Raw genomic sequence first — 133,376 nt, 5'->3', positions numbered from 1 at the left:
AAACTCCCTTTTCTATCAGCCTCCCAACCAATAAACTAATTTCCTGTTTTCCTTTTGAACCCTGGCAGACCACCATTTATAAATGACAAGTCACACTCCTTGGACAAACCCTGTATTGATTATCAAACTCTGGTCTAGGAAGTGAACCCCCAAAAGAAATAACATTCCAGGTAAAGGAGACTGGATGGAAGGGAGAGCTGAAAAGGCTTGAGGACATTTCAGCTTTCCTCTTTAATCAGGTGCTTATGTCCAGTGATCAAAGTAACTTGTCTATAGGTCACTGAACTGTAGCAGAGGATTTCTTACTATAGTAAGGATGATTGAGAATGGGTGCCCTAAAGACATGTTCATATTCACTGCCTGCTGTAATCTAGAGAATCCTTGAAAATTAGGTTTCCTTGACCAGCTCTATTAATCCAAAAGCCATGAATATTTTCTCTCTTCAATGGCCACTCTGGAGATGAATACCTAACTTAGTCTCTCTGCAATCTCTAATCCATTTAGTCCTTTCCTTTCTTCCCTTTGGAGAATCAACAATACCAGGGCAGTTCAAGGTCAGATAGTAAAATAGGCACTTTTGTCTGTCCCACTAGCCTATTTCCTGAGGAGCTGGATGGTTAAATTAGAAAATCTGCATGAGACCCCTGGGAGATGAAAAGGGCCTGATAAGGACAAAGTATTAAGTGAGCAGTTCTTTGTCCCAACTGTAAAGAGGGAACTATAACTATGCTAATAGAGCCAACTGATTGAGGTCATTTTACCCAGATGGCTTTCTTCTCCAAAAGGTGGGGATTTTTATTGCCATTGCTTTGCTGATTGTGGAATGAATTAGGGGACCTTTTGGGGGTGGAGGGAGGAAAAAAGTCACTCTTCCCTTTAGCTGCAGGACATCACAGGCTCAGTCTTTACTTTTTGATACCCAAAGTTAGCCTCAAGTACAGCCAAATTGAATTCCATGGTAAGCCCCTTAAAAAACTGAGGAATGGGTCCCACTAACATTTTGAGAAGAGGCAAGGAAGCAAAAATCTATTTTTATCCAATGAGTGGTCTAAATGTTATTATTGCATGTACCATTTTATATTAGCAAAACAAAGATCCACTCCATGGATGTGAGCTGCTACCCATGTGGTCCTTACAGAGAAAGGAAACTGTGGAGGGCAGCTAGGTGGCACAGTGGATAGAGAGATTTAAATTCAAATCTGACCTCAGACACTTAATAATTACCTAGTGGTGTGACCTTGGGCAAGTCACTTAACCCCATTGCCTTAAAAAAGAAAGAAAGAAAACTGCTTCTTTAGCATATCTTTGCTGCAGATGAAACTCCTGTGAAGGTGGAATTCAGATTTAGGACTGTTGGTCTTGATCCCAGAGATACAGTGTGATATGCCATGGTTCTCTCTGGCAGTTCAGTGAAACCTAGCAATGGCCTTTTTCAGAATCATATTCCTAAGTAAATGAAGAAAATGCTCTGTTTTAGTTACAAGTTAGAGAAAAGAAAGATGACTTTTTTTCCCATTCAAGTTCATGAATCCCTTAACATCTACCTTCTGACCCCTTGTGTGTGTGTGTGTGGGGGGGGGGGATCCATGGGTCCCCAGACAAAGAAACTATGCTATAGAGGATAAGGTCACAGTTTGGTTTTTGAAGGTGATGGCATGGAGGATGGCTCTGCTCCTTCCCAGATTCCTTGGAATTGCCAAAAGTAGAAAAAAATCAGGAGATGAGGTAGTGCAGCATATAGAACAATGAGTCTGGATTCAGGAAGACCCGAATTCAAATCCAGCCTGGGACATTTATTAGCTGTGTGACCCCCCTTCATCTCTGCCTCAGTTTTCTCAACTATAAAATGGGAATAATTAACGCCTACTTCAAAGGGTGTTGTGAGGATCAAATATTTGTAAAATGCTTTGCATGGTGCCCAATATATAGTGGGTGCTTAATAAACGCTAATTTCCTTCCCTCAATGGAACATAGGTTTGATCCAGAATGGCAGTTTTTTAATGACAGCTGAAAAGTAATAATAGTAACCACAACCACAGTAATAGCATTTATAGAGCATTTTGAGGTTCGCAAAGTGCTTTACAAATATAATTTCACTTTATCCTCAACAACCCCAGGAAGTACATACAAGTATCTTCATTTTATAAATAAGCAAACTGAGGCAAAGATTAAGTGACTTGTAGGGTTACTCAGCTAGTGAGTATTTGAGGTCTTAATTCTCTCACATACATCCTAGCTGCCTTGATGATGGCACCACTTAGCCAAGTCTAGTTCAAAGAGGTTCAGTAAGGAAAGCATAAAAAAATTAACTAAAGGGGCGGCTAGGTGGCACAGTAGATAGATCACCGGCCCTGGAGTCAGGAGGACCTGGGTTCAAATTCGACCTCAGACACTCAATAATTACCTAGCTGTGTGGCCTTGGGCAAGCCACTTAACCCCATTGCCTTGCAAAAAAACAAAAAAAAATTTAAAGAATAGAAGAGGATTCTTACCATCATGGATATTTATGTTGAAGACAGTCCCAAAAAAGAACTGGAACTCATGGTACTGGGGGGGATGGGATTCCATGTCTAAATCCACCTTAGGTACTTGTTTCCTAACTTGAGACATTTTTAACGAGAAGCAGAAAATGCATATGGAGAAAGCTTGGCGCCAAAAGTCAAAGCAGGAGCTGTTAAGTCATTTTTTTAGTCCTGTTCTCTTTTCCCTGTGTCCTTCTGTATCACAAGACCTGTTTGATGATTCCTAAATAAAGAAAAGATTTAAATGCCAGATGACAAACATATAGAAGGGAAGGTAAAATGTTTATAGGTGATTGACATATGTGGGTAAGGAAACCAGGGATCTGCCCATTCCAAGAGGAAGAACAGAAGGGTCCCAAGAGAGTCCACTCACCTTTCAAAGAGGTCCACCACCTCAACTTCACTGGAAGGAAAATGTAGTTTAGGAAAGACAAACATTTATTTTTTACACCAGAGACCTTTTTTACAGTTTGATGAAATGGCCCCTTTTGAATGTTTTTAAATCTATAAATTAAGGAAACCTATTATAATCAAATATATATTTTAAAACAAGTTCATGAACTCTAAGTGGAAATCATTGATTTATACCCAATCAAGACATCATGTATAACTCCTTGTTGAATGTGAATAAGATAATGAAAAAGTAAATATAATATGACAGCACTAATGCACACACATCAAGAATAGAATTCAGGTTTAAGTTTAGGGGAAGGGGAGGCAATGAACCTTCCACTGTTCTCACTTTGATAGATCTTTATGAGCTGCTATACCTGGGGAAAAAATGAATTATTCTGTTCCAGCTGCTAGCTACTGAGTTCGGTTCTGCCTATGAGGAATCATTATTCAGATTCAGGAATCCAAGGGTGGAAATAAAACAATTTTTTTTTTTTATTTTAGTTTTTGCAAGGCAATGAGTTGTCTGAGGCTAGATTTGAACTCAGGTATTCCTGACTCTATCCACTGCGCCACCTAGCAGCCCAAAACAAAAATGTATTAAAAGAAGTAAACACATAAGAAGGGATAGGGAAAGAGAAGAACAGCCAAGCCGTATTGGCTGGACCAACAAGTCAGAGAAGACTATGGCTCAGAGTGGGAGTCCAGCCCAGGTTTTTATGTCTTGCCTCTCATCCAGAGGGCAAAAGGTGAACTCCATTCCCCTTACTGGACCAGGAATTAGGTAGAAGGTGAAGCCTAAGGAGATCAGGATACAAATTTTACATTAAACAATGAATCAATGGTAGTCAGTTACATCAAGAATGGGGATATCAGGGGCAGCTAGGTGGTGTAGTGGATAAAGCACCGGCCCTGGAGTCAGGAGTACCTGGGTTCAAATCTGGTCTCAGACACTTAATAATTACCTAGCTGTGTGGCCTTGGGCAAGCCACTTAACCCCGTTTGCCTTGCAAAAACCTAAAAAAAGAATGGGGATATCCACCCAATTTGACAAGATTAGCAGCCTTTAAGATTACAAATTTTGTTTCTGTTACATTTATAGTTCTCTATATTTTTTTCCATGGCAGTCAATTTGCATCTCCACCCAATTTCTGTTACATTCACAATTCTCTTCATCTTTCCCCTGCTTCACCATAGCTAACCTTTAGTTAATAAATCTTTCTGAACCAAAGACTGATCCTTAGGTGACGAATGTGGCCACATGCATGTCTTTCCAGTGGTAGACCTCTCCCGGGCTTTTTGTGTTGCTGGCATTGCTTCAGTGGACACAAGGACACTGGGGCAAATGACCAATTACACTAGTATCTTTGCCAAGAAAACCTCATGGACAATATTAAAATGACAAAAGAGATAATGGAAGATGAGTCCCTGGTGCCACAATAAGGCAGCAGAATAAGAAACTGGGAGAAGAGGACTCATCAATTGAGCAAAAGGCTTATCAGGTCTTAATAGCTAGTAGCTGTTATGCCTCAGGCATCATGAAGAAGCACTTTACAAATATTTTATCCTTAAAGCAAAAGTGGGGGCTATTATTATCTCTTTCATAGATGAGGAAACTGAGGTTAAGAGACTTGTCTAAGGTTACACAACCAGTAAGCATTTGAGATGGGATTTGAACTCATCTTTCTGACTGCAGACTCAGAACTTTCTCCACCTGGATGCCTTTCTTAGGGGTCAGAAAGGAATGTAGAATTATCTGCTTTATATGTATAAGGGCAGTTTGAATTTTAACCCTGATTAAGGACTTTTGTATATATTTGTTTGCACATCCCCCCCCCCCCCCTTTGGACTGTAAGCTTCTTTATCTTTTACCTTTTTGTATTCTGAATCTCATGTTCACACTATGCCTGGTTCTTAATAAAGGATGATTGATCGACTATTAGTACATACCTCCTAGAAAGTTGAGGTGTTTAAATATTCCTCTATGGCAGGGACTCAACCCTTTTTGTATACTGGACCCCTTCAGCAGTAGGGTGTAACCTATAGATAGATCCCGTCTCAAAATCATGTTTTTAAATGAATAAGTGAAATAAAATTTACAAAAGAAACCAATTATATTGAAATAATAGTTATCAAAAATTTAAACATTAGTTCATAAACCTTACTTAGAGGAAGACACCCTAACCTACTGGGTAGTGTGGCAGGAGTGGGTTGTATTTGGTGGTACAAGGGATATTATAGATATGGCTTGTTAGGAGGCTGGGGTTTTCCCAGGAACCAGATTATATCCTCTCACCCAGTGGAGGAGAACCAAGTAGAGGACAAGAAGAGAGACCCACCAGGAAGGCAGCCACTGACAGGAGGACTGTTGATCTGACTGATGATGGATAAGTAGGAGTGTTTGTCTTGGGCAGCCTGCCCACCTCTCCCAAAGCAGTGCCATGTTAGGATCAGCCCATGCTGGCTGATGGCATGAAACCCGCTGTGTCAGCCTTCCCCTCACCAGCTCTCCCTCAGCAGATGTCCAGAGACATCTCACTCACTTACCATATGCTCATCAATGCCTCTACAGTAGCTGACTTGTTAGATGCAAAATAAATGATGATCACCCTGGTTCTGTGGTCTGAAATTTGAAGATGTCAAAATGATAATGGCCAAAAGTTAGATTTTATTGGGCTGCTTGGGTTGTAGAGCTTTGAATTAAGCATCTTTGAATACTCTAAAGAGCAGCTTGAGCTGGTTTCCATATTTCCCCTTCTGGCTTTTAAGCAAGGTGTCTAAGAGGCCACACTCTCACTGTATCAATTCCCATGGATATAAGGACAGTGGTGGAAGTGTTGGAAATGTATTTGAGTCAAGTGTCTACTACTGCCTGTTTAGCAACACCTCAGTTTCCTACTAATTCTTGTTTCAAATTTTTTTAGGTTTTTTTATTTTTGCAAGGCAATGGGATTAAGTGGTTGCCCAAGACCATACAGCTAGGTAATTATTAAGTGTCTGAGGCCGGATTTGAACTCAGGTACTCCTGACTATGGCCGATGCTCTATCCACTGCCGCCCCTAATTCTTGATTAAGGAATGTCCAAGACAAAATTAAATTTTCTCCCTTCGGTTGCAGTTAATCCCTTTCCCTGCTTATCTATCCCTCATTCCCTTAAGAGTCCTGCTTTCTGGGTCAACCAATCTTTCTAATGGCCTAAGTTACTTCTCCTAGAAGACCAATTTGCATTTTTAATAAGAACCCTCTGGAGATCCTTTAACTCAGAGGAATAAGTCTAATAGTGGGTAGGCAGTGCCTTAGGCTAGTTTTTAAAAAATTGTGCTCTGTATATTGCTGTTTCCGAGGCTTTGAGTTTGTACTATGATATAGATAACTTATCACAACATAAATACCTGTGTGCCATGGGAAAAAGTAATTACACCACATTAAGAATATTTTTTCAATAATATTAGAATTGGTCCAGCCACTTCTGGAAAGCAATTTGAAATTATACTTAAAAAAAAGTAAATGGAGTGTCCATACCTTTTGACCCAAAAGAGCCCTCTATTTGCCATATTCCCAAAGATCAAAGGCCAAAAGGGCCTAGAGACATTCATTTGTTAAGAAAGAACAAGAAACAACTTGGGAAATATAAGTGAATGAATGAAAAAAATTATCTGTATGTCTGTCTAATATGTTAAGTGCTAGGCCCCATGTCCCAAGCACTAGGCAAACAAATATAAAAAGGTGAGACTCTGGGGAGGAGGGGAAGGGGGGACAGACAATACATATAAGATATTCACTTAAGAGGACAGGGAAAGGAGTTTTAATATGAGGAGTCAAAGGGATGTGAGTTAATCCATGGAGCAATCAACTGACACACCTCCCCCCCCTCAAGAAAACGATACTGTTGATTTACTGTCCCCAGAGCATGAGTCAGAAAGGGAGAGAGAGATGGGACAGGTGACAAGATGGCCTGGATAAACAGGATGTGAGGCATAGTCTGGTCTAGTCTGGGGACAGCTAAGTAAAATGAGCCAGACAAATTTGATTACATTTAGAATGACTCAGTTTTGGGGTGAAAACACAGAATTAAAAAAAATCATCTTCCCCAGGGATTGCAGGCTTGACTTCCCCAAAATTCCATGGACAGGGTGCTTTAGGGCATATAGTTTAGTCCCCTAGTTAGGTATTGTTATTTATGATTGTAAGAATAATGACAATGAAGATTTCAGAGAAGCATGAGAAGCTTTATATAAACTGATGCAGAATAAAGTAGGCAGAACCAGGAAAATAATATACACCATGACAATAATGTAAATTAGAACAAGAAACCAAAGTTGAGCAATATGTAGTTATAATGGCCAAATTTGTCCCAGAAAAGAGATAAAAAATTCATCTCCATTCTTTGAAGAGGTCAGGGACTATGGGTTTGGAATCCTGCATATACTGTCAGATTTTGTTGCTATGTTGGTTAGTTTTTCTGAACTCATTTTTCCTCTCTTTTAAATTCTTTGCTACAAGAGTATTTGAATTTGGAAATGAAGGTTTTATAAAAACAAAAAAATACTATTTTTAAAAAAATACACACATAAGAACTGTGCTAGATGCTGGAGATTCAAAGACAAAACCAAAACGGTCCCTGTCATAGAGGAGCTTACATTCTATGGAGAGAATGCATAAACATAAGTAAAACACAACATACACACACAAGTAAATATAGAATATATAATAAAAATATGCAAAGTAATTTCAGCAGGGAAAATGCCTCCTATAGATAACTCTCTTGAAGAAAGGGATTACAGGTGCGGCTAGGTGGTACAGTGGATAGAGCACTGGCCCTGGAGTCAGGAGTACCTGAGCTCAAATCCAGCCTCAGACACTTAATAATTACCTAGCTGTGTGGCCTTGGGCAAGTCACTTAACCCCATTTGCCTTGCAAAAAAAAAAAAACCTAAAAAAAAAAGAAAGGGATCACAAAAGGCAGAGATGAAAGCGTACAAAAAATCAAGGGGCAAGAGATAGATTCTAGCTGTGTGACCCTGGACAAGTCACTTCATCCTGTTGCCTCAGTTTCCTCATCTGTAATAATGAACTGGAGAGAGAAATGACAAACCACTCCAGTGTCTTTGCTAAGAAAATCTCATAGACAGGGTGCTCTAGGTTTCACAAAGACTCAGAAACAACTGGAAGTGACTAATCAGCAAAATACAAGGAATGGCTAAGCAAAGGCAAGAGGGACCCAGTGAGGATTTTTGAGTGAGGGTGTAGAAGCAGTGACCTTGGTTAGAATTTTGTTTTAGGAATATCATTTGGTAGCTATGTGGAAAGGGGATTAGAGAAGAGAGTGACTAAGAAGCAGGGAGACCAATTAGGAAGTGATTTCAGTGATCCCAGCTCTGAAGTAAAGAAGTTTATGAGTAGAGATGAGGGAACAACACAGGAGAGGATAAGATGACAACTATATAAAGAGCTATGTAAGAGGAAAGAGTCAAGAATGATGCCATAGTTCTGAACCAGCATGACTAGAAATAAAGTGGTGTCCTTAACAGAAATAGGGAAGTTTAATAGAGGGATGTTTTCTGTTAACATGGAAGCTTTGATACATATGGTGATATGTCTTATAGGGATATATTTAAGCTTTAATATATTATTTGTTATATAAATGTTAATTGCCATTTGTAGTCATCTAAATACAATAGATTACATAATTTATTTTATGATATAATCATTACATCATATATTACATAATATATGATAATATGTTGTTTATATATAGTGGTGATAATAAATCCCTTACATGTTATCTAATGTATATTATATCATATGTATTATATATTACATAATTATTATATAACATCATTTAATTTATCTTTTATTATGGAACTTTGAAAAATACCTTAAGGGTATTACACCACCTCCAGGGTATTCTCCCCAACTTTCACTTTCACTCCAAGAAAGACTAGATCCCTGGAAGGTATTTGTTGCCTTAGGGTTCAGGAGGATGCCCTGTGCTGTATTGTTCAGCTTCAGACTCTTTGTGATCTTACTTAGAGTTTTCTTGGCAAAAATACTAGAGTGGGTTGCCATTACTTTCCCTAGTACATTTGACAGATGAGGAAACTGAGGTGGTGTCTGAAGTTTTGAATTTACAAAAATGAATCTTTCTGACTTTAGGTCCAGCCCACTATCCATTTGCTACCTAGCCTTCATCCTATAGCATTCATTTCTAAAGCTATCTACCTCATGAGCTCTCACCTTAGCAGAAGTCATGATTAGTTCTTAGGAAAGATATTTCTGAGGTGGCTTAAGAAAAACAGTGCCTATAAAGCATGATTCCATAAACCTGAGGTGCACCTTCCTACCAAAATACAGAGCCTATAAGAAGTTATAAGAATATATATAGATCTATCTATCTATCTATCTATGTATATGTATATATGGAAATCCCTTTTCTCCAGCTCCCGGACAAAGTTTCTCTGTTGGATGGTTTTCTCATCTAGGCTCCAGGGTCTGCTTCTCTCCATAACTCAACTTGTGCTTGCCAAGTCTCTTTCTTCTGAGTCTATAGCCAGCTCTCCTCTTAGTTATCAGAGATCTCATTCATTGAAGATGCTTTTGACTTTAATAAACTGCTCTTCTCTATTGCTGTCACTCATCTCCATACCTCCCCATTTTGGGTATTAAGAAAGACTTTTTGGGTAGCTAGATGGCACTGACAGTCAGGAGGACCTGAGTTCAAATTTGACCTCAGATACTTAATACTTGCTTAATACTTGGGCAAGTCACTTAACTTCATTACCTTGCAAAAAACCCAAAAAAAATTTATTATAGAAAGACTTTTCTTTCATTTCCTCTTGGTACAATCATAGGATTGCATTCCAACCCAGGAACATTTGAAAATGAGTATAGTGCTAAAGTCAATCATCAACAAGCATTTGGATTCAAAACTAGATGAGCTGCTCTTAACAGACCCTCAGCCCCTGCCTCAAGTAATCTTTGTACCTTCTAAGCAAAAAGCTTAGCCTGAGTTGATGCTAAAAACAGCAAAATAACTAAGGCCTGGGACACAAGCGAGAAATTAAAATAACAACAATGATGACAAAAATCCCAACAAACACAGATGAATAGAGTTGTTTTGCTGCCAGAACTGGCAACAGATGGCAAGGCATGTATACATACACACATGCATGCATGCACACACACACACACACACATGTTCACACTCAAACTGAGTTAATATTTGTGTCAGCCAGGTTGCTTTGCAAATTGGAGGAGATCCAATCCAAGCCAGACGTCCCACATTACTGTCAAAACCAGCCCTGTGCATTGATGATTGCAACAGCTTCCCGGACAGCATCTATAGCATCTGCAACCCCTTGCCCCTCGAGCCCATCTTCTCTCTTTCTCCTCATACAAGCTTATAGAAAGAATGGAGTATCAGCCGTAGTTTGCCAAGTCCCTAGCTGGGTGAGCAAAGGAAGTGGCAGCAGTGGACTCAAAATGCATTGTGTTCATAGAAAGAAAGAACAGACTTCAACTAGACTTTCCTAAGATATTGGAACCCTGCTTTGGGTGGGAGGAGTGGAGGGAGGGAGGAAGCTAAGCTACATCTCAGGTATAACAGCCCAAGGATTTCTTTGTAGGTCCAAGCTGAATCTATATGATACAAGGAAGAAAAAGTGAGGCTGGTGACTTAGCACCCCTCCCCCCACTCCAATCCAATTCATTTGCTTGTCATGGCATCATCTCCCTGATGTCATAGTCTTCTTCAAGAATGAAGGACAAACATCATCATCATCAGGGGCAGCTAGGTGGCGCAGTAGATAGAGCACCAGCCCTGGAGTCAGGAGGACCTGAGTTCAAATCCGACCTCAGACACTTAATAATTACCTAGCTATGTAGCCTTGGGCAAGCCACTTAACCCCATTTGCCTTATGAAAACCTAAAACAAACAAACAAACATCAATCATCATCATCATATAATACAATGTTCTGTCTCTACCAAGTTACTCAGGCAAATATTTTGGAAGCTCTCGATCATTTTCCTTAATATGGCACCACTGGTACAGAGACATTAATAAAATTATTTAAAAATCATGATTTTTATAGAATTTTGTTTTTCTCATGAGGAAATAGTCATAATAAATACACATATTTTTGTATTTATGAATATATGTATAAGAAATCTGCAACTTACATATACTTGACCTGCAGATAATGGTGATTAACCACAAGGATCACCTCAATGATCATCAAGGAATGGTTGTTAATTGCCATGCATGTTAGCTTCCCTATCAGTTCTCTTCTCATATATATATATATATAGAGAGAGAGAGAGAGAGAGAGAGAGAGAGAGAGAGAGAGAGAGATTCCATCTGGAATTGGCCTGTTAATCTATAGTTCTCAAACTCAGCTGATCTTTTCCAATATCAATCATGTCACCCCTCTTTTACTCCCTCCCTCCCACCCCAAATAGAGCTTAAAGTCCCTGAGGGAAAGTCATTTTTTCCTTTTGTCTTTACATACCTGGTAATTTTAAATAAATGTTTGGTGGATTGAATTTGGATTGTTAACCTCAGAGATTGTGAATTCTGGTTCAGGAAACAAAAAACACCAGACTAGAGTCAGAATTAACTTTGAGTCTCAGTTCTACAATCACTAGCTGTGTGACTATGGACAAGTATGTTATTTAGCCTTCTGAGCCTCAGTTTCCTCATCTGTAAAATAGAATTAGAAATATTTTAACTAGGTTCCTCCTAAGATCATAGAATAAACCAGATAAAGCAGTACAAAAATGTAAGGTGTTATGATTAATGATAATAACAGCGAGACATGGTGGATAAGAGCTATTCTAAAAAAATAGGAAAAAGAAAAAAATTGTTTTAACATGTGTTGGGAAAAAAATAAAGTATTATATTTAAAAAAAAAACCTAACCTAGAAACCAGAAATGTTTGGATTCATATCTCACCTCTGACAATTACTAACTATATGACTCTGGTCTAGTCACTTAATCTCTAAGTGTCCTAAGGTGGGAAACTTCTTTCTCTTGTAGAGGTGTTGACCTAACATTGGTAAAGACATTTTCTTTATCTGGGGGTGGTGGGGGGAGGAGATTTCCTGTAACAAATCACTGGGCCAGTCACTATTCCCTAACAACAAATTTCCCTCTGACTCTGTCATTTGGGAATTATCTAAAATTTTTTTTAAATAAATCTCAATTTTCACTGTATATGCATCACCTTTTGAGATTCTCTAAGTTTGCTTCTCATTATATGAAATTAAACTTCCTTTTATTTTTCTATTCTTACCTCTCTAGCTTCTTAGCTATCCAGGATTTTAGGTACTAATCTGGCTGATGTGTTTTTCGTTCAATCTTGGGCTTGCATTGATATGGAAAAATTCTACTTATATAGCTAATATATGGTCTTAGACAATTATCAGGAACATTGAGGATTTAAGTCATTGGTTTTCTTTAGATCTATAAGATACCTAAAAGATCAGCTGGTCCAACCTTCCCATTTTACAGATGAGGAAACTGAGACTCAGGAAGTGATTTATCCATAGTCATGTAGGTACCAATTGTCAGAGATGGGACTTGACCCCAGATTCTCTGTTTCAAAATCCAATAGTGATTTCCCTATTTTGTAGAGTTCCCAAAATCATACAACAAAAATGAGTATGTATTAGGCTATTGATGTTAAACAAGTACAAAGAGAATCATAAAGATCCCTGCCAGCTGCTTAGAGAAAACCACATATATGCATTATCTACATTCAATTGTAATTTTATTTATTGTTCCATATTTGCATATTGTTATATATTTCCCAATTATATTTTAATCTGTTTCAGATGGGAATGGAAGTAGTTAATATTGTTACACTATTATCAAACTTATATGACAGTCTAGTTGGTCACCTTTCTCTGTACTTGTATTGGTTCTACCATCATTTTCTTCAGGTACAATGAACAGAATTCCAAGAGACTTGTGGCTCAGAAATCCAATGACAATTTGATCACTGGTTTCCTGTTTGAATGTTGTTCCATTCATTTTTTTTTGAGGTTTTTTTTTTGCAAGACAATGGGGTTAAGTGGCTTGCCCAAGACCACACAGCTAGGTCATTATTAAGTGTCTGAGGTCAGATTTGAACTCAGGCACTCCTGAGTCTAGGGCCAGTGATCTGTCCACTGTGCCGCCTAGCTGCCCCCCATTGAAGTCGGGATGGGAGGCTGATCTGCTTCATGTAGGAGACAATAAGAAACCCTTGCCACTACCTGTCTTAGCATTTTGGATCTGGAAAGAGTCATAGATAGTTACTCTAGTCCTCTCACTTTACAGATGAGGAGTCTGAAGCTTAGGGACTTGACTTGTCCCAAATTACACAGCGAATATGACCGTCTGGTCTGGGACTAGACTTCAGGTCTTCTGTCTAATTTAAGGATCTCTCCACTATACAGAAATCAATAGATTCTGAGATCTCTTTCCACTTCCCCCAGACAACATAGAAATCCTCATCAATAATGATAGATAAAGAGTGGGTTGGAGATTGGCTGGATTTCTAAGCACTAACAAACCCGTATTTAGAGGAGAGCCAATTATTGTTTCTGGAAAAGTGGGAGACATGGACTTCCTAGGAGAATATGAACTTCAAGCTGTTCTAGATTCCTCCTTCCTCAAAGGTATTGAGGGGATTATCTGGGGGGAAAATGTCAACATCCATGGTCCCATTCATTGAAAGAGGTTGAGACCAGAGCAGTAATAGCTGCTTTTAGGAATCAAACACCTCTTCTTCCTGTCAACATCAGCCCACCTGCCTTGGCCTGATTCCAAAGTGGGTAATTGCATTTTGTTGTCACCGTGCTCCCTGTTGTCTCAGTTGGGTGCTATATTGCTCACTTCCCAACTGGATTTGGAGAGCTTCCATCACTCAGCAGCTGCCTGACAGCCCATCCTTTTCCCTCATCTATAAAATAATGAGGTAGGAGATGTAAACAATGAACTTTTGCCCTTTTAAATATATATATATATATATATGTATGTATGTATATATATATATATACATATATATTAATCTATGTATACACACGTATGAGAGGAGGGACCATTTAGTTTTCTGTAATTTTTCCTCCAAGATTTTAGCACAGTGCCTGCAAGTACTTAATAGCTACTGACTCTAACCTGTGTCTTTTTCTAGATCCTCATTCCTGGCTTCCATAGGTTACCATCCCAGGCATCTCAAACTCAACATGTACAAAATTTTAGCTTATTATCTTTCCCCAAAATCTGTTCCTCCTTCTGACTTTACTATTTTTTTTCCATTTTTGGAGGCAAATGGGGTTAAATGACTTGTCCAGGGTCTATCCATTGTGCCACCTAGCTGCCCCCTTGCCTTCACTATTTCTTTTGGCATCACCATTCATTCATATTTTCAGGTTCAAAACCTTAGGCTTATCTTTGGCTCTTTTCTTCACCTTCACATACAAAGTTTTCAAACAATTCAAACCCATTCAGTACCTGTACACAATTTCTATTGATTTCGTTTCCACAATATGTCTTCATCCTCATCCCCTCATCTCTATTCCTGCTACCATTGTCTACAAGGGACTCTTATCACAACACTATCACAATAGCAATCTTTCCTCTGAGAGCTCTTCCAGCCCATAGTCAGTCCACAAGTATTTGTTAATCACCTACTATGTACAGGGACTATAAAGAAAGGCAAAAACAGCCCCTGATCCCAAGGAGCTCACATTCTAATGGGGGAGACCAACCAGGTACATGCACATCAAAGAGAATCAATGTAAGGTCATCCCAGAGTGGAAGGCACTGATAGCTGAAGGCATCTTGTGGAAAATGTGATTTAAACTGAGTCTTGAAGGCAGTTAGGAAGCTAAGAGGAAGAGGGAAAAAGGGAGAGAATTTCAGGAATAGAAAACAGACAGAAGATGGAGTGCTGTACACAAAGAATAGCAAGTAAATGGGTTTCACTGTTCACATGACAGGGTCATAGTCCATTGCTTAAAGTATAAAAAAACAACTGGAAAGATAGAAAGGGACCGCATTGTAAAGAGCTTTAAATGCCAAATGGAAGGCTTTAAAGGTGATAAAAGGGAGCCAATGGTGCTCATTGAACAGGGTAGAGAGGGTTGAGATGGTCGGCCCTAAGCTTTAGGGGAATTACCTTGGCAGTTGAGTGGGGAATGAAATGGAGGAGGGTGAAGTATAAAGTAGAGAGATGAAATAGAAAGCTATTGCAATAATATAAATGAGAGGTGATAAGCCAGAGCAGAGGCTATATGAATGAAAAGAAGGGGACATATACCAGAGAGGTGAATGTAGAAATGACAAGATTTGGCAACAGAGGGAATATAAGGGGTAAGCAAGAATGAGTAGTTGAGGATGATGTCAAGATTTCAAGTCTGCGTAACTGAGAGCATTAATAGGAAGAGTAATAGGAAAATTAGAAAGAATGAAGGATTTGGGGGGGGGGAATAATGAGTTATGATTTGGACATGCTGAGTATGAGAAACCTATGGGGTATCCAGTTCAAGATATACAAAAGGAGACAAGAGGAGCCAAGATGGCAGAGTGAAGGCAGGAAATTCCAAGAGCTCTCTCCCAGACCACTACAAATATCTTTAAATAATGGGTCTAACCAAATTCTAGAGTGGTGGAACCCACAGAAACCCTGAGTAAAACAAGTTCCCAACCCAAGACAACTTGGAAGATTGGTGGGAAGGGTCTATTACATCAGTGTTAGAAAGGGCCCTCAGGATAGCTAGGGCGGTGCTGGAGCCAGTTTGACTCCAGCCATCCAGGTACAGCTTACTGGGTGCCTGAGTCCCTGGGGGTACCTTGGTCCCTGGCTATGGGGGCAGTTTCCAGAGCTCTTAGCCCAGGGATTGCCAAGACAACTTGGAAAGCCAGCAGGAAAACTCTGCCACACCAGAGTGAGTACAGAACCTGGTCTGGCACAGGCCTCAGAATAGACCCAGTCCAAGGAACCAGAAGCAGTTCTGGGGAGCCATCCATCAGGGAGTCATCCAGCAACTGCTTCCAGAGTGCTTAGCCCATGGACAGTAAGGGGGTTAGGGTAGACTACAGAGGTCTCTCTGCTCTCTTTGAGGTAGGACTCTGTTATTCTGCCCATATTCAGATCCAGGTCACAGTCTGGGGTTCCAATTTCAGGAAAAGGAGCTTTACTGCCATAGGAGAGCAGGGACCCTCCCCACAGCTCCAGGGCAGAGGAGAGTGCTTGTGGTCATCTGAAGACCAGAACACAGACCAGGAGAGCAATCAGTCTCTCAGAAGACCTGGAAGGAATTGAGGTCCTTGGGGATGTCTCTGAAAACAGCTGCAAAAACCCTCAAAAGCTTGGGAAAGTATATCCTCCACCCTGAAAGCAGAGCCCCATCTTGACAAAGAGTTAAATTTAAGGCCTAGGTTGGGGAAATGAGCAAAACAACAGAAGAAAAAGAATCTGACCATAGATAATTATTTTGATCCTATGGAGGATTTTGATAATTATTTTGATCCTATGGAGGATCAAAATACAGTCAGAAGTCAGAAGATGACAAAGTCAAAGCTTCAGTATCCAAAGTCTACAAGAAATACATGAATTGGTCTCAGGCTATGGAAGAGCTCAAAAGAGATTTTGAAAGTCAAGTAAGGGAGGTAAGGAGAAAATTGGGAAGAGAAATGAGAGCAATGTGGGAAAATCATGAAAACCAAGTCAGCAGCTTGGAGATGAAGATACCAAAAATATGAAGAAAATACCATCTTAAAAACTAGTTTAGGTCAAATGGAAAAAGTAGTTGAAAAGGCCAAGAAGGATAATTGAAAAAAAGCAGACTTGACCAGATAGGAGAAGCAGATACAAAAGTTCTCTGAAGAAAATAATTCCTGGGACAGCTAGGTGGTACAGTGGATAAAGCACCGGCCTTGGAGTCAGGAGTACCTGGGTTCAAATCTGGCCTCAGACACTTAATAATTACCTAGCTGTGTGGCCTTGGGCAAGCCACTTAACCCCATTTGCCTTGCAAAAAAAAAACTAAAAATAAATAAATAAAAGGAAGATTCCTCTATCAAGGAAAGGAATAGAGATACTCTGGGATATGTGCATGATTTCAAAGCAAAGAAAACAAATATCCCTCACAACTGTCTCCTCCTTGCTCACACTGTTACCAACTGATTAAAGACCTTCATCCCTTTACACTATTTCAGTTAGTTGCCTCCTAATCGATCTCCTTGCCCGAAGTCTCTCTGCCTTCTCCTATCTGTCCTCCAAACCACTGCCAAACTGATTTTATGAAAGTACAAAGCTAACCATTTCATTCACTTACTTAGTAACTCCCAGGGGTTCCCTCTTACTTCTAGGATCAGATATAAACCCCTCTTGCATTGAAAGCCCTTCAAAATGGGGTCTCTACTTTTTTTTTTAGCCTGATTATTTATTTATATAAACTCTCCCTTTTATTTATGCTTTGGTCTAGTCAAACTGACCTTTGTGCTATTCCTTACCTACAATCTTTTCCCCCAATGCCTAGAATGTGTTTCCTTCTTACCTTTACCTCTTAGGATCCCCACATTCCTTTCAAAATGTATATGGAAAACACACGAAGCCTTTAAGCCTGGTGCCTTATCCCCCCAAAACCAATGTATTGATACTGTTTATAAATTTGGTGTATACTTGTATACCCAACAATGTCCCCTATAGAAAATAGGTTCCCTGAAGACAAGGGCTGTTTCATTTTTGTCATTGTACCCCCAGCACCAAGCTTATAGTAGGCGCATAAAAAAATTTATTGATTGGTTGATTAGCATATAGTAGGTGCAAAATAAAAATTTGTTGATTGGTTGATTATTACACTGCTTTGAGATAAGATATGTTTGTGATTCTCATAGTACTGGAGGCATAGCAGGTTCACAGTATATACTTATTGAATGAATAAGTGAATGAGTGAATGAATGAATGAATGAATGAAACATGGACAAAGAACGAATTAAAGTCCAAGGATCACCTCAACTGGGTCACATTTATTCACACTGACTAAATGGTGAGATGATCCTGCCCCTGAGGATGGTCTCTGGAGCTCATAATCCCAACCTTTGCCCATCCTCCCAGATGGAGGATCTGGGAGGGTCCTGAGAGCAAGTATTCCAGTCCTAAGGCATCAGGAAAGTGAGAAGCTGTGTTAGGGGAATATGGAAAACTTTAGTTTAATGGGCAGTGAGTGAGCGATAAGGTCAGACCTGCACTAGTTCATGAAAAGTCTTGAGTATTGGGCCAAGAAATTTGTAATCAGTTGCTAGGAGATGGGAAAGTAGAAGGTCAGCCAATCAGACTGAACTATTTCTATGAGCTGGCCACTGCATTCTTTCCCCAGGATGGATGGAAATCTACTTAGGAAAGTGAATTAGATCACCAGGTTGCTTGATGACTCCTGCATAAGGAAAGTGGACATCAATTGGAGCCCATCTCATTAAATTAGTAGCATAATGGATGTGAACTAATCTCCTGTGGGAGGGGGATTACCTTGGCAAGGAAAGATGCCTGGATCATTCAGAGCTTGGCCCGCCACAGGCAGCTCTGCAGTTACTGAGAAGGGCTTGTCCCTGAGTGAGCTCCTTTGTTTTGGTATCTCAACCAACCCTCCAGGTTGTCTGCTCTTCTCTTTCCTTTCCATTCCTCACATTTTCCTTTTCTCACACTATTTCCAACACCTGCAGGCTGACATTGACAGTGATTGCATTTCAAAGAGCAGCCCCACTTTCTTTCCATAGATGTTCCCCTTAAGAAGCTATTAATTCCTGCTATCTTCAGTTGAATAGGATGTCCACACTCTGACCTCAGCACTTATAGGAGATCATCCTTGGTGGGGCTTTTAAGAGAAAGGCAAAGGACGATCTCCTCTCTCCTGTTCCGTCCCTCCCTCCAAAAGGGAAGCTGCTGCTCCAAGGTAATTTCCTATGGCTTTTCTACTATTAGTCCATCTGGTTATAGGTTGTTGTTTTTGATGATGATGATGGTGATGATGTTTTCCCTTAGTTGGGGAAAGAATTTAGATAGGAAAAACCAGGCTTGGCAGGTGACCTCTTGGGAAGATTGAAAAGGAAACTTTCAAAAGAGAAGGGAAGTGGCTGTCTTGTGTGGATTCCAATGGCCCTGGAATCTGGTTCTGTTTACTCAAAGCATCTTCCCTCACACACACAAACTTTCTTTTCCCTTTTAGGATGGGAAGACCAGACAGTTTCTCAATGTCTGTTTCCTGAGCAAAAAAAAAAAGCATTGGAGAGCCAGGGGAAAATAGCTGATTTCATTTTGGGGGGTTCCAGAAAGGCCAATTCCCTTTCAAAATTCCAGAGCTCATGTTTGCTTGGGGAATCATTAAGAGCACTTAAAAAGTGGAAAGGAATTTATGGAAAACAAATGCAGAACTTATACAGAAACCCTTACTTTTTTATATTGGCTTTTTGTGAAACTAGACTATTTTTAAAGAGGAGGGGAATTTTCAAAAATTAGTCTGTTGTCCGGCCAAATAGGCAAGAGTGAGAATAGTACTCAAGCCATTGGAACCTCAGAGATGTGCTAGATCACTGACTAATCCATGGCCCCCAAATCAGAGGCAGATCTCAGCTCCTAGGGAAAGGGCAATGAATAAATTCTCTTTCTGGATTGGGCACAAAAAGGCCCTTCTCCTTGGGTCCCAGCAGCTTGCTTGGAAGTTTCCCATTTGGAGGGCTAGCTATTCCAGATCTCTGAGCCTCAGGGGTGGTAGGTTCAGTCCCAGTAATAGCAGAGGCCCCAGCTATCAAGAAAATTAAGTAGGTAGGTCACTATAGTATTAAACTGTAAGAGTGACGATAAATTCCAGGAAGTCAAGGACCTTGCCTTATTCATCTTTGAGACTTTCCAGGACCCCAAAGCACAGTGTACATAACGGGTTGAATGAATGTTTATTAAGTTCCTTGAAACCTTGGCACATTCACAACTAGCCAAGGATGTCCTTCCTGAAAACAAAGCATGTTTATCCAAAGAATGGCCTTGAATTGTAGAAAGAAGTCATAATGTGGGAAGGGGGAGTAAGATAGAAAAGTTACCCTAGTGCTTTAATGATGGTAGAAAATTATGGCATAATTATTTAAGATACTCAGGTTTGTTTGTTTTTTAAATATCACCTGGTGGAAGAGTCTTTTCCATTGCCCCACCACCACCCCAGATTTAGTCCTTGATGGAGAGGTTAGAGAAGTACTCAAAGATCTTCTGGGTCCTGGGGAGGTCTCTGGGGAGAAGACAGCTATGACTGGGAAGAAGGATGTATCCTCTACAACTGAAATCATCTTCTCTTCAGCTTTGCTTTTCAGAATCTTTATCTTTCAAGGCTTACCTCAGTTGCCACCAACACTATGTAGTCTCTTCTCCCCTCTCTTCCACTAGCTCTTCCTCTTCAAATATTACTAGTATTTGTCACCTTCATTTTCTATTTTGTGAAGCAAATATGACCAGGAATGCCTTAGGAGGAGCCCCTCCTCCCTCTCCTATCTCCTCATTACCCAAATGATAAGACCTTTGTTCAGGTGACCTCAAGCTCAGAGGTAATTCACACACCTGAGCAACATCTTTGGCGAGGAAAGAGGGTCTCAACAAGACAAAAATATGCACTTGGTTCTCTGGTGAAAGGTTTGCACAACCAATAAAATTCCTTCAGGGAGCTACACCAGAGACTTTAGTTAATAAAGGGAGCAGCAGACTGGTAAAGAATTCACAAGCCAACTCAAAGATGTGGTTCAGGATAGGGAATTGGGGAGTCAGAATAGAAAATGAAAGAAGTAGGGGGCCAATATTGAGAAGAAGCAAACCTGGATTTGATATTTTGATGGTACTGTAAATCCTGTGGGCTGTACAGGTCCAGAGGACTGGGAAGAGGGAGGTGTGGTTGTTGATATTGGATTGCTCTATGTTACAGGCATAGTACATTTATTTATGTTCATGCTATCCTGGACCCCTGTTAGATTGTAAATTCCTTGAGGGCAGGGAATGTTTCCATTTGGGATTTTGTGTTCCTACTGTTTAGGATGGGGGGAAGGGAAAGGAAAGGAAAAAGCATTAACTAAACCCCATGCTCTGTGCTGTTAGTTTATTTGATCCTCACAATAACCCTGGGAGGTAGGTGCTAGTATGATCCAATTAGACAGAGGTGGAGTGACTTGTCCAAGGACATACAGCAAGTGTTAGGGGTTGGATTCGATCTCAGATCCTGCTGTCTTCAGATCTAGTGCTCTGTCCACTGGGTCACCTACTTGCCTCTAAACCATGTAATATCTGATATGTTTTTCAGCCATGTCTGACTCTCTATGATTCCATTTGGTGTTTTCTTGGAAAAGGTACTGGAATGATTTGCCATTTTCTTCCCCAGCTCATTTTCTAGATGAGGAAACTGAGACAGTCAGGGTTACATAGATTTGAATTCAAGTCTTCTAAACTCCAGGTCCAGCACTCTATACACTGCACTAACTAGTTGCTTATTTTACTCATAGTAGTTACTTAATAAAAGGCTTAAGTTGAATTAAATGGAAGCTTTATTTGTAATAGTAAAAAGCTAGAAATAAACCATATGTCCAACAATTTGGAATGGTTGAACAAATTATTTTATACAAATGTAAGGTAATATTATTGTGTCTAACCATTAATAAAAAAGATATATGTTCAATAAAATGCTTGAAGCATTCCTACAAAGCAAACCGACCTGAACAAATCATTTGCTTTTCCAAAACCCCAGACAACAGAAGTACAAGAAATGTAAATAGATACAGCAACCAAGGACAGCAACCACAAAATAACAGACCACTAAGAGATATCTTTTTAAAGTACAGAAGGAGACAAAGGTGAAAGCAAAAGACAAACAGAAGGAATGGTGGAGAAAGAGACAAAGCCTCATGGACTAAGCCTCCTAAAGCTTCAGCTGGGGGTGGGGGGAGAGTAATGTTTTTCATAGGGCCAGATTCAGGGAAAAAGATCGAAGAGATCATGGAATATACCCTAGTCAAGTCTAAGGTTAACAAAGAGGGGAAAATCACTCCTAAACCTACTGAAGCATGAGCAAAGAGGCAAAGGACAGGATTAAAAAGTGTGTGTGTCTGGGGGGGGGGGGATCCTGTTTCAGAGGTAGGAGAAATTCCCATTGAACAAATGGGGGAAAGAGTGATGTTCTACAGGGGCGATGGGGAACCTTAGGATGGATATAATTACAGGGACTTGGGGCTTAGAGAGATTACTCATCCTGTCTCAGGAAAAAGGGAACCATCAGTCCCTGAGGGTAGCTGTCAACCAGAACAGTGGGAGGGCATGGGTCTAGAAAGAGTTCATGGCAAAGAAGAGTAGGGGATGACCACAGGAAGGGCAAAATTGAACTGCCCCATCAGAGTCATAGGAGGAATACTACCATGGAGTAATACTTTTCTTTTTACCACCTGCAGGATTTGGTATTTCTAAGAATAAGGCACACCAGTGAAAGGGCACCAGGGGGCAAGAAATACAAGAAAAAAACTGTTTAAAAGAGAAAACCCAAAATATATACTTTAATCCTATGAGGAATACAAAAACAAAATAAATACTAAGGACTAAATAAATGTCAAGGACTAAGTAAATATAAAGACCATGAATAAAAGAATCAGAAGTCTAGAATGGATAAAAGGGAAGAAGAAAAATAAACAAAGGGAAAGTTCCTTTTTGTTGTTTGTTTTTTTTTTAGAAAAAGGCACTGAAAATAAAATTTGAAAACTAACAAATTAGTTGAGGGAGGAAAGGAAAAGGTATTTTACTTTACTGCTTAACTGAGAGGAAAAAAAGAGAAGAATTAAATACCTAGACCAAAGGAGGAAAGAAAAAGGAACTTATAATTTAATTGATCCTAGGGAAAGGGTAACAACTGGGAGGTCCTTAAAGTAGATTAAGCTAAATAAAGAGATAAAAATACTGTATTAAGAGAGGAATAAAGAGGAACATAAATCTTAATGTAGGAAAACATGAACCTAACTCATGACTCTTTATGTAAATGGGTTAAACAATCCATTAAAACAAAAACAAATTAAATTAAAAAAAAAAACCCCACAATGTATTGCTTACAAGAAACACACCTAGGGGCAGCTAGGTGGCACAGTGGATGGAGCATCGGCCCTGGAGTCAGGAAGACCTGAGTTCAAATTTGACCTCAGACACTTAATAATTACCTAGCTACGTGGCCTTGGGCAAGCCACTTAACCCCATTGCCTTGCAAAAAAACCCCCTAAAACTAAAACTAAATCTAAACTAAAAAAAAAAAAAAGAAAAGAAACACACCTAAAGAAAAGACATTCTTGAAAAAAAATGAGGGAATAAAATGTACTATGTATCAGGTGAATTTAAAAGAAGATAAAATCTGGGTGTTAAAATTCAAAGGTCATCTGGGGATCTCTCAGTGGATCATGATATACTGAGAAGAGTTTGTTCATTTTTCATGTAAAGGTACTTTAGATAGTTAATAGGCTACCAATTCAATCAAAGCCCTCCTGAAATGGGGGAAAAAACACAGGAAAACAACTTTTTTTTTTTAGGTTTTTTTAACAACTTTTTTTAAGAAAGATTTTATTTTGAGTTTTACAATTTTTCCCCAATCTTGCTTCCCTCCCCCCCCAACAGAAGGCAGTCTGTCACTCTTTACATTGTTTCCATGGTATACATTGATTTAAGTTGAATGTGATGAGAGAGAAACCATATCCTTAAAGGAAAAAAAAGTATAAGAGATAGAAAAATTACATAATAAGACAATGTTTGTTTTTTTAAATTAAAGGTAATGGTCTTTGATCTTTGTTCAAACTCCACAGTTCTTTCTCTGGATACAGATGGTATTCTCCATCTCACATATCCCAAAATTGTCCCTGATTGTTGCACTGATGGAATGAGCAAGTTTGATCATCACCCCCATGTTGCTGAAAAGGTTTACAATACTTTTCTGGTTCTGCTCATCTCGCTCAGCATCAATTCATACAAATTCTTCCAGGCTTCCCTGAATTCCCATCCCTCCGACCAGACAGTTTTTAAGCCACCTTTTTTTGCACTTTTTTCCTTAAATCCCTGGAAAGTATTGACTTTTTTTATTTCTGCAAATGAATTTGCCTACAATTTTTTCTAACCCATTAAAGTAATTTTTTGGAATTTTGATTGGTAGGGCACTAAATAAGTAGTTTAATTTAGGTAGAATTGTCATTTTTATTATATTAGCTCAGCCTATCCATGAGCAATTGATATTTGGCCAATTATTTAAATCTGATTTTATTTGTGTGAGAAGTGTTTTGTAATTCATAAAGTTCCTGAGTCTGCCTTGGCAGGTAGACTCAATATTTTATAGCCAGAAGTTACTTTGAAGTTACTTATATAGTCTGAAGTTACTCTTTCTAGCTCTTTCTGCTGTATCTTGCTAGTCATATATAGAAACATTGAGGGATTTATAAGGGTTTATTTTGTATCCTGCAACTTTGCTAAAGTTGCTCATTGTTTCTAATAATTTTTAGATGATATTTTGGAATTCTCTAGGTATACCATCATGTCATCTGCAAAGAGTGAGAGTTTTGCCTCTTCCTTCCCAATTCTAATGCCTTCAATTTCTTTTCTTCTCTTATTCCTGAAGCTAACATTTTTTTTTTAGGTTTTTGCAAGGCAAATGGGATTAAGTGTTTGAGGCTGGATTTGAACTCAGGTACTCCTGACTCCAGGGTCAGTGCTCTATCCACTGCGCCACCTAGCCACCCCAAAACTAACATTTCTTTTTTTTAATTGTTTTTTAATTTTTAAAGATTTGAGTTTTATTTGAGTTTTACAATTTTTCTCCCAATCTTACTTCCCTCCCCCACCCCCTCACCCTCCATGGAAAGCAATGTCAGTCTTTATTTTGGGAAAACAACTTAATAATCAAAAAACCCTATTTGAGTTGGTGTTACTATGAGAAATTGAACTTCTGCTCTTGTAGGTTTAAATTTGTGACCTGAATGTGGTAGTGCCTGAGTTTGGGCTATTAAATAATTCAGAGAATGTATGCTATTTGACTGAGCTGTTTCATTCTTCAAATACAGTATTTATAAATTCAATCGCAATCCCCTGGAGATTATTTCCAGTGAAGAGTGATGTTCCATTTGTTAGCATGAAGAGGATGAAAGCCTTTTGCTGGAACAGAACTTGTGTCATTAGTTATTTACAAACATCCAAACTGCCTTAGGCAGCTGACAATCTATAGAGATGAGCATAACCCAAAGCAGGTCCATATTTGTGGGCAAAACTCAGGAGTCTGGAGTAGGTTTTGAGCAGAACTATAAAGTCAGCATAGTTTCTTTTGTCATTCATCAAACAACAACAAGCCTGGAACACAGTAGTTCCAAGGCATCTCTGTGTGGGATACAAGGGTCCAGTGCCCTTGAGCAGTTGACATTCTATGGGAAATTGGGAATATACAAACAACTAAAATAATCAAAATATCTACAGAGCAGATGGGAGGTGATGATGAAGTTTGTCCTTCCATGTCATCAGAGAGGAAATGGCCATGAAAAGTATATGAATTGGATTTGAGTGAGGAAAGTTGTGCTAAGTCACCAGCCTCACTTTCTCCTCCAGAGCCAACTGGGTCCAGTGGCCAGAGATGAATCAGGATCATACAGCTAGTAAGCATCAAGTGTCTGAGATAGGATTTGAACTCTGGTCCTCCTGACTCCAAGGCTAGTGCTCTATCCACCTAGCTGATGAAAGGTAAGCTCTGAAGGAAAGTCAGTGGGAGATGTTTTGGAGTATTTTTGCAGTAGGGATAGACCAACCAAAAGACCTATTGGCCATAGTCCTGGCATGAGGTGTTGAGACCTGAACCAAAATGGTGGCCGTGGTAGGAGTGTTAAAGAAATAGAGAAGAATGATGTGAAAATAAGTATTGCAAGATTGGACAGACTGAACATATGAAGTGAACCAATAGTCTGTCAACATTTATTAAGCCCGTGAGTCAGACACTGTGAAAGAGAAGGAAGGGAAGAAGAAAATAAGCATTTGTGAAGCCCTATGAAGGGCTAAGTGTTTACAAATATGATCACATTTGATCCATCTTAGGAGGGAGAAGATAGTATTCTTACCCTCTTGTTTTAAAGGAGGACACTGAGATAGAGAGAAATCAAGTGACTTGCTCAGGATCATACAAGTAGTTATGAGATTTGAACTCGGGCCTCTTGACTCAAGTCCCACAATTACCACTAATTCTGATTGCTTTTTGAGTTGGACCTTCAGGACATCCTGGAGTTAGAACATAATACTGAGGCACTTTAGATGCATATTGAAAGTTTGGTATCTGGTGGGGTTGGGGGGTTGGAAGGAATTCTACTGGGAAAAGATCCTTTCCATCACTGCTTAGACCCTGACAAGGAGAGGCAAAAAGAGGTGGGTAAAAGGCTGGAGGCATCAGCAGCCTATACCATAGGAAACAGCTGCCTGCCCACCCCTACGATCTTTCTTGTCTGCCTTTGACTCCTTTGGGTCCTGGCACCAGCTTATTCAATAGTGGGAGCAGAAGGGATCAGAGTACAGTAGCCCTGAGCATGAAGGGATAATTCTTCTCCCCTCCCCACCCGACCCCACCCCCAGCTGCTCCTTCCTAAGGGCTCATTGTCTGCTGCTGCCACTGGGCAAGGGAAACAATCCTTTCCCTCTGCCCTCAAGCAACCCCTGCCATTTAACCAGCCCTTTATCTGCAGGGCTAAGGCAAAAGGGTTCTGCAAAAACAGGCAACTAGCTCTGGGTGGGAGTGAGCCCTTAAGCAGAGCCCACCCTTGGTCAACTTATAAAATAGGTGAAATTTATCCTGAGTGTCTCACAATCCTATTTTTTGTGCTCTTTCCCAGAGAAACACCCCAACTCCTCCCATCTTCCTTCCTTCCTCCTCCTCCTCCTCCCCTCCAACAAAACCTGGACGGGGAAGGATTTGTGGGGCTCATTTGTCAGATGCTATTGACTGACTACTCCAAACCCTGGAGAAGGAATGGTAGGATTTAAGGCATATAAGAAAGGGTGTCAGGGGCCAGCTTCTTCCACCATCTCTTTATGAGTATATAAGGTTGTCACTAATTCATTTGACCATCATTTGAACATCACTTCCTTCTGGATCTCACTTTCTTCCTCTATAAAAGAAAGAAGTTGAAATCAAGTCCCTTGCTGATCTAATGTTGTGTGATCTAAAGCTGATTGTATCTCTAAGTGGCAAGAAGGGCAGATTTCCCACATTCCAATTCAGTGAGGAAGGACAGAGTGATAGAAGACGAGTCCCCAGGGGAAGGCAGAGAATAAAAATAGATTTCTACAAGACTTCACCATTGAATTCATTTAACAATTCTTGGAGGCCATCTTGGAGGGTTATTGAATCAACTTCTAGACTGCTAGAATGGTCATTCAGATACTACTATAAATTAAGACATCCAAAGCCAGCTTCCAAAGTCAAACTGTTGATTTAGAGGCACCAATTGCTGTGTTCTTTATGAGAGACAAAGCAATTTGTATTTATAATTGTTTTAATTATTGGGGTCACTCTCCCCCAAAACATCTATTTTCTATCTTTACAGAATAATACAATAGCCCTAGTCTATTGACCCTGACCCATTAATAACATCTATGTATTTCTGTCTTTTCCATCTCTAAGGGAGAGAGAAACTGGATTAGCTCTAGGAAATTGAGCAAATTTGGTCTATGGAATTGGTTTGCCCAACTGCTTTATTTAGATTTTACAAAAATATTATGGGCTGAGGAAGATGATTATTATCACACTGGCTTTGAGAGGATACTCATTCTGAAATCTTTCTATTGCCATTCTCAGTTCAATTGAAGTTCATCAGTACTCCCAGAGAATCTGCTCAGTACCTAGCATTGATAGATGCTCACTTAGCAGCATTATTTTTTTACTCTTCCACAGTTATGAGGGTATTTCTTATTCTATTTTGTTATGAAAAGAGTCACATCCTGACCCTGATAATTAGAAACTATTTTTACCAATTGCTTCCAATATTTCAGAAATTTAACTACCGGGAGTCACTGGTGGCCACTTGACTGATCCTATTTGATAAGAAGCCCCAGGAACTAGCAATCCTAGCATTCAAACCAACTGTTACTTAACTAAATAGACCTTGGCTTAGCCCTCACACAGGATTTTTCCTTTGGTTCTGTGTTTCAATTCAATAACTCTAGGATGATGAATTTAGAGCTTGAAGGAACCCAAGAGGCTATTCCTCTAATTTTACAGCTAAGGTAACTAAGGCTTGTTACCCTAGCTGAGGTGAAATGATATGCTAACAAACCATATATCTATGAAGTAACTAAGGTAGGATTTGAACTTAGATTTTCCTGCCTTCAAGATCAGTGCTCTGTCCATTGCACCATAGAATTAGGAAAACAGAACTAAATCATTCTTTCCTAAGAATTCCAGAAGCAAAAAGGATTAAAACACCTGCCTTGGTTCCTCTTAGACCCTAGTAGCAGAATGTAGGCAGTTAGATTCAAACATCCTTTTTTTTTTTTTCCTAAACCACTGCAGGGGGAAAGAAACATTGGCCCACTCATAGGGACACAGCTGTTCAGCCTTTCTGGGTCTTTACCAGATCCTGATTTACTATTGATTTTTCTCTCCCATCTCTATCCCAATAAGATGCTGAAATCTTTATGACATGGGCTGTCCAGGAAGGGATCTTGGTCAGTAGCCAGGCAGGATTGTGCATAGATGCCCCAGCACCATTATTATTGATCTAATATCCTCCACCTTTCTTCCCCCAAGGTTGCAAACTGCCCTTTTCCTTTGCCATTTCCATCTCAGGCCCCTCTGGATGTCTCTACATACCAGCTTTCTGTCCCTCACAGACAACTAAAGTCAGATAGACAAGCCCATCCTCAGCTTTCAATAAATCTCTATAGGCAGCGCCAACCAAAGTCACAGGATCGACAGCTGTCAGCTGAGGGCACAGCCACAATCCCTCTACATTAGGGACTTCATGGACACTCTCTGTAGGACCTTTGTATCTGTGCTATCAGGGTTTGTTGAGCTGGTAATTTCGTGGAGAGCTTTCCTGACACTTTCAATGCAGCACCAAAAACAAGACGATACTCCCTGGGACATGAATTGATGAAGACAGAGGTGATGGTGATGATATCCTCCCCTTTCACCAGCAGTGGCTAAACCAGAGCCCTGGTCCAGGGGAGCATATCATGGATCCCTCAAAGAGGGAGAAAATAGCAAGCAGGAAGGGGGGGGGGGCTTGGCGCCTCTCTGTTTGGAGTTCAGAGTAGGGAAAGAATTGTGTCTAGGTTCCAGCTTAGAAGTCCCCTTCCTTCATCTGTCTTCAGACTCCCTGCTTGCTCCAAACTTGGATGAGTGGCACCTCGCCTGCTCCTGATCTGGGGTTTCACTGAAGCACCCTAAGAAAAAGGGAAAAAAAAGAAGAAACAGAAAATAAGACTGAAACACAGAGGGAGGAAAGAAGAGACTGAGCAAGTGTGGAGCAGGCGCCAAGTGGACATAGTGGAGACAGCCCAGAGGGCCACCACTGAGGCTCCAGTCCCTGCACAGAGACCTTCTCATGCCAGCCGGACAGAGGCGTGGGGGGAGTACCGACAGGGCTAGGAGCCAGGAGCAGACAGAGATTCCTTTGAGGAGAGGACAGATGTCAAAATATAGTAATACTTATGCCTCTGTGGCTCTTTCACTCTCTAAACCCTTGGTGTGTATTAATGCAGGCTTGGCAGCTGAGGAAACTGAGGCAAAGAGAAGTGAGTCAGCTTCCAAGTTCGGAATCCTTGCTCTAACCTCCAGTCTCTAATTATAACTGACATTTCTTTAATACTTTAAGGCTTGCTATTTATATATGTTTGTGTGTGTGTATATAAATATATATATATATATATATATATGATTTTCAATATATGTATATACATACATATATTTTTAATTTAATTTCCAGGACAATCCAGGAAGGTAAGAATTATTTATTTGTTCTTTTATTCAGCAAGTATTTATTTATTTATTGGTTTTGTAGGACACCAGAGTTAAATGACTTGCCCAAGATCACACAGCTAGTAAGTATCAAGTATCTGAAGCTGGACTTAAACTCAGGTCCTCTTGACTTCAGGGCCAAGGCTCTATCCACTGTACCACCTAGCTGTCCCTTCAGCAAGTATTTATTATTTAATAAACTTCTGTCCCAGACACTGGGGATACAAAGACAAAATGACAACTGTAGTGCCTGCCCTCAAGGAGCTTATAGACTAAAGATAGGAAAATCTCAGAGAGAAAAAAAGTTCAGAGGGATTACCCAGTTGAGTTTCCAAAGATCACACATCTATTAAGAGTATGGGGGTAGCTAGGTGGTACAAGGGGCGGCTAGGCGGTGCAGTGGATAGACTCTGGAGTCAGGAGGACCTGAGGTCAAATCCAACTTCAGACACTTAATAATTACCTAGCTGTGTGACCTTGGGCAAGTCACTTAACCCCTTGCCTTGCAAAAAAAAAAAAAAGAGTTTGAAGTAGACTTTGAACCCAGGTTTTTCTGACTGAAGATCCAGTTCACTGTCCTTTACAAAGTCCATGTTACATTTGCTCCCAATAGTTTGTGAGCTCTTTGAGGGTGACAGTGACTGTCTTTTACCTCTCTTTGTATCCCCTATTCCTGCTAAGTAGCTGGTGCTTAATAAATGTTTATTGACTGACCTTAGCAGGACTGGACCTGAGTAAGGTTAATAGAGCATCCAGAATTCTCTGGGGCAGTTCTACTTTCAAGAAGAGAAAAAGAATTTTTAACAAGTCTTAGCAAATAGAATAGTCTTTTTTTTTTAAATTAAAGATTTTATTTTTGAGTTTTTCAATTTTTCCCCCAATCTTACTCCCCCCCTACAGAAAACAATTTGTCAGTCTTTACATTGTTTCCATGTTGTACATTGATTCAAATTGAGGGTGATGAGAGAGAAATCACATCCTAAGGAAGAAACAAAAAGTATAAGAGATAAGATCAGACAATAAAATATCAGTTTTTTAGAACAGTCTTTTTTGGACCATGGACCCATTTTCTGGTTCAGAGATTCTGGTCATCACCTTCCTCTGACCAGGCACTGTGTGAACAGGGACAAAATTCTGAAGGCAGAATTCTCTGCTCTCTTTTGGTCCTTTGCTCTCTTTTTTCCCCCTCTCTCCTTATGCTAGCTGTCAACTAATCCCTCCTAAAGTGTTAAGATAACTAAGGTGTTTTATCTCCCACAGTATTGGCTTTTGAGATGAGGGATATATTTAATTGGAAACTCAGACAGAAAACCCTTCAAAATTCAATATGTGCCTACTTATGTGTGTGTGGGTATTTTTCTACAAATATTATCACATTTGATCCATTATAGAGGGAGGTGGTATTCTTATCCCCACTTTATAGCTGAGGAAACTGAGGGAAACAGAAATTAATAATTAAAAAAAATAATAATGGCTTGTGTTTACATAGTATTATATATAAGGCATCTCATTTTATTCCCCCAATAGTCCTGGAAGGTAGGGGCTATTATTATGATCCTTATTTTATAGTTTGAGAACTCTGAGGCAGACAGTGGTTAAGTTGTTTGTACAGAGTTACCTAGCATGTGTTTAAGTCAGAATTTGAACGCAACTCTTCCTGACTCTAGGCTCAGAGCTTAAGGCTTAAGATTTGAAGAAAATTTTCTCATGCTAAGACAGCTTCAGCAGGAAAGGGAAGTGAATTTTTTTTCCTTAGATTTTTGCAAGGCAAACAGGGTTAAGTGGCTTGCCCAAGGCCACACAGCTAGGTAATTATTAAGTGTCTGAGGCCGGATTTGAACCCAGGTATTCCTGACTCCTGGGCCGGTGCTTTATCCACTACACCACCTAGCCGCCCCTGGAAGTGAAATATTTAGGGTCTTGGAGACCTTGAATACTTCTCAAGGTAAAGTTCTTAGAGTCTGGGAGGGTATCTCTGTTGATCCCCAAATGAAAGGGGCTCGCAGCCAAATATATACATAGACAGTCACAGAGAGACATACAGAGCAGAGAGAAAGAAAGAGACTGAGACAAAGAGAAAGACAAATAGAGATAGAGAGACAGAGACAGAGACAGAGAGATTGTCAGAGACAGAGAGAGAAGACAAATAGAGAAAGAGACAGAACAAGAGAGACTCAGAGAGAGAGAGAGAGAGAGAGAGAGAGAGAGAGAGAGAGAGGCTGTGAGAAGAGAGGCCAGAGAACAAACAGTCCATATCATAATAATTGAAATTCTCTCTGGGGTAACTTCTTTGCAGTTTGCCCGAGGGTAAAGGACAGAGTGAGTCAGAGAAGGACTAGGGTTCCCAAGCTTGAGATGAACAGTTTGTAATCAATCCCAATTCCCTATAGCTTGACCCACTCTCTTCAAAATAATTTCTTTCTTTTCTCCTTCCTCCCAAGCCCAGCAGGATTTCCAGAATCTTTTATCAGTTTTCCTGGCTGTTATTCTGAAATACCAGGACCAAGTTCCGAGGATTCCCCCCTTAGCCAGGGAGCACTGACTGTCCTGAACCACTTTTCCCAGGATTCAGCTTCCAGAGAAGAGGGAGAGGAGCCAAAAGTCAGGTTGATATTTTGCTGGGTAACTCAGGTCAGCTAGTTTAAAGCATCTGGCAGGAAAGCTCAGACTTCTGGAATTGGAAAAGAACCCTGGAAGCTCATCAGCTCCATCCTCCATCGCTCCTCCAGGCAATATGGCACTTCCATTTTTCCTGACAAACAGGTATCTAGCCTACAAAGCCAGGCCCAGTGCACTGTGGGTGTTCAATGACTATTCACATTAATTGATGATAGTGCAATGATGCTTTACCAGCTAGAGAAAATCTCAAATTTCCTCTCCCCAGGGAAGGGAGATGGGACAAGAGAGAAGGTCTGAAAACAGGAGAATGTCTATTACTCAGACTCCTTGTGACACCAGAATATTTCAAAGGGCTCTTAGGCCTCATGGAGGAGATGAACAGCAGCTGTGGCCAGGGAGGCAATTTCCCCTCTGGGATTGTGCTGCACAATTAAGGGCAGGACTCTGCTTCCCCCGTTGGCTGAGACTTGGGGCATAATTAACTGGGCCAGGTGAAGCAGGACGGATGTCTTGCCTGTAGGGCCAAGTCTGCTCACCTTCCTAAGGGAATGTTGGTTAACATACCATAGGTACATTTCATTGACCCTAATCCTCTCTGAAGAAAAACCCACCAGACCAGGCCTCCTTTCCTCTCCTCCACCATTAAATGGCTAAGTGAAGCATTAGAAAAATTCTGGCCATGAGTTTTAAGACACCAGGGTGGTCTCTTGGCAATTACTGGAGCCACCTATGGGTCCAACTCAGATTCCAGAGGACAAATATAGGAATCATAAGTATTTCTAGGTGGCCTAGGTCATATCACTCCCCAGGAACCTGTATTCCACCCTGTCACCTGGGAGGAGGGATTTTACAATTCAATTATTCTAAAGAATAAAGGCTGAAAGGGACAGGATTAAGAGATCAGAGGCCCACTTGCAAGAGACAAGCAGGTCAAAGATGGGAATGCCTTTCTCCACTGCACTTTACAAACATCACATTTTGTCCTCACCACAGCCCTGATGCTGTTATCATTCCCATTTTACAGATGAAGAAATTGAGGCAAACAGATTAAATGACTAACACTGGGTCACAGAGGTTGGTCAGTGTTGGAGACCGGATCTTTCTGACTTCAAGGCCAGTCACTATCCATTATACCATATTGATTTGATTATTGTTCCCAGAGCAAAAAGTAGGGGGGGGGGGATGGATGAGTGAGGGAGCTGCAGCATAAATCTTGTCTATCAAGACTAGAAGGAATTGAGGTCTCTAGGAGTGGAAGGAGGTCCCTGTCTGTATGAAATCAGAATGCTGATGTGTTGATACCTGATGGAACTGAGCCTCAGAGAGGTTAAGACAGCTTAGCACCCCTGGGAACAGCACTGACCATTTAACCAGACAGTTTAAGTTGAAATCCTCCTTCCTTTTTCACACATGTCCTGGACAAGTCCTCCCATTTCATTTCCATGATCTGGCAACAACCACTTTAACTTTTGCCTTACTTTCCTTTGATCTAATCTCCTGTGACCCTTTTCACCACCCTAATAACATTTGGTACCAAAGTGCCCCTCCCTGGGACCTCACTCTTCTGGAGGTGTTTATTCTATTAGAATGGAAGGTCCTTGAGGACAAGGACTATTTTTGTCTTTATAATCCCAGCCTTTACTTCAGTTCTGGGCACAAGAAAAATAATTTATATATTTTTTTTTATCCATCCATCCATTCAACATCCATCCATCCATCATCCATCCATCATCCATCCATCCATCTATCTATCCATTCATCATTATTATCATCTATCATCATTATTATCTTCCTCCTCTCCATCCACCCACCCATCCATCCATCCACCCATCCATCCATCCATCCATCCATCCATCCATCCATCCATCCATCCATCCATCTCAATACTGGTTCCATATTCTTGTGAACTTGCTTAAGTCACAATTCCCTGTATCTCTCCTTCAGAGTGGGTAAAAGGAGCAGTTGGATGAGATGGAGTCTCTTATGGAAGGTTCCAGGGCACTAAATTAAGAAGTTCTGACTCCAGAATTACTCTTAAGTGTCCTCATTGTTCCCCAGCAGCCTCTCCAGATGTTTTCTACCCCAATAAAATCATCTGAAGTGCTTACTGTGAGCTGAGTAGGGAATCCAAAGCAAACCCCCTGCCCCTTTTCTGCTCCTGCCTGGATAGTGGGGAGAAGACCTCTGGTTGGAGATGGTTTCTTCTACACTTACAACGAGTTTACTTGGGTCTAAGATGGTGATGCTGTCCTTTCTTCTTGAGGAAGACAAGATATCAGGGAGGTGATACTATGACAAGCATGTGGATTGGACTTGGGTGGGGGCTGTCCTAGGTCACCAGCCTCACTTTCTCCTGCAGAGGCATCTGGGTCCGGTGGCCAGGTATACCAAGGCAACTGGAGGTGGCCCTGGCTGTGAGGCGTCAGGGTGGAGTGACTTGCCCAAGGTCACACAGATAGGCAGTGACTGAACTCCCGCCTGGGCTCTGTGCACTGCTGACTAGGGCTGGAGGGTATGAAGCCCCTGCCCTCTGGGAGCTGCTGTTCTAAGGGACAGACAATGTGCGAACAGAGCAGGGGGGGTACTCTGGTAAGGAAGGGGAAGGGGGGTGTCTCCTGTGACCTTGGCAAGGTCAGACAGGGCTGAAGGGACCCCTGAAACTGCACTTTAGGCTAGTGGGGGTCCTTCCATTTAGCCATCCTTCTAAGGAGGGGGAAGGGGAGGAAAGGAGAGGTGAGGAGGAGGAGGGAGGGGAGAGGGGGAGGGGGAGAGGAAGGGGGGAGATGCAGAGGAGAAGGGTAGGAGAAGGGGGAGAAAAGGAAGAAGAGGAGAGAGGAAGGAAGGAAAAGAGGGAGAGGAGGGGAGAGGGGGAGGGGGAGAGGAAGGGGGAGGGGAGAGGAGAAGAGGGGAGGGAGGGGGAGGGGGAGGGGAGAGGAGAAGAGGAGGAGGGAGGGGGGAGGGTAGAGAAGAGGGGAGGGAGGAGGGGGAAGAGGTGGGGGGAGGGAGGGGGAGGGAGGAGGAGGGAGGAGGGAGAGAAGAGGGGGAGGGGAGAGAAGAGGGGAGGGGAGAGAAGAGGGGGAGGGGAGGAGGGAGGAGGGACGGGGAGAGGAGAAGAGGGGAGGAGGGGGAGGGAGGGAGGGGGAGGGCGAGGAGTGAAGAGGGGGAGGGGAGAGGAGGAGAGGGGAAGGGAGGGGGAGGGAGGGGGAGGGTAGGGAAGAGGGTAGGGAGGAGGGGGAAGAGGTGGGGGAGGGAGGGGGAGGGAGGAGGGAGGAGGAGGGAGAGAAGAGGGGGAGGGGAGGAGGGAGGAGGGACGGGGAGAGGAGAAGAGGGGAGGAGGGGGAGGGAGGGGGAGGGGGAGGGGGAGGGGAGAGGAGGAGAGGGGAAGGGAGGGGGAGGGGCGGGGCGGGAGGCCGCGGCGGCGCGTGCGCGTGCGCGCGGCGGGCGGCGGGTCGGAGCGGCGCCCCCAGCCCAGGCAGCGGCGGCCCCGCGGGCGCGGTGGGGCGCGAGGCCCGGCCCGGCGGAGGAGGGCAGGGCCGGGCTGCGGCCGTGAGGCCGGCGCCTGGGCCGCGGGGCCCGAGCCGGGCGGCGGGCGCGGGAGCGGCGGGCGGAGAGCGCGCCCGGGCCGGCGCCGCCAAGATGTCCGTGCCGGTGAGTACCGCGGCCGCCGCCGCCTTTGTGCGGGGCCGGGGGGTCCCTGCAGCCCCTCGGGGCGCCCGCGAGGCCGGGCCGGGTCCCGCCCCCCAGCCCGGCGGCCCCTCCCCCTCCAACTTTTGCTCCCGCCGATAAAACCGGAAACTTTTGTTCAACTTCTCTGAGCTCCGGGACCCCCCGCCCCCCCCGGGGCGCCCCCCGAGGGCCCGGCTCGGGGCCTGTTGACTCCGGGGGGCCCTGCGCGCCTCCGGGGCTCCGGGCCCCCGCGGCCCCCCGTTCCCAGACGCGCCCCGCCCCCTGCCTCTCCCCTCCGCTTCCTTGCGGCCGCAGACCCCCCACGCGAGGACCTTCCCTTCCGTCACGAAGGAGCCCCACAGCCGGGAAGCGCCTGAGGCCGGATTGGAACTCAGACCCTTCCGGCTGCCGGGCCCAGGCTCCATTCACTTTGCCGCCGGGCTCCCGGAGGAATGAGCCCTTCTCGGAGGGAAGGAGGCGTGCACGAGGACCCTGGGGTCTCGCATAGACTCGGGACCCCAGAGCCCCGACCTCTGCTGCCCATATGGGCCTCCAGCTTGACCAACCTGCCCCCCCTTTGTGGTCAGCACCATCCCCGACCCCCCCCCCCCCCAATGCTCCCATATCTTTACTGTGAAGCAGCCATACTGGATCTTCTTCACAGGGGGTAGATTTGAGTCTTAATTAACTACAGAAAAGTGTTTGGAGATTATTGGATGAAAGATGCTATGTAAGTGCTGTGCCTTGTTATTATGGAATTAGAGGCTGGCTCCCGCCCACAGGAGAAGCAGGCTAATTCAGAGTTACAGAAGAAAAAAATTAGGGCTTTCATTGGGTGTTGTGATTCTCTTCCCCCTTGCTTAACAATTTTGTTTTAAAGTGTTTCCAGCCTAATGATTATAGTATCATCCAGTCTTTAAAACAGAAACAAACAACTCTTGCCAAATCCCACCTCTGCTCTTTTCTTTAAAAAGCTGACCACTGTTCTTGGGAACTTGTCAAGCTAGGGAGACTGCTAGCTGACCCCGCTCTGCCCCATCCTTGCTGTGCTGTGCTGGAAATGTCAGAGTCTCATTTTATAGGTTGGCTGCAATATTCCTGAGAAAGAAAGACGCTGTAATTATACAAAGAAGTTTCCATGTTCAGCTGGTCAGGATGAAGGCTGCATAAAACTGGACTGTGCTGACCCTTTGCAGGAAAACTTGGAAGCTTGTGGCATCACTTCAAAAGATCATTTGGTTTGGCCAAAGCTTAAGGGGCCTATTGAAGACTAAGCACAATGAGACGGTGAATTGCAAAGAGCACTAGGTGGCGAGTCTCATCTTCCTGAGGTCAAATCTGGTCTCAGTTTTTTTTTTACCAACTTTGTGACCTTGGGCAAGTCACATCACCCAGTTTGCCTCAGTTTTCCTCATTTGTAAATTGAGCCGCAGAACAAAATGGCAAACCATTCCAGTATCTGACCCCAGAAAACCCCAAATGGGGTCACAAAGAGTCAGGCATGACCAAAATGAATGAATAACAACGACAACAACTGCAAAGATACTAGAAATTGGAGATACAAAGAACAATGATACAGCCCTTTAATGTTCTTACTTAATTCTCACAGCAATCTTTTAGATGACTGCTATTATTCCCATTTTACAGATGAGAAACGGAGGCTGAGAGTGATTAAATGACTTGCCTGGTGTTTGAGACTGGTTTTGACCTCAGGACTTCTTTATTTTCCAAGCCCAATACATCACCCAAAAAACCCTCCAAAACCAACATAGCAGTCCCTGTTCTTCTGCTGGTATTAAGTTATATAGAAGGTGATTCAGGGCTGAGAGAGTGCTAATTTGGGAGGATCAAGAAAGCCTCTTGTACAGGGTCAAACCTCAAGCTAAGCTCCAATGGAGAGAGGTGAGAGAGGAGAAGGTTTGGTTGAATCCTCCCTTGATCTGGTTACCCTCTGGGGTAATTGATTGTCATTTGGGGGCAAAGGGATGGGCAGGGAGGTATTGGGGTTGGGACAATGAGGATTCTGTATACTAATCAGCTTGGTAAGTCACCCGAGTGACCTCATTTCCCCTTCTGTGGGCACTGTTATTGTTACCAGGTGGCCGGGCCCCCATCTGGCTCTGCCTCTCTGTCACATTTGGTGAGATCAACCTCCCTGGGAGCAGTGAAGTGGGGAGGGGCACATGGGGGATTGGGAGAAGGTGAAGGAGGGGACACCCTGATGGGCTGGCCGACCATCATCTCATCAGGAGCCCTTCCACCAGAAACCAAATGTGGACAAAACAGGGAAACCCATTTAACGGCTGACTTCTAATTAGCTAGAAACCTTCTGGCAGAGACAGCTAAGCATGGATTTGTTTTGGGGTAGAAACGTGGCTATTTTATAAATTTGTCTTCCAAGAAGCTTTATTCCTCACATCAGAGCAGAGATATCCTGGGCCCTCAGGCAAGATCTGTGGGTGGGTGGTTTTGGGGGGTGCAGCTGGAGAGGGTTTTTCCCCCCTTCATTTTTGGAGTGGAAGAGAAAGTCTAAAATTGCTTTCATCTGCTGAGGGATGGCCACAGGGAAGTTTCCAGGCAGAGCTGTCTGTCTCTCTTAGAGCCTGAAACACATTGAGCTCAAAATAGCTGTGGATCATGCCTGTGCCCACGGCCACGTTTGGATTTTAAGTTCAAGTATTCATTGTGGCTGTCATTATCCAAAATTATGCTGAGACAGGACATTCGACCCCAAAGAAATGACAAGATGCTCGAGAACTGAAGCTAACACTGAGCTGTCTAGGGAGGGAAAGAGCAAGAAGAGTCAGCATTAGGGTCTGCTGCTTGTTTATTTATTTATTTATGTATTCAATGCATTTTTTTGTGAATGAGTTGGACTTGGGTTGAGTGACTTATTGAGTGGTTGATTCTTCCCAGGCATCCAGGCTAAGAAAAACATGATTTTGAAGGGTCACCCTGAAGCCTATGGAATTTTAGGCCAAATTCCAGAGGAGTGGGCAGTATCAGCCATCTATTATGTTGAAGAGCTGGGGCAGCTGGGTCCCTTCACTCAGGCTCTCTCTTCCTTTACCTTTGGAGTGAGTTCTGAAGGGAGAAGGAACTTTGGTCTCTAGACAGATACCCTATTGATGCTTCCTACAACATGCCCCTGGGGCTAGATTGCCTGGAAATATTTGCAGATAAGGTGGGAAGAACCTTGGTAGGCTGACCTCGGGGTTGAAGATGAGGGAAGGTATTCCTTAAACAAACATGATAAAGTCATTCCTGCTCTGTGGATGACTCACTAAGCATCCATGGAGCTCCTTCTGTGCTGGGTCTTGGTTTCCCATATGACTGGCAGCATGGATTTACAATTTTATATAACTTTGAGCAGGTCATGACCTCAGATTTAGTTTCCTCATGTATAAGATAGGAATGATAGTGCCCAAGTCATAGCATTGGCATGGAGATCAAAGTTATTTCAAAAACCTTAAATCCTGTAGAATCCATTATTAATATCATAGCTGGAGCCTTCATAGAATAATAGGGAAGAATGACATAATAGAGGCAATTTTGCTATCAAGAGTAGAGGCGCTTAGTAAGTGTGACATCTCATTCCTAGTTTCTCCCATATCCACTGGTCTCTGGGCTGCATCCTGGGATGCCAAACCTTCCACAGTGTGGCTCCAACCTTTCACTACTCCCTCTCAATGGACTCCTTCCTGATTGTTGTGCCCTTTCCTTCTGTTCATGGAATGTCTCTTCCCTTCCCAGCCACCTTCTCACTCTTGAACCATTGAAATCCTTCTGTCTTCCATGTTTGGGCTCAACTGCCACCTCTTTCATAAAATTGTCCCCAGTCTTTCCTGACTTGAAGTCATTTTTCCAAGTTCCACAGATCTCCCAGAGTTTGATCAGTCATGCCTTTCTTTGGACATTTCATTGAACTCTGTGTCTCTATCTCATCTTTCTCTATTAGATAGGAAAGCTTCCTGAGGGAAAGGGACATGCCTTACTTTGCCTTTTTTTTTTAAATAGCCTGAAAGGTCTGGAATGTAATGGATAGAGAGTTGGCCTCAAAACCAGGAAAGCCAGAGTTCTAGGGCTGCCTCTGACACATCCTGGCTGGGTGACCTCTACAAGCCTCTTTTTGCTGAAGGCAACTCTCCTACTAAGAAGTTGCCAACCTGAATGACTAATGAAATCATACATCTAGTCCTGACTCCTCTAGTTTGGAATAGAATTCCTGGACCCAGTGGGTTGTTTTTCAGTCTGTGTCTGACTCTTCATGACAGGTCTATCTTGTCACAGATATTGGAGTGGTTTGCTATTTCCTTCTCCAGTGTGTCCCCATTTTACAGATGAGGAGCTGAGGCAAATAGAGGTTCAATGACTTGTCCAGGTCACACAGCTAGTAAGTACCTGAGGGCCACATTTGAGCTCAGGCCTTGAACTCTGTCCACTTCACCACCTAGCTACCCCACAGGTAGGGTTTTATAACTGTTTATTGAATTAGTTTTTTTTATTTTTTAAATCTTTTAAAAAATTTTTATTTATTTAAGGCAATGGGGTTTAAGTAACTTGCCCAAGGTCACACAGCTATGCAATTATTAATTATCTGAGGCTAGATTTGAACTCAGGTCCTCCTGACTCCAGGGCTGGTGCTCTATCCACTGCACTACCTAGCTGCTCTTGAAGTAGTTTATTTTTTTAAAAAAAATTATAAGACTTGTGCATTTTCTTTAATCCTCTTAGAAATGTGCAGGGAGAAAGGGAACATCATCATCATCATCATCATCATCATCTTTTAATCTCAGTTTTCCCTTGGTGATTCTGAGGGAAACACTTCGATGAGCTGTTTATGGCAAATTCTTCTTTTTGTGAAACTCTTATTCTGACCCACGGTGATGTGGGGCCTGTGTATAAACTGGAAGCAGAGGACAACAGGGAGTTGTCCCGAGTTAGTCATACTGACATCCTGGCTGCTAAAAAACCAATGGCAACTTAATTCAGTGCCCATGGGACAGATAGCTTTTGTGAGAACCACACCAACGGACACGCCAAGGGGAGGCTTGGAAGGAGCTCAAGGATGGGGGATGGTTGGAGAAGCAAGATTCAGATATTGATTGTATATATGTTTGGGGGGGGTAGCAATGGGCACCAGTGGGATCTGGATCTAGAAGGCTTAGTGACTCAGAGAGAAAAGACTGCCAGAGAGAAAGACTGACATGGAAGAGAGACATGTTAACAAATTGTCTCCCCTGCTTGGCTCAGCTGCCACCCATAAAATTATCCCTTATCCTTCTTGAATAGAAGTCATTTTTCCAAGCTATCTGGATTATGACCAGTCAAGAGTCTGACTCAACTGAACAACCACCACTATGCTGCTCCCCAGTTTAGGTGGATCCTTAGGATGAGGCATCCACTTTCCCCAGTCACCTATGTGGTACAGTGAATAGACCACTGGACTCAAATCTGGAAGGCCCAAGTTCAAAGAGTGCCTTAGTTAGCTCAATGATCAGTTTTCTCATCTGTAGAATAGGTTGACACAGGTAAAAAAACTTTGCAGACCTCAAAGCTCTGCAAGTATATAAATCCTATTTGTTTTTTTCCCCTCGGTCTCAGCCAGGTGGTGTTTTTATTTTTTCTCCAGTGAAACATTTATTTTAATCTCCATCTCCTGGTTTGGCTATATGTTGAGAGTTCTAAGGTTTTAAATGGGACAGTATTCACATTGATGGGTTAAAACACACAATCACATAAAACAGACCCAACAATGACAACTTGATGTCTCTAGTTTGGTGTTCTGAGAAGATGAAGAATAAAAGTATCAGGCACATGATCTATTGTCAAGCCTGTTATAAAACAGGCTTTTCCTTGGGCAGTCCTACACCAGGCTTTGTTTATTTATTTTTTTTTTTAGGGCTAGATCATTCTGAACTATTGCTTGAGGGTGTCTATGGCTGGTGGGGGGTAGTACCTGACATGGTCAAGGGGTTCATCTAGTTTTCTGGCATTGAAACCTGATAGAGCAGCAGTATGACAAGTTCAGTTTCTGCTCTCTATAAAGGAAGGCATTGGGAGGAGTTTGGTATGCCACTGTCCAGCCATTCAGCCAGAGAGAAGAGGAGGGTGAGCAAAATGGTGACAATCAACGGCGCATGGTGATGAGATTGGAGGTGTTGAGTTTGTCCTGGGAGGGGCATTTTGTTCTAGGGAGTTGAAAACTAGGTAGAGTAGCAGATGCTCTCTTCAGTTCAGTGATATTGGTTTCTTTGCTCCATCTCTGGTCATTTGCTCTACTAGCCATCATGTCTGGAGTGTTCTACCTGCTCATCTCCACCTCCTGGCTTCCTTCAATTCTCAACTAAAACCCCATTTTCTACAAGGAAGCCGTTTCCAACCATTTTTTATTCTAATCTCTTCCTTCTCTTAATTTTCTATTTATCTGGTGTATAACTTGGTTGACCATATGTTTGCTTTTACTCTGCCATCTTGGCTCCGCCCCACTCTGTACATATTTGTTTGCTTGTAATTTCCCACTTTAGATTGTGAGCTCCTTGTGAAGGCAAGGATTCTGTGGGTATATTTGTATATGTATGTACATCTATATGTTTATCATGGTGGCTAGTACCCATTTAATAAATGCTCAAATAATAAATGTTATCCCTGGATCAAAAGGAACTTTATTTGCATAATATCAAATTGCTTTCCAGAATGATTATACCAGTGGTTTGGGGTATTTTTTAATATGATTGTTGACAGTTTGAAATTTAAGAAAAATTTTTATTCTTTTCTCCAATTACACATAAAGGTAATTTTTAACATTTTGCCTTTTGAAAACATTAAATTCCAAATTTTCTCCTGTATGCCCTCCCCTTCCCTCTCCCCACAATGAGCAATTTAATATAGTTTATACATGTTGCAATTTTTTTGACAGCTGTTCATAATCTCTGGTCTCTTATCTCTTGGGGTACATGGTTTTTGATGTTCTATTAACTGTTCATATATCTTGGAAATCAAACTCTTATCAGAGACATGTGATGCAAAGGTTTTTTTTTCCCCTTTGATCAGTTTAGACCCGCCCCCCCCCTTTACTCCTCCATGTTAGTTTTGGTTGTGCACAAGTTTTTCAAGTTTGTGTAATCAGCTAAGGGAGCTTTTATGGCCATAGTGGTTTATTATGGTATTATGGTATGCTGTTAGTAGTGATGGGAGCTGGGTAGGTGCGGAATAAGCTAATGCTAGGGGTGTACCTTATCTTGGGGTATGGCAGTGTTAGCTGTCCTGCTTGACATTCAAACCCTTTGCAATTTAGTCTAATTTGCCTTTCCAGATTTATATATTTCTCCTTTTCATGCTCCCAACTGGAGCCAAACTAGATTTGTTATTGTTCTTCATAAACAACACTCCTCTATCTCCCAAGCTATTCTACTGGCTGTTTCTGAAGCCCAGAACATGCTCCATCCTTCCGTCCACATTTCGGGTTCCAAAGCTCGGTCCAGAAGGCACTCTCTACAAGAAGCCTTTGCCCATTACAGCTTCCTTGCCAAACTACCTTGTATTTATTTTATATATAGTGCATCTATATTTTTATATGTCCCCTTCTAAAATGTAAGCTCCTCAAGGGCAAGAACTGCTTCATTTTGTCTTTGTCTCTCCAATCACTAAACATAGTGTTTGGTATACTATCACTCCTCTCCTAAGCCTATCCCAATCCTACTGACCCTTCAAAGCCTAAATGGAATTCCTTCTTTTCTTCTTCCAGTTACTTTACTCAGCTCTCCCTTTTCTAAACTCTGAGGGCCCTGATCTCTACCCCATGGTCACAAATATGGATCCAGAGCCATGTTTTACACACTTTGTCTCTCCCATAGCATGAGCCAGATCTCAGAACTGGAACTGCAAGAGACCTCCCTAGAGGATATCTAGTCCAAACCACACCAGAACAAGAATGCCCTCCCTAGTATCCCGAACGAGGGGTCATGAGGCCATTGCTTAAGACCTCTAGCCACCCCTCCATCCTGTTCTTTTGGGCAGTATTCATTGTTCAGAAGTGCTTCCTTGCAATTTCCTCATACTGCTTCTAGATCACATTCATGGGGTCAATGAAAAGCCTCATTCCTCTTTTGTTCAGCTGAAAATAGTGAGAAATGAGATTTCTCTAATCGAAGACACTTTCCAGACTTTTCCCTTTAGGAAAGTATATGAAAAGTCAAGAATAATCACCACCATCACCATTACCACCACCACCAAAACCAACAACAAGCTAACACCTCTAAGTGAATTAAATATAGTGACTTCATTGTTTTCCCCATACAACAGTAGGAACTTTGTCAGTTTGGACATTTTTCTCTAACCTGGAAATGTTTGGATTTAGTATGTTAAATGATTAAAAAATTATATTTCTGGCAGACTTGAACCTTCAACACAAAGTGTTAATTTTTTTTTTCTTTGATACTGCACTGGCATGGCCTTTACCCTTCTGGTCAGCCTCCCCTGGACTTAGTCAATGGCCTTTCTAAGGAAGGGAGTCTTGAGTCCGAGATTCTAGTATAGACTAACCGAGATCTGCTGGTAAAAGTAATCACATTCTGTGGTTGTCTGAATCTTAGGCCCTTTGACCTCACCTAGTACCTGTTTCAGACTTTCATACTTCCCTCTCCTCCCTTCAATGCCGTTCTATAGCAGCTTCCTTCTCCAGCACTTTGCCTTTCCATTCTCCTCTTCCATTCTCTAAAACTTGACGTGGATTAAACTTCACCAAATTTGAGAGGCTTTTCTTAAGTGTCACCCCAAACAGATTTTTCTTTCCTTTATTGCTTAGTTTGTCAGACACCTTCTCTGATGTGTATTTATCACTACTCTCTGAATATAGAAGTTATTTCTGCCCAGCCTGTTGTTCTCTCCACCCAGAAATGGGATGTTGCAAGTGCTTTGATGAATGGATTGAGACTTGGACTCTGGTCATCATATAAATTTCAATCCCAGTCTGTCACTGGGAGGGGTATCTGTTTCCTGCTGTGGATATCCTCTTTGGTCCACCATATGCCCTGGCATCAATCCCACAAAAGGCCACTGTGAATGATAACATGGTATCTCCTCTTCTTCACTTAAATAGATGAGGGACCCTTTGCAATTTCCCTCTATTGCTTACCCACAATTTATCCTATGTTTTGTTCCAGGCTAATTGTTTACAATCTACTCTCTCCCTATTAGACTGTGAATGCCTTGAGGGCAGGATCTGTTTTTTTGCCATTTTTTTGCATGTCTGACCCAAAGTAGTAAAATGCTTATTGACTTTTGGGTGATTAGCATATACAGGGGAGAGAAGTCAATCTATCCACTGTGCTACCCGAAGTCTTTACTGTCAGCTATTTGGGTGGTCAAATGCTTCCCTTCCCATTCCTGGTCCCTTATTTCCTTAGACTTTGCTGCTGCTAATCTGTGACTAAAACCAGTGTAGGAGCAGTAGTAGAAATAATAATAATAACTGACATTCACATTGGGTTCTCAAGTTAGCAAAGTAAAGTGTAAAGTCTTACTACATAGCTCCTCTTGTATCCAATATGGCCCCCTCATGCAGGCAGGGACTCGGGGGACAATCACCACTATTCTTTAGAACTGGGAACACTGGCTGAGGTCCTATATGTGGGCTTGGGGCACCTTGACCCAGCTTCCCTTCCTACAAAGGCTCCTTGTTGTGTGGACCCTGCAGAAGAATTGGGATCTTAATCCTAGGTGGAATTCAGCTAGTGTGTGGGATTAGTAGCTGATTATTCTCCCTCAATAGAAGCAGGAACTTCCGGGGCCTTTCTAGGGATTTTCTGGATCCCAGAGCAAGGAACTATCAAAATAAAATCATTAAAACCTAATAACCCTCTCAATAAATCTAAACAAAGAAGAGGAAGTGGACAAAATGATAGATACTCATTACCTCAAGGGTTTATGATTTCAATTTTTCTGTCTTCTTCCAAATTAGACCTGTTCTTGAAACTTTTCTGTCTTGTTTCCTCAACTTGCAAACTGCAGGAATCTCCTTACTATTACAGCTAGGTTATGGAGCAAGAAGGATTTCAGTAGAGGAATAAAACCATAATCTTGTTAATAATAATAATAATATATAATAATATTATATAGAATATATAATGATATATAATATTTAACAATACATAATTGTTAATAATAATAACAGCAGCAGTATCTTTTTATCCCTTTCCAAATGGCCTTTTTTTCCCATTTACTTATACAGTATTATTATCCTCTTTATATAGCTCTAGGCATGTCAGTTCTCTGGGTGGACATTTTCAGTGGCTTCCAATTACCTATCAAGTCAAATTCACACTCCTTTGCTTGGTATCAATATCAATACTTAACAATAAATCAGCACCCTGCCTTGCTCAGATTTATTTCATATTACTTGGACGCAGAGTATTTGATGGGACTTCAGAGACCGTCCAGCTTAACTCATATCTAAACAAGGATCCTCTTCAAAACACCTTTGACAAATGACCATCTTAGTATTTCCCGACTGGAACAAATTGTCAGATGGTTACTCCCCTCGTTCTGTATGGTATGCTTTTTTATAATTCAACCCAAAATCACAATAAGACTCTTTTTGCTTAATATTTCTGGTTTTTTATGATTTCCTTATACTTAGCAAATGATCGTTTTTGTAAAGGCGTACTTGATCCAGAAGAGTAAGTGTCAGTTATCAGTACATTTTCTCTCCTATGTAGGTCAGCGCTGTCTCTTCAGTTTACAGACTGAGAGTTACCCGGGCCGCTCAGTGGATAGAGATGACTTCAGGCTTAGAGTTACCAAGACTTCTCTTCCTGAGTTCAAATCTGGCCTCAGAGACCTACTAGCTGTCTGGAGTCCATTTACCTCATCAGGAAAATGAACTGGAAATGGAAATGGCAAACCACTCCAGCAGCTTTGCACCAAAAATTCCCAATGAAGACTCAGACAGATTGAAACAATTAACAGTAGCAAAAATTGAGAGGTTAAGTGGACTAGCACAGGGTCACCTGGTTAATTGTATGTAAGAATGGACTTGAAAGCTGGATATTTTTGACTGTGGTTCCTCTCTGCTGATGTTTGTCCTTCATTCTTGAAGAATGACATCAGGGAGGTGATACCATGACAAGCACATGAATTGGATTTGAGTTGAGTAGACACTGGCACCAACTTCACTTTCTCTTCCGGAGGCAGTGGCTAGATATGAACCAGGACAACTGGAGATGACTCTGAATGCGGGGCATCAGGGTGAAGTGACTTGTCCAAGATCACACAGCTATTTAGTGTCTGAGGCTGGATTTGAACTCATCCTTGTGACTCAAGGACTGGTGCTCTCTCCACTGTGTCACCTAGGAGGATAAGAGAGGAAAATTGAAGTAGAGTTGGAAGTGATGTAAGAGATTATCTAGTCTAATGAGTCTTAGGACTTCTTTATACTTTTAAAGAAATCATGACTTTTGTTTTTGTACATTATAATCTATTAATATTTACCTTGTTAGAAATTAGTACTGACATATTTTTGGAAATATTTTTATTCATTTTGAAACAACAAAGTTATTGCATGTTAACATAATGGGTATTTTTATTTAAAATACATTTTCTGAAACAAAAAATAATTTAATGAGAAATGCCATTATTCTGTCTTTTATGATATGCTGTTTTGGTTGAAGTAGATGCAGAAAATCGGGCCTCATATAGATATGTAGTTGGAAATGGGAGGAGTTGTTTAGTAAATAGATAACATTTTTAGTATTATGGAAATAATCTTGTTCTGGCAAAAGTGGGGGAAGGTAATAGGCATTTATAGTACTACTTTGTCTAGGCACTGTTGGCTCTTTGCAAATATTCTCTAATTTGGTTCTCATAACACTTTGAAGTAGATGCTGTTTTTATGTTAAATTGAGAATACTGAAGCAAATGGAGGTTAAGTGACAGGTCCAGGGTCACTTAGTAAGTATCTGAATCTGGATTTGAACTCAGATCTTCCTGACTCCAGAGCCCAGTGAAACAGATCATTAAGTAAGATTAGTAAATTATTATTATTATTAAGAAATGAGAATTTTTTTTTTATTTGCTTTATTGTCTGACTTTTCAAGACCCCACTTGGTTTTTTTTTCCTTGGCAAAGGTCCTGAAGGGGTTTGCACTTCCTTCTCCTCACTTTACAACTGAGGAAGCTGATGCAAAAAGGGTGAAGTGACTTGCCCAGGGTCACACAGCTAATAAGTATCTGAAGTCAGATTTGAACTTAGGAAAATGAGCCTTTCTTCAAGGCAGGATTAAGTACAGATCTTCTGGTTCCAAAGCCCTCCACTTGCTTCTATACCATCTAGAGTGTGTGAAGGCAAAAAAGGGGAAGATGAAAGAGGGTGTGTGTGTGTGTGTGTGTGTGTGTGTGTGTGTGTGTGTGTGTGAGAGAGAGAGAGAGAGAGAGAGAGAGAGAGAGAGAGAGAGAGAGAGAGAGCGAGCGCTTAGAATGCAGGTTAGGGTTTGACTCTGCATGCAGTGAGCTAAGCCTTGCTTGGGCAGAACTTTGGGCAGAACTGAGAAGCTAGGGGCAGAAAGGACCTGTACATGCTGCTTGCCCCAGACCAGTCCCAGTCATCCTCATTCTGCATCCCAGGTCCCCCTCCCCCCTCATTCTCCATGCTGTCACCGAGCCTCTGATGCTGGCCTCATCAGAGCTGACTCAGCGGAGGGGGACTCAGGCTGTGCTATTGGCTCGTGCCTTGGCAGTCTGGTGCATTATCTACTACAATTAGCCTTCTTTTCATTGCTCATCTGAGCTCCCAGAACGCCTCATTCTCCTTTCATTGCAATGGTTATTTATTTATTTTTGACTGTGCCCTTAGAGAAGCTACATTCTTTCTTTTGTTTCTTAGGAGATCTCACCCCTTTTCTTCCTCCCCTTGCATTCCCCTCTCTTTCTTCTGCTCTAAATCTCATTTTCTCCCTCTGCTCTTTCCCTCTCTCTTCCTCAAAGGAAAAAAGTAGTGATTGCTGAAGAATGGGGGGATCCTCAGGAGTAGTCAGGATGTAAGGATCCTAATCCATTGTATTCTTTGATGACCCCATTTGGGGTTTTCTTGGCTAAAATATTGGAGGGCTTTACCATTTCCTTCTCCAGTTCATTTGACAGATGAGGAAACTGAGGCAACAGGGTGAAACAACTTGCCCAGGGTCACACAGCTAGTCATTTGCCATTTCCTTTTTTAGTTCACTCTTCAGATGAGGAAACTGAAGCAAACAGGTGAAGGGACTTGCCCAGGGTCACACAGCTAGATGTTTACCATTCTCTTCTCCAGCTTATTTGACAGATGAGAAACTGAAGCAAATAGGATGAAGGGACTTGCCTAGGGTCACAAAGCTAATTGTCATTTCCTTCTCCTGCTTACTCTACAGATGAGGCCACGGAAGACAAACTAGGTGAGGTGACTTGCCTGGGGTCATAGAGCTAGTAAGTTCCCGAGGCTGGATTTGAACTTAGGGAGATGAGTCTTCCTGACTCCAGCCCAATGCTTGATGCAGCTAACCCCATAGCTGCCCATGTTCTGGTCTATACAGAGTTCTTTTAAACCAAGGATGAAATACTATTTTTTTCTTTTGTTAAAATTTATTCTCATCCATGTGTACATGTATATTTCCAAGTTACAAAGCTTCCCTCCACCCTCCCTTCTCACTCCCACCCCCAGTTGGGAACTGTCAGGTTAGCATTTTACTTACATATTTTGTTAAACATATTTACAAATTAGTAGTTTTGGGCATGGGGAATTAGGATTAAGGGAAAGAGATACATAAGAGATAATTTTTATAGAGTGTTCATCTGATTTAGTAGGCATGGTTTTTTTTTCCGTGTATTTTGTTTTGTTTTTCTTTCTCTGGTTAGGGATAATATAGTCCATAATCTATCAAATAGATGAAATGCTTTTTAAAGAGTGTTTTATGGGGGCAGCTGGGTGATGCAGTGGATAGAGCACTGGTCTTGGAGTCAGGAGTACCTGAGTTCAAATCCAGCCTCAGACACTTAATAATCACCTAGCTGTGTGACCTTGGGCAAGCCATTTAACCTCATTACCTTGCAAAAAAAGAAAACAAAAAAAAGAGTAGTTTGTTACAAGTCTAACTTTGAGGAAGTTGACTGAACCCCAAAAGAGGGCAGTTAGGAGCAAAGAGAGAAGGGGATTTAGGTATAAATCCTAGCTTTTCTGCTTCTGTTCAATTTAATTCAATAACAGTTCCTACCTCAAGAAGTTTAAATCTGAAATATGTACAGAATACATACATGATAATTTCAGCAAGGATAGGGTGATGAGGGGAGGAGAAATGGAACACTCATATCTGGGAAAATTAGAAAAGACTTCTTTTAGGAAATGGAGCTGATCCTTGAAGAGTGTTAGGGAGTGATAAAACAATTTGGGCAGCTAGGTGGTAAAGTGGAGTCAGGAATCCAAATTTGGCCTCAGACACTTATTAGACTTTGGGCAAGTCACTTCACCCTGTTTGCCTCAGTTTCTCCATCTGTCAGATGAGCTGGAGAAGAAAAGTAATTGGCAGAGCTGAGATTTGAACCTGGGGCTTCTGGCTCTTAATCCAGTAGGATTCCCCTGGCACCATGCTGACTAGAGCAGTCTAATTTGGGAAGTCTACTTCAAAATGAAGGACAAACATTAATAGACAGAAGGGGGAAAAGGAAGGAGATAATCATTTATATAGTACCTACTATGTACAACCACAGTGCTAGGAGCTTACATCAGAGATATAAGGAAATTGTGTCCCCCCCACCTTGCCTCTCCCCTTCTACCCCCAACCTTAATTTCCTGCCAGTAATTACTATCACCAACTTTGACTTACCAGAGTAAGAAAAAAAAGTTGAAAGAAAATTTACAAGGTCACCTGAACTAAGGTTGTGTATAAACTCAAGTCAGCTTTATATTTTTCGCTGTTAATCATTTGCCATAATAGGTCACACCCTACTGTCCTCTGTCCCCAGAGGTAATGCAAACCAGAGCTGATGAAACTGGTTTAGACCCAGTGGGGCAGTAACAGATGAAGACTATGTTCAGGCTCTGCTTTGGCTATGTTTGTTGGGGGTTGGTGGGGTTGGAGTCCCTGGCTTTGTTTTCCTTCCCTGCCCCAGACAGGATACTTAACTAGAGATAGTCTGTGATGATTTCTAAGGTGGCAGTTTGGATTTCTCAGACTCTTGGTGGCTTCACAAAGGTCTCCTTGTGATGGTGGGAGGGATATCCCTTACTGCCTCTCAGAATGGAGGCAGCTTTGGCCTTCGGCTTTTCCCTGGGGGACACTGTGGAGTCAGGGTGGGAAGACTCTGATGTCACTTCTTTCCTTGCACAACCTTAAGCTCCTAATGCTATTTCCCAGATGCTCTGTGATTTCCTGAGCTTCCACCCAGGGTCAACCTGGGCTAAAGAGCTTTGCCTCTTCCTTTTTCTCCCACCTTCCATGTCTAGTCAGTTCCCAAGTATCATTAATTGTGTCTTAGGAACACCACTGGTATCCATTCCTTCCTCACTCTTCCCAGTGATGTCCCTCTACTCTAAACCCTCATCCCCACAAACTGGGACCAGGGAAGCAGCTTCACTTCCAGGCTGTCCTGCCTTTACTCTTTCCTTCCTCCACACACCTTCATGTCCCATGACCACAATAATCTACTGCTCTTCTTCTCAAAAGCTGCCAATGGCTCTCAGTTGAAGAGCAGGTCCTTCTATCTGGCATTCAGTCAAATAAATTTTTGACCACCTACCGTATGATAGACACTGTTAAGCAGTGATGATACAAATAGAGACAAAAGATAGTCCCTGCCCTCAAGGAGCTTACAGTCTAATGGAGGAGACAATATACAAATATTTACAAACTAAAGCTACATACATAGGAATACATACATAATACATACATAGGAAACATACATAAATAGGAAATAATGAATATAGAGAAAACACTGGATTGAAGAGGGTTGGTTGGAAAAGGCTTCTTTTGAAAGATGGGACCAAAAGGAAGGCATTTAAGGCTCTTCCATGAATGGTTATGGGACTGCCAACTAGGCTACACAATGGGTATCTTCTTTCTGCCATAACTATCCACCTACTTTCTTTTCTTGTCCTCTTAAGGTCCTACCTAGTGTTAAAACTCAATTCAATTGACCACTTCCTCCAAGAAAACTTCTATGGATACTCCTGCCCTTCAGAAATGATCCATTGTTCCTTCGGGTTCACAGAATATTTTGTTCGTAATGTTCAGCTGCATATAATACTGAGTATTATGACTGTTTGTAGTGGCATCTTTTCCCCAACTAAACTGTATGTTCCACAAGGGCCAGGACCTTATCTCCTCTAAACTCTATCTCCCCCAGGTCCCAGGGATATGTCAGCACAGAAGGCCATTATGTTTTTAATTCTGTTGTAGCTCAGGTGCAAATAATTAAAGGACAGGTGACCACAAAGCAGGTGTTAGAGATGATCTGTGTTGCTGCTTGCTTAGGATGGCTGATCCTAAGACCTCCAAATACCAGGGATGAATGTACATACCCCATTGTGAAACTTGTTTCCAGGAACCTTGGTTCTCATCAAACTTGGCTCTATTTCCTACTTGGTCTTTATTGGTGCCCAGTAGCCAGGCCTCATAAGTAGCTGGCTCTTCATGTTGCCCTCTGAGGGAGTATCTATCTGCCTCCTCCCAGATCCATTCCACCCCTTCCCCCAGCTGTCCAAAACAAGCCTCCCAAATCAAACTTCACGTAGGACTTCTCTAAGGAGGCTTTTTTGTATTTGCCTGGATTTGAATTATCAGTGATAGTCAGTGTCTGACACGTCACTTGACAGAAATACTGATGGAGCTAAGTAATGGAGATAGAAATCCAAGCAAATAGGACTCACCATGCAAGTTCTGTATAAATGTTTGTGTGAAGACATTCAGTCCAGAATATTGTGCTTTAGTCTTGTGTGCATATGTGTGTCTCTCTGTCTCTGTTGTCTCTGTCTTTATTTCTCTGTCTTTGCCATCTCACTTTGTCTCTCTCAGTCTCTGCCTCCATCTTTGTCTCTGTCTCTCTTCCCCCCCCTTCTTAGTGGGTAAGTGCCATGAGATAGCATGTCTTGTCTAAGCTTTCTGTCTCCCTTAGTGCCTTCCATGGTGTTCTAGACACAGGTGTTGAATTAATGTTCATTGCAGGAACAGATGAAGCTGGGAAAGGGAAGATTTAGAATTTTCCACCTGGGCTCTGAACCTGTCTAGAGATTTGATGACAAGCTGGGAAGAATAAAATATTTCAGGGAAAAAGGGTTTGAGTGTATATTTTATCCTTTTCCCTGGGTGTGTGTCCATGTAAGTGTATTCCTTTAGAAAAACAAAATCTTTTCTCCTGAGCCTTAGCATCTCTACACTCATTCTTCAGAAAGTTGGGGATTGAACTGGTCACTGGGGAAGACCGCAGCTGTGTGGGTGAACTTATCCCCCTCCCGTCAGACCACATTTTTCCCAGGACTAAAAATCCCCCCCACCCACTGTGCCTACTCATAACCCACTGCTGCTCTGCTTCCATCTGTTCTCTGTGTGAGGGACAGGCACGGGACTGCCCTAATGTCTCCTTAGGTTGCTTTCCTACAAAGATGGGGGTTGTCACCCAAGCAGAACCGGGACAGCTCTAGCTGGCAAAGCTGTTTGACAATTCTTGGGCACGTGGATGAAATTTGCAGGGCAGCTGGTTGGGGGTGATGGGCAGGGTAAGTTAGCTCTATGGACAAGAAAAGAATTATCAAGCAGCACAGAAGAATGGAATGGACCATCCACTTGAAGTTAGAGTCGTGGTTCAGTCACTTTTCAGACACTTAATAGCTGAGTGACCCCAGCAAGCCACTTCATCTTTATTTTCCTCTATTTCCTCAATTATAATAATATGGCATCAATATTACAGAATTCTTGTGAGGATCAAATTAAATAAAATTTGTAAAAAAAAACTTAGCATTATGCCTGATATTCAATAGGTGCTAAATAAAAAGGCATATTGCCTTCCCTTCTCTCCCACATTCACATATCACAATTTGGTGAACTATTCCTCAATCCCTCATGTATTCCATGAGGATAGATCACTGACTTGGAGTCAGGATCAGCTTCAGACACTAGCTGTGTGACCTTGGGCAAGTCACTTAACCCTGATTGCTTCACATCCAGTCATCCTGATTAATACCTGGCCACTGGACCCAGATAACTCTAGTGGAGAAAGTGAGACTGGTGACTTAGCACAGCCCCGCCCCCCCCATTCAATTCATGTACTTTTGAGAACAAAGAACAAAACATTACTTTGCCTCTAGTTTTTTTTTGTTACTACAAAAAATTTCTATGAATATTTTGGTATTTTCAGTTTTTAACCCTGCTGGGGTAACTACTCAGCAATAGTGTGGTTGAGTCAAAAGATAGAAAAACAGTCACTTCTTTAAAGTATTACTTTTATTTAAATTTTTTAAATTAGAAAATTTTTATTTGGTAGGTTTTTTTTTTTCCTTTCCACTTCCCCATAGCCAACCTATCTTACTGACTGAGGTCTGGGATTCCTCAGCAAGAAACAACATATCCATCTTTTTTGTGATTTTAGTGTGCCTGGGTATAAATGAGCTCTCATGAGGTAGGGAAGATAGTTTTAAGATTCATCAGATGAGAATGGAAAATGGTTTTCAGTGAAATGAATTTATTTGTAGATAAAAGCCTCTCTCCAGTGTATTCCAAATGAGACTCCCTGTCTGAGGACTACAGATAAATTTCTAACCCTTTGGGGTCTCAGCTGAGTGGCAGATCCAGGACACCCTGTTAGTTTAGAAATTCCTTGAATTCTCCAAAGTGCCTGACAAGGGACTTTGCATCGAGTAGGTATTCTCAGTCAATATTTGTGGATTGATGGATTTGCTGGCTGTCTAAACATGGATGGGCTCAGCAAGTTGGTGACTGACAAGGGCAACCTTGAGATGAGGTGATTGCCTTGTAGTTTAGATTTTAACTAAAGTGATTGGGAGGCACAATTAAGTCTGGTCTGATAACACTTAAGACCAGTGAATTGTGGCTTGTGAGTCAGAAGCTGAATAATATTTGAAAGGGTTAGTGATACTTTAACACAAAAATTGATACTGTTTATGTCATAATTGGGGGAGATTTCAGGAAAAGGTGACTGACTTTTCTCATAATCATATTGCATTATTTGGAATGCTAATATGATTTCCAAGTAATTGAAAAGTTCCTTTTGGCTTTAGAGTGATGGGAGTCAACAATTCTATTCATTCCAGTGAGACCAAAACTCCTTGGTTCTACATCCCTGCAAACCTCATATTGACATATTAACCTAATCCAAGACTCCTGGACGTTGCCATCTACCCCTCCATTGCACCATTTAGATTTCTGGAATTTGCCACCCATCCTGTAGCTGAATTTCTTTTTATGTATTATTTCCCTTAATCAGAATGTGAGCCATTTGCAAGAAGGGTTTAGTTGGACCATTTCTACTTCTGTCCTACTGTTTGTCACATGATACCTAATAAATGCTTATTCATTCATTAATCTTACCTATGAATTAAAGTAGCTTTTAAATTAGTTAACCTGGGAATGCAAAGACAAAATTTAAGGGTCTCATTTTGTTGGTGTGATACTCCTTTCACCCACCTCTCTTCTTAACTTAGAGGCTAGTCTTGATGAGTAGCTAACTTCAGTTGAGAAAAAATAATTACCCTGCAGCCAAACTGGTGTGATGGACTTTTAATAATTCAGCTAGGCTAGTGCCGGCAGCACTCTGAGATGATCTCCCATTTTCTTTCCCTTTTAGAATTTAAGCTCTGTGAATTTAGGGAGCATGTTGTTACCTTTCTGTGATAAATATTAGTGGAATGACTGATTAGTTTTTGTAAACAAAACAGTCTGTAGTCTATGTCTATAGTCAGTCCATCATGGGTGGGGCCTAAACTCAAAGGCTTTCTAGTGTAGTCATGTCCATCAGAATAGGATTTCAGTGTTGCAATGACATAAGTAAGTCAGAGGCAGCAAAGTGGAGCAGTGGATTGAATATCAGATTTGGAGGCAAATCCTGAGTTTAAATCCTGATTCAGAAACCTACTAGCCAAACAAGTCACTTAATCTCCTTCAGCCTCAGTTTCCTATTCTGTAAATCTCACAGGTCTGTTGTGAAGATGAAATGTCACTACATTTGCTCATCTTATAAATTTTGGTTATTGTTGTTATTATTCTTAGTAATCTGTGAACTTTGAAAAGAGGAAGGCCTTAATGCTGATAATTGAAGGATGACATTTTTTTTGGCCACTATCATAAGTTGGATTAAATATGATTGATGATGATGATGACTGTGGCTCCCTTTCTCCTCCAAATTAGAAGTGCAACCATCAATCCCAATGTTATAATGATCAGTATGGAAACTGTTAAAGCTCTGTTTTTCCCAACTGAGTTGGTTCATCCCAAGTTGGGCAGCCTGGTGTCCCTCCCCCAACATTGATGCCAGACTTAGTGCTGACACCTGATCAGCCTCCTGAATCTTAGAATTCCCGAATTCAGTCAGTCAGCCAGCCTCAATCTCCTAAGCATCAGGAAAAGATTGTACACTTAAAGAGAATAGGGGCCTTGTCTTTGCACTCATTTCTGTATGCCCACAGCCTCTGGGCTTTGCTTGCAATAAAGGGTTGTTGAGTGATCAGAATATTAACCCAGCCAGTGCCTGCTGATCCCCTTCCTCACCTGTTTATTTTGCTTAAGGAGGAGACTGCAAAGTATGGCTCTAGGAATTCCAAAGTTCAGGGAAGTCTACATGGGGCTGTGGGTCTTCAGGGCCTCACGTGTCATGGTTGCTTGATAAATATTTGTTGAATTGCATCAAGTTGTTACCAAAGGAGCAGCACTATTTCTTCTGGGTGGCTCTATTTCTTTAGGCTTTAGTCTAGTTTGCCACTCATTGGGGTTCATTTCAGAGCAGATGATGAATTAGATTATATTTTGTTGTTATTATTAGTATTTTTGAGTGCCCCAAAGCAATTAAAAGCTGTATTCTAACTTGTTATTTTTCATCCTCCCAAGGATTTGATTCCTGGCATGTTTAAATAGGTTTTTTTGTTTTTTTTTTTGCTAGGCAAATAGGGTTAAGTGGCTTGCCCAAGGCCACACAGCCAGGTAATTATTAAGTGTCTGAGGCCGGATTTGAACTCAGGTACTCCTGACTCCAGCGCCAGTGCTCTATCCATTGCACCACCTACCCACCCCGGCATGTTTAAATAGATGTAGGATAGAACCTTCCTCTCTTCTTAACCTCTCTGTCTCTCTCTCTCTCTCTCTCTCTCTCTCTCTGTGGGCTGCTACCTTGAATTTATATATTCTAAAAGGGAGAAGGAAATTGGGGATTGTTTTTGTATGTTCCATCAGGGACCTGTCAGAGACTAATGTACCAGGGAAGGAGGAGAAAGAGGAGAAATTAAATTAGTCTCTGAACTCACAGTATTGACAGAGCTGAATTGTGTGACCGCTCTTGGGGTGGTCTGAACCTGGTGAAGACTGTCTGCTTAAACTGTCTGCACTTACCCCAGGCCTGGGAATAGATGATCTCAAAGGTTCCTCCCTCTGGTTTTTCAGTTCTCTCTGAGCTTACTTAGTCACCTGCTGTTTTACTCAGAGGCAGCTCTGGCTAAATTAGGCCAAGTTGCTTCCCTTTCTTTCCACCCCGATTTCTTCACTTAGAAGCTGAGAAGGGTGAAGAAGCAGATATTTAAAGCCTCTTCCCAGCTCTTGAAAAGCCCCTGAATATATTGAAAGCCTCCTTTTCATAGATAACACTACATCCACACTTGAATCTAGACCCAGACATTTTTCAGTCAAACAACCCTTATTAAAGACCATTATATGCCAGAAGCTATGCTGGGTACTGGGGCACAAAGGAAAACAAAAACTGTATTGGAGTAGTCAACCAATATATATTGAAATCACTATGAAATAGACTTATACAGAATAAATACACAATCATTTCAGAGCTGTTGGGGAGTGTGCCAGTCAAAGGATTAGACCCTTTGCTACTCACAGGAGAATCTTCTACATCACTCACTGAATATAGGTGGAGACTTCAGTATACCTAATTAAGGTAGTAACTTTCATTCAGACCACTCTTTGCTATGCAGCCTAGAGAATTGAATGTACATATGTCTTCCTATTTACAGGGAGTTGCCATAACTAGATTCACATTATTAGCTGGCAGGGCAAGCACAAGCTATAATTCTGCCTGGAGTCAGACCACCGTCATTGCCACAGCAAGAATGAAGGGATCTTACTTTTCTATATATGAAGTGTTCTATAAATTCTCCCAAGCATGGAGGGGATCAAGATCACTGAATCGTTGGGACCTAATGAAGTTAACAAGAGAGAGCCCTGTTGGAACACTCACAGTTAGTGGGAGTGACAAGGATGAAGATCCAGGAGAAGAAATTGAGAAGGAGCAGTTTGGGAGGAAGGGAACCAAAAGAGATCAATCTCATAAAATCCTAGAGAGGAGAAAGTATCCAGGAGGGAAAGATACTCAACAATGTCAAATATCTCAGAAAGCAACTAAAATGTCCATACTTTTTGACTCAGAAATTCCATTGCTAAGCATAAGTGTATCTATCTCCAGGAGTTTAATGATAAAAAGGAAGACTTCCTATCCTCCAAAATGTTTATAGCAGCATTTTTGGTAGCAAATAACTGGAAACAAAAGTGGATCTCCATTGATAGAGGAAAAAACAAATTGTGGCACAGGAATGTAATAGTATATTATTGTCCTATAAGAAGATAATAAAAAGATACAGAGATGCATGGAATGGCTTGGATGAACTAAGGCAAAATAAACTGCATTGGCTAGGAAAATAACATAACAATGACTAACTACAACAAGTGACAAAAGAAGAACAACAAAGCAATTGAACCTGAATGCCTGGAAATTATAGTGAGCAAACCTGACCTCAGAGAAGAGGTGTGAGAAACCACTTTCCTCTTTTCTTTGCAGAGGTGGGGAAACACTGCAAAAAAAATCAGCCTCTTTTGATATATTGGTTAACTTTGCTGAATTTTTTCCCCTTCTCTCTTTTTTTATGTCATAAAGAAGGGCTTTGTGGGAGATGATGGGGGAGGGAGATACAGTGGGAAATGTAGAACAGAACAGTCAGCAAGCATTTATTAAGCACCTTCTGTTCACTAAGAAGTCAAAGACAGTCCCTATCTTCAAGGAGCTCACAGTCTAAGGGAGGAGACACATGCAGACAACTAGGTACAAACAACGTATCTACGGATATCTTCCATTGGAAGAATGCTGTGCCATTTAGGTAGATTGGGAAAGGTTTTTCTGTACAAGGTGGAATTTCTGCTATGATTTAAAGGGAGCCAAGAGATGGAGAACAATCTCAAGTGTAAATGACCAGAATTGAGAGACAAGTCTTTTATGAAAAAAAATAGCAAAGGAACCACATCCCCAAGTATGTGGGGGAGGGTGAATAAGAAGACCCTGACTCTCTTCCCCCATCTTCCTTTTCTCCTTAAATGTATTCAATACCAGTGTCCTCAGAGTCATTTTTTTCTGTGACTTTTAAGAGGGGAGGTATCAAGGGAAAGATGAGTTCAGTTTTGGATGACTTGAGCTTTAGAAGTGTATGAGATATTCAAGATGTTAGCCTGAGGATCAAGGAGAGTAAGGGCTGGGTAAGTAGATTTGAGAATTGTCAGCACAGACTGTTAATTGAATATATAGGAGCTGATAAAATCTTCAACTGTAATAGTATCGAGGGAGAAGAAGGCTCAGGACAAAACTATGGGGGATTCCTCTCAATAGTGAATTTGGTTTGGATAAAGATCCAGTAAAGAAGACGGAGGAGGGTCAGGTATGAAGAGAACCAGGAAAGAGCAGGATCACCAAAATCTAGAGAGAAGAGAGTGATTGATGGCCAGTGTCAAAGGGTACAGAGAGGTCAAGAAGGATGAGGACCGAGAAAAGGCCATTGGATTTGGCAATTAAAAGGTCATTAAGTACCTTTGGAGAGAGCAATTTCAGATGAATGATGAGGTGGGAAGTCTGATTGTAGAAAATTAAGAGGAAAGGAAGCGGAAACCTCATTTCTCAATTGTCTTCTCAAAGAATTTATCCTCAAAAGAGAATAGAGATGTAGGATAATTTCTAGTGAAAATGGATAAATCAAGGGAAGATTTGTTTTTTCCCTCCATGGCAGGAGTAAAGTGACTTGCCCAGGGTCACACAGCTAGGTAATTATTAAGTGTCTGAGATGGTCAAGTGAGGGTTTTTAAGGATGGGGGGAGCCCTGGGCATGTGTGCAGGTAGGGGGGAAGTAGCCAGTAGATAGGGAGAGATTAAAGATGGGGGAAAGAGTGACAGTACTAGAGGAGGCAATCTGCTGGAGAAGACAGAATAGAAGGGATCACTTTTACCTTGGCCAGGAGGATGGAAGGAGGAGTGTGTGGTGGGAGTGATGGGAGATGAAGAGGGAGCTCTCAGTGAATGGTATCTATTTTTTCAGTACAATAATGATGCAGGGTGATAGATAAGCAAAAATATCAATAAAAGTTATTTTTTAAAAAGGTCATTATGGACAGCTGGGTGGCACAATGGATAGAGAGAGCACTGACCCAGGAGTCAGGAGGGACCCGAGTTTAAATCCAGCCTCAGATACTTAATAATTGCCTAACAGTGTGATCTTGGGCAAGTCACTTAACCCTATTGCCTTAAGTAATTAAAAAAAATCATTACTAACTCTGGAATAATAAGGTCAGAAACCAGAAAGTACCTAATGCAGGCTTTTTCAGATGCCCAGATCCCTTTGCTATTTTTGTTATTATTATCCCTGCATGTTACCTTTGTAAATATTTTGCATTTACTTCTCCATGTATACACAGTTTCTTTTTTATTGCCTCTAGGGTAAATGTAAACTCCTCTGTTGGGTATTTTTATAATCCCTCAGAACTGGGCTACAAATATGTTACTGTCCTTCTTAAACCATAGAACCCAGTCAAATTCTTCTTCCTCCTTTTGCTCATTCACTGTTTTCCATCTCCTATAGCCTTGCTTTTGTGTTGGCTGTGTCCCCTGCCTGGAATGTTTTACCTCTTTACTTCTGCTTCATCACATCTCTTGTTTCCTTCGTAGCCTGCTCCAGATCTTCTACTGGAAACCTTTTCTGATCTCTTTCCTGATCCCTGCCTTCCTTTCCTTCCTGGCCAGTGGTCTCTACTTTGTTTAAGCTTGTTTGTGTGTATGTTGTCACCTCCACTGAATACTAGCTTCTTGTAGTTGGGATTTTTTATTTTTTGTCTTTCTGTTCTCCAGTGCCTAGCACCCTACAGAGCCTGGGTAGCTATTTTAGTAAATGCTGGTAGAATTGCCTTTGTTCTTGCACCTACTCAGGAGTCACCCTCTGTGGTCTATTCTCTTCTCACTTTCTCCTTGGTGGATTAGTCATATGTAGTTTTACTGATTGTGTCCTTTTGTCTGTCTTCACTGACTGGCAGTTCAGTAGTCCTGGTAAAGAAATGCCAAAGTTGTTGGCATGTTAAAAATCTAATTTGCACATGATTTTGCATGAATTTGCATGTCATTTGCCTATTATTGCTTTGTCAAAATGCCTAGAAATCCCACCTCCACCCCTCTTTGCTTCTAGCTCCTTCTTTCAGCTGTTATACTATGGATACCCAGTGTTTCAGGGATCTGTGACTTTGACAGTAGAGTGACTCCCTTCCCCCATCCCAAGAGCTCAGTTCCTTTGTGACTTGGTTGTTCTTGTAGTTCAGTGGTTTCAGTCACATTGAACTTTTTTGTAACCTCATTTGGGGTTTTCTTTTCTTTTTTTTTTTTTTGCAAGGCAAACGGGGTTAAGTGGCTTGCCCAAGGCCACACAGCTAGGTAATTATTAAGTGTCTGAGACCGGATTTGAACCCAGGTACTCCTGACTCCAGGGCCGGTGCTTTATCCACTACGCCACCTAGCTGCCCCTAATTTGGGGTTTTCTTGACAAAGATACTGGAGTGGTTTGTCATTTCCTTCTCCACCTCTTTTACAATTGAGGAAACTGAGGCAAAGAGGGTGAAATGACTTGCTCAGGTCACACAGCTCTGAAGAGACTGGATTAGCCTAAGATTATCCACTGAGCTACCTACTTTGTATTTATTTTGTATGAATCTTTTATTTACTTATTTGTGAACCTGTTGTATCTTTTGGGGAGAATGTTAACTCTTTAAAGGGAGAAACTTGCTCATTTTTGTCTTTGAATCTCTAGCCTCTAGACCAGGGTGGCATAACTAGTAGGTGTTTAATGCGTGCTTGCTGAATTGAACAAAATTTGATGCAAACTGATATAAGATACCTGCCCCCCCCCCCCCCATCTACCAGCTGTTCTCCTTCTCTGAGTTCTCAAACTCCTCTTTCTCTGGGCTTTTAAAAACCTCATTATCACTTCTTATTGACTCCCCCCATCTTTTCTCCCACAAAGTAGAACTAAGCAAAATAAATCAACACAAGGGCATATCCAACAATATATGCTTTATTCTGTGCTTGTAACCCCCTAGCAGGCTGGCTCAATGAAGTCAGCAGCTCAGTGAAGTCATGATTGATCATTGCATTAATCAAAGTTCTTTTCATTTACATTGTTTTGCTCATTGTGTAAATTATTCTACTGGTTTTCTCAATTTACATAAATCTCAAATTTTCCTGAATTCTTTACATTCACCATTCCTTTGGATATAGGAATACTATGATGCTGTTCTCCAGTTGATAAGCCTCCCCACTTTGCTTCCACTGAGAGGGCATACATGGGTATTTGGGATAAAATTACACAAATGATTAGGGCAGGAACCCTGATCTTCATCTTCATTCATCTACCCAAGGGAAAAGACCATATATTCAGTTAAATTCAACAGATATTTTTTAAGCCCTACTGTGCACCAAACACTTTGCAAGCACTATATAAAATGGCAAGCACCACCCCCCCATCAATCCTAACATCATTATGTCTCAGTTTTGTTGGAATTAATCTTGAGTGATTTGCCCAAGGTCACACAGCTAGGTAATTATTAAGTGTCTGAGGCCAGCTTTGAACTAAGTTCCTCCTGACTCCAGGGCTGGTGCTCTATCCACTGTACCACCTAGTCACCCCAATAACTTGCATTTGAGAGTTTAGGGTTTTTTTTAGGTGTTTGCAAGGCAAATAGGGTTAAGTGGCTTGCCCAAATCCACACAGCTAGGTAATTATTAAGTGTATGAGACCAGATTTGAACCCAGGTACTCCTGACTCCAGGGCCGGTGTTTATCCACTGTGCCGCCTAGCCACCCCAAGTTTCCTTTTTTTTAATGACTTATTTTTATAATGACTCTTTGATGGAATCAAGTAGTATAATTGAGGGAATTGAGGCTCAGAAAGGTTAACTGGCTTACAGTTTGGCAAGGCCAGGTTTCTACAGAACCCCAAGTTTAGCACTTCTTTTAATAAACTATAACACATTGCTTCTCAATCAACAAGCATTAAGTACAAACTATGTTCTAGTCACTGGCAATGCATATATAAAAAATGAAAATTTCTGCTCTCAGAGATTAAATCATATTGGTGGAGATCACAGGGTACATACAGTAAAAATATAGGGCAGCTAGGTGGAGCAGTGGATAGAGCACTGGCCTTGGAATCAGGAGGACGGGAGTTTGAATCCAACCTCTGACACTAACTATGTGTTCTTGAGCATGTGAGACTGGGGATTTAGCACAGCATCCCCTCACTCAAATCTGATTCACCTGCTTGTCATGATGTCACCTCCCTGATGTTGTGGTCATTCTTCGAGAATGAAGGACAAACATTAAATTAGACAGTTTAGACAATAGGGGGTCTAGAAGTTGGAGTGGGGGAAGGACAGTGATACTTGAACTTCCCTTTAACTACTTTAGCTCTCAATGGAACCTTCACATTTATCTAAACCAATTATTTACAATGAAGTGATTTTAATTTGAAAATGAACTATTTACTTAGCAATATAACAAAATAAAACAAATAATATTATATATTGAGGCAAATGGATGAATAATACATTGCAATTCACACATAAACCTAGGTCACACTGTTCCAACAAAGCACTCAGTATTTGTGGAAAATTGTGGAGAATGACTCCAAACTTATTGGAATCTGGGTGAAGTACACGAGTGAGGAAAACCTATGTGTTCAGGGTAAGTGACAACTCCGGAACTACAAACTTTAGTGTCCTTTTTCTGTCCCAGTTTCCTGGTTTTTGTATTGAGCAGAAACTGCTTCTTTACTAAATTGGGCTAACAATTATTAAGTGTCTGAGACTGGATTTGAACTCAGGTCTTCCCAATGCTCTAGCTATCCCTAATCCCCCATTCTTGAAGAGGATCAATGATATCAGGATGGTAATATCTTGACTTGCAAGTAAATTGGAATTTAAGTATAAATGGAAGCTAACCCTAGAGGATTAGGGGGGTAGGTTATGGAAGCTTCAAAGGTCTCTTGTAACTGGTAGATTTTGAGCTGAGTCTTGAAAGACATCAGAGAAAGTAGGGAGGAGTAGAACATTTCAGGCTTGGTGGGGGGTCACCCATCCTGTATCCTGGATTGTTGAAAAGGTAGATCATAATAAACTAATAAGTGGAATTCTGGGCCAGAGCCAAGATGGTGGTATGAAGCTAACATGTTCCCGGAACTTTTTCCTACCAGAGATCAATGAAGCCTATATTCTGATATTCAAGCTATAGATCCCACCAAGAAAAAGAGAAGATTCAAAAAAGTTTTCAGTGGTAGACATTGTGGAGGATCTTCAGTGAAAATCTCTCTCTTAGGAGGAAAAGGGGAAGTAAAGCCCAGGAAGTGGGAGAGTGGGAAAGCCAGCAGAGGACTTTTAGCCACAGAGCAATCCAGGTCATGACACAGGTCCTGACACTAGATAATAAGCCAGCAAGGAGGATCTCAGCCCCAAACAAAATCTAAACCCTGAGAACACTGCGGCCAAAGACAGGACTGGGTTGAGAACAAACTCTGTAAAGGTGAGGCCTGTATTATGGAGGCAACAGCTTGGCCAATGACAAACCAGGGATCAGACCCCAGCCCCAGGGGTAAAAAAAAAGCTTGGGTTTATACTCCCTATATCCCAGGAACCAGAGCTAAAACAACAACAAAGATGAGCAAAAAAGCTAAAAGAGCGCTCACTATAGAAAATTACAAAGAGGATAAAAATGCCATGTCTGAAGAAAAAATTAGGAAAAATCACTCATAGGAAAAGTATCAGAACAGTCTATAAATTGGACTTGAATACAAAAGCTCATTGAAGAACTCATAAAAAATTTAAAAACCAAAGAAGAGAGGAAGAAGAAACATGAAAAAAAAAATGAGAGTCATGCAGGAAAATTATAAAAAACTGACCAGAGAATTCAACAATTTTTAAAAAAGGAAACTCAAAAGGTAATTAAAGAAAATAAAAGTCTAAAAATTAGAATTGAACAAAAAGAAAACAATGAATCTATGAGACTACAAGATTCTATCAAACAAAACAAAAAGGTTGAAAAAACTGAAGAAAACATAAAGCTTCTTTTAGGGAAAACAAATGATCTGGAAAATGGATCCAGGAGAGACCATCTTTGAATCATCAGACTACTAGAAAGCCTAGATCAAAACAAAGAACCTAGAAAACTGTCCAAATCTGCTAGAACAAGAAAACGATGTAACCACTGAAAGAATACAGAGAACCCCTTCAGAAAGAAACCCCAGGATAAAAACTTCAAGGGCCTTCATAGCCAAATTCTAGAACTCTCAAATAAAGGAGAGAATTTTGCAAGCAGCAAAAAGAAAACAATTCAAATATAAAGGAAACACAATCAGACTCACATGGGACCTTTCAGCCAACAATTGAAGGATCAGAAAACCTGGAATACCATATATCAGAGATCAGAGGACCTGGGATTATAACCTTGAGTGTACTGTTCTGCAAAATTAAGCATATACTGCCAGGGGAAAAGTTTGATGTTCAATGAAATAGAGGACTTCCAGAATTTCCTGGCACCACTGAATGGATAATACATACCTCGAGTTGCGTGCAAAGGTAAATGCAAAGGAGAAGGAAAAAACAAAACAAAACAAATGTTGGTCAATACCATCAAATTGTACACAACCCTAAAAGGGAATATATATATATATATGTATATGTATATATATATATATATATATATACATATACATATATATATATCACTTCTAATTCTTTAGAACTTTACTTCTCTTAGGATAATTAAATGTCCAAATATAATTGAAGAGATTGGACTTAAAGGATTTTGGTATAGTTGGGTCTTGCCTCTCCATTGAAGAGGTCCAAGATGACTTAACTATGTTTGAGACAAAAAGTCCGGATGAGAAGCAGAAGTGTTAACTTTAAACTTAAGTGGCTCATTATCTATCTGCTATGCTGACAAAAACTTAGCACCTTGTCTAATGAGGGCATCATATGAACTGGACAGACTTTCAGAACTTCCCAGTACTTAGAGGTTTTTAAGATTCTTGTAGTTAATTAGGTCAAAGTTTGACTTAATCGTTGCTTCACTAAACAAGAGGTTAGGTACCCTGGGTGGGGGGTTGGGATAAAGTGTGAAAGGAAATAAGCTTGGGGAGAGAGACACAAATAGTTCAAGAAATGAAATAGCTTTGGATGATACTTTGGCTCATGAGGAGTATTGTGTGTACTTGGAGGGTACTTGAAAAGGCAGTAATGTGAAAAATGATTATAATTCTAATTTGATGTAAGTTGAGACAATGCTGCTTATCAGACAGGCAAGCAATCAATCTGTGATACCTTGATAACAACATGAGCTTATCAAGCAACCAAATAATAAAACTGTGATTGATGATACCAATTAATAGTACTAGAGTGATAAATAACACCAGGGGAAGAGGCACAAAGATCTATAATTTTAGAGGGAAAGAAGGGAGAATGTGAACACTGAGTAAATTCTATTCAATAGATTTGGCCCAGAGAGGGAATAAGATTCCCACTTGGGTTTAAAAATCTATCCTAATCTACAGGGAAGGGGAGATGGAGGAAGGAAAAGATAAGAGAAGAATGGACTGATAAAGAGAAGGTGAAGTATGAGTGAAAATAAACTGAAACTTAAATTTTAAAAGAAAAGTCAAAGAGAAAAGGGAGTAAAATTTTGGTGAGGAATAGGAGGAAAGGAAAGAGAAAAAGTTAAAGGGGAAAGATAGCATGGAAGGAAATACAGAAGTAATAGTCTTAACTGTAAATGTGAATGGGATGAACTGTCCCATAAAATGGAAAAGGATAGCAGAATGGATTAAAAACCAGAATCTTACAATATGTTGTTTACAAGAAACACATTTGAAGCAGAGATATACACAAGGGAAAGGTAAAAGATTGGAGCAAAACATATTATGCCTCAACTGAAGTAAAAAACATCAGGAGTAGCTATCCTGATCTCAGATAAAGTAAAAATAAAAGTCTGTCTCATTAAAAAGGATAAGGAAGGAAACTACATCTTTTAAAAGGTATCATTGGTAATGAAACTATATCATTATTAAACATGTATTCATTTAGTGCTATAGCATCCAAATTCCTAAAGAAAAGGCTGAGTGAATTACAAGGAGACATAGATAGCAAAACTTTAATAATGGTAGACCTTAATCTCCTTCTCTCAGAACTATAAATCTAACAACAAAATAAACAAGAAGGAAGTTAAGGGGAATGAAATCTTAGAAAACCTAGATAGGATAGATCTGGAAAAAACTTCATGGGGATAGAAAAGAATATACTTTTTTCTTGGCAGTACATGGCACCTATACCAAAATTGACCATGTACTAGGGCACAAAAACCTTATAATCAAATGCAGGAAGGCATGAATAATAAATACAAACTTCTCAGACCATGATGCAATAAAAATTACATATAATAAAGGGTCATGGAAAGATAAACCAAAAACTAATTGGAAACTAAATACCTTAATTTTAAGTAATGGGTGGAACAAACAGCAAATAATAGAAATAATCAATAATTATATCCAAGAAAAAGATGCTAATGAGATATCATACCAGAATTTATGGGCTGCAGCCAGGGCAGTTTTGAGGGGAAACTTTTTAGTTCTAAGTGCCTATATGAATAAACTGTATAGTGAGGACATCAATGAATTAGGTATGCAACTAAAAAAGCTAGGAAAAAGAACAAATTAAAGATCCCCAATTAAATACCAAATTAGAAATTCTAAAAATCAAGGGAGAGATTAATAAAATTGAAAGGAAGGAAAACCAGTGGTCTCATAAATAAAACTAAGAGTTGGTTTTATGAAAAAGTCAATAAAATAGACAAACCTTTGGTTAATCTGATTTTAAAAAAAGAAGATAACCAAATTGTTAATAAAAAATGAAAAGGATGAACTAACCACCAATGAGGAGGAAATTAAAGAGATCTTTCAGAACTACTTTGCCAAACTGTATGCCTATAAATTGGATAACCTGAGTGAAATGGATGAATATTTACAAAAATACAAATTGCCCAGATTAACAGAAGAGGAAATAAATTATTTTAATAGCTCCATTTCAGAAAAATTGAAAAACCATCAGTAAACTCCCTATGCAAAAGTCTCCAGGTCCAAATAAATTTACAAGTGAATTCTACCAGTCATTCAAGGAACAATTAATTCCCATTCTACAGAAACTATTTAAAAAAAAAAATTTTGCCAAACTCCTTTTATGACATCAACATAGTGCTGAAACCTAAACCAGGAAGAACCAAAACAAAGAAAATTATAGACCAATCTCCCTAATGAATATTGATGCAAAAATCTTAAATAAAATTTTAGCTATGAGAAAACAGCAAATTATTACTAGGTTTATATACCATGATCAGGTAGGATTTATACCAGGTAGGCAGAGATGGTTCAATATTAGGAAAATATTCAACTTAATTGAGCATTTCAATAGCAAAACCAACAAAAATCATATGATTATTTCAATAGATGCTAAAAAGTCTTTGATAAAAACACTACATCCATTCCTATTAAAAACACTAGAAAGTTTAGGAATAAATGAAATTTTCCTTAAAATAATAAATAGCACATATCTAAAACCATCAACAAATATTATATATAATGGGAATAAACTCAGAATATTTCAGACAATGGGGACATTAGTGCGTTGCTGGTGGAGTTATGAATGAATACAACCATTCTGGAGATCAATATGGAACTATGCCCAAAGAGCAATAAAAGGGACAGATTGGTGGCACAGCAGATAGAGCACCAGCCCTGGAGTCTGGAGAACTTGAGTTCAAATGTGGCCTCAGACAATAATTACTTAGCGTGTGACCTTGGGCCAGTGACTTAATCCTACTGCCTTGCAAAACAAGCAAACAAACAAAAAAGGGCAATAAAAATGTTCATTTCCTTTGACCCAGCATTTCCAATTTTAGGCCTATATCCGGAAGAAATAAAACATGTTCCAAAATATTCATAGCAGCTCTTTCTGTAGTGGCAAAGAATTAGAAATTGAGGGGATGCCCATCAATTGGGGAATGGCTAAACAAGTCATATATGGTTTGGGGTGGCTAGGTGGTGCAGTGGATAGAGCACTGGCCCTGGAGTCAGGAGTACCTGAGTTCAAATCTGACCTCAGACAATAATTACCTAGTTGTGTGGCCTTGGGCAAGTCACTTAACTCCACTTGCCTTGCAAAAATCTAAAACCAAACCAAACAAACAAAAAAAAACAAGTTATGGTTCATGAATACCATGGAATATTATTGTTCTATAAGAAACCATAAATGATCGGACTCTAGAGATGCATGGAATGGCCTATGGGATCTTATGCTGGGTGAAGGGAGCAGACCCAAAACAATGTACATATTAACAACATTGTGAGATGATCAACCTTGATAGAAGTAGCTCCTCTCACCAGTTCAGAGAGCTAGGACAACCCTATTAGACCTGCTATGGACAATGTTATCCCCATCCAGAGGAAAACAAAACAAAACAAAAAAAAACCCAGCCCTTCAGAATCTGATGAACACTTTTTATAAAAATTATCTCTTATGTATCTCTTTCCCTTAATTCTTATCGCTCACACCAAAAATGACTAATCTGTAAATATGTTTTTCAAAAATAGGTATTGAGAGGCAGCCAGGTGGCACCTATACCAAAATTGACCATGTATTAGGGCACAAAAACCTTATAATCAAATGCAGGAAGGCATGAATAATAAATACAAACTTCTCAGACCATGATACAATAAAAATTACATACAATAAAGGGTCATGGAAGGATAAACCAAAAACTAATTGGAAACTAAATAACTTAATTTTAAATAATGGGTGGAACAAACAGCAAATAATAGAAATAATCAATGATTATATTCAAGAAAAAGATACTAATGAGACATCATACCAGAATTTAGAGTATTGGCCCTGGAGTAAGGAGGACCTGGGTTCAAATCCAGTCTCAGACACTTAATAATTACCTAGCTATATGACCTTGGACAAGTCACTTAACCCCACTGCCTCACAACCCCCCCCCCACAACCCCCCCCTAAAAAAAAACAAACAAAAAATGCTAACCTGACTGTTTGCTGCTGAGGGGAGGGGAGTGGGAAGGAGAGGTAGAAGGATTTTTTGTAACTTAAAAATGACTAATGACTATACTTGTGCATATGGATGAAAAAAAATAAACTAATAAGCCTGGGAAGGCTGGAACGGACCAGGTTGTAAAAGGGCTTTCAAAGTCAAGGAAAGATGTCATTCTAGAGCCATAACAAGAGTAGTAGGCCAGAATTACTCCCCATTGGTTGACTGACCTCAGATAACTTGTTGATACTGCACAGGGAAGGGAAAGGCCGGGGATATTTGTGGGCAGGGGATATTGCTTTTTCATTTCTTCCTTTTTAGCTGTGTTTTTCCAGGCCTGTTGAATGCTTATTGAGCAGCTGAGACACTGTATAGGGTTCAGATATACGTGTTAGTCCAAATGTGACAGACAAATTATAGGCAGTATAAAATCATTTGGGGGCCGGCAGAAGCCTTGGGGCAGGGGGTAGAGTAGGGGGTAGGGTGGGTGCAGTCCCCAGATGATGGAATCCACATTTGGGTGGCCCCCCTGGCCTCTTGAGCACCTCCACTCATTCTTGAAAGCCATGGAATGCAATCTCTCCAGCCTATGCTGAGGAAATCAGATAACTTAGCTGCAGGGAGAACTGGGACTTTTCCTTTCCTTAGCTCTTGTGCATTCACACTCCAGTCAACTATGTGGATGAAGGAGATCAATATGTACACCCCCCTCCTGCTCTTATTATGGTTCCTTCTTGTTTAGGACCAAATATCTAGGATCAAATAAAAATTCTCTGTTTGGCTTTTAAAGACCTTTGTGATCAGATCCCAATCTCTTTGTCTATTAATTGCTCTTCTTCCCACATTCCTCAGTCAGCCAAACTGACTTCTTGCTGTTCTTCATATGGGGCATCCCATCCCCTGCCCCCCATCCATTATTTGTGTCCCTCTTGCCTCAATGCCTGTCCTCCCGGGTCTCTTGGAATTCCTCATTTCCATCCCTCAGCACAAGCCATGCTCATCTAAGCCCTCTCTGAATCCTCTTACCTGCTAGTTAGTATCTCCCTTTCCCCCCTCGGCCCAAATGATCATGTGTGTGTGTGTGTTTTGTACCTGAGAGGTGGTATGATAATAATATATAAAGTCAGGACAACTCACCTGAACATCCATCCCAAGGCTGTATGTGGGTTGGAGATGGCCTACAACAATACTGCAGAGAAACAGATTGAAATATAATTGGGTATACTTAACAAAATAGCTAAAGTAGCTATAATAACACATAGATCATATTACATTTAAAAACGAAGTCATTATGCAACCAGCATAGATCCTTATGTACAAATTAGTGACCCCTTATGTACAAATTCAAATTTGACCACTGATTGCTGGAGACTAATTGTATTGGTGTAGAAATTGTTCCCTATTCCCAATGAAATCCTGAGTCCAGTTCGTAGGACTTATATTTTCTATAGGTTTATATTGTCTTGTGATAGAGGAGTATAGACTTTTTCTTTCTTTTTTTTTTTTGCAAGGCAGTGGGGTTAAGTGACTTGCCCAAGGCCACCCAGCTAGGTAATTATTAAGTGTCTGAGGCCAAATTTGAACTCAGGTACTCCTGACTCCAGGGCTGGTGCTCTATCCATTGTGTCACCTAGCTGCCCCCCCCCTTTTAAAGATTTTATTTATTTTGAGTTTTATAATTTTTCCCCTAATCTTACTTCCCTCCCCCCACCCCCACAGAAGGCAATTTGTCAGTCTAGATTAAAGACTTTTTCATTTTTGTCTTTGTAATCCCACACCTAGAAAGTGCGTAATAAATGTGTTGATTAATTGCATGGAGTTAGGAATACTTGAGTTCAAATTTGACTTTAGACACTTACTAATTGCGTGACCCTAGACAAGTTACTATTTGCCTCAGTTTCTTCATCTATAAAATGAGTTGGAAGAGGAAATTACAAACCACTCCAATATCTTTGTCAAGAAAACCCCAAAATGGGGTCATAAAGGTCATAAAGAGTTGAACATGACTGAAAGGTAACAGAACAACAATTAATACTTCTCTGTCCAGATCACTGATCTCAGAAATTGAGATCAAGGTTCACTTTGGTTTTGTCTGGTCCAGTGTTTGACAGAAGAGTAGACAACGAATACTGCTGTCAATATGGTATATAGAAAGGAGTTATATAGACTTGTTTACCAAAACCTACTCAACATTCCCTTGAAGCTCAGGAGAGGAGGTTAGGATAGTTTTTTTTTTTAAGTTACACATGATGGGGAATAAACCATTCTTTCCCCTCCCAGAGGGAAAATATAAACAGCCTCAAGAAGGGCTTAGAGAAATTCACAGATGACAGACCCATAATGAGTTGTTAAGTGAAGCTAGGGATGTTTGGGGCACATCCCTAACCTCTAGCAGGAGATCAGTAAATATTTATTCAGGGAATGAATGAATGGATGATGTCGTCACAGGGCCAAATACATCCTCCATCCTAGATGCAGTCGTGTTTTTGTGTGTGTGTGTGTGTGTGTGTGTGTGTGTGTGTGTGTGTGTGAGAGAGAGAGAGAGAGAGAGAGAGAGAGAGAGAGAGAGAGAGAGAGAGAGATTATCTCTGGCTGGAGTAAAGATTCTAAGAGGTATCTGGAAGATGACCTTTGCAAGGGAAAAAATCAGATAAGAGAGATTTGACCATTTTTCCTCTTTCCCTTAAAGGTTTTTCATTTCTGTTTAAATCAGACTGGTTCTGTAACCCAAACCCTGTTTGCTGGGAGAAAACTTCTCCCTTTACCCTTGGTTACTCTAACCTTTCTTTGACCCTGTCCTCTTGTTCCCATCACCTCATCCCTCTTTCCTTCCCACTTTGGGAAAACCCACATTGTGCTCTTTCCAGGGAGCCGTCAGAATGCATTTGGATAGTGGGATGGCCACGGGTTAGTTTGAATGAATGAATGATTAAAAAATTGACTAAGTGGTTTCTTGTTGATACCGTGGTAAGTGCTGGGGAGACAGCTAGGAAAGCAAGCTGGCCCCTACTCCTCGGGAGCGCATATTCTTTTTTTTTTTTTTTAGGATTTTGCAAGGCAAATGGGGTTAAGTGGGAGCACATATTCTGATGGGGATCAAATGGCAAAGCTGATGGCAAGGTCTTTTCTTCCTCCATGTTATTTGTCCCAAGACTCTGGGGATGAGCTCCTGATTTCTCTGTCCCTGAGCAGGTGGGATCCCCTTTTATGGGATGTCCTGTGACTAGGAAGGTGGGATCTCTGAGAGACACAGTGCCTTAGAGTTAGAGGGGTCTTTTAGCCTGTTCATGCAATGACAGAGGGAGCCTGACTCTCTGGGTTGTCATCCCAGATTCCTAGGGTCTGGCTGATACTGCCTCTGGGGGGATGGGAGAAGGGAAGAAAAGACTTTCAAGAGCCCATCAGGGGGGTGGCTAGGTGGTGCAGTGAATAGAGCAGTGGCCTTGGAGTCAGGAGTACCTGGGTTCAAATCCCACCTCAGACAATTAATAATTACCTAGCTGTGTGGCCTTGGGCAAGCCACTTAAACCCATTGCCTTGGAAAAAATCTTAAAAAAAAAAGCCCAGCAGGGAGCAGGGGCTGATGTCTACTGCTGGGTGGGGAGGGAACATTACCTAGTAACAGAAGAGGTAGTGAAGGGTAAAGGATTCAGGAGCTTGAGTAAGGCCAGTTTGAGCCATCATCTGGAGAAGCCTGTGTGTGTGTGTATCTACATACCTATGCACAGAGTCATGATCTTTTTACACGTTGTTCTGTCCCTTCTCCATGGCTTTCTTTGTCTCTGGGCCTGTCTGTCCATCTTTTGAGACTGGACTAGCAGAGAAAGCCAAGCCCTTTCATCTCAGGCCCACGATAGCAGATCAGTCTACTGATGTATTTTTAATGTGTTCATGACCAGCAGCAAGGGCTATCACTCAAAATAATGCCTGGAAAGTGCTTTGCAAGCTTCAGTGTGCTGTAAAAAGCATCATATGTAAGCCATCTGAGAAATGCCAGCCCTCAAAGATTCCTAGAGCCTCATTGGGAGTCAAGGCCCTCACCCTTTGAAAGAGCAGAAGCAGCTCCACTTCAGACTCAGAGGGCGACTCTACCCCTTAATTAGTTGTAGAATTTTGAACAAACCCACATCACCTCCTGAGCCTTGGTTTCCTCATTTGTAAAATGGAACTGAACTTGCCTTTTACCTTAAAGTCTTAGAGGAGGATTTGATAAACAGACATTGATTTAAAGAGTAGGCAGAAGGTGATAGAGACCTGGGCCTACTGTAATAACAAGTATATATATATATATATATAAACACCAACTGGATTCATTGTGCTGGACACTGAAGGGGAGACAGTATGCTATACTGAAAAGAGTTCTTGGAGTCAACAGTCGATCCTGGTTCATGTTCTTTTTCTGACCTCTGTTTGTTGTATGACCACAGGAAACCACTTAGTCTCTTTGTGCCTCAGTTTCCTCATCTGTAAAATAGTGACAATACCACTGTGCACTCCTCACAGTTTTGTTAGTAGGATCAAATGAGATTATGTAAACATATATCACAAATAGTGTTTATACACATGTGTATATATGAATATTGTATATGCACATATAGGTATTATATATATCTGTATAAAGTATGCAATATATTATGTACTATACATAATATATTATACATATATATCTAAGTATACAATTATAATGTGTGTATAATGTATTACATATGTGTATCTGCATATATAATATGTATCTATTTGATGTATACATATTAGTATGCTACATTGGTGTCAGCAAAGAACTGAGCTCAAAATCCTGCTTTAGACCTCTTGGCCTCAGTTTCCTTGTGTGCAAAATGGGAATAATAACTAGGATTGCTGTGAGAAACAAATGGATAGAGTGCCAGGCATGGAATCAACTTCTTGACTCAAATTTCCTGAGTTCAAGCTGTGTGATCCTATACAAGTCACTTAATCCTGTCTGCCTTAGTTTCCTCATCTGTCATATGACCCGGAGAAGAAAATGGCAAACCCTTCTAGTATCTCTGCCAAGAAATTGGATCACAGTTGGATACCACTGAAATGGCTGAATAAGATGACAATAAATGTTAGCTATTATATAAATGCGATGTCTGCTATTACTATTGTTATAAAGGTTTGACTGTAAGAGTTCTTTGAGGGCAAGGTCTGTTTCATTTTTGTCTTTGTATCCCCAGAGACCAACAAATAGAAAGTGCTTAATGCTTATTGATTGATTAGAGAGAAACAAAGTTTAGATCAAACTCTGGAGTTTGTAATTAGAATTACATCTGATAATATAATTATTTGATTAATTGTAAAATATAATGTATAATAAAATAAAATGTATGACATAAAAATGTAAGAACAAATTTGGAAAGGTGGAAAATAAAGTTCTTTGTGAGCTCTGAAAAAGATCATTTCCCATATCAGGATTTAGGAGGTGGGAGGAGACTGAGGCAGGCGAATCCAGAAATGCTTCTTGGAAGAGGGAACCCTAATTCATATTCTAGTTTTCTGATCCTCTTAATTGACTCCAGATATTGGAACTAGACCTGAGGCTCAACTGGTTTAGGGTCAGTGATGCCCCAGTACTCTAGTGCATCCTAGCCTGCCTTTGGAAGGGAAGCCTCCAGAAACTTTAAGGTCTGAGATGGTGGTTCAGAGCTGCTATGAACTGACTCACCCTGCCTGGAAATCTGTTGCCACCCTCTTTGCCTCTGTCCACACTAGCCTCTCAGCTCTCTGTGGACAGCATCAATCCAACTGGAAGACTGCTGACCTCGGCTTAGAAAAATGCGAATTTGAAAGAGAAATGAACTGTTGTGTCCTACGCATTATAGCCCCCTATCCTGGATAAGGAGGGGAGAATAGAATGTTCCAGTTCTGATTTTGAACTGATTTCATTCTCCAAATGCTCATTGGAGATGGCTCCACACTCTGACTGCCTCTAGGGCTAAGCCACTCATTGGAGAGATACAGCCTGAACGGAGGTCGGGGCCTGACTCTCCCCAGGGAAAATGAAGGTTTGCCATGGAAGATGGAAATTCCTGCTCCCTGAGTCCCCTCCTTCTTCATTGCCTTCTCATTAACAATAAAAACCCCAGGACTGTCCTCTCTGTTAATGGTAAGAGATGAGGTATCTAGAGCTTTCCCAATAGGATGCCCTTGCCTTAGGCTATCCCCTCTGAGGAGCTTGGATGGACCAAGGATGGAGGAAAGCCTTGGGAGTTCAGCCTAGTGTGTGTTCCCTAGCAACTGTTACCTGGGCAACCTGCATGTGGAGAAACAGTTTCTGAAACTTTCAGCCAAGTCTACTGTCTCCAAGCAGCTGAGAAGGTGACTTTTCATGTACCCAGACTTGAGAAAGGTTCCTTGCTGCCCTAGAGCCCAACCTGGGGCACTTAAAAGCTCTGTGACTGAACAATAAATCACTTCCTATCTCTTGTCTTTACATTCCTAAAGTCAGTATAGGGATGAGTCAGTGACTATTTACTAGATGTTCTTAGACTACAGGTAGATGCAGTATGGGATCATGTCATGGATACAGTCCTCCAGATGCTACCTGGGGCTCAGTATTATCATTCTCCTGACTCAGCTTTCTAAGTTCAAGCTGTATGATCCTATACAAGTCACTTAACCCTGTCTGCCTTAGTTTCCTCATCTGTCAAATGAACTGGAGAAGAAAATGGCAAACCCTTCTGGTATCTCTGCCAAGAAATCCTCAAATTGGTTCTAGAGTGGGAGGTCAGACGGCACTTCTTTCACTTTACCTCTCTTCTAGGGAAATTTTAAAAATTATCATTGTTCTGCTTTTCCTTGAGACAGAATTTGTTTTTAGTAATATTAACAACATTAGTAAATGAAGGAGATGTGCTAGTTCAATGGAGAGTCTCTATTAGGAATAACCTTGCAGGTTGAAGTTAAGTGAACATTATTTTCTACAGTGCTGTAGTATAGCAGTAATTATATGTGAATCTACTAATTCCACAATTTTTCTTTGTGGTAAACGGAAGAAGAAAATTTGGAATTTTGAACTGTTGAATGTAATAAATATGTATCAACTACAAGATGCATAATAATAAATTTAAAACTTTTTCAAAATAATAATAGTAATAATTCCTTCATATTATATTGCTTTTCAGAGAACTTTCAGGGTCATGACCTCATTTGGTCCCCATTACTGTCCTTTGAGGCAGTGTGCCCATTTGATAGATGAGGCAAATGATTTAAGAACTTATACAGTAATAGAACTGGAAGAATTGGAACAGAGATCTTCTGGTATCCTGATCCTGGGGGACTAAGTTCTGGCTTAAACCAGCTCCTTTAAAGATCCCCTGGAACCTCCCAGGAGGGAGGAGACAGAGAAATAAATAGATGTCCTAGGATTCAGTTCAGTTAAATCAACATTTATTAAGCAAACCAGTTTGTGTTAAGTTCTGGGCACTCAAGATACAGCTAAGATCTGAAGGAAAGGCACGGAAGAATGAGGGAGAGAACAGGAGAGAAATAGCCAATGCTGGCAGCCAACACCTGGGGTGGAGAAACAGTACAGAGACTGTGCCAATGTCCAGAACCCTCTGCCCCCCTCACTTGGTGATAGGCCCACCATGTGCCATCCACACCCTTGTGAGAGACGTCACCCACCCAAGAGGAGCATGTTCTCAGCCCCCACCCTGTTTGCTTGCTGGGGGCGGGCCTAGGGAGGGTTGCCTATGTTATGCGTTATGACAGCTTCCGTCAGCGCCTCTAGTGTGGAGACTCCAATCCTGGGTACTAGAGGGGGAAAAAACCCATTGATGTCTTTCCAAAACGTTGGGCTGGAGGAGGGACTGGCAGAGGCCCAGCACCAAGGGAGGCTCCCAGCCATGTGTGGAGATAGGGGTTTGGCAGGAGGCATTGTCTGTCTAGGATGTGTATACATGGACTCAGTGTGTTTCTCAATTAGAACAGATGTCTCCGAGCCCACTGGAGCCTTATCCCGGCCTCGGTGGCTAAATCTTTAAGCAGGACTCCTTTCCAAGGAGTATTGGGGAAGATTTAGTGCCACAAAGGCTTTGCTTGAGATCATGTGGGGCAGGGGCCAGAAGGGGCAGGTAGTGGGGTGGGGACAGGACCTTGATTTTTTTATTTTTTAGGCTTTTGCAAGGCAAATGGGGTTAAGTGGCTTGCCCAAGGCCACACAGCTAGGTAATTATTAAGTGTCTGCGGCTGGATTTGAACTTAGGGACTCCTGACTCCAGGGCTGGTGTTCTATCCACTGCGCCACCTAGCCACCCCAGGACAGGACCTTTTCTATCCTATACACCCACCCACTGACTCACTTTCTCCCACCAGCTCAAACTTGTGACAGTCTCAAAAAAAAGCAGAACATTGATAGTTCTTTAAATTGCCCTTTGAGTGCTGGGTCTGGGGAGTCAAGAGGATGTGAACTCATCTCCATCTCTGAAATTAATTGTGTATCTCTGGGAAGGTCTTTATTGTCTCTTTTCCCTCAGTTTCTTCACTTGCAAAATGGGGATTAAATTTGTACCACTGTGACTACATCGGTGTTGTGGAGAAAATACTGAGTAGGACAATGCATGTGAACTATTATTATCCATTAGCAAACTCGTTCAGTGTCATCCACTGAACAAACTCATCTATCAAATGAGACAACAAACAACTTTTGGCAAGCCTTAAAGCACTTTATGTGTTCTAGCCATTGCTATTTGTTATTATTATTACTGTTATCTTTATAATTCTATTGAGTAGACAAAGGCAAGTGGTTATCTCCATATCCAGATAGGGAATAATTGACTATAATGAATAAGTAGAAGAGGCAATGGGCAACTTAGTGACTCAATGGATAGAGAGCAGGACCTGGAGTCAGGAAGACCTGACCAAAGACACTCATTAAGGAACTTCATTTTGTTTGCTTCAGTTTCTTCACTTGTAAAATGAACTAGAGAAGGAAATGGCAAACCAGTCCAATATCTTTGTCAAGAAGATGCCAAGAAGAGTCAGTCAGGACCCGAATAATAGCAAGAAGAGACAATCTCCTTGTATATTGGGATCATAGGATTTAGAACCTCATTTTACAGATGAGGACACTGAGGTTTAGAGGGAAAAAGGCAATGTGGAAGAGTGAAAAAAAGGACTTAATTATAATTAAAGAGTCCTGGGTGGGAATCCTGGGTGATCTTGAGCAAGTCACAATATCTCCCTGAGCTTTGGTCTCCTAATATGGTGATAATAGTACCTGTAGTCCTTCAACTACTAGATAAATGACAGCTATCGTCATTATCATCATCATCATCTCAGATAGTAATTATCAGAGGCAGGAGTCAGACTTAGGACTCTTGGTTCTTTATACATACCATGTGAATTGATGACCTCTGAGTATTTCAGCTGTCCCACAACAGCTTGGACTTCCCATCCTCCTTGAGGGCCAGGATCAACCAATCCTCTTGTTTTTATATTCCCATCGTCCTCATGGTCTAGATCAAGCTATTAAATGCTGAATTGTTTTTTGTTTTATGTGCATTAGACTTTTTTCACCAGAAGGATGCCCACATATATCCCCTGTGATGCTTAGCACAGATGGACATCATAAACATTTATTGAGTGTGGGGGCAGAACTTAGGACACCTGTATTCTAGTCTGGGCTTTGTCAGAACTGACTGTGTGACAGTGCGCAGTTTGGGACTTGGTTTCTTCATCAGTGAAATGGGAAGCAACATGGTATAATGGCTGGAAAACTGGCCATAGTCTAGTTATGTCTCTCTCACTCTCTGGACCATTTGCTTAGTAATTAGGGCCAGGAATTTTCAGACTCTATACATTCATAGGTTTTGGAGGGAGATGTATGCTTCACAATGAAATGCCAGCTAGAGCCAAAAGACAAAATGGAAATAGGACTATAGCCTCTTGTCTTTCAGTCATGTAAACCCTCTAAGGACAGAGAAAGCCGTAGAAATGCCAGAGAGGTTATCTCCAGGGAGAGCTGTTCTGTGCATGTGGGTGTCAGACACACTATCTAACTACCCCCCCCCCCCCACATTGGCCTCCCTGCCTGCAGACACAGAGACAAGAACAAATTCTCTCTTCAGGTAGGCCTCATCATGTAGTGAGAACATTGAGGGTGACCTGATTTCAAATGTTGATTCTACTACTCACTGTGACTTGGGAAGGGCACTTCAGCATTTGCCAAAATGAAGACCTTGATGTAGATGCTCCCTCCCCAAAGTCCCTTCCACCTTAAAATCCTGGGATGTTTTGGCAGCCACATTCCCAACCACTTCCTGTGTCACCCTGAAGAACCTCATGGCCTCTCCCAGCTGGGACCGGATGACTGGGGGAAGCAATCTCAGGGCCACAGATTTTTCCTGCTCTGGTCAGTGCCTGAGTCTCTGTAGGCTTCCCAGAAGACCCAGCCCTTCAGCTGCTTTCCTCTGCTTCTCAGCTCTCCCTTCCATGTTTCCAGAGGAAGCTTCCCCACCCACTGGGGGGCCCTGGCAGAGGGGGATGAAGGGAGCTTCTCTCTCCATCCTTTGCCCAGGCACTGTGGGGTGGTGAGGTCAGGGTTGGGGCACAGCTACCAGCATGGTCCTCTGTGTGTTTGTGTGTGTGTGTGTGTGTGTGTATTTTCTCTATTTTATGTGTATCTATATGTGTGCACATATCTTTATAAGTTTTTGTGTAGAATGTATATACTCTGTTTTATATATGTGCATATCAGTGTGTGCTGGTATATTCTGTTATCTATTTTATATAAATGTGTTTGCAGACCTATATAAGTGTGTGTATGTGTGTGTGTATGTGTGTATATATATATATATATATATATATATATATATATGCCTATCAATGTGTATTAGTGGATGTATCTTATCTATTTTATGCATATATATATGTATGGGCATATAGCTAAATAAGTGTAAGTATATATATATATATATATATATATATATATATATATATATCTTCTCTATTTTATATGAGGTATGGGTATGTGTATAATTCCAACCCAGGTCTCTGTAACTTTTTCATTGATCCCTTTTTTTTTAGTCTTCTATATTCCTTACTCCCTCTGAACCTGTTTCTTCATCTGTAAAAAAGGTTTTAAGTCCTGTGATTCTTCATCATGTTATAACATACATTAATATCCTATATATAGGACAATATAGAAAAATGTATATATTGGATAATATAATTATATTGGATTATATATAACATTACATTTGTGTGTAATATTATATATATTCTCATTCTAGGAACTTCCTGTTTCTTCACCCAGGTGTTTTCAAGGACCATGTAGACTTTGGCATTATAGACCTTGGACGTGGAATGAGAGAATCTGCCTACTCTTATCTGTGTGGCATGGGGGAGGGGATCATGGATTCTGTTTACCAGTGGCAATGTGGGGCTGTCAATCAGAAGTGAGACCAGGGTTGACTTGATAGATCTGAGAGTATCTACACAGGGATAATAATTGAACCCATGGGAATGGATGAGATCACCAATGTTAGGGGAGGAGAGAAGCCACAGTTCGGAGGCTTAGAGAACACCAGGGTTGGTAAATGTTTTAACACCAGCTCTTGGTGGGGGGGGGGGGCAGGAATTGTATATACAGCACATTTTTTTGAGTTTTTTTTATTTCTTTACTAAATTTTTTAAAATTTTTGTACAAGTGATTTTTTAATACGTTACTAAAGCATTCTTGCTTAAGAGTAAACATAATACCCCTTCCCCCCAAAAAATATAGACCCTCATGAGAAATAAAAGAGAAAAAAAATGTTTCAGTCAGTGTTCTGATACCATCAGCTCTGTCTTGGGTGGATCACATCCTTTATGATAAGTCCATCACAAAAGTTACTTCTATATTTTTTCCACTGTTGTTGCTGATTGTAATTCCCTCCATCCATACCTCTCCACTACCTTATATTATATTTTCTCTCTCCTTTCACTCTGTCCCTCTTCTAAAATGTGCTATAGGGTAGCTGAGTGGTGCAGCAGACTGATCACCAGCCCAGGGGCCAAAAGACCCCAAGCCCACATACCACCTCTGAGATCCAACAACCACCCAGCACCGTGGTCCTGGACAGGCCACCCAATCCCAGCCCCTTGCAAGAAGTACAAAATAAAATGTGTTATATGATCTACCCTCTCATCTATCATCCACATCCCCCCTTCACCCTTTCCTCCTTCTCTCCTTTTTTTACTCTAGATGTCTATACCCTGTTGAGTTACGTGGCACATTTTTAAGGGGGAAGGAAATAGGCATTTATTTAGCTATGTTCTAGTTACTTTATGTACTGAGCATTTGTGCTCTTAGAAGATTAACCTGCTTTATTAACATTTTCTCCATCATTTCATGAAGTCTAGACATTCAACAAAATCACAGATCAAGCCCTCAATTGTAGCATTTGCTAATTGCCAATTTGAGTATGTAGCAATTGACTCTAAAGAACTTTGAGCTTGGATAAAGACCAAATAAAGAAGAAAGATCAATCTAGTTGGTACATTGTAGTGTCCATGTTATGGGAATTCATCTCTTCTACCAGGTTTTCCTCTTCTAAGATGTCCAAGTCAAACCTTCCCAGTCCCCACATTCCAGTCATCTCATCTTCCCTAGTTTCTCAGAACTTGGATGGACATCTCAGGTCAACTGTTTCTGTCTTCTTACATTTTCACCACTCATGTTTGTCAATCCACATATTTCTTCTTTCTGACTGTGAGGCTTCTATGGATTCAGCCCATTTAAAATCCTTTCCTAGAGCATCATGTATATTTAGTACTGTGCTAGAACCATTACATCAACCCTCAGTGAACTTATGTTCATCTGGGGAGAAGCAACTTGTCCAGAGGAATTTGTGAAGGGGAGAATACTAAGAGAAATGAAGAAAGGTGATCATCACCCTTAAAGTAAACTTAGAGTTCTAAGGGGGTAGAAATGAATTGGGAGAACATTCCACCAATGAGAAACAGCCTGGAGGTAAAAACTGGGAGTTGGAATCTACATTTTCACATGGAAAGTAGACCAGTTTCAGTGAACTGTAGCATGTATGAGAGGGAATTGTATGTAGTCAGGAAAGATAATCTGGGAATAGATTGGGAAGACTTTAAATGACAGATAGAAGGGTTTGTATTTATCGTAGAGGCAAAAGGAAACCAATGACACTTCGCTAAGAGGGGAATGATATGGTCAGACTTGTTTTTTCAAAATGGATCTATGCCCAGAAATCGATTAAACTGTGTATACCCAGTGATAACTGATACAACATATAAGTCTATCCCCTAAAGAGATTTGGAATCTTTGGGCTCTATCTCTCAAAGAAATCAAAGAAACAGAGAAAGGACCCATATTTATACAAAGTTAAACAGCATTTTTTTTATGATGAACTGGAAACTGAGAAAGTGGATGGTACCCATCCACGGGGAAATAGCTAAACAAGCTACAGGGAATGTGATACAGTAATATTGTTCTGTAATATACTGTATTACATGATAAAGTGGAGGGTTTCAGAGAAACTTGGGAAGATTTGTATGAACTGATGAAGAGTACAGTGAGCACAATCAGGAAAACAATTTATATAAAAATAATATTATAAAGATAAACAAACTGGAAAACAGCAACTCAGATCAGCACAATGACTAACCCCCCTTTCCAGAGGACTCATGATGAAACATGTTTCCCCACCTCCAGATAGAGAGCAGAAAAACTCAGAGTACAGATTGAGGTGTGTGTGTATGTGTGTGTGTGTGTGTGTGTGTATTGACATAGCCAATGCAGGAATTTGTTTTGCTCAATTAAACATGTTTGAAACCAGGGTTTTTGTGTTCCTCGTGTTATCAACCAGGAGAAAAGGGGAAGTGGGAGAGAGAAAAGGGCAGATCTTCATGAAAATAAAATATTTTTTTGAAAAGGAATAAATCTGTTTGTCCCCCTTACCTCATTAAACTCTTTCATGGTATGGATCCTGTCTAATCACACACACACACACACACACACACACACACACACACACAGCACACATCACCATCCAATATCTAGGGCAAGGTTCTTTTCTCTTGCTTTACCAAACTTGCTAAATTACAGGGTGAATAAATGATGGCAACCTAGGGAATAAGAGTTCCCTTTTAGAAGAATAAGAGAAATGTTGGGATAGATGGAACAGAAACCATGTTCCTTGCCAGGTCTGTGTGAATTTGCTTCTTATGTAGTTAGAGAACAAATCACAAGTCCTGTGATGAAGGACTTGGGGAGTGAGAATCATATTGTCCCCTCCAGGCTCTTGGGAAGCAAATTTCTATAGAAAAGAAGAAAAGTATTCCACAGGGCTTTGGTTGGAGCTAGATGACCCCGTTCGTTCAGTCAGGGAGGAGAGTTTTGACTTAGCCAACAGAGATTTCTTTCTTGATGGTATGTTTTACTTTGAGCCTGGTGGTAGAGTAGAAAGTGGTAGCTTTAGCAAGCTTGGTCATTCCATGGTAGTAAAGCTCAGCATCTGATTTTCTTCCTGTCTTGGATGCCATGGCTAGCCCTCAGCAGCCTAGTTTCAGGGTAATTGTTTGTCTCTCCAGGCTCCTTCTTTGCTGTTTAATTTCCAAATTAGAAAAGCAATTAAAACAATTAGGGGAGTTTTATTTCTGCTCTTTATGGTTCATGGTCCTTGAGAGAGAAAATAAAGGAAGATCTCTTTGAAAGGGGGGCCAGGCTGGCAGCAAGTCAACAAGTGAGTGATGAGGGGATTAAAGTATGGGTGTATGTGACAGGGATTCAGGAGTGATTGGGGACCTTGGATCTTGAGGAGAGCTGGACAAGGATTGCTGAGATAGAAGCAGTCAAAAATCTACTGAGGCTACATGATCTCCAACCATGGAATCAGTTACCCCCTTTCCTATTCTTTGTCTCTCCATCAGAAGGACTATCTAGGAACTTCAGCTGATTTCCCAGAGTCATTAATGTCAGATCTTCCATTCCCTCTAGGGTCCCTATGAGGAAGCCACTTATCTCTGGGCCTCAGTTTCCTCATCTGTAAATTGGATCAGATGACAGCCAAGACAGCAGGTCTAAATCTATGATTATCTAAGCCAGTGCCCCATCAGAGGTTTATGTTTGGCTGTCAACCCCCTCCTCACCCCCAGGCTACCAGGATGCCCCTATTGTGTGACTCTTTGGGTTATTGAGGGGGGAACTTGCCCTATTATCAGTTCTCAGTTGACAGCTGATGTCATTTTAGACTCAGGGGAGTATTAGTGGGGAGGGGGAAAGGGGAATGACAATCAGAAGCTGCTGGCTGCTGATTACAGCAGCGGGTTGATGAGTGCCAAGCTCATTTGCTGTGGCGGGCGTTGATTATAATTATTTTACTACACAAAGGAATCTGTGCAGCACCATTTCCTGAGCCTTTCACACAAACACAGCTGGAGCCTTGAGATGACCCCCTCCCCCTCTTCATCTTGCCTGCTTTCTCAAGGGTAGGACTGTTACCCAGGTGGAGCAGGTTAAAGTTTTGGGGAGCTGCCAGAGGGCAGTGAATATTGGACCCGGTAATAGCCTACAAGCTACGCATCCCTTGGCCCTTGGATGATCCCCATTCCCTCCTGCCCTCCACCCCCCCCCCCCCCCGCACTCCCAGGAAGAGAGAAATATCCTGGAGTAACTGAAAGAACTTTGTTGGAGTCCAGACACCTGGATGGAAAACCACCTCTGCCTGGGGTGACAGCTTTTGAAATCTTGGGGAAAGTCATTTTACCTCTGGGGCCTCAACTTTCTCAACTGTAAAAGGATCCACTTTGCAGCTTAAAAACTCTATAAACCTATCAGTGTACATTTGATACTTATCTGAGGCTGCCTCCCTCTAGCCCAGGCTTCTGACTCTGACAAGAAAGACGACCAGGGCACCCCAAGACTATCTGCCCAGTCTGTAGGAAAGCCTGAATATGCCTTTTCTATCACCACGGACCAACTGGCCTTTGTTCAGCGAAAGGATCATTTTGGAAAGAATGGTATCTATGGGTTTGTACTAATACCTGGACTAGAAACTAACACCTACCTCAATCCCCCCTTTCTTTATTCTTTGAAGTAGCTCTGATTATCATCACCCTTTTTTCTAACCATCCCCCTTCAATTCATTCATTCACTTATTTAACACCCAATAAATTAATGACTAGTGGAGGCCTAATATGTCAATGCCCTCTTTCCTTCTTGGCTTGTTGTCAGAGGGATGTAGGTAATCAATACTTGTGGACTGTATTCTGCAGAAGAGACAGTAGCTGGAAGATTGAAACAGCCAATGTCTGGAAAATCCCCCTCCCCAATTTCTTTTCATTATCTCTGTTCTACAATATAATAATTATTATAGTAGTTCACATTTGAACAGCTCTTCCAAGTTTTTCACACACCAGCTCTGAAAGGTAGGTAGTAGGAGTTTTAATAGGATACCTATTTTCCAGATAAGAAAACCCAAAGCTCTGAAAGATGAAAATCAATTTCCCAGTCATACAAAGCAAGGACTTCAGATTCATCTCTCTTTTACGCTAAACCATCCTATCTCCCTGAGGGAGGAGATAGTTTCGGATGCTTTTGTAACCCCCCAAGTCAGTCACAATGCCTGAAAATTTATTGATTAATTGATTGGTTTAGCCCCAAAGTCCAGAAGGCCCCCCCCTTGGGTAGAAATTAGGAGTTTAGGGAATCACTTTTTCAAAAAGAATAGGGTACCACCAGCAGGGTTGATGTAGGAATGGGCTTGCCTAGATATCAGGAATTGGGGGAAGAGGATGGACTTGGGTCCTTGAATTTATATAGCTATTTATACTTTCAAAAGCATCTTTATGCTTATGTTAATCTTGTTGAGGTTATAGGGTAGTTAATATTTTCTTTTGACAGATGAAGAAACTGAGATGCAGGGAAGTTGAGCACAGTCTTGTGGATATATGTTTGGTAAATCCTCCTTGAAGAACTTGACTTTTTGCCCCATCCAGGTGGAGCCCTCTGATCTTTCCCCTGCATGACCCCCGATGATCCTACTGAAGAATGATTCGTCCAGAGTCCCAATTGTATATTTCCATGATATCTAGTCTGGGAGCATGACTCTGTATTAGATACTCAGGTCCTGCATAAACTTGTTTAGATATCTGAGCCTGGTCATAATACAGGAACTGCTGCCCAAGGCAAGCTGAAGCTATTGCTGATGCAGGACTTTCCAGAATCTTTTCTTCTTTGCCAACTAAGGGAATGGCCCCTCCTGGCTTCCTTCCTTAGTTCTTGAATGGGGCTCATGACAAGGTCAAATGAAAAAATATATATAAAGTTCTTTATAAACCCTAAATTGCCATATAAATATTAGTTCTTATCACTATTAGTCTCTGAAGCTTAGATCAGGGAGAACCTAGCCCCAGTGCTGGACCCTTTAGAATTGAAGGATTGCTTCAGAGGTAGGCAACCAACCCTTAACTGAAATGGAACATTTTCAACAACTAAGAAGTGATTCTGTCAGTGGGGTCCAGGACACAGAAAGGGTTTGTAATTTGTGTTGTAGTCTAACTCCCTCCTTTTATAGAGGAGGACACAAAAGCCCCTGGAAGTGATTTGCCTAGGGTGGCCTAGCTAATGAGGGGCATAGGACAAGGTTGAAACCCAGGTCAGTGGATTCCCAATCACTTCCTTTCTTCAGCTTCATTTTGAGAGGAAGAGATTGCCAGAGCTGCTCCAATTCCAGATTTTTTGCAATTTGGGGTCGAAGGAACTGTTGGGAATTCCTGGTGTAGAGCTTGGCCCATAGTAGTACCCCAGAAGAGTTTACAGTCTGTTAAGGAGACAATATCTAAGTATATCTTCTAGTTTGTGTGTGTGTGTGTGTGTGTGTGTGTGTATGATAAATATGAATAGAATAAGTACAAAGTAATTAGGAAGGGCACTAGCAGCCGGAAGATTAGGAAAGATGATGCCTGAGATTTGTCTTGAAGGAGGCCAGGCATTTTTTTTTTTTAGGTTTTTTTTTTTTGTAAGGCAAATGGGGTTAAATGGCTTGCCCAAGGCCACACAGCTGGGTAATTATTAAGTGTCTGAGACTGAATTTGAACCCAGGTACTCCTGACTCCAGGGCTGGTGCTTTATCCACTACACCACCTAGCCACCCCCCCCCCCCCCAGGCATTTTTTAAGGCAGAGGTGAAGAGGAACAACATGCCAGACATGGTCAGCAACCGGTACAAAGATCCAGTATCTTTGGAAAAAACCCAAAACAAATGAGAGCAAGACTGAAAAAACTGAATGACAACAATACTTATTAGTCTCATAGAACCATAGAGAATTAGAGCTAGAAAGGATTTTTGTTATTAAGCATACCTTCAGTATCAAGGAATGGAGTTCTAGAGCCCAAGCTGGGAAGGAGCTGAGAAGCCATTTAGTCCAACAGCAGTGATGAGTTCCTTACAGATGAGGAAATAGAGTCTTGGATTTAGAATCAGGAAGACCTGAGTCAAATCTCGCCTTAGATGCTCATCGACTATGTGACCCTGAGTAAGTTAGCTAAAATAAAAAATATAGCATCCATCTCACAAGGAGATAGTAAAGCACTTTGCAAAACTTAAAGTATTATTATGTAAATGATGAGGATGATGGTAATGATAGCTTTATAAGATGCTTTAAAGACTACCAAGCACTTTATCTCATTTAATCCAAAGAACAGTTCTAGAGGGGAGTGTTTTTATCTCTATTTTGCAGATGAGAAAATTGAGGTAGAGAGAGGTTTAAGCTAGGAAGGGGAGGATTCAAACTCAGATCTTTGATTCTCACACTCTAGCTACTATACATATCTAGCTTAGGTCCCATCAGTGATAAACATCAGAGGAAGAATTTGAATCCAGACTCCAATGACTTTGGAAGGCTTCCTTTTCCTGCCTTAACATTACAAGGGATTTATGAAGAGAAACAGGACCCTGGAGTGTCAGGGCTGGAAGGAGTTTAGGCTTCATTTAATCAAACCCTTCTATTTGACAAAAGGGAAATTGAGGTCAAGAAATGGGCTGTGACTTGATTAAGTGACCTCTACTTTTTCTCCCCATCCGTGACGAGTAACTGTACAAATTGCTAGACTTCTTCAGAGGCCGGCACCACCCTTCCCAGGATGTTGATGGGCCCCTTCAGGTTTTTAGTCTCAGAGTCACAGAATTAGTAAATCCAGAGCTGGGATTTAAATGGCGGCAGTCCTCTGCCAACTAAACTGTGACAAAAAAAGAATCTCGTTAAACTGCACCAGAGCTCTTCAGATTCTGAGACCAGTTTTTTCCACTCTTGAACTCCTCATTTTAGAAACTAGCTCTTTTCTGAAATCTTTGTCCTCTTCCCCATTTGGATGCTGCTACTGAAACCACTCTCTTCAAATGCTTCTGATTACAAATACCCCCAATACTTATTTAACTGTATTCTAACAAAGGATCCCCCAACACCAAACTCAGGCCCATGGCCCCTAGCTCTTTCCTGCCTGCCCTGTCCAGGGGGCCAGCCCCAGTACCTTCTCCAGGCTTGGCCCCTCCTCTCATCCTGGACACAATTTCCTGCAATTGTTTGGGAAGCTCAGAAAATGGAGTCATAGAAACAGAGGAAAGGCCTCCTAGGATGGAGGGGCGATGACTTGAACATTGTGCTGTTCCAACTTGATTTCCCTTCAATCCAACCAGCAGGGCTTACTCATCATCCCCTTCCCCTACCCTGATGACCACTTTGGTCATGCAGTTTTCACCTCTACCCACTTGCCATCCAGTTCCCATCTCTTTGAATCTCAGAAGACTTGAGAAATATGTGTTCATATAGTATAAAATGTCAAACTCGAATAGAAATGAGACCCACTAAACTATTCAGTTTTTTATTAATGATTTTCTTTATTTTGAGTTTTACAATTTTTCCTCTAATTTTGCTTCCCTCCCCCCACCCCCCACAGAAGGCAATTTGTCAGTCTTTACATTTAAACTATTCATTTTATTAAATGTTTCCCAGTTATAAATTTTAATCTGACTTGGCCTGTGAAGAAGAGCATGGTAGAATGGCAGAATTGGAAGGGATCTTAGAAGTTATCTAACCCAGCTCATTCAAAGGTGAAGTAACTTGCACCTTCTGGGTCAGCATGTTGTCCTCTATTAATACCCACTATTACCTCTCTGTAACCTTCAGAGAATCTGCTATTGTCTGAATCACAACCATGCAGAGTATTGTTTAAATAATATCTATTTAGTTCTTTGTTTCTGGAAGAAGCTTGGGGTCATTAAAAGATTCACACAATTTCCCAACCTTGTGGGGAAGTGATCATCCCACTTTCCTTTAGAGAAGGAAAGGAAATATGGACATAGTTTATCTAACAAGTCTCCTAGATTTAAGGAAGATAGATTTCAAAAGGTTCAGAGGACTGATAGAATCCCACAGACTATAATGCTTCAGGGAAAGTGGAGAGAGATGCTGAAGATGAAATTCTGAAGGTACAAGAGAAACAATTCTAATGAGGAGAAAAATGGGATTGATCTGAAGAGACCCTTGTGGATACTCTGAGAACTCACCAGTCAATTTAGGTTCAGAAAAGAATGGGATTAAAGTCAAGTAGGAGGAGATGAATATAAGTGTGTCATGAACCTTTAAAATTGCCAGAAATTTTAGCGTAGAGTGAGCTGAGACTGGTAAGGGAAGCTAAGGACAACAAAAAGTGTAGGTTTTAAAACCTCACCTGTGTGACCTTGAGGAACAAATAAGGATCAGAGAAGGGATAGGATCTTGGCTTAGGATGCCTAAGATAGTAGATAACTGACAATAGAGAAGGCATAACTATTCAATTTCCTGACCCCCATTTTCTCTGAAAAAAAAAAATGTTCTTTACACTGAAAATGAAAGCTCACAAAAAGGACTGACATTCCCATTGAAGTCTTATGTCTGTAAGGACTAGGAGCCCTTTATTTTCCCTAACAACTTGGAATGTGGAGAGAGGCATTCTTCAAGCCCCTTGACCTCTTTCAGGAATGACTTCATTGCTGAGGATGCCTGTCATCCTGCATTGCATTGCTCATGATGAGCATTTGCAGAAAAGTCCAACATGAAAATATTTTCAGTTTTGCACCAATATCTTTTGCAGAAAGAAGTAAATTCCAAAGTAAATCAACATATACTCAAGTGAATTCAGTATAAAGGTGGGTGCAGGAGGAAATAGGAAAAAAATTCTACGTATTATGAATATTTCAAGTAGAGAAGCAAGAGATGCTGACCATCATACAAATTTACATCAAATTATATTTTCATAGAAGGGAAATGGTTAGTTACTAAATGGGGAGGGTATTTTAAAATCATAGTCTGAAGTGAATAGGTCTATAACTTATTAGAACAAGGATTAAAATGAAACCTGAATAAGAACCCAACTAAAATATATCACACCCAATTGAGACAACTCTAGCTGCCCTATTTTTAAAATTATTTATTTATTATTATTTATATTATATTTATTATTATTTATATTATTTTATATTTATATTTATAATTATAATATTTATATTTATAATATATTATTTATATTTATATTATTATTATTTATATTTTATTATTATTTTTTAAAAATTGAGTTCCAAATTCTCTCCCTCCTCCCAACCCTTCCCTCACTCACCGAGAAGGCAAGCAATAGAATACATATGAAGTCATGTAAAATATTTTCATATTAGCCATGTCATAAAAAAACAAAACCCAAGAAAAATAAAGTGAGAAAATTATACTTCAGTTTGCACTGAGTTCATCAGTTCTTTCTTAGGAGGTGTGTAGCATTTTTCATCATGAGTCCTTCAGAATTGTCTTGGAAAATTGTGGTTTATTTTGGCTAAACTATTTTTTAAAAAGCTGCTGATGCTGAAAAATAGTCAATGGATAAAGGAATCGACATTAGCACAGACTTTCTGGAGGTATATAGAGCCTAGAAGTCACCTCAGCCAGCAAATATTTGATTGATTTCTTTCTTTAGGAAAGAAGAGGGTAAGGGAAGGAAGGAAGGGAGAGAGGGAGAGGAAAGAGAAAGACAGAGCTTGCTTTTAAGAAGGAAATTGGAAGGTCAATAGATTGTTGAAAAATGGATTTCTGTCACATTAAACTTTTCTCCATCAATAGCCATAGAGCCATTATATTTGGATACTAATGTCTTCAGTGTATTGCATGAAAAACAGTTTAGTTATTCATAGAAAGTCTTGTCCTTCAGCTAGGTGGCACAGTGGCTAGGTTTAGAGGCAGGAAGATCTGAGTTCAGATCTAGCCTGGGATGCTACTAGCTGTGTGACCTTGGGTTAGTCTCTGCCTGTCTCAGTTTCTGTACTTGTAAAAGAGGGATGATCATATCACAAGCAAAGCTTCTCTAACTGTCCCCACACAATCTTTTCTTACTGTCAATATCCTTCTTGGCACATAATCCCGGAAGGGTGAAAGTATAATTTCTGAGCTAGCTGGTTCCCTTTCCATTATGTCATCCTTCTTCCTCCTCCAGGTGAGGTATTTTATTATCGTGATCTTTACCTTGATATGAATGTCAATATTTTTATTAGGAGAAGGGGACAGGAGTACACGAGTGGGCTGGGGTGAGGGCTGAGAGAACCACAATGCATACACCCTTAGATAATTACTAGCTGTGTGACCTTGGGCAAGTCACCTAACCTCTGTTTGCCTTAGTCTTCTCAACTGTAAAATGGGAATAATAATAAAAGCTACCTTGTAGGTTGCTATGAGGATCAGATGAATTAATATTTGTAAATACTTATTCCCTTCTCACCTTATGGACCAAATATGCCCAGAAAGATGATGGCAGTGTGGCAACAACTCTTGCTTCATTCCACCAAGGCTGCTCAGATTTAAAGAACTCTATACTATAACAGTGGCACACAATTCATCTTCCAAAAGGTGAGGGAGGCTCACTACTCTGCTGCTCTGCCTCAACCTCCCTGAAAAAATGGAGAGAGATACTCTAGGAACTCCTTGCTGTTAGACCTGAATCAGTCTAAGTTAAACGAGTTAACACTTGAGCATTCTTTGGAAAGTTAGGGGAGAAGCTGTAATAGAGGGAAAAGGGGCTGGCAGCATGAGGGCAAGCAGGGGAAGAGAATTTGAAGCCAGAAATGCCCTGGAAGATCAGTTTCTTGTCTTTATAAAAGACAATAGGATAAGGAAATAAAGATCCAGAAAAGGAAATAATTCTGCCTGGTCTCCTAGCTAGTAACTATCAAAACTAGGATTTGAATCCATGCCCTTTGACTCAAATCAGAATTTAAAAAAAAAATTTTTCTTTTCATTATGAACTAATATTAATTTGTCAGCAATATACAAAAAACAAGAAAGAGGATTGTATAAGAAACTGACCTGTCACATATAGTTTTTAAAGTATTTGTCAAATTTAACAAGATAGTAACAAAATTGCTATTATTGTATCCCTTATGTACTTATGTATATTCTTAAAATGTTTAACTGATACTGCTGTTTTTTTTGGGTTTTTTTTGCAAGGCAAATGGGGTTAAGTGGCTTGCCCAAAGCCACACAGCTAGGTAATTATTAAGTGTCTGAGACCAGATTTGAACCCAGGTACTCCTGACTCCAGGGCCGGGCTTTATCCACTGCGCCACCTAGCCGCCCCACTGATAATCTTCTTTAAAAAATTTTTTAATATTACTTACTCACCCCCAGTTCCCTCATAGAAGCTTTCTCTTGTAAGGGATAGATATGGTCACACAAAAGAAACCCACACATTTGACCATGTCTAAAAATGCACTTCTCATTTTCTACCTATAATCCATCCCTTCTGGCCAAGAGATGAGGTATGTTTTATCTTGAGTCATTGCTTTGATCACTTCTAAAGTCTGAGATGTGCTAAGCATAGATCTGGGTTCGGAAAATATCCAACTGTGAAACTGGAAGTCAGACACTCCAGGGTCTCTTTCCCCATTGGACTTGACTATCTTAAGACTGGCCAAGAAGCATGTCATCCCTTTCTTCCCCTACCTCTAACATTCCCTTATTCTAATATGACTCTATTCATCTGTTAACCTGTGTGGGCCCCCCTCTCCCACAGAGCCTTTGGTGGGGGAGTGATGCATGGGACATTGCACAGAGCAGCCCATGTGGTAATAATTTTCACTGATGCAAGCTGAGTGGCTTTCCCAGCTCAGTGGCACATTGCAAAGGTAACCCCTTAAGGGCAGTATTTCCGAAGAGGAAATGCCATTCTGGGAAGCGAATAGGGTGGGAAGGGGGGGAGGTGGAGATGAGGAGAATGTTTAAGTGGAAAAGGAACAAATTCTTGGAATGCCTATGGAAGTGTTTCCCCAATTTCTCACTCACAGAGAAAGAAAGAGGCACATAAAGAGAAGAGACAGGCACACAGAATGCAGAGATACACATCCACCAGTACCCCATGCCCCAAAGCAGTCTTCCTTTTGGGGGGACTCTGTGAACTATGGTGGCTGTTATCAAAGAGATGGTAATGCCCTATCTCCCCTGGATTTGTATCAAATAAATGTAGTAGTAGACTCCATTTACACATACCTGCCCACCTTATTTGGGCTGAGAAGCCAGGTGGTCACTGTCTTAGGAAATGTGATTTCAGAGAATCAGATCAGGAACCTCTTACTGAACAGTTACTGATTCTGAAACTACATTTAAAACCACAGAAATTCTCCCTGGTAGTCCCTGAGCCCTGGGCTCTTGACTTCCTCATTTTCTGGGTCTCAGATCCTAAGGGATCAGAGATCCCCCAAATCAGATCTCACCCTGTGAAAAGGGATGAGAAAAGGAAGGGTGAATTTCCTTCAACTCCCCTTACAACTCCAGATATCCAGTTGACTGGGTCAGGAAAGTGAGGGCCGTGGGTGACCCTTAATGGTGAGGAATTCCTTCCCAAAGAACCCTTCCCTTGTCCTACAAACCCAAGAGTCAAATCACCTATTAAGTAATGGAACTGATTCTCCAAACCAGTCTTGCAAATGATTCTCTGAGCCTTGTCCTGTGTTACAGCAGAGCTTCCCAACCTGGAGTCTTAGTGACTGGGGGGGAAGGCTGGGGCTGCCATGGAGCCATTACAAGGGGTCCTCAGCTCCACATGGGCACCTCACATCAAACAAAATCCTCTTTGTGACTTAGCAAAACAAACATGACTCCCACAGAAAAGCAGACTGGAAATCTCCCTACATTCCAGGCCTGGGTTTGGAGTCCGGAAGCTTGGGGTCCATATCTCTCCTTAATAGCTTTAGGTCCATGAGTAAGTCACTAACCCTAATTCTGACTTCCCCCTCTGAGGCTCAGTTTTGTTAGTTTGGAAATGGGAGTAGCACTTAATGGTTCTTAACATTTTGGGCAGTTCAGGGAAGCCTAGATTATTACTTAGTATGAGATTTTAAAATACATCTAAAGATTACTATGAAGGATGACAAATGAAACTAGCTATATTGAAATAAACATGAATGGTTTTTTCCCATCCAAGCTCATAATCCTCTGAAATCTCCCTGGGGAATCTGTGGACCTCAGGTTAAGATCCCAAACTGTCATAGCACCTAGCTCATGGGGTTGTTGTACGATCAAATGAAATCATGTCTATAAAGTACGTTGCAGACTTTAAAGTGCTCCATAAATTGCAGTTATTCAGTTATGTACGTATCATTATTTCACGAATGTGTTACCAGATTTATAGCAGCTTTTTTCATCTTACAGTATTTATTTTTCATTTTCTTTTTGTCATGGATTTCATAATTTATCAAGTATATATGAAGGAGTATTCATAATCTAATGAATGAGTATTCATATTCTTGTGACTCTATGGGAGGGGACTGAAAAAAAGGACATAATTTTACCTTGAAAGGGGAATTTCTTACTTGAAAAACCTAAGAACCACTCTGGATGTAAGCTTTACCTCTGAAACAACCAGGAAAAGAAGAACTATAAGTTCTTATCCTTTTTTGTATCTTGTATCCCATTGACCCTCCCTCAGTAATATTTTTAAATAATAAAGTACATAGGATTTATAAAGGAAACCAATTATATTGAAAAACTTATCAATTTAAAAAAAAAAACAAGTTCACAGAGCTCAGATTTAAGTGGTTATTATTCCCTCTACAAAAATATAAGTTCCCTGAGGGGAGGAGCAGGGATTCAAGGTTGAATGGAATTCTTCCTTCTCTCTCTCTGGTCACCAGAGACTGGCCAGGCAATAGCATCAGAAACAGTAGAAGAAGGGGGAGGGCTTCTGGGAAGATGGCAGAATAGGTCAGAAGTTTCCATGCTTTCCAGTTTTCTCTATAGACAGACAGAAAATTGCTATGAAAAGAATATAGAGCAGCAAGAATAAAGAGGTGCAGTCTTTATGTCCCCATTCTCTTTCAGCTCAGACTGATGCCCCCCTCTTCTCCCAAAACACGTGGTATCCTTAGTAAGCTTGTACTTTGGGGGGTGGTGAGAGAAGTAATAGGTCAAAGAACTGGGGCAGGGTCAATTATTTTGAAATCTGATTTCTTTTAAATGAGGTTATGTCCCAGAACAGGATATTTGTTCCATGTTTGAAAAAAAAAAAGAAAATCCATCCCTCTGCAGCCTAATTCCTTATTTCCCCTCTGAAAGCCCTCATTTGAATTGAGTGAATCCCTTGCCCCAGTTACATTTGAACTGTTGGAGATTTGGAGGTGATGTTTCTCTATCAAGACTGCCCATGGGTAGAGTTTGTACATGCTTCTCGGGGATGGCCCCCTTTGTTCTGTGCTGCTCCCCACTTTCCCCCAGCCTCCTTACCTGTCCTCTAGCGTTACCTCTGTATCCCTTTTATATTAAAAAAAAAATGGGAAGGCTGCTAGTTGGGGAGTAGGGCATGGGGAGAGTAGTCCGGTTGGGAGGGAGGGAGACAGATTTTAGTTCTGTCAGGATTCACTGTAATTTACTTGGGTAATACAGGACATGGAGTCTTATTCCTTGTTTTTAGTCAGGGGAACAGGTCTTGAGAAATAAAATGTTTTACTAATGGTTGTACAACTACTTATAGTTTGAATCCAAATATCCTGATGCCCAATGCAGTGTACTTTTTATTGTGTCATCCTTAACTTTTCTGGGTCTCACAGGTAAAATGGTGATAACCCTTCCCCCCCCCCCCCAATCTGCTTTCCAGGGAATCATCAAATGAAAAAACCTGAGATCACGTTTTGGAAGGGACTTACAGTCAGAGGCCCTTGTGTCCTCTTCAGTCTACCACCCATTTTAGATTACTTTCCTTGTCTGTAAAAATAAGGGGGTTGAATTGATGCTCAAGGACTCCTTTCTTCTCTAAGTCTATTTGTTACATAAGGAGATGTCATTGTGACTCCCAGAGTCAGGACAACTGAGGCCTGGGAGTTTCTGATCACACAAGTCTTCATATTCCCTAAGGGCATGTGCTGTTCATTCATGTCATTTGGTAAACATTTTTTAAGCATGTGATTTGTGCCAGGGCCCAGGGACACAAAGATCCCTGCCTTCACGGAGCTTCCATTCTTTTGGGGGAATAACAGGTATGGATAAGTAAATTCAAGGATATACAAAGGAATGATGTGGGTGGAAGGATGAATAAGCCCCTGGAAGGATCAGGAAAAGGTCTCCAGTAGAGGTAGAAACCTGGGCTGAACCTTGAAGGAAGCAAGGGGTTCTAAGAGCCAGAGGTGAAGAGGGGAGTATAGCTCAGATGTGGGAAAGAGCCTGTAGAAAGGCAGAGCCTATGGCAAGAGAATTGTGGACAGGACATGTTGGGGGCCAGCAGTTCTAGTCAATCTTTGAATAGTTTTCAAAATCTAGGAAGGAAGGAAGAAGGAAAGAAAGAAGGTAAAAAGAATAAAAGGAAGGAAGAAAAGGAAGGAAAGAAAGAAGGAAAGAAGGTAGGAAAAAGGATAAAGGAAGGAAAGAAGGAAGAAAAGAAGGAAAAAAGGAAAGGAAGGAAATAGTGCTATTATGTATCAGACACCGCCCTAAATGGTGAGGTACAGAACTGGGACAACCTGGACTGCCTGGTACTTCAGGGACCCTAGGCTTTGAGGCTGGTCCTCTGTTGGGTTAGAGCATTCTGGCTCCCAGAGACAGACTTGGACTGTGCCCTGGCCTGCATTTGAAGCATGTCCGGCAGAACACAGCCCCGCCTCCCTACCGGTCCTGGCAGAGGACCTGTGTTTCTGAGAGGAGGCCAGCGGCAGGCTGGTCCCCACATGGCACACTGCTTCTCCCCCCCCCCCCCCCAGTATTTATCTTGGAAACAGGAAAGGTTGAGTCAGTTGTGCCCAGCTTCAGAACTGTGGTGCCGAGGAGTCTGGGTACTTCACCCCAGGGACCAAGCTCCTAGGTGGTGGCAGTGATGTCAGATCGCAGTCTGCGGTGGGTTAAGATGCAGGGCTCTCCAGAGTTTCCTGCCCTGGCAGACTGGAGATGCTTTTGGAGAAACTGATGGGGAAATGACAAGGCCCCTAGAGACACAGGCTGGGGAGAAGGGGCTGCTCTAGATAACTCAGTGGTCCTATAGGACCAGGACTCTGGGAAGAGGGGACCAGCTTTAAGAAGAGGGATGCTTCACATTTCTTTTATAGTTTCCTTACAACCCTGCAAGGTAGGTGGGAAAAACAACTATTTTACATGAAGAAACTGAGGCTTAGGGAGATCAAATGTCTTACCTAGGGTTATATAATAATAGCTAGTATTTAATATGTAAATTCATGTGGCACCACTGCACATGCTTTTCTTATGTCATTATCCCTATTTTTATAAATAAGGAAACTGAGGCAGATAAAAGTTAAAACAACTCATCCAGGGTCACAGTGTCTCAGTCAAGATTTGAACTCAAGTCCTCCTGACTGCACTCTATCCACTGCACCGAACCAGGGTGTGGCTTTATGAACAAAGAAAAGGCGTTTTAAGAGAGATGTTGATTGGATATGTGGAGTAATACCTACAGGTAAGAAAAGGAGGATATGGCATTGAAATTGTTATTGGGAGGATCTTGACAGTAATAGGAAGGTTTGAAGGTTGGGAACAGTGATGGAGATTCCTAGATGGAAGGGTAGAAACAGACAGTTCTTCAGGGATTCCATTCCCATACTGTCCCTAGACTCTCTTTATTTTCAAACCATCCCTTGAAGAGTAATCTGACTCTATCCTTGCTGCCCACAAACCTGCCCTTATTTCCCCTAGACTCAAAAAAAAAATTAACCTTTCCTCTCATCAAGTTAGCATCCCATGTCTCTCCTCCATGTCACACTTTGAACTATTCATAGTTTGTACATTTTTACATAGATTCCATTTGATCATCACAACAGTCCTGGGAGGTAATATTACTCCCATCTTACAGATGAGGAATCTGAAGTCACTTTACATCTGTTCGCCTCATATCTAATGTTCTCCCTGCTGGAGATGACTACCCCCACCTCTGTTTTTACTTTATCTGGGTGTTTGTGTTTTCCCTCCTGTAGTAAGTAAGCTTTTTGAGGGCAGGGACTGTTTCCTCTTTGCCTTTGTGTGTCCAAGAAGGAGCATATTGCCTGGTCATTGTGATGGTGAATCCTGTAGGGAGCTCCCTCACTCATTAGAGTCAGAGAATAGAGAAAATTAGAGAAATTTCCATCTGCTAATGCAAATTAATAACTGTTGTGAAAATGATGGACTTAGAGTATCTCCTGGTCCTCTCCAGTAGCAGCCAGCTCTTGGGGTCATCCAGGTAAGCAGTGTCAAGAACCATCACTGAACTGACTTGATGCTGGCTGGTTCTTCTGATGCTAAGACCTATGAATTTTTCCCCATGTTCATTTGGGGGGGTAGTTTTTATTTTATTTTTTTAAGTCTTTGACTTCTATTTATTCTCCAACCAGGGCAGAGTCCTAGACCTGTTCCCATTACTCTCTAGGCAACCAAAGACGTCACGTATGACATTTGCACAGTTAATGAAGTCAACATCCTGAGATGTCAATTCTTTGGAGAAGCCAGGGATAGGGAGGAATAAGAAAGGGAGGCCTCATCCTTCTAGGACCTAACTAGGTCTGCAGGTTAATTAAGTTGCTTTTGCCAGACCCTTTCTTTGGCATAAAGCCTGGTAAGAGTGGACATGGAATCAGAAGGTCTTGGGTTAAAAATTTCACCAAAGACACTACTACTTGGGTTGCCTTAGGTTATTTACTCTCTCTGAGCCTCAGTTCATTCATTTGCAAAATGGTGGTGGGACAAAATGGGGACATCAGTATTGAGACTCAATGGCCTCAGAGTTCTCTTCTTTAAATCTATTATCCCATGATACTATGAAATTGGTTTGGAGTCAAAAATTGTATAATTCACCTATGGAGTCTAGAACAGGCTTCTAGAATGTGAGCACTGACTCAAGAAGTGGAACCCTTCAGTGAAGGAACTTCAAACCAGTGTTGGAGGTGGAGTACAGAGGGGAAGAGGATAAGCTGTTCAAATGAAAAGCAAATGAAAAAGAAATACACTTGATTGGGTTTTGGCCTTGTGTCTAGGTACCTGCTCATCCCTAGCTAAGTACACTTTAGTTCTCTGGTATTGAAATGGCCCTGAAATGTCTCCGGTGGTTTATATTTTATTAAGGGAATGTAATACCACCATCATCATCACCCATAAGCATTATTAACTGTGTGCAGGGGCTGCTGGGTGACTCAATGGATAGAGGGGCCCCACCTGCAGTCAGGAGGACCTGAGTTCAAATTTGGCCTCAGATATTTATTAACTGTGTCACTCAGAGCAGGTCACTTGAGCCGGTTTGTCTCAGTTTTTCATCTGTCAAATGAGCTGAAAAAGGAAATAGTGGACCACCCCAGTATATCTGCTAAGAAAACCCCAACTGGGATGATGAAGAGTTGATTGAATTGGACAGTAAATGAGGGAGACTGGGTTTGAACTTGGTTTTCTTGTGGTGTCCACGTTGTTTCCTGTGAACTCCGGACTGTCTTAACATTATGCTGCAGTAGGCTGGTGGCATGTACATTGTTGGGGGGGTGTTAAGTGACTTGCCCAAGGTCAAGCAGCTAGTAAACCATCGAGCTGCGATTTGAACTCAGGGCCTCTCAAGTCCAGGGCCAGCGCTCTGACAGCTTCACTTAGCAGCCCCGGCCGGGGCTCACCCGGGCCGCCCTTGGCAACCTTGGCATCCTTGCGGAGGCTCTTGGGTTGGGAGCCCCGCCCGGCCCGGCCTCAGTGTGGTCAGTGCGGTCTGTGGCCCCAGGCCCGGCCAGTCACCCCGGCCTCGCCCCGGCCCCGGCTGGCCCCGTGCGGGCCCGGCCCGACGCGCCTCGGAGCGCCGGGGACCGAGTTCAAGTCCAGCCCCGGACGGCTTAGCTGGGCGACCCTGGAGCAGCCGCCCGAGCCGCTTGCCTCAGTTTCCTCACCTGTCAGATGAGCCGCGGAAGGAAAAGCCCCGCTCTTGGCCGGAGAGCCCCAACCCAGCGTGGGGGCGCCAGGCCTTTCCCGGCGGACAAGGCGGGCCGGGGCCGGGAAGGATGCATCAGAGCAGACAGACGAGGAGGCCCGCTCTTCGGGCCCGGGCGAGGACTCGGGCCGGGCCTGGGGGGGCGGGGGACCCCAGGCCGAGCCGCGGCGCCCCCCAGGCCCGCCGCGGCCCCGCAGCCTCGGCCGCACTGCGCCCCGCGGGCGGTGGAGCGCCGGTCACGTGCTCTCGGCCGCTCCCTCGAGGCCCCCGGGGCCGGCACGTGCTCCGAGGCCCGCCCTTCAAACTGCCTCCAGCGCGCAGGCGCCCCTCAGAGCGAGGCTGGCGAGCCGAGCCCGGGAGCCCGGCGGCGCTCGGACGCCTCACGCCGCGCGGCGGCTCATTTGCATGAGGACCCCGGGCGAGCCAATGGGGAGGCGGGCCGGGCATGCCGGGAGCCGGGCTGGGCGGTGAAGGCAGAAGGCTCGCCGGCCCCCGGGCGGCCCCGGCCAGTGCGTGAGCGCGGAGCGGCGCGGCGGCGCCGGGAGCCGGGAGCCGGGAGCCGGGAGCCGGGAGCCGGGAGCCGGGAGCCGGGAGGCGGCGGCGATGCCCTAGGAGCCGGGCCTGGCGCCGGGGCCGCCCCCACCCAGCAGCCTCCCCCCGCTCCCCCGCGGGGCCGGCCCACGGGCCGGGGGCGAGAAGATGAACTACCTGGTGAGTGCGGCCGGGGCCGGGGCCGGGGCCGGGGCCGGGGCCGGGGCCGGGGCCGGGGCCGGGGCCGGGGCCGGGGCCGGGGCCGGGGCCGGGGCGCCCCGCCTCGGCTCACACCCCGCCCGTGCCCCCCGCTCCCCGGCCCCTTCCTCCGCACAGGGCGGACGGGCTGGACGCTCTCCTGCCCGTGCACCGGGCGACAAGGGGTTAAACGAGCGGCATTTCCTGCTCGGAGCGTTTCGGGGGAGCCGGCGCGGGGTCGGCGCTGACCCCGGGGGTCGCTCTTACCCCCCCCCGTCACTGGGGGCTCCGAGAAGCGAGCCGGACGCGGGGGAGTTGGGGCTCCCCCCACCCCGTGCTCTTGGGGTCGCAGGGCGAACCTCGCGTTTGAATCATCCGGCGGATCGGGCCCGGGAGGGGTCGGGGTCCCGCTCGGCCCGGGGCCGGGGCCGCGGAGGGGCGGCGGCGTGCAGGGCGCGGGCCGGGCCGGTGAGTCGCGTCGGAGCCTCCGGAGGCTGGTCATGATTCACCGCGGCGGGGGCGGGGCAGCCGGGAGGCCCGGCCGGGACGGGACCGGACCTGCGGGGAGGGCGACCCGGGCCCGCCCGCCCCGCCCCCCGCCGCCCCGGGCCCCGCAGTCTTGGCTCTCCTCCCCTGTAGTGAGTGTTTGCCCTCGGGCCTGGGCCCAGGAGAGCAGCTGGCCGGGGCTGTGGCCGCGGCCGCGTCTGTCCGTCCGTCTGCGCCTGCGGTGACATCCCTGCCCGTGTCCGTGCCTGTGTCTGTGCCTGTGCCCGTGTCTGTGCCTGTTTGTACGACAATGTGCAGACACCAGGAATCCAAGGTGGGGGCGCTGGGGACGGGGAACAGATGGCCCACTTCGGGATAGGTTCCTGATGCTCCCCCGCTCCCCACCCCATCCTCCTTCCAGGATCACTGTAAGCATTCCGGTTTCCTTCCCCTCCCCCCCAGGAGTACGGGCAGTGCCCTGCTCAGCAAGGAGGCAGGTGTGCCATGAGGTAGCCTGGCAGGGTAAAGGAAGCTAAAGGCAGGTGGAGTGGAGGCATGGGCCAGCACCCGGGGACAGGGTGTGGAAACTGGAGCTGAGTCTTGACTGCCTCGCCCTGAGAGATGCAGAGGAGCTGGGGAGGGGGGCTGCCTCTGCTGGAGTAAATTTTTTCCATGCCCCAAAGGTACAGCCTTTGCTTTTCGAGAACCCGAAAGTCAGTACAGGTGTTGGAACGAGAGGCAAGTCTGGGCTGGAGAGAGCAGGGTGATGACTGTTTACGTGCCAGGGGCCCAGATAAGCCAACACAAGCTGGTGTGGCTGGCTCTTGGCCCACTGAGGGCACAGCCAGGCCACGGAACAGGTTAAATAAGGATGGAATCGAGGACGGAGTGGGGGCGCTCTCCTCTAAAAGGAACTTTCCAAAATTTTCCTGGAATCCCTGAGGCCCTGAGGTAGAGATGTTCCAGTAGAACTGGACGGGACTTTAGAAACCACCTTTTCTAGCAACACCCAGATGAGGAAACCGAGGCACAAGTCGCTCATGGTAGTTGACAAGGCTCCTCTGACTCCAGAGTCTGGTTTGACTGACCATGAAGGTGCCTCGTGAACCAGGATTGATTCTGCTGACGGGATTTTAGCATCTGTACTGTATCTGGCATCATACTTGATGGAGGGGAAGCAGAGTGGGAGAAAGGCAGGCACTGGAGTCAGGAGAGGCCTCCATTCAAATCTTACTGCTGATGCTTAGATTTTTTTTATATGACCTTGAGCAAGTTACTTAACCAGAGCCACTTGTGCATCTGTCCTTCCTAACCATCCCCCTTGTTCTAGAGGGTTTCTCATACCTTCCAGCCCCAGATCTATGATGCTATGAAAACCCAAATGATCCTCTTTCCCTCAACTTTCCTGCCTTGGGGAATGGGGGGCAGGAGGAGCAGCATGATCACAAAGAAAGACAAAAATGTATCCAGGGAGTTTCAGAGGGATATCACTAACAACCACTTTGTTTTCACACTAAGATGTTTTAATTTCTAATGAGACAGATAACAAGGGCTATAACCTATATCAATAACAACTCCTTTGAGGGGGAGCCTCCATAATTTTAAGTAGTATAAAGGTGTTTTGAGATTTCCCAAATTAGATGTCAGGTATGCATCTCTCTGTTGACTTCTCTGCCCTGTATACCACCTACAGGTAATTGTAGTCAGCCTCAACAGCTGACAAATTCAGATGATGTAGATATGTGTCCTTGGATTGATGGGATCCAATAGCCCCTGTGGTCTCTGTAGATATGGTCTCTTTCAAACAAACAAAACCAAACACTCATGTAGGAAAGAGGGAGGGAGGGGAGTGTTCGGATCTTTTTTTTTTAAATTGATGAAGAGACTTCAAATCAAGGAGAAGGGAGCACTTGATTTGCCAACAACCAGAAAATTCCTGGATCCTGAGATTGAGGTGGTTTCTTTTGTATAGTCATTTCAGTTGTGTCCAATTCTATGACCCTATTTGGGATTTTTCTTGGTAAACATACTAGAGTGGTTTGCCTTTTTCTTCTCTGGTTTGTTTTGTAGTTGAGGAAACTAAGGCCAAACAGGGTTAAGTAACTTGCCCAAGGTCATGCTACTGGGGAGTGTCTGAGGTTGGATTTGAACCCAAGTTCAATCCACTTTTGCACCCAACTTCCCCTTGGTATTCTTAGAAGCCCCAGAAAGACAGAGATCATAGGGGAGGATTCTTTAGTTGATTAGTCTCCTCCTTTATGCCCCCCCCCCAAATGTAGGAGGAGAGGGACTGCTCAGCTTTATATGCTTGCCTCTGATCCCCGCTGTGGTCGGCTCAGGGATTCATTCCTATATCCATCCACAAATTCTCTGGACCTGTTGGCACGAGCTGGGACTGAGAGAAAAATTGAGAAGCCCAAGAGCTCTCCTGCCTGCTTCAAGACCAGCCCTGGAGAGCTCGGTTATTGTCCCTCTTCTCCCATGATCCTCTGGGGTCCTGCTAAGGCCTGGACACCCTAGACTGAGGGAAGACTTCTGCCTCCTGCCCACCTCCCGCTCACTCTGGGCATCCTGTAGTCCCCTACCCCACCACACATGTGCTCCCAAGTATCAACACTCCCCTGATTGGAGAAGGCTCCTCAGAAACTGAGAATTGAAGCTGTTTCTCGAGTCCCTCAGAGGTATCTGTCTGGGACGTTCATTGATTCATAGGAAGAAGAGTGTTGTAAGAAAAAGCACCAGACGTGGGGTCAGAAGGCTCCCTTGGAGTCCTGGCCCCAGCCCTGACTGGCTTGTGACCTTGGTGAAGTCACCCTCATCTGTAAAACCAGGCAGGTGACTGGTTCCCTTTCAGTTGTGTGGTTGTATCACTGCCATGGGGCCTGGAGATCCTTGTTCTCTGGGAGGTTGGGCCTGGAGATGGGAACCCCCTCACCCAAGGCCCTTCCTGGCTCACCCTGGCTGAGGTCAGAGAGCGCTGATCTAGGCAGAGGCGTCTCTGCTCTCCTCAGACAAAGGATTCCTCTATGTGGCAGTCAGGATGGCCTGGGCTTCTCTCAGACACATAGTCCCCTTGTTGATCTTAGCCAAGAACAGGCCCCAAGCTGCCAGGTCCCTCCAGCAAGGGTTCCACCCTGTGGCCTGAGAAATGGCCTCTGGCAGGCTGTTCCCATCCCTTGCCCAGCAGAACCAGAGCAGGCAAGGAGGGCTTGGAAGGGTATCTCCAGAAGAAGGAAGCGGGGCTTGGGAGATGCTGGGATAGGAGCTGGTCTGCCATCCATCCACTTGGTCCCAGGTACCTGACTTTCTCAGAAATCAGCACTGGTTGGAACATCGGGTTTCCCTGTCCAGGCCCTCGTCTCTGGGCAGTGAGATGCTATCACCCTGGTTGGAAATGAGGTGGCAGGAAATCTGCCATCTCCAGAAATGCTGACCCAAACCCCTTCCTCCTTACCCTCCAGGCCCTGGAGCCAGTTGAGGTTGAAGACAAGTAGATTTTTTTGCCAGAATCTTCCTGGTTTGGAGGCCCCTTAACTGGTCATCTTCCTGGATCAGACTCAGAGAGGCTGAAGAGTTGCAGCTGCTTTGGGGGGGGGGGGGCTCTTTTCAACTCATCTGATTGGTTTTCCTCCCTGGGACTAGAATTGAATTTTCCCTATCCTATTACATTGAGCTTCTGGGAAGGTTCAGGCCCCATTTGTTCTCATTCATTAGTGCATTTGGGAACTTATATTTAACAAATACAATATTCAAGTCCCTGTAGGCATAGATAAGTCTCTCTTGGAAAGTCCTGAGGCTTCACTTCTCTGTTTCCTGGTAGGTCCTGAGGAAGATGAAGCCCATGGCTAGGTAACCACCCCACCTCCAGGCTTATACCTGTACAGACCCACTTGTAGACCCTAGTCTCCCCTCAGCCTGGCTCCCTTTTGGGGTGCCTCTGCTCTTTCAAAGGAGACCTCCTTAGTTGAATGTTTGCACTTTTATCATTGCTCTCTTTATTTACAAATCCCATATAGTTTGTATAGAGTGATTTCAGGAACAGGTGGCCTCCTAGGGTCCTATCTGGGGCTGGGTCCTTCGGTGCAAAGTAGTTTGGGAAAAGGTGTAAAGGGTTTTCTGTGGCCATGTTGCATAGATGTCACCACTGGGCCCTTAAAAAAGAGTTCCAGAGGATGGCAGTGCTTGGGGATGTGGGGTGGGGGACAGATTCTGGTCCCTGCCCTTGGGCACCAGTACCAGACTCCAGGCAGCAGGTCAGTGACCATCTGAACCAGAAACAAACAGAAGATTGTGCTTTGTCCTCTCCTGAAGCTTTTAGATTTTAATTCAGCCACTATGGATGAAGTCCACCCCAGGGACAGAGTGAAGCCAACCGCTTTCTCAGTGATAGTAATATTTCACAGCCCTGAGAGGTGGGCAGGGCCTGAATTTGTCTTTATTTAATAAATGAGAAACTGAGACCAGTGAGGTGAAGCTGTTTGTTGAGGGACTGGCAGGTAGCTGACCCAAGGCAGGCCTCTTCCCACCAGGCAGGACTGCTCTTCTGGGGCCAGCCCCTGCATTCCCCCCCCCCCCCATTGCCCCTTTCTCTGGGTACCTCAGTCCAGCTCGTTTGTTTTCAATAAATCCCAGGTTTACTCCGTCTGAGGTTCTGAGCCTCAAATGGCAATCTGAAGCCCCAGAGGCAGCTGGAGCGAGCTGGACCCCCACCCCCTAGCAGCCTCCCTCCCTGTGGCAGAGGGCCAGTGTTTGTCTGTGTCTGTCTCTGTCTGTGTGGCTTCATGTCTATGTATTTTCTGTATGTGTGTGTTTGCATGTCTCTGTGTGTGCATCAGGGCATCTGTGTCTGTGTATTATCTGTGTGTGTGTGTGTGTGTGTGTGTGTGTGTGTGTCTGGGTGTCTGTGTCTGTATGTGTTTCTGTTTGTGTGTGGCCAGGCACTCAGTTAGCAAATGGTCTGGAGGCCTGTGCTTCCTGAGGACTCCCAGAGATGTGCTTGTAGGGCACAATGAGCCACATTATTTGAAGTGGAGAGCCCTCAGCACCCTGCTAACAACCGGTTTGTTGTTCCTCATCCAACAGGCCGGTGGAGGTTTCTGACTGGCACTGGTGCCCACTGGGAACCTCCCCTTGCTGTCCTAGCCCAAGAGGGGTTGGCAGCCAAAGCATGTGTCTGAGGTGTGCAGGTCCTGCAGGACTGATCTGCAGGACAGATAGCCTGAACAAGTGCCAGGTCCCCTGGGTGGGGAAGGTGATGATGTACCCGCTCCCTCAGGTCCAGGCTTCTCACAGGTGTTTGAAAAGCAGTAGCTGTCCTCTGGCTTCCCCTCCACCCTAGGAGTTCAGTAAAGCTTTCTTGATTAATTCAGGCCCTGGGGCTGGAGGCAGGAATACCTCTAGTTCTCCAGACCAGCCAGAGAAGATGAGGATTGTGTGAGCTCCCAGGCAGTCCCCTCCACCCATTGCCTAGTCTTCTCAGGGCTCTGGACCAGACTGGCATCCTCTCAGGTCCTAGTTAGCCTGGATTTTCCCTACTCTCTGATCTGTGTCACCAGAATCAGAAGGCCAAGGGCCTGGGAGTTTTCCATGCATTCTCTGAAAGCCTTCCACCTGGGGTTGGGTGTTGAGAATGATGGCCTGCTCCTGGAAGCTGGGTGGGGGGGTGTCAGGACTTTTGGCAAGACTAAATGGGGGAGGCACAGGGGAGGCCATGGCAGCTCTGATCAGAGACGTCTTCTCCCTGCCCCAGGCTCCCTCTCCACCTGTCACTATCACCATTGGCAGACACTTTGCTTCATCCCCAGAACTGTGCCAGGGACTGATCCATTGTTTAGTTCAGGCCCACACCTGGGATCAAATCTTCCTTATTTATTGTTCATCTGTCCTCTGGGACACACACAGTATAAGATAGCCTGTGCCATGGGACAAGCTATTCTGGCCTCTCAGGAGCTTGCCTCCAAGGCTGGGCCCTCAGAGGAAGCTTCCTAGAAGCCGCTGGACTCCATCTTGAGCTGGACCTGGAGGGGACATGGAAGAATTTGGGGGGGGGGGCATTTTTTTTTTAGCTTTTTGCAAGGCAAATGGGGTTAAGTGGCTTGCCCAAGGCCACACAGCTAGGTAATGATTAAGTGTCTGAGACCAGATTTGAACCCAGGTACTCCAGACTCCAGGGCCAGTGCTTTATCCACTGCGCCACCTAGCCGCTCCTTGGGGGGAGGCATTCTTGCTGTGGAATCCTTGATGTGGTGGAACCCTCCAGGGCCCTCAGACTCAGGAGTCGTGCCTCCAGCTCCTTCAAATGTGTGTCCCTGAGATTTCCTTGGGGGGACCCAGAGGAGTGTGGGACAGTCCAGGCCCATTTTGTCCTAGTCCTTAGACCAGCACCACAAAGCCTGGATCTAGTCCAAGAGCTCACACAGTGGCATGCCTGGGGTGTCTGATGTCCTTGGGGAGAGAGCGAGAGTGAGAGAGAGAGAGAGAGAGATGAAGTCCTTGGACAGAAGGTGCCTTGAAGGACTTTGTAGTCTTATCTTAGGGATGAAGAGGTGGTGGCCCCAAGGGTGACTTGCCGAGGGTGCCAGAGCTAGGAAGTCCATGAGGCTGGATGGCAGGATGCAAAGTTCAGCCTTTCTGGCCCCAAATACAGTAATGACACCACCCTGGTTCCGGTGAGGAACTGGTGGAATTCTAGTGCCATTGAGATGGCGCGTAGGGGATCCAGTGGGGGGAGAGAGAGAGAGAGAGAGAGAGAGACAGACACACACACAAGGACCTGAGTTCAAATCCAGATGTAGACACCTACTGTGTGACCTTGGGCAAGTTCCTCCCTCCCAGAATCCCAGGGGCTCCCAAGGGGTTTGAGGTTAGAGCAGATAGGATTTCATTCTGTAGATTTCTTATTCCAAGGTCTATGTTTTCTTTTATTTGGCTTAATGAACCTTACCTTTTCTTTCATTTCTCAGTAAGAAAGGAATGCTAGAAAGCTTAGGCCATAGGCCAAAAATGTTCCTGTCTGATAGCTCAGGCAACTGTTCCATCCCTGCAGTTCCCCACCTCTCTTCCTAGAGGACCTGAACCCAAAGATTTCCTCCCCTTTGGATGGCAGTCCCTTCCCTGCCCCCAAGGTAGTTTCAGTCTGAGGGCCGAGGCCACAGAAAAGACTGTGCTATTAGCAGCCAAGACCTACACAGACATTACAGTGAGCTCATGGGTGGGGGTGGGGAAGCCCCATGAAGAGGGCCCAAGGGGGCACCCCATGAGTCCTGGGGGCCTGAGTGCTTCTCACCTGGGGGTCGATGGGAGGTCCCCTAAGGACCTCTTGTCCAGAAGTCATTCTTGGCCCCTTTGGGGAGGGGGAGGCATCCTCCCAGAAGCAAAGGAAATAGGCCCAGGAAATGGGTCTGTTTGGGGCCTGGCTGCCCAGCTCCTCCAGAGGCTGGAAGATGAGCAATGCTGGGAAGAGGAGGAGGCCGAGGAGGGGAATTCCCTTTAGTCTCCAGGGTGGGCTGGATGCTGTTGCCCCCCTCCCCCCTCCTCGGGACTGACAGCCTCTGACTGGGCTAGAGGGGAAATTCTCCCTCTGACTCACTTTCCAGGCACTTCCTGTCCATGGGGAAGGTGTAGGGGGAGGGTTGGGAGCTGGCCACCACGGGCGGTTCTGGGGTCCCAGCCGTAGGCGGTCCCTCCCCCCCAGCGGCGGCTCTGGACAGGATGTCATTCCAGAGGGGAGGCCGGCTTCAGACCATATTTGGGAAGTCTGTTCCCCAGCCCCGTTGGGGCTCATTCATAGCCCAGGCCAAGGAAGGAAGTGGATGTGGAGGAGCCCATTGAAGAGACTCAGGGGTTGTCTCTGCTCCCCCTCCTCCTCCTCCTCCATGTCAGATGGTGGTCCTGGGAGGATTGGCTCTGTACTAAGACACCCCCCCCACCCCCGGTTAGGCCCCAGGCCCCTCACTTTAGAGCCCCACCAAGCCTTGTCCAAGGTCACACAGTAGCATCTGGGCGCAGGCCTGAGGCTTGGGCGCAGGCCTCCCTCAGCTGGAGGGGGACAGCACAGAGATCCTCCCTGGCCCCATCCCCCAGACACCAGCTGAAGTGCCCATCCTGTCTTTCTATTTACATTCCCAGTAATTCTTTGTTTCCTCTTGGCTTCCAACCACCCCAGGTCTGGCTCTCCCTGGGGCCCGGAACAGCTGGACCAGCCTTACAGCAATTTTCCTGGGAACCGCCAGTGGGGAGCCGGCCTGGCTGCTTGGCCAGGGAGAGCCACAGCTGCCTCCTAGCCCCCCCCCCCCAGCCTTCCCTAACCTTGCTCCCCACTGAAGCCTGGTGGCTTTGTGGGGCTGGGCCTGCTTTCAAATTCTGGTGCCTGGCGAAATCATTTAACTGCTCAGGGCCTGAGGTTTCTCATCTGTAATCGAAAGGGTTGGGCCATAACTGCTGAGGTTTCCTCCATCTCCAAGGGTGCGAGCTAGACTCAGACCAGGAGGGAAGGGAGACTTTTCTGCTCTGATCCTCTGGAGATTGTGGATCAGCTCTGCTGAAATACCTCCTGTGATGAAGAACTCACTACCTCCCTCTGGACCTCGCCTCTATCTGTTTCTTCCATCTATGGATCGTCAGAGGAGGGGTTGGTTCTCCTTGTGTCCCGTGGAGCAGTATCTAAGGCTGTATTTGACCTCGCTCCAGGCTGGCACACCACCCATGTTCCCCTACAGGGGGTGACTTGTCTCTTAAACCCCCTACTTACTTGTTGTCTGTCTGCTGTCTTGTAATTCCGTCTAACAAGTGTTTGTTAGACAGCTCCTATGTGCAGTTACTGTTCTAGATAGTGAGTAGACAAAGAAACTAAGACACAGACATGGTCTCTGAGGTCTGTGCTCCAATGAGAACCCCGGGGAGAAAGGGGTCCCCTTCCAGGGCAGGACTGCAGCTGACTTGGGGACCAAAGGGGAGGAGAAGCTGCTGAGCATCCTCCGGCTTGCCTGGAAGGAGAAAAGGGTGGGCAGGGGAGCCCTGCCAGCCCCCTTTCAGAGCTGGACTGCTGAGACTTGGTGAGAGTGGGGGGAGCACTGCTGTGACAGGACGGGCTGAAGGAAAGGAGGTCCTGGAGCTATTGATGCTTTCTTGGGGAGGGGGCAACTGGGTCATCCCTCTGGCGGAAGAGCAGAGCCTGAATTTGGGGCCTGGCTTCCAGGGTGAGTTGGTTCCTCCTGTGACATAGCTCCAAAATCTAAATGGAACATAAGTGTTAGGAAGCCTAGGACTGCCAAGTCATAGCCATGAGTCAGAGAGTACAAAACCCAGGGCCAAGATCTGGGTTCAAGTTCTGATGCTGTCACTTATGGACTGACGTGGTCTGGGGCAAGTTACCTCTGATCCTCGCTTTCTCAAAAGCTGCCAGACGAGACTAGTAATGGACAAGGCACCCCTTCACCCCCTAGGTCTTGTTGTAGTAAAGTGCGTAGTCTCAGTGCCCAGCATGGATCTCCTAAAATGGCCCTGTTTCGCAGATTCAAATGACTTATTTTCATGGGGCCAGAACCAGTGACCCTCTCATACATCATGTCTCAGGGAGAGTCACTCTTCACACTAACCAGGCCTCTGGAATTAAGAGGACTTCCAGAACCATCTGGTATCACTCCTCATCTTGCAGATGGAGAAATTGAGGAGAAATGCCTTCTCCAAGGCCACATAGCCAGTTCTGTGTTAGAGCAGAGGTGACTTTCCTTCATTGGGTCCTTTGCATTCCACAGGAGTGACCAGATGGAGCCGCAAGGGTGGGGGTGCTTGAGTGGTATCAGCCGGCATCTGTCCGTCCATTCCAACAGTCTCCCTTAGTCTCTGACCACAGCGGTCTCTTCCCAGCTCCCGTGGGAAGCATCTTCAGGACACCAGCCTCAGGTCTGGTCTGGTCTAGTTTAGGAGGCAGAGGTGCAGACCCTGTCCCTGCTTTCCTGCCCCAGAGGAATGCTCTCCTTGCCCTCCCTTGGAGGAGCCAGCACTGAACTCACCTGTGGCGCCCTCCCTCTCCTCCCCCCCGACCCCCCCCCCCACCTCATACCTGCTCTACTTTCATCTTGGGAGCTGAGAATAGAGGTGGGAACGGAGCTGACCGGCCTGGTGAGAGCCCAAGATCTGTGTGGGGCTCCTGGACTCCTTGTTCTGGACTCAGACTGTTGGACAGCTCAGAGCCATGTCCTCAGAGTGATTTCTCTGGCTCCTGGCCTGGGTGCTCAGGGTGGGCTGGGGGCTGGTTGTGCTGTACAAAGCCTGCAGAACTGCAAGTAAGGGCACAGCTTTGACCGGGTGAGAGTCTGACCCATCCTAGAGGGTCCCCTTGAAATGTGAAAGAGGGAGTTTTAGAGAAGTGATCCCAGCACAGAGCTTAATTGCCCTGGGCAAGGGGTCTGACCAGTGGGGTAAATAGCTTGGGGGAGGGTTTAGAGAAATTAAAGGAGATGCTTCCTACCTGAGTGTTGGGGGACCCCTGCTGCTGGTGAGGGGGAGGGGAGCCACATCCACTTCAGGACCTCCAACCAGGGTAGAGGTGGGTCAGTCTCTTAACTACCCATCTCCTCTTTCTCCCCAGAATGTGTTGGCCAAAGCGCTCTATGACAATGTGGCTGAGTCCCCTGACGAGCTGTCCTTCCGCAAGGGCGACATCATGACAGTTTTGGAACGCAACACTCAAGGGCTGGATGGCTGGTGGCTCTGCTCCTTGCATGGGCGCCAGGGCATTGTACCAGGCAACCGGCTCAAGATCCTGGTGGGCATGTATGACAAGAAGCAGAGCGGGCCAGGCCCGGGGCAGCCTCAGCCCCAGTCAACCCTACCCTCCCATCCCCAGGGCCTCTACAATGTACTCTCACCAGCTTCCCAGTACGCCCCCATGCATCCCGCCTACCAGACCCAAGGAGATAGTGTCTACCTGATCCCAGGCCCCAACAAGACTCAGCAGGGGGTCTACCAGGTCCCTCCATCGGGTGGGCAGTTCCAGTCTCCTCCGGCCAAGCAGCCCCTGATGTACCAGAAGCAGACACCCCATCACCAGGACATCTACCAAGTTCCCCCATCACTCAATCCTACCCTGGACGTCTACCAGGTGCCCCCTGGGCCTGTCAGCCCTCCTCAGGATATCTATCAGGTGCCTCCCTCAGCCGGCATGGGACAAGAAATCTACCAGGTCCCCCCGTCCATGGATGTGCGGAATTGGGAAGGGACAAAACCACCTTCAAAGGTAGAGTTTCTCTGGGGGTTACATGCCCCATTCTCAAACCTTTAGTTTTCCAAGTCTGTGGTTCTGAGGTTTTCCTGTCATTTTATTGGCTTATTATCCACCTGGTGGTCTCAGTGAACAACTTTTAGGGCCAGACTGGGGTCTTGGTGGGGGAAGCAGGGCTTGAGCCTATGCATGTGTGTGGAAGTTGTCTGTGTCATCCTATCTTGAAAAGGGGGTAGGGAACCACATATTAAGTGTGCCTATGTGTTGGGGTCAGCCCTTTGTGTGTGATCCTGCCATCATTCCATCTTCGCAATCCTGGGACATTTGGGGAAACTGAGGCAGGTAGAGGTGAAGGTCTTGATTCCAGTCCTATTGCTCTATCCAAGTGGGGTCTGACCTAGTTGGTACTTGGATGAGAGAGACACAGACAGACACGGACAAAGCCATCCTGAGAATCCTGGCTGCAGTGTGGCATGGGAGGGGGAGAGCAGCTCCAGGGCCAGGGAACCCCACTTGGTGAGCTCCAGACACATCTCATAGGACTGGAGAAAGTGCCCTCTGGCCCCTTCCCCAAGCCTGCGCCGCCTCCTTGTCTGCCAGCTGGGCTGAGCTCGCCCTGCTCCCTGCTCAGCACTAGGATTTCATTGAGATGGGCAGGGACCCAGCTTGTCTGATACAGTTTTGAATCAAGAAATGGGTGCTGGGTATCTACCCTGTGACACATGTGTCTTCACACAAACTCCGCTGCTCCACACCATGGGTCATTTCAGATAGACTTGTGCCTAGTGTTACCTAGGCTCCTGGCCTCTAGTCCAAGCACTCTGTAGTAGGCACCTGCACCCATGGAGGTACATGTTCTGGGATGGACAGCACTCTGGCAGGGGCAGCTTGACCCTGGCCCATCAGAGAGAAGACAGCATGGTATGATAGCTCAGACATGCTCACTAGGTCTGGCATGGGGAGGGGTGTTTACCCAGCCAATGTTGGCCTGGTCCAGAGGAGCATGAGCCACCCCACCTCCTCTTTCCCTGAAGCAGGTTGGTTGGTCCCCAACCATAAATTGATATGGGGAGCCACCTGTTAATGGGAGGAAATTGGGCAAAATGATTTTGTAAGGTCCTATTTAATCTTCAGATGTTATGATTCTTTGGGATTTGAGGCACCAAAAACTTTGTCCACTGTCCCAAATATTTTCCATACTAGTTGTAATTGTTTGCATTAGGAATGAGCCCTTTGCATTGAACTGAGACATTATTGGCCCAGTTTAAATTTAGATATAGACCTGGGAATGGTGATATTTGAAGTCACTATTACATTTTAGCACTTTCATATTGATTAGTCTCAAGTTACATTGTGGTGGAAAAGAGACAAGAGGCTATGGAAAGGCCCAAAAGCTTTGGGGAGCAGCAGGTGGGTGCCAGGGACCTGGAATGGAGATGGGTTCTCTTGGGCTGGAGACTCTGGAAATAGCATTTGGCCCATTTCACAATCTTGCCCAAGGCTGGTCCTGCCCAGCACTCTATCCTGAGCAAGTTTGCCAGTTGGTTCAAAGATGCCAAGGTTTTTTCTCCTCCTGGAGGGTGGGGTGCTCTGAGAGAACAGGCTGCTCTGCCCTTCTCTTTGGCTGAGCACCACAAATAAGTTGGGGAACTGAGCCAACAGTTCTGGGTTTGGGAAGGAAGGAGGGCAGGGCTGGAGGCAGAGAAGCAATTTCTCTTGTCCTTCCTTGGGAATAGAGTAGGGGTTCATCAGATGGGGAAGAAGGATGAGAAGGAAGGTGGGTTGAGAGGGAGTGGTGCTTGGAGATGGCCTGCCAGCTTTCCTTCTGCCATCCCTTGGGCTAGGTGAAGGGAACTTCCTGGAAATGGTGGAGCCAGTGCAAGCCATAGAAGGAGAGTGTGCTGGACTCAAAGGCTCTGGTCCTGGACTCTGTCACTCCGAAACTTGTGGAAATGGGTTGAGGGACCCAGGAAGGAGCTGGTGTCGGGCATCTCTTTGAAGCCTTGTTTCCCTGGCTCTAGAAGCAGTGGGTGAAGGTTACAGAGATAGATGAAGCTGGGGTGAGGAGAGCCCGCCTGAAGATCACAGCTGCCCAGAAGTGGATTGGCTGCCTCTTGAAGTGGGGAGCCCCCCCGTCTTTGCAGATTGGGTGCCATCTGTCAGGCAGGGTCTAGGGGAGGGGATTCTGCTCAACTTGGGGTGAGACCGGATGACTAGGAGCAACCCCAGACTGGGGGTGTCCCTGACCAGCCAGCACCCAGGTGAAGAGGATGGGCCTAGAGAGAGATTGACCCCATAGTGTGGGCTCCAGCCTGCCTAGCCAGCCTTCCTCCACGGACTGCATCGCTTCCCTCCACTAATCACTCGACTTGGCATACGTATCATGCCTCATTCCCATCCTCTTGGGTTCTCTGGCTGACCCCCGACCTGGCTCCTCTTCTCACCTTGTTCATGGAATCCTGTTTCCGTGAAGTGCCTTTCCAGATCCCCACCCCCTTCTCCCCACAAAATATTGGCTTATTCACATTCACGTTTGCTCTGATTGGACGTAAACCTCTTAAGGGGAAGAGCCCCTTAATCCATGCTTGGTGAATGATTGAGTGGAATGTCAGGCAGGCTGGGCTTTGGGGAGTGAGATGGGCATTTATCTCCATGGATGGAAATGGGGAGGAGCCAGTTTGAGAGGGATCAGGAGGAGGAGGTTCACCAGGACCAGAGGAGGGGTCTTGAGTGACATGGTCGGAAAGAGTTATGTGCAGAAGGAGCATTTAACTGTATTCAGAATTCCCTCCACTTCCTGATGGTGGGATCCAAAAGCCTCAATGAGACCTGAGTTCCAATCTGGCCTCAGACACCTCCTGGATGTGACTGAGGCTCAGTCACGTGATCTCTTTGCCTCAGAGAACCTGAGGTAGTTTGCCATTTCCTTAGCTCATTTTTCAGATGAGGAAATTGAGACAGGGTGAAATGACTTGTCTGGGGGTCACATCTTTTGTTCAGCATTACCTTATGTTATGAATATGTGCCTCCTTACATGTCATATCTAAAAAAATAATAAAAGGGGACACAGTAAATACAGTGTTCTGCCTATCATCCCCCCACCTCTACAAGGAGGGAAGAGGAGTGCATTTCCCATTGCTTTGAGACCTGTTCAGGCTGGACATGTGATCTTTTCTTTTTTTCCCACCTCCATCACTTCCCACAAACTTCCTCTCCATCAGCCTTCCTGTGGGAAACACTCCCCTGTAACAAATAAGCCAACAAGGCAGTGATGTCGTCATCACCTGGGCTGAAGAAGGAGCTGGTCTCCATTGGCCTCCTCAGGGAGCAGGGAGGTCTTTGCAGTGTGGTCTGCCCACAGTGTCTTCATTCCTCTTTTATTGTCCTAGGCTTGGGATTTTTTTTTTGCAAGGCAATAGGGTTAAGTGGCTTGCCCAAGGCCACACAGCTAGGTAATTCAGTGTCTGAGGCTAGATTGGAACTCAGATCCTCCTGATTCCGGGACTGGTGCTCTATGCACCACACCACCTAGCTGCCCCTCAGTCTTATTCTCAGAGCTTTTGTCTCATTCCACAGTTGGAGCCTGAGCTCTGTGGACTCTGAGCCCCCAGTGTTCTGGAAGCACCTTGTCCTGGTGACCAGGTGCCCTGCTTGGGAAGACTGACCTTGGACCAAGTGACTCATCCTTTAAGAATGGGAGCCCCCCCCCCCCACCTTGGAACCTAGAGGCTGGGCTGCAGATCCACAGAGGTTATTTATTAATAGGCCCCAATACACTTGATTGTAAAATCCATTCAGCAGTCTCAGCTGCACTGTGTTGTGAGGGGCTAGTCTACCTCCCAGCCCCCAGGAAGCAGATGATAGTAACAAGCTTGTGTCCACCTCTTTGGGAATGGGGAGCAAGCAGAGAGAACCCAGGGTCCTGGTAACCCCTGGAAGACTAGCCCCAATGATTGGATGACCATGGTGGGGGCCGGGTGTTCCCATGGGCCCTGAGCAGTTCTTCCCACTGGGGTGTCAGGTACTGGCCTGGGGTAGTAAGAGGCAGGCACTGTTTTCTTTGTATGTTGTGTGCCTTAGCCCCCTGGTCAAGGCACAAGGCTGCTCCCTTTATCCTGCCTCCTTTGGAGGTTGGGAGAGGCCATGAGGGTTCTTCTCTCTCTCCTTGGTTGGGCTTTCTTTTTTGTCTGTCCATCTCTCCACTATATCGGGGAGGATCGAGGTCTTGGGAATCATCTGTTTTTGGTGATGGGGAAGAGAAGTGAGGGACGCAAGACCCCTCCCCCCCTCAGAGGCTCGGGGATGTCCTTGTTCTGATCCCAGACCACTGGGAGGGCAGGACTGTTTACTCTAAGCACACGTTGGGCCCCTGACCTGGACAGTGCGAGGCCCCTTCACTACACAGCATCTCCCAGGTGCTCTTGTTTCAGGTCTAGCCTCCACCAAGTAACAGTTACTGCCTGACAAAGTCCCTGTGTCTGAAGAGCAGTGAGAAGAGTCAAGTCAAGAAACTGTTTACCTCTGGATGCCCCATCTTAGGTAGAGTCTTGGATCCAAGAGGAAGGACTTCCTGGGAGGCACAGGGCTCCTTCTGGGTCAGGAGCTTGGCTCCTAGTGGCTCCTCCCAGGAACTGGGTGAGGATTACCTGGGGGAAAGGATGTGAGAGCAGCCCATTAGTGACCTCCCAGTGTGAGGGGCACTGGTGGTCACTGGACAGTTTCCAGGGCCGCCCCATCAGGAACTGTGATGTTGCACCTCACTTGCTGCTTCCTTTTGGCTTAGCCTGGGCCACATTTCTTTTTGTGGTTATACTGCATTATCAGTTTTTAAAGCCTGCTGGCTGCACTGTGGTCCGTATGAGTTAGACACAAAGTTCTGAGCGCCTTCCCTGTGGAGGTCTGCATCCAGACCACCTCGGCCGGGCGTGGTACTCCTTCTGGAGCTCCGAGTTGAGGGGTCCCTCACAAGGCAGTGTCTTTCTCTTGGGGAAATTAGTTAGAGCAGGCATTGGGTCTGGGGAGCCTTTGGGGTTACCCTGTGGTCTCGGCCTCATCCCCAGGTTCCTTAGGAATCAGGGAACCCAAACCACCACCAGAAACTAACTTGAATGTGCTAGGCTGTTCCCTGGTGAGAATCGCCATTTATCAGCACACCAGCTTATTGTCACTGTGTTATTTAAAAATTTGAATGACCTCGGACAAGTCCTCTGCTCCCTGAGCCAGAGTGTACTTATCTGTAGGAGAAATGTATACACTCAGGTTCCTTCCTGACTAGCCCACTCTGGGAGACCTCTGTGTGCACGGGGTGCTGATAGACCATGGGGAGGCAGAGAGGCAGGTGAGCAGCCACTGCCCACCTGCTGGAAGGATGGAGACCTGCTGGGCTGGCTGTGGGGGCTGGCCGGCCTTTCCTTTGTCTTCCCTGGCCCCAGCCTCCCACTCCTGCTTTGTATGTGCTTGTCTGCATAGCAGGTCCTCTTTGGACAAGGGTAGGGCTTGCCCAGAGGAGACTCTTAGTTAAGTCAACTTGTCCCCCCCCCCACATTTTGAGGGGGACGCCTATCCTTGTGGCTTGACCAGATGATGGGGAGAGAGCAGGCTAGTGGGAGAAAAGACTGGAAAGGTGGGGTGAGGTCAGAGGGGGCCCAGGAGGAACTGGGGTCTTCTCCCTTGGGCAGCTGGGGCCTTGGCTCCAGTGGGGTGGGGACTGTCCTCCGGCTCTGAGTTCTCTCTTCCCTGCCTCTCCAGTCAGGCTCACATTCATGAGGCTCAGACAGAGTGAATTTTAGCTTTGGAGGTCGCTGGGTTTCCTGGGATGGCCAGTCAATTCAGGGGCTCACTGGCATCTTCTGGGGGTGCAGACTCATATGCCTCCGCTGTAGGGATGGTGCAGTTCAGCATCAGAGCTGCCTCTCTGTAGGACTGACTCAAGTCTTTTCTTCCCGAGTCCTGTGGGGAAGGGAGTACAAGAAAGGAGACCAAAGCAGGATTCTCACCCAGGTCCCTTCTGGTCCTAGCTCCCCAATGGAGATGAAGAACCCCTGCCTTAGGCAGTGCCCTAGAGACAGTGAGTGCTTGTGCCAAAGGGAATTTGGAGAGAATGGGGGAGAGCCAGAAGTCCCAGGGGTTGCGGGGAGCAGGCTCTGCCTGGGCCTGGCACCCCCTCCCCCCTACTGACCTGCTTCTTGTGACCCTGAACTGGCCTCTTCCTAACTTATCCAGTTATTGCAGCGGTTGCTGATTTCTGATTGGACCCTACATCCAGCCCCAGGTCCGTTAGCTTTGTGGCACTCTGCATGTCCCTTGACCCTGGGCTGGTAGCTCTCACAGATTCCTGGGGAGTGGGATGGAGGAAGGCCCCCCAGCATGCTGCCCACCTGGAGCAAGAGGAAGAGGGGGCTGGGGAGCCCCTTGGGTGGCTCCTGCTCACTCTCATCTGATCCTCCCCACAGAGGGCCTTGTGCCCCAAGGCACTGGGAGCTCTGGAGGGCACTGCCTGGGCCAGCCTGCTCCTGGCTCCCAGGGGGGCCGTGTGGCTGAGACCTTCCTTCCCCTCCTCTCTCCACGTCTGCCTCCTCAGTGGCTGACCACTCCTCATCAGATCCTCCCTCCCTCCCCGGAATTCAGACCTGACTGCAGGTTGGCTCAACAGGCCTTTTCTAGGGAGAAACACAGTTCCAAGGAGATTTCCTTGAATGTGCCATTCCCTTATTTCTTTCTCTTTCATGGAGAATCTCTTCTCAGTGGCGCTTGTGGGAGCAAGTTAGGGCCCCTCCTCTTCTCCTTTCCCATCACTCACCCGCCTTGGGGTTGTGGGTCCCCCAGGATTCCCCATTAAGGCCTGGACACATCTCACAGATTCCTGGGGAGTGGGATGTAGGGAGGCCCCCCACCATGCTGCCTGCCCGGAGCGAAAGGAGGGGCCTGGGAATCCCCTTTCCCAACCTGGCCCTGGAGGGAGATTGTTCAGGTTCTACAGTGGGGTCTCCAAGCTGCTCTCTTATTCTTTGTCCCTCCAAGTGTTTGCTGGTGTTTTCACAAAGATGGTCAGAAAAGAAGAGAGGCCTGCAGCACCCTTGTCAAAACTCACACAGATGTGCCGTGAGGTTTTGGGAGATGGTGCTCCAAGGTCTACCTGTGTTCTAGATTCAGACTTGAGACTTAAAAAGCATCCAAGGCAAGACTTGAACCTGGGCCTCTGAGCCTGGCTCCCTTTCCATTCCTTCAGAAGCACATTGCTTTGTCTGATGGCTAGTGGCCCCGGAGGCTCTCCAGCCTCCCTTGCTGGGAGCTCGGCCCATTCCTTCTTTTGGAGAGTTCTGGTTGGGAGTTTTCTCATCATCCAGCTGAAATGGGCCTCTCGGCCCCTTCAGGGGATCCCCCTACTTTGCCCGGCATCCCCCAGCCACGCTGAAGACAGCTGCGGCCCTTCACCCATTCAACTCCTTGTTTGTTCTGAACAACCCTCCTTGCTTTCTACAACAGGTGATTAGTCTTCAGGGAGGTATGACATCTCCGACTGGAGGGCTGTTCATCACCTGTAGCCTCCACCTGCCAACCAGTCCTGCCCGGGGCCCCAAGAAGCACATGGTGCAGCCCCCTTGGGATCCCCCTAGGCGGGAGGCTAAACCAGGTTAACAGAAAACTCAAACCCATCAGAGGAGGGTCTTCTCCAAGCATGTGAAGAGGTGCTTGGTGCGAATGCTCAGAACTGAGGCCTGGACCACGTGGCCATCAGCTGTTGAGCCCGTATTCTCTCCTGGCTTCAGACCCTGGCTCTGTCGGCTCCACTAAGCTGTCTGAAGGGGCAGGAGGGCATAGCCAGGTAGTCTACCTGGGGCAGGACAAAGGTCTTGCCTGTGGTCTACCTCGTTGGTAAAATGGGGAACTTAGGTCTTGGGATTGTTGCAGGGTCTCTGTGGAATTTGGAGCCCTGAGTCAGTACTTTTTTTTTTGTTTGTTTGTTTTGGTTTTGGTTTTCACAAGGCCATGGGGTTAACTGACTTGCCCAAGGCCACACAGCTAAGTAATTATTAAGTGTCTGAGGTCAGATTTGAACTCAAGTACTCCTGACTCCAGGGCCGGTGCTCTGTCCACTGCACTAACTAGCTACCCCAGGTAAGTGCTTTTGCTGCTGCTTCATATCATTAGAATTGGAGGAGTTAACATCTAGAATGTTCCTTGAACCCTGTCTCTTCGAGGAAATCTCCATTCATTTGGCCATGGTGGGGGGGGGTGTCTCTGTTGATGTGCACAGTCCTGCCTGGTCGTCATACTTCGTCTGGTTTCTAGCACAGTAAGCCTTCACTAAAACGGAACTTTTAGAAAAGAAAGCGTCCTTGCATTTGGAAGATCGATTTTTTTCAGAGAAGCCTTGTGTCCCACATGTTACCTCACGTTCTTGGGGGCGGTGTTACTGGGGAGATCTCTGAGCACATCTGCTCCTGGGGTACAGTTCTCTCCCCTACACCCTTGCCTGGGACTGGGGAGCTCCCCCCTGGCTTGGCTGAAGGGTAACCCGGGGCCCCCTCTGAGACTGGCTGGAGGTGGTTCTGGGCTTGGAGACTGCCCGCCGCCGGTCAGGCTCAGAGGCCGCTAGCCGGCCCTCGGCCCTCCCCCACTGCCACGCATGCGGCTCCCCCTCTCCCTCCCTCCCTCCTGGGCATCCAGAGCCGGCCCCAGCCACAGCTGCGCAGCCTCGACGCCCGGGCTGATGCGGCCCCCCACTCCCTGGTGCAGGGGCCTCCTGGCCCGCGAGGAGGTGGGTCGGTCTAAAAATAGCTCTGGAGGAGAATCAGTTCTCCAGTTGGAAGAGCTCTGTCTGAAGAGACGCCAGTGGCAGCCACCTAGACCGCCCTGTCCAAGAGGTGGTGGAGGGGGCAGCTGGGGACCTAACAGCAAGAGAGACCTTTCCTCAGCAGCAGGCTCCTGGCGGCCCTCCCCCCTCTGCTCCCTAGTTCCTGGAGGGCAGGCCCTGTCTCTCTTTTGTCTGACTTGGTAGCTCTAACACTTGGCCTAGCGCCTGCCCTTCTGCCAACTGACCTATTGGTACAGGGATCTGTCTGCTCGATATTAATTGAACCAGCGCCTCCGGAGTGGCCCTTCCCACTCTGAGATGCTGTGAGGTCAGCTGGCTGCTGGACGGTGGGCCTTTGGACCCTGCTTTCTGGTGCAGGGCTCCCCAGCTCCATGGTGAGAGCCCAGCCCTGACTGCCCCCCTTTGCCCCCAGGAGTGGTGGGTACCCTTGGCCAGCCTCTTTCTTCCTTCTGTGGACCCTCTCTACTCAGCCCTAGCCCCTTTCCATCCTCCACAGCCTTGGGATGAGAGAGCCGGGCAGGTCCCTCAGCTGGGTGGATGTAGCCCTCCTTCCCGACTGATGCCTGGCTGGTTGGAGGCCCCGAGCCCAGGGAGGGGAGGCACTTGGCAGGAAGGCAGGAGGAGGGGAGCCGGAGGGTAAGTGCGTCATTGCCGCTGCCCTGCCAAACACCAGATCTGCTTAATGGGCGATGACGTGGGCCCAGCCTGGGGAAGTTGCCAGTTGCCGGAGGGTGTCTGGGTGAGGGGAGCTGGGGGCCGGTCGCCATCTTTCCAGGGGCTGGCCCGGGGTGAGGTGGATGTGCCTCCAGGTCCGGGGGATGATACACCTGGCCGCCTTCACATTTGCCCTTTGGCTGACCTTGGCACCCCTCCAGACTTGGCTCTGCAGGGTTCCTGTCTGGCAGCAGCCTCCAGCATCTCCAGACCTCCCTCAGGCCCGGGCTGCCTGGGCCCTTTCTTTGGCTGTTCAGGCCCGGCAGGTTGCTGGTTCCCCATTAATTAAGGAACAAAAACCCTTCCTGCCCCAGAGTAGGGCCCAGCCCCATTGGCTGGAAAGCCGAGCTGGACCAGTGAGTGGAAAATCTCATTAGATGCCCCTCTTCTGTGCCGGTGCAGCCCGCCAGGGAGCCAGGCCTTTGTTACCTCCTGCCAGGAGTGTGGGTCAGACCCACTTCTGAGACCCATGTGCTCCCCTGGGAGGGTATCCAGGGCTTGGTGGCAGCCTCCCCCAGGCAGTCACTGAGAAATCAAAGGCGTGAGGGGCTCTGGCTCCTGGGCCTGGGGGACTCAGCGTGGGGCTCAGGCCTCCCAGCTGCTGGCAAAGGGCCCCTTCTTCCACTTGGCCCCCTTTGGAGGACACCTGGAGTCTTGGGTCTTGGGTCTGGCCAGGATGGGGGAGGGGGCGGCCAGACCTGTGCTCCAGTTGTGATCTTGCCCCTCCTGCCCTGTCCGTGGGCAGCTCTGGGTGGCTTTGACCAGGCCAAGTGGAATTTCACAATTGGAAGAGAACTGCACGGCTGGACCATTCAAGGAAACTGAGTCCTAGGAAGGGAATGACTTGCTTGAGCCTTTTGATTGGGCATTGCTCATTTGGGGGTGTTCATCCTTCACCCCAACCGTGGGAGCTTCACCTCGTAACAAAGAAAAGCATGCGAACAAAATCAGTGCAGCCTCCCCTGCGTTTGATGGCACACCGCAACCTCTCCAGGAAGAGGAGGGGGTGGCTCTTATGTATTCAGGTTCTTTATAAGGATCCAGCCACTTGCAGCCACTCAGCTGGCACGAATAAGTGTCGTCTGAGCATCCGCTGAGCGTCATCACAGGCCTTGGAGTTGGCAGGGGGCCTGGCAGGGACTCAGAGCTCAGGCCCCTCTGCTCAGGGACCAGAAAGGAAACCAATTATACTGAAATATAATTATCCACATATCTCTAAAAACACGTTCACCTCCTGGGCCATCTGTGCGCTGATGAGAGCGCCAGCCGGAGCCAGGAGAACCAGAATTTGGACTGACATCGGCCATTTGCCGGCTGTGACCTCAGGTAAATTACTTAACCCCAATCTCTAACAAAAAAAAAAAAGAGAAAAAACCATTTCATGGCCTCCCTGCTCTGCGTTACCCCCCCCCCACATTTTCTAGAGGTGGGAGATGACCCAAAGTCCCAGGGGAGCGGGGGCAGACCCCTGGCTTTGGGGGACACTCTGCCCCGAGGACCTGCCTGTGAAATAAGAGGTGGAGTCAAATGTCTCCTCTAGCTCTAGGCCTCTGAAGTTTAGCTCTGAAATCCTCCTCCAGGCCCCCTCTATCCTCCTCTCCACATCTGGGCTATCATTTCCCTTCCCCCAGCCCAGCCTGGGATTCCTTTGCCCTCTTACATCCTCCTCTCCACATCCTCTGCCTTCTCCCCCAGGGTCCTGCTTGGTCCTCACCTGGTCCCTGGGTCCCCGAAAGCTTCCCTGATCCAATCCGTCTGTGCTATCTTGCCCCTTGGGCCCTCCGGCACCTGTTAGGTCGGGTACTGCCCCAGCTGTGGGCTTCCCAGAGCTGAGGAGCACTCTGGAGCACAGCTCCTGGGGTCCCTGTTGGGGGGTCCCTTTGGGGTTAATTTTTTACGAGCTTCCTGGACTCCACAGGATCATACATTTTACAGCTAGCTAGAACAGAGACCATTTGGTTTAATAACCCTTTTGAGTTACAGAAGAGGAAACCGAGGCATGGGGCCAGGAATCCAGCCAAGGCCTCTCTTCTCCACCCTGCCTCTAAGGAACTTAGGTTCAGCTTCCTGAACCTCGGTTTCCCTCTTTGTCCGGTGGGCCACCAGCTGCCCCTGCCGGCTGCAGCTCTGCCTGCTGGCTCGGCCAGGCCTGAGAAGGAGCCTTTTGACCAGGGTGGCCCATCAGTGGTCAGACAGGACTTGGCTCAGGGCCCTACCCATGCTGAGCAGCCCTTCTGTCATTACAGAGGCTCCAGAGCCCTTGGGGTGGGGGTCTGTGGGGGCAGGCAGTGTGGAGGGGCTTCCTGAGTGGTTTGGTGCCTCCAGTCATCGTAGAAACACAGAATGGGAGGGGCCTGGGGGGCCTGCCCAAACAGATGAAGCCTGAACAGGCCTTGTTGGGCCTGGGCCCCCAGTGCCACTCCTCCATTTTCTTCAGCTTGGCAGCCCAGCGGATGGTGCCCTGCATCTGAGGACAGGAAGACCGGGGTTCAAATCCAGCTGCTGATTTGTTTAGCTGTGGGATTTTGAACAAGTCACTTAAAGATGATGGTTGTTTGATGTTTTGTCCTTTCCTCAAAGAACAAACAGCAGGGAGGTGTGGCTGTGACAAGTATGGGGGGGGGGTTGCTGTGCCAAGTCCCCAGCCTCACTTTCTCCTCCAGAGTCAGATACGGAGCAGGACGACTGGAGATGGTGCTGGATGCGAGGCAGTCAGGGTGAAGTGACCTGCCTATGGTCACACAGCTAGTGTGGCAGATGACTGAGGCCAGATTGGAACTTAAGTTCTAAGTTCCATCCTGTCAGTGACTCTGTCTTTAGCCACCTCGCTTCCTACTTTGAATCCCCCACCTCTCCTCTGAGGTTGGGACAGGGCTTGGAGGGAGGGGCTCCTCGCTAAGTGGAGGGCAGAATCCAGGGTCCTTCTCACCTCGTCATCTGGTTCAACTGAGACCAGGGGAGGATGGAGAGCGGCATCAACCGAGGTGGGGGAGTGGCTGCTGTGCCCAGCCTCTCTGGGCCTCAGTTTCCTCCTCTGTAAAGTGAGTGTTGGTGGATTCCTTCTCAATGCCCAGTTTCATGACCTTTGTTAATTTTAGGGTTTGTGTTTTATACCCAGCAGGTATTTAATAAGCAATTCTTAAACAAATGGAAGCTTTCCTTTGTTCCAGAAAAAGTTCTTAGTTCTTTGAAGTGGGTAACAAGGCTGCTAATGTCTAAAGCATTCTCCAGAGCGCCAAGTGCTGGTCCCAGGCAGCTTAAATCCCTGTGAATTACAGATTGGGAGCCAGAATCACTGATTAAGGATCTGGATAGGGATAAATCAGATAAATGGAGCCTTGTGCGGCTCCGAGGGGTCACCTGAAGACTTCGGTGACCTCAGCCGAGCTTGTGGCAAACTCATCCAACACCTTTGTTTTACTGATGAGGAAACAGAGGCCCCAAGCTTGAGGAACAACCTGCCATTCAAGTTTTTCCCAGTTGTGCTGGGGCCTTTACAAACCGCTCATCCATCACTAAGGATGTGGTTGCATTTGATGCCCTCCTTTTGGGCTCTGAGAGGGGTGGCTTGGATGGACCCAGGGCTGGGCAGGACTAGAGTCGGAGGCTGAAGTTGGCTTAGCGTCGGTGCCCCTGCTGAGGAGGGGGGCAGCATGTGCACCACCTCTCCCCAGCTCCTCCCCCTGGTGCCCGAGCCTGGATTAGCCTCAGGGTCCCCAGGCTAGAAGGAAGTGCCTCGCTCCTGTTGTCCAGGTTCCGTTTCCTTCTGGGTCAGCCTGAGTGGCCCGGCCAGCTCTGAGGACCCTGGGAAGGGTGGGAGCTGAGAAGCAGGAACTAGGGCCTCCCTTCCTGCCCCAGCTGGCAGCGGTGCAGAGCTGGCCGCCACAAGGGTTTAACTCGTCGGGGACATCTGAGGCCTCCCCTGGCTGGGCACACTCAGACCCTCGTCCCCCTTTGTTGCCACTGCTGGAGGTCCCATCATCTGAATCCCAGACTTCCTCCGAGTCTTCCCTGATCGGACCAGGATAAAATGGAAAAGAGCTCTGGGTTTGAGTCCTGGCCCTGCCAGTCACTCGTAGCTGGCCTTCAGGCCAATCCTCCTGAACTCCCACTGTCCAGGCCCTTTGGTTTCCAAGACAAAAGGAGGAGCCCTTTCCCAAAGGGGCCTAGTTTAGGTGTCCCTGGATGGGAGGTTTGAAGGGAATGGGGGTACAGCCTACCCCACATCCTCCCATGGAGGTCGACTCCTTGAGCCCCGGTTTGATTGGGGGCCCCCAACTTAGATGAGGGCTCTGCAGCCCATTCCTGTACTGGCATCATCTCTGGTGGATTGTGTTTATATTTATTTAAATATTTCCCCAATTCCAGTTGAATTTGGCTTCTTTGCTGGTGCCCCTTTGGGCCTCCCCTCCCTGCACTGATGGCTGGCTTCTCTGTATCTCTCGGCTCAGGTGGTGGTGCCCACGCGGGTCGGGCAGGCCTACGTCTACGAATCGCCCAAGCTGGAGCAGGATGAGTATGACATCCCAAGGCACCTCTTGTCTTCAGGGACCCAGGAAATCTACGATGTCCCCCCGACCAGGGGTCTGCTGCCCAGCCAGTACAGTCAGGAGGTGAGGGGGGGCGTCTCTCCCCTGGGGTCCCCCCATTACCTGCACGCTGCTGCAGGAAACCCAAAGCTTTCCGGCTCTTCCCCACCATCAAAGTGACTGGGGCTGTGGGGTGAAATGGGACAAAGGGACCGCCTCAACTGGGGTCTTTCTCCTGACAGGTGTATGACACGCCCCCCATGGCTGTCAAGGGCCCCACCAGCCGCGACCCCTCTCTGGACATCTACGACGTGCCCCCCAGTGTGGAGAAAAGCCTGCAGCCTCCAAACCACCACATGGTGAGTGAGCCAGGGTGCCCTTTGCATCATCCCCTCCCCACAGCCCTGTCTTACATGGGCACAAACCCCCTTCTTTGGGTAGAGAGGGGAGGGATTGCCAGAGAGGCTGAGGGGGGCGAGCCCTTGCACACCTACTACCCGTGCCCTCCCCAGGCACCATGCACAAGGCATGTCGGTGAAGAGGTCTGTCCGGGAAGTTCTGTTTTCACAGACCATAGCCTTTGGCCTGGCGGGGTCTGCAGTCCAGATGTACTCATGGCCTTGGATTTCCTGAATGGGCAGGACCCTGACTAGCTCTCTCCCCTTCTCTTCCAGGTCTATGATATTCCCCCATCCGTGAGCAAGGATGTGCCTGACGGACCCTTGAGGGAGGAGACCTATGACGTGCCCCCCGCCTTCTTGAAACCCAAGCCCTTCGACCCTGCCCGGCACCCCCTGATCCTGGCACCCTCACCCATCCCCGCCACAGACCCATACCCGGCCGATGACGTCTACGATGTCCCCCCACCCGCCGGCAAGGGGGCACCCGCCCCGGCGCCAGCCCAGGAGATCTATGATGTGCCTCCTAGTCTGCGCAAGCTGGGCCCTGCCCCCCCAGGGTCCGTGTATGACGTTCCTCGGGACCTGGCCCCGGCCGGCAGCAGGGCAGCTTCTCTGGAGGCTGATGGGGAGAGCGTGTACGATGTGCCACCGCAAGCTGACCGGGAGCCCCGGGCCGATGGCAAGCGTCTGTCAGCCTCGAGCACAGGCAGTACCCGTAGCAACCTGTCTTCTTCCTCCCTGGACGTGGTACCCGTGAAGGAGCCAGCGGCGGGCAGGGAGCCGCTGCCCATGGACCTGGACACAGCCATGGAGATGCTGGCCAGGCTGCAGCACGGTGTCAGTGCCTCTGTGGCCCACCTCATGTCCTTCGTCAGCGGCAGCGGCTGGCGGGAACCCGATCTGCTGGAGCCCCAGATCCCACGCCTGCGGGATGCTGTTGGGGAGGTGAAGGGCGCAGTCCGGGAACTGTTGGAGTTTGCCCGGGGAGCGGTGGGCAATGCTACCCACTCAACGGACCGTGCCCTGCATGCCAAACTCAGCAAGCAGCTCCAGAAGATGGAAGACGTGTATCAGACGCTGCTGGCCCATGGCCAGGCCCTGGACGGCTGCCAGTGGGCTCTGAGCGCCCTCCTGGTGGGGGGACAGCCCCCGGGGGCACCAGACAACCTGGACCGCTTTGTCACATGCTCCCGTGGCATCCCTGATGACACCAAGCAACTGGCTTCTTTCTTGCACGGCAACGCCTCGCTGCTCTTTAAAAGGACAAAACCGCCCAACAGTGGGGCCGGCCCTGAGGCAGGGGGACAGCTGGTGCCCCCCAGCCTCTACTCCCAGCCCGCTCCGCCCCCTGGCGGCGGCACCCCCTTGGACAAGGCCAGCAGCATCCAGTCAAGGCCACTGCCCTCCCCTCCTAAGTTCACGTCCCAGGACTCCCCAGATGGGCAATATGAGAACAGCGAGGGTGGCTGGATGGAAGACTACGACTACGTCCATTTGCAGGTAGGTGGGTGGTCCAGGGGCACCGTACTGTGCCCCCTTCTCTGGGACCAGGTGGGCCAAGCCCGGGCTCCAACCCTGCTGACCCTGAGGTGAGAGCTGGGGGTTACCTCCTGGGCTTGGAGGCTGGGGGCCCCCCCCCCACGGCCACCTTCTCTCGTCCCTCCTCTCCTCCACCCTGATCTCTCTCATCTTCCATGTTTGCCCATCCTCAACCCTCTTCTTTCCTTCCTCTCTACAACCAGTCACCACCCTCTTGAGCTGAGCTGCAGACGGGGCTGATGTGGGGGCCCAGGAGGCCCAGACAGTGAGGGGATTGCCAGCGGGTGCCCCCCAATAGAGCCTGCAGAGGGACAGGTGCACTGGGCATGGCAGGAAGGGCACAGGGTCAGTCCAAGCCGCTCATGTCCTCACAGCCAGTGCCTCTAGGTTGGGAGCCCCTCCCTTTCCCACATGAAAGGTAGCCCCCAAAGGTCCTGCTGCCCTGAAAAAGAAGCTCCTGGGTGTTTGTGATGTCAGAGCCCAGGCTGTGGGCATCCTTCTGTGGAGCACACTGGGCTAGTAGCAAAATCGGTCCCTGCCCTGTACCCTCCCTGGCTTCTGGGGGTTCTCCCGGCTTCCTCTGGACTGATTCCCTCCCTCTTCAGATCATCTGGTGGGGGCTTGTGTGGACCCAGAGCGGCAGCGGAGGAGCCACATGGAGCCCCCACGCCCCCTCCAGGGTGGCATTTATGGGCTCCATGGTGGACTCCATGAGCTCCAGGGTAGCTGCCATCGCTCCCATAGGCACACACACATGGGCCTCATGGGCTAGACTTGTGACCCAGACAGGGACGCTCACCCTAACTCTCTGCCTCCCTCCCTCCTTCCTAGGGAAAGGAAGAATTTGAGAAAACCCAGAAGGAGTTATTAGAGAAGGGTAACATCATGCGTCAGGGGAAGGGCCAGCTGGAGCAGCAGCAGGTGAGTGGCCACGTCCCCGCCATGCCCTGTCCACCCCTTCACCTCTCTGCAGCCCCAGAGGGGGACGTTTAAGGCAGAGGAGGGAGACCCTGGAAGAAGGAGGAGAGGAGGCTGGGGGACCTGGGCTGCCCCAAGACTCTGTCCTTCTGTGATGTGGGGGCACAGGTGCCCGTCCTGCCTTTGTGAAAGGGCTCTGAAGAGTGGTGTGAAGTTGGTGATGGGACCCACTTGGGGACCTTGGACCCGGGCTCGGCCCCCCCTCCCCCAGCACTGCCTCCTCTCTCCCCACAGCTGAAGCAGTTTGAGCGGCTGGAGCAGGAGGTGACCCGGCCCATCGATCACGACCTCTCCAACTGGACCCCCTCCCAGCCCCTGGCCCCTGGGCGGCCGGGGGGGCTGGGCCCCTCGGACCGGCAGCTGCTGCTCTTCTACCTGGAGCAGTGCGAGTCCAACCTGACGACCTTGACCAACGCCGTGGACGCCTTCTTCACCGCTGTGGCCACCAACCAGCCCCCCAAGATCTTTGTGGCCCACAGTAAGTTCGTCATCCTCAGCGCCCACAAGCTGGTGTTCATTGGGGACACCTTGTCCCGCCAGGCCAAGGCGCCGGACGTCCGGAGCCAGGTGACCCACTACAGCAATCTGCTGTGCGACATGCTGAAGGAGATTGTGGTGACCACCAAGACGGCGGCCCTGCAGTACCCCTCCCCCACGGCTGCCCAGGACATGGTGGACCGCGTCAAGGAGCTGGGTCACAGCACCCAGCAGTTCAGGCGGGTCCTGGGCCAGCTGGCTGCGGTCTGAGGAGGCCAGCCTGCCAGTGGACGTGGCGGGGAGGGGGACTGGGGCGGCCCTGGGGGATCGGCTCCCTGGGGCCCAGACTGTAAATGCATCTGTACATATTGGAAACAAGAGACCACCAAAATCAAGAGGCCTAAAAAGGGCCGGCATCTGCTGCCCCCTCCCCTCTGGCCACCAGCCCCCCCCCCCCCAGGGGCATACAGAGAGAAAACACTAAAGAACTATTTTTCATTATTGATTTTCCAATCATTTGACTAATGGGCTACATTTAAATAAAAAACAAAGAAACTAAGAGAACCCGAACCTGGTCTGTTAGTAAAGTGTGTAAGAGAAGGGATGTGGGCGTCTCGAACCCATGCCATCCCATCTGGATCCTGGGGGGCCTCAATGACTGGCTCCTGTTTAAATACCCCCAGACCTAAGCCAGGTCAGCCAGGGAGCTAGAACCGGACTGGGATTGGGGTCTGGGCCCCTGACTCCCCCTGTGACTCCTTCCACCTGCCAGCACCCAGGGAAATGGAGGTGAAGCCCCCCAGAAGGAGAGCTTGAAAACACCCTCAACACAGCTGTTGTTTCTTTAAAAAGAAAGAAATTCAGTGAAGTTGGTGAGAGTTTGTGTCTAACCCCCCCCAAGGGGCACATGGCAGGAATACAATATCCATTAGGGGCCCCGGACTGGGTGAGGGACCAGGGAGGAGGGTGGTACCTCCTGGGCCGTTGAGGGTGGTCCTAGAGCAGGGCCTGGCAGGGACCCCTGTGGCTCAAGGGCAGGCAGGTGCTGGGGTGCAGAGCATTCCTTGTCTGAGCCCAAGCCAGGAGCTCTGGGGACCCTCTAAGTTTCAGGGTGTTGGGTAAGTCTGAAAGGTGGGAAGGCTTTGTGGCTAGGTGTGCTCGCACCCCACCCCCCACATATACCTCCCACATGAATCACCCACAAACACACATACACCTGCCCCCAT

General features: G+C 44.9%; 1 protein-coding gene across 4 annotated transcripts; it reads left to right on the top strand.

The window, feature by feature from the left end:
* Positions 1 to 36,116: 36,116 nt before the first annotated feature.
* BCAR1 (BCAR1 scaffold protein, Cas family member) lies at positions 36,117 to 132,720 on the top strand. Of its 4 annotated transcripts, none has more exons than XM_074199616.1 (7): positions 36,117 to 36,198; positions 114,062 to 114,709; positions 128,678 to 128,839; positions 128,998 to 129,114; positions 129,430 to 130,656; positions 131,527 to 131,616; positions 131,908 to 132,720. In XM_074199616.1, exons 1-7 carry the CDS (start codon positions 36,187 to 36,189, stop codon positions 132,418 to 132,420), a joined length of 2,769 nt encoding a protein of 922 aa, XP_074055717.1. In that variant the 5' UTR covers positions 36,117 to 36,186; the 3' UTR covers positions 132,421 to 132,720. The 4 variants fall into 4 exon arrangements, with proteins under 4 accessions (XP_074055717.1, XP_074055723.1, XP_074055728.1 ...); XM_074199622.1 differs by lacking the exon at positions 36,117 to 36,198 and adding an exon at positions 92,385 to 98,356; XM_074199627.1 differs by lacking the exon at positions 36,117 to 36,198 and adding an exon at positions 98,767 to 99,780.
* The last annotated feature ends 656 nt before the right edge of the window (positions 132,721 to 133,376 follow it).

This window comes from Macrotis lagotis, chromosome 1, assembly GCF_037893015.1.
Source record: "Macrotis lagotis isolate mMagLag1 chromosome 1, bilby.v1.9.chrom.fasta, whole genome shotgun sequence".
Classification (NCBI taxonomy): domain Eukaryota; kingdom Metazoa; phylum Chordata; class Mammalia; order Peramelemorphia; family Peramelidae; genus Macrotis; species Macrotis lagotis.
The sequence above is the reverse complement of the archived record's forward strand: the minus strand, read 5'-3'. Positions and strand labels throughout refer to the sequence as shown.

Bases quoted from the DNA above. Each gene is read 5' to 3' on its own strand.
- BCAR1 (XM_074199616.1), top strand. The intron at 128,840-128,997 runs GTGAGGGGGGGC...TTCTCCTGACAG, and splicing joins CCAGCCAGTACAGTCAGGAG to GTGTATGACACGCCCCCCAT. The intron at 129,115-129,429 runs GTGAGTGAGCCA...CTTCTCTTCCAG, and splicing joins AGCCTCCAAACCACCACATG to GTCTATGATATTCCCCCATC.